The sequence below is a fragment of the Geotrypetes seraphini genome, chromosome 1 (assembly GCF_902459505.1).
Source record: "Geotrypetes seraphini chromosome 1, aGeoSer1.1, whole genome shotgun sequence".
Taxonomy (NCBI): domain Eukaryota; kingdom Metazoa; phylum Chordata; class Amphibia; order Gymnophiona; family Dermophiidae; genus Geotrypetes; species Geotrypetes seraphini.
The window spans coordinates 165,594,373-165,738,551 of record NC_047084.1 but is presented as its reverse complement, the minus strand read 5'-3'; the positions used below and the strand labels follow the sequence as shown (position 1 = coordinate 165,738,551).

General features: G+C 43.7%; 1 protein-coding gene across 1 annotated transcript; it reads right to left on the bottom strand.

Annotated features, from left to right (window-relative positions):
* Nucleotides 1–26,147: 26,147 nt before the first annotated feature.
* GUCY1A1 (guanylate cyclase 1 soluble subunit alpha 1) lies at nucleotides 26,148–115,264 on the bottom strand. The gene is made up of 10 exons (XM_033941267.1): nucleotides 114,613–115,264; nucleotides 114,298–114,438; nucleotides 97,420–98,084; nucleotides 94,366–94,427; nucleotides 80,765–80,862; nucleotides 76,107–76,816; nucleotides 68,516–69,001; nucleotides 65,173–65,316; nucleotides 44,373–44,527; nucleotides 26,148–29,484 (listed from the first exon to the last, which is right to left on the bottom strand). Exons 3-10 carry the CDS (start codon nucleotides 97,669–97,671, stop codon nucleotides 29,289–29,291), a joined length of 2,103 nt encoding a protein of 700 aa, XP_033797158.1. The 5' UTR covers nucleotides 97,672–98,084; nucleotides 114,298–114,438; nucleotides 114,613–115,264; the 3' UTR covers nucleotides 26,148–29,288.
* Between the last annotated feature and the right edge of the window lie 28,915 nt (nucleotides 115,265–144,179).

Genomic DNA, 144,179 nt, shown 5'->3' with positions numbered 1-144,179 from the left:
GGAGGAACGAGATCAGGGGGGTGGTCAGGAAGATAGCCAGGAAAAGGTGAGGCAGGGTGAAGGGCTGGTGCAGGAAGCAGAAGGGGGAGAGAGAGGGTGGGGGTGGGGATGAGGGTACATGGGAAAAGGTACGTAGTAAGAAGGTGGGGAAGCGCCAGAGGAAAAGAAGGGGAGATAGGGTTGAGGATACTAATAGGTTTAGTGTATTGGCACAGGAGGAAGAGGATGGAGGTTGGGGGTTGTCCCAGAAGAGAAAGGGAAGAAAGGTCGGGGAGGAGGGCAGCAGGAATACCCGGCGGTGATTCTGGAGAGGTTGCGGGTTGAGACAGTGGGAGAGGAAGGGGATGGGGGAGGGGCTTTTCTAAATACAGAGGTGGGTGGGAGGAGGGTATAGAAGTAGATGGAGGGGATGTTTTGCTGGTTGGGAGGGATGTGAATTAAGGAAGGGGAAGATAAGGAAAGGGAAGGAATTGGGGAAGAGTTGATTCTGGCGGAGGGCGAGGCGGTCCCGCCAGGGGTGGTGGTTGAAGAGGGGAATGGAAGAAGGGAGGCGGAGAGAAGGGGGGGAAGAAATCTAAAATTAGTGTCATGATGGGGGGTCCCGGTTTGAATATTGCAACTTTGAATGTTGCTAGTCTCCGAACGGAGAGAAAGCGGTTTCTGGTTATGAGTTCCTGGCTTCCAAACAATTGGATGTTATCATGTTGCAAGAAACAAGGGTTGACCACCCAAGGTTTATTGTGGAAAACTAAAAGGGACTGGAAATGGGGGCCGTCATACTGGGTATTAGCCCAGGAGGCTTATGGGGGGGTGGCATTCTGTTTAACTCCAGGGCAGGTGGAAGTGCATAGGGTGGTGGAATTGGGTGGGGGAGGGGGCAGATATTGGATGTAAGGGTGGAGGGAGAGGAGGTAAGGTTGGTGAACATCTACGGTCCTCAGGAGGAAGTGGGAGCGTAAAGCTCTAATCTCCCGGATCAGACCATATTTATACACGGCCAGGAGGGTGGTGTGGGGGAGGGGATTTTAATGCAGTGGTGAGGCAGGAGGATAGGGAAGGGAGGAAATTTTCTTTAGGATATGATGAATTATTTTTGAAACAGGTGGGGGAGGGGGCAGGGCTGGTTGATATTTATACAGTTTTTGGGAAGCAAGGGGGGGTTTACGTTTGGCAGGGGGAAATGCCGCAGTCGTATCGACAGGTTTTTTGTAAGGAGGGAAGACTGTCAGGACCCTCCCCAAGTGCAGCATGTTGAATTTACAGATCATGCTTTGGTGAGCATACAGGTAGGGGGGAAGAACCCAGTTATGGGTAGGGGTCTGTGGAGGCTCAACAATGCATGGCTCCAGGAGGAGAGTGTACAAGAGGCTTTTAGGGAGTTCTGGACAGACCATCTGTCTACTGTAAGTGTTTACGGGTCATTGGGGGGATGGTGGGAGGTTGTGAAGGGTAGGATCAAGGGTTTTTTCAAGAAAATAAGTAGGAGGGCATCACAAAATAGGGAGGGGAGGCCTGGTAGCCCTGAGGAAGGAATTAAATTGGAGAATGGAAGGGGTGAAAAGGGGGAGGGGATTCAGGGTACTCAAGGGAAAAATTGAAGCACTACAGTACGATAGATATAGGTCCTTAGTGTGGGAGAGGGACTATGGGCATTTCATCTCACCGGATCCCTTTCAGGGCATGCAAGAGAGGGTCAGGCGGCGGAAGGTGGGGAGTTTGAGGGACAATGAGGGGATAGAGCAGGAGTCATGAGAAGGGATATGAGGGTGGTGGGAGAGCATTTTGGGGGGCTCTTTGAAGTTGGGCAAGAGGAAAGGGAGGGGTGGGAGGAATATATAGAGGGGACCCCGGGGGTGGGGGGAGGGTTAACAGAGGAGCAGGCAGAAGCGCTGAATGGCCCATGGACGGTGGAGGAGGTAAAACGGGCGATAGCCGGCCCTGACCAGAGGGAAATCACCCAGTCCAGATGGGTTGACAGCCAAGTTTTTAAAGACATTTTGTGAGCAGATGATACCTTTCTTGGTGCGGCTGTTTACAGAGCTTAGCTGTCTGCCTGTTCTGCCGAGGTCCATGAGGGAGGCGGTATTGGTTTTGATTGCGAAGCCAGGGAAGGAAGGGTCAAGGGTGGGAAATTGGAGGCCGATTTCTTTGCTTAATACAGATAGGAAAATTTTAGCAAAGATGATGTGCGCAAGACTGGGAGAGTTGGCGGCATCAGTACTGGCACCAGCACAGATGTGTGGCGTGCAGGGGAGGGGGCGATAGAAGCAGCGGTAACATTAAGAGAGGCAGTTGAGAGGGGTCGGAGGGCCCAGGGGGGGGCGGGTGCTTGTTAGTTTGGACCAAGCCACAGCCTTTGATAGGGTGCCATGCAAATATTTGTGGGGGGGTTCTTACAAAGTATGGGATTCCTGTGCAGTTTGTGGAGGGGTTGAAGACTCTGTATAGGGAGGCAGCAACCTTTCCCTTGGTGAATGGGTGGTAGGGGGGAGCGTTTCTCCATTGGGAAAGGGGTGAGACAGGGCCTGTCCCTTAGTCCATTGCTATATGTATTTGCCATCGATCCATTGCTGCAGCGGCTGGAGAAGGGTGGGGGTTTAACAGGAATAGATATGGGGGAAGGCACAAAGATCAGGGTGGTGGCATATGCGATGACATCTCTGTGTTTGTGTCTTCAAATAGAGAGTTTTAGGTGGATGGAGGAAAAACTGGGAGAGTATTCAGGTGCCACAGGGGCGTGCATTAACCAGGAAAAGAGTCATTTGTTGAAACTTGGGGATCCGGCATGGGAGGTGGAGAGTACAAGTGGGTTTCTTGCCTCAGAGGGGAGGGTAAGGGTGCTGGGGGTTGTCCTTCAGTGGGGATGAGGCTTATCAAATGGAGAATTGGAAGGGAAAAATCCCGGAAGGCGGCAGAAGTTGGAAGCCTGGAAGCAGTGGAAGCTGATATTTCTGGAACGGGTGCGTCTAATGAAAGTATATTTGGTTCCTTTGTTCTTATTCCTTAGTTATGTGTGTTTGCTCCCGCAGGGGTTGCACGCTACGATGTATAGTCTTGTTTTTCAGTGCCTCTGGGGTAACCGCTTAAATCCAATAAAGAGGGGGTAACGTATTTGGCAAAAGAACAAGGGGGCTTGGGGATGGTGAACCCCATTCTTTTTTTTCTCCTCCCTCTTCCTCCAGTTCCATTTGGGGAGGTTGGTGAGGGGACAGCAGGAAAGGGTGGCATGGGTAGAAAGTGTTCAAACGTGGGTACAGTGTTTTGGAAAGACTGGTTGGGGGGAGTGGAAATAGGAAGAAGCAGGTGGTGGGGGTTTTGGCAGGGGTGCCGGGTCAGGCGGACATGGCCCCGTTTAGTTAGGAGTTGGAGGGTAACGGTGGATGAAGTGGTGGAGGGGAGGAAGACATGGACGGAGAGAGTGCTGCACTAGTGTTATGCGGTGGAACCTCTGCTGAAGGATTGCCCGGGGATTACGTCAACAGCAGGCACTCCGTAATGTGGTGATGCCACGCTGCCCCCTAAGTACTTCGATGTGGCATGGCTGGCACTGCATGGCAAGATGTCCTGTCACGGGCGAATCTAAAGTGTAGACCTGTGACTGACAGGGAGTGTCCAAGGGGGGAGTGCCAGGGACTGTTAGAGACAATGGAACATTTTTTGTGTTTTTGCCCCTTTTCAGTTGAGGTTGGGGAGGAGGGTGGCCAGGGATTTGGGGTTTCAGGTGGGTTTGTTTGAAAAGTCTGAGTTTATGCGGATTGGGTTTATGGGGGTGGTGGGGGGAAGAGGGTGTATGGTGAAACTTTTTTTATTATTTTATCCATACTGAAGTATTTCATTTGGATGGCACGTTGCCAGATGTCACTGAGGCAGCGACAGCTGGCACCGGACACAGTGGCGATGGATGTGGTGCGGGCAGTGTGCCAAGTTGCAGAAGCAGAGAGAAAAAGGAGGAGTGAACAGCAGTGGCGTTTATTGTGGAAGGGGGTGCTGCTTCAGCCTCCCTGACGAGTGTTACAGTTTTTGTTTTAACTGAGTTTTTGTATTTATTTATGTTTCTTTATTGCTGGGAGGGAGGGGGGTTTCTAGTCATTTTGTGTACAAGGTTTGGGGATGTTTAGTTTCATATGTACAGGTTTGGTGTGGGGATAGTGAAATGTCAGTTTATGTTTGTAGTATTTGTATGATATTTGCTGCTGTCACTTTGTAATGTATTGAATTGTAATGCTTTTTTGGTATAATACACAGAACTGATAATTTTAAACTCTAAACCTGCAGGTCTACGAAATATATGCACCCCTAAACTCCTTCTAGTGCAGGGGTGTCAAAGTCCCTCCTCGAGGGCCACAATCCAGTCGCGCTTTCAGGATTTCCCCAATGAATATGCCTGAGATCTATTAGCATACAATGAAAGCAGTGCATGCAAATAGATCTCATGCACATTCATTGGGGAAATCCTGAAAACCCGACTGGATGGCGGCCCTTGAGGAGAGACCTTTGACACCCCTGTTCTAGTGCATATGATTTGCCCAGGCTACGTTTGTAACAGTTTTCGCTTAAAAGCTGTGGTTTTCAACCAGTATGTAACCAAAAATTTGACATCAACAATAAGCTTGTGCTTTTCTTAGCAACCACACGTTTCTGCAGGTTGGGAAGAGCACAGAGCAGAGAGTCAGGTACTTGAAATCCACATTACTGCTCTATATTTATGCTTCCCCCCCCCCACCTCTGGTGATTAATGCTGCCACTAACCAAAGCTAGATATATAGGTCTGCTGTCCCCATCACACTATTGCATCCTGCACTGCCACTATCCTACATTGGAAGTGTTGTTCTTTCTGCTTAACCTGTGGCTACAAACCTGACCCATAAACATAGAGTCCTGTTCCTTCTCCTCTGGTTGCAATGATTGCCTTTGCTGCATGCAGTGGAAAAGAAGACTTGAAAAACATTATGGGCTAGATTCACTAAGCCCACCGATCGGGTTTGCGATAGTGTACCGACTCGATTTTCCTCCGACCCGATTCACTAATCTCTGTTCCGATCATCCTCCGATCCGTACCGCGCATGCAAATGAGGGGGAACAGCATGCAAAGTAGGAAGGGCGCGATTCACAAAACAATTTCAAGAACACCGACTGGGCTACCCCGATCAAAAAACAGGCGACTGCTGAGGACCAGTCGCTTGTGCGAAAACCCTGCTCTCTGCCCCAATTCTGCTTCTCCTGCTCTCTGCCCTGATTCTCCTGCTCTCTAGCCAATTCTGCTTTTCCTGATCTCTGCCCTGACTCTGTGGTTTTAACCTGCGGTGCAGCCCCGCTTTCAACCAGCGGGTTAAAACCACGAGCTCGCGAAAGTTTCCAGCTCAAAAAAAAAAAAAAAGTTTCCAGCTCTTCCTTCGCGGTGAGCATGCTCAGACCATTTACAGGCAAAGAAGATGGTCTGCAGATACTCAAGGATCACTCTCCAGCAATCCATGCAGTCAGTGGGGGGGGGGGGGGGGGCATACCTCCGATTGCCCTCATTTGCATTGCCCCTATTTGTGAATCAGTCGGCCTGCCTCAGATCGGCCATGGATCGGACAGGATCGGGCAGATTAGTGAATCTAAGCCTGGGTTTGGGAGGATCAAAGGAAAGAGGCGAAGAGGGCAACCTGCAATAAGATAGCTGGATATGTTGAAAACACCCATGGGGATGATGCTGGAGTAGTAGAATGACCGGTGACAAAATTCATCACCGTTCCCGTCCCCGCGAGTAACCGCGGGAAATAATCCTATGTCATTTTCTAGTGTCTATTTCAACCTCGGTCCTTCTACACCAGCATTCTTCAAAGCAAAGCTTGTGGGTCAGTGGTTGTGGCCATTCATACTCTGATTCTTATGGGAGCCAAGGATAATGAAGCCATTGTGACATCACTGATGTGATTGGCTCTTAGGCACTGGTGGAATGAGGCATTATGACATCACAATATCTGCTCTGGATACCAGAGACTGTCATTCTGTAGTGTCTGTTTCAACCTCAGTCCTTCTACACCAGCATTCTTCAAAGCAAAGCTTGCGGGTCAGTGGTTGTGGCCATTCATACTCTGATTCTTCCCTCTCTCCTTAAAGAATGACATGAGGATGGTTTCCCACGGTTATCCGCGGGGACGGGAACGGTGATGAATTTTGTCATCGTGTCAGCAGCTGGAGGACCTTACTGGACTAGCACAAAACTGAACACTTTTTGGATCCGTAATTCATCAGATCGCTAGGACCTGAATGCAAGTCAATGGCACCTAAGTAATTAAGTAAAGCACAAGTGGGAGTTTTTTAAACTGATGACTGAAGAGAATTAAGAGAGAGCATTACTATTGGCCTTATTAGACCTGAAGTCTTTTTCCTTCCTTTTAAGCTAATTATATAAATACAGTATATATTCCTGGAAATAAAGCAAATTTTTTTTTTTTATTTTTTTTATTAATTTACAACATTTGAATTGTGAAAGCATGTGTTCTCTACTGCCCCTCCACTGCCACACTGGTCCTCTGCTTTGTGCTCTAACCTTTTGGCTAGTCCTCCATGCTCTCTCTGAGAATTTTTTTAAGGTGGCAGAGCATACAAAATGCATGAATCATCACTATAATTCTTAGGTATACCCAATACTTTGTATGAACAATGGCTGTAGAATTTGCGGTGCGGTAGTTAACAGTTACACGCTCTTCCTGGAAGAAGTACTAGATCATGCAGCCAAGGAATGATGGTTTGGAGGGTAGCATATTAACACTGAAACCAGGCATTCCATATTTGTGAACAATGTTGATACTAACCATCATTAATCTTGCAAATGCCAGCCTACTAATCTGCCATTTGAATCTAGTCTAAACATAAGTCACCAAAATTAGCTGTGTTTCGCAACTATTGTAAACTCGACACCTCCTAAATACACCCTGAAATATCTCGCTGAGAAAAACCAAGCGTAAACATTCTCCGTTGTGTTAAGCTGTTTACCCAGCGGTTGATGGTATCGTATTGGTTTACGAAACAGCGACACCACTCTAAATCTTGTTTGAGAAAAGAGCAGTCGACTCTTTTGTGAAACGGTCATGGGACGGAAAAAAAACAGACAACACCGTGAACTAGGGGTTCAGTAGGAATATCTGAGAATTAGCCTCTACAGTAGAGGGCAAGAAGTTTATCATTTTTTCGCTCGCAATCCGTTTTACAACCCTGAGAAAAAAACCATAGAACTCGTGGCAGAGCCACATAAATCATAGATTCCCCTGTTCCCCCTCCTTTTCTATCCTCTGAAAATCAAATCATTCCAGCTCACACACCATTTTCAGAATTTTAGGCTGATAATATTGTCAAACTAAAATTCGTCTTTTGTATGAAACCACAGTGAGAAACTGTATCAGAGTGTTAACCACAAAAATTGAGCTTGAATGCATAGAAACATAGAAACATAACATAGAAATAGACGGCAGATAAGGGCCACGGCCCATCTAGTCTGCCCACCCCAATGACCCTCCCCTACCTTTCTCTGTGAATAGATCCCACGTGTCTATCCCATTTGGCCTTAAAATCAGGCACGCTGCTGGCCTCAATAACCTGAAGTGGAAGTCTATTCCAGCGATCAACCACCCTTTCAGTGAAAAAGAATTTCCTGGTGTCCCTGTGCAGTTTCCCGCTCCTGATTTTCCACGGATGCCCCCTTGTTGCTGCGGGACCCTTGAAAAAGAAGATATCTTCTTCCACCCCGTGAGATACTTGAATGTCTCGATCATGTCACCCCTCTCTCTGCGTTCCTCGAGTGAGTACAGCTGCAACTTATCCAGCCGTTCCTCGTACGGGAGATCCTTGAGTCCCGAGACCATCCGGGTGGCCATTCTCTGCACCGATTCCAGTCTCAGCACATCCTTACGGTAATGCAGATGGAATGTTTTCTATTAATTATTACTGCATAACAGAAAATGCGCATATGTAACACTAAAGGGTAGACTTTACTAGGCTAATTTTGTTAGGATGGATGGACCATCAGTCTTTCACTACTGCCTCATCTTCTCTTTCCTTAAGCATAACCATTTTAGGTCAGCTTCAGTCAGTAGCGCCCAGAATTAGTCACCGAGCAGATCCATGCTAAACTTGTATTCTGTAAAGGGCTCTCTGTACCATGCATCCTATATAGCAGTGTATCGCAAACGGTGTGCCGCCCGAGATTCCAGGTGTGCCGCGAGACGCTGGGGAGGAGAAGAGGCCCGGCGCTGGCTGACTGCCTACAGGACGTGCCTCTCACGTCGAGAAGCCAGCAATTCTCCTTCTCTCCATGTGTCTTCCCTTCCAGCACCCCATCCCCCCCCCCCCAACTGGCAGCTCAGGGCCCCGTCTGAAGGGTCTCCATGCATGCGTGGACATCGACGTGATTACGCATGCGTGTGATGTCATCACATCAACGTCCTTGCACTTCCAGATGCCTCGAGCTGCGGCCACCACGTTGAGTGTGCCGCAGCTTGGCAAAGTCTGCGAGACACTGCTATATAGAGTACTGCTTCATGTTAATTCTTATGCCCAAGTTGTACACGAGGACATATGCCTGCTAAAACCTGCAGGCTGACGGTACAGGTTGGGTGCGTAACCTGTGAGTTATATAATATGGTACCTAAAATTTGGGAACAACCCTGATTCATCCATGCCCATCCCATGGTCACAGCCTGTTCTGGGTGAAGGAAATTCTATAAAAGGTGCCTAATGATAAGGAATGTCTTGCGCACAATTGTCGGTGTGCTAAGTTGTCATGCGTGCAATTGTCGGTGTGCTAAGTTGTCATGTGCACAATTGTCGGTGTGCTAAGTTGTCATGCGTGCAATTGTCAGTGTACTAAGCTGTCATGTGCACAATTGTTGGTGTGCTAAGTTGTCATGCACACAATTGTCGGTGCGCTAAGTTGTCATACGCACAATTGTCGGTGCGCTAAGTTGTCATGCGTGCAATTGTCGGTGCGCTAAGTTGTCATGCGCTCAATTGTCGGTGTGCTAAGTTGTCATGCGCGCAAATGTCGGTGCGCTAAGTTGTCATGCGTGCAATTGTCGGTGCGCTAAGTTGCCATACGCACAATTGTCGGTGCGCTAAGTTGTCATACGCACAATTGTCGGTGTGCTAAGTTGTCATGCGCGCAAATGTCGGTGCGCTAAGTTGTCATGCGTGCAATTGTCGGTGCGCTAAGTTGCCATACGCACAATTGTCGGTGCGCTAAGTTGTCATGCGCACAATTGTCGGTGTGCTAAGCTGTCATGCGCACAATTGTCGGTGCGCTAAGTTGTCATGCGCGCAATTGTCGGTGCGCTAAGTTGTCATACGCACAATTGTCGGTGCGCTAAGTTGTCATACGCACAATTGTTGGTGCGCTAAGTTGTCATGTGTGCAATTGTCGGTGTGCTAAGTTGTCATGCGCTCAATTGTCGGTGCGCTAAGTTGTCATGTGTGCTATTGTCTGTGCGCTGAAATGTCTGCGCGCAATTGTCAGCCCGCATTTGCCTTGCACGCATTTGACTTGCCACCAAAGAATTAGTGCCTAACTTAATTATTAAATTGGCTTCAATTATGAGCTGTAACAAGCTCGTAACTGAAAAGCACCTATCTTCTTAGGCGCAATTCTACAAAAGATAGACACCTATCGCATGGTGCCTAGTGTTGCCTAAATGCAAAGCAGGCATGTTTAGGGGCAGAGATCTTAGGTGCCACGAGGTGGCATTCTCTAAAGCAGTGGTTCCCAACCCTGTCCTGGAGGACCACCAGGCCAGTTGGGTTTTCAGGCTAGCCCTAATGAATATGCATGAGAGAGATCTGCATATAATGGAAGTGCCAGGCATGCAAACCTGCTCCATGCATATTCATTAGGGCTATCCTGAAAACCCGACTGGCCTGGTAGTCCTCCAGGACAGGATTGGGAACCACTGCTCTAAAGGACTTAGGTGCCTATAATGTAGGCTTCTAAAGCCCTGGCCTAGATTACAGACACTTACATTTTACGTTTTAACATTTTTATTGAAGCAATAAAGGACATAAACATTTATGTAATACATACAGATATTCATTACAAATGATTTCATACATTTTGAAAATTCAATTCATTATATTCTATTAAATACAATCATTCCTCCAAATATTTTATATAAAACCTAATCTGCCCCCAACCCCCCTCACCTCCCTCCCTCCCATTCTCCCCTCCCTCCCAGGATGGAAGGTGACAAGGACAACTAGGTATAGGATACAGTGAATACAATAAAAGCTTCAATGCAATTCATTAAGAATCAATCTTCGTGTAATAGGCACCTAAGTATGATTGACAAGAGATAGGAACCATTTACAGAATTTCCCCCTTTGGGCACACAGCTTTATAAAACAGTGCTTAGGTAGATGCATGAGTAAGTCCAAATTAGTGCCAATTAATGCCAATAATTGATTGTTAACAACCTGTTAACTAATTACTGTATTTTTCACTCTATAAGACGCACCCATCCATAAGACGCACCCCCCTGTAGAGGAGGAAAAACCAAGGAAAAAAATTTCCTCCTCTACAGGGTGGTGCATCTGGTGATCTGGTGCTAAGCAGCCTACAGCTGCCCGCCCGCAGCCTGAAGCCACCCGCACCCAAAGCAGCCAGCCCACAGCCAGAATCTGCCCGCACGCAAAGTTGCCCGTACCTGAAGCCTCCCGCCTGCAGCCCAGTTAGAAGCCATTGCATCGAAGGAGCCCTCCCGAAGCTGCCCGCACTCGAAGCCACCCGCAGCGAAGGAGCCCGCCTGACACCGCCTGCACCTGAAGCCACCCGCACCTGAAGCCGCTAGCCCAAAGCCGCTCCGGTACCTTTTTAAAGTTGCGGTGCTCTCCTGGGCTGCCTTTGGAAGCAGAGCAGAGTGGCGCGACACAGGAACACGACCTTTGAGCTTCCTGCCTGGTTCCACGCCATTCAGTGATTGGCTAATGTCAGTTCTTAATGAGAAGCAAAAATTATGGTAATCTGCACGCACATCTGCTCTGCATGCCCAAATTTGGGCAACCTATTTATCCTTCTCCTCCGAATAACTGTTCTCTGCTCTACTAACTACTTCACCCTTTGCGTGCCATACCTTTACACTGTAGGCAGAAACCCCAGGAGGTATTACCTTCACAGCACGTGAAAGCAGAAGAAAAACAATGAAGGCGACTGATTGCTGTGAGCGGCGTACTATGCAGGCAGCGAATGTCCTAATTATTCAAGTGAACATATATTGGAACACAGGATTAAGAATGGAAGACTGAGAGTTTACATAGACATCTTCTCGGTCATACAATCAAACTCCTGGGGCAGGCCTGGTTGGGGCCGAAACACGATTGCGTCGAGTCTTTCTAATTAATAAGCGAGACTGAACACCAATCAGTTACCTTCATTGTTTTTTTTGTTTCTTATACCTTTACATTGTGCCATGCTGATCATGTAGCCTTTGTCCCCCAATCACTTCGTCCACATAAAATTCAAACTTTTTATACGCTCTCAACATGTGCTCACTCCACAGTTCCTCCCTATTCGGGACAGTAGCTCTACACTATTAAGATTAATACCTGATATCGCTGATTTATATACTGTAATTATTCAACTAGCTATTTATTAAATTTGTTGTAATGTTTCATACATGTTCGGGTAGATATTCAAAGCGATTTAACTGGCCGGTCATTTTCAGTGGCACTTAATTAGTTAGTATTGCTGAAAATATCTGGTTAGTGCCCAGCTCAAAACTGGATATTTTTGGGGCGTTCTGGAGGCAGAGTCAGCACTTGGCACTTAACCAGCTGGAGTAACTGCATAAATAGGATGGTATAAATGTCAATCCTATCTTAATGCAGTGCTCCATAGCCAGTTAAGCACTGAATATTGCACTTAATTGACTCTGTTTTAGCTGACTCCACAAACCCAGAAATTCAATGACGAGGCATGACATGGCCTGGCATTGAATTTCTGGGAATAACATTGGTGATTGTCAGCAAAACGCTGAGCACTGCTGGATGAATATTGACCCTTTAATTTAATTTGGTTGGCCCATGTGACTAAGGCCCCACCCATAGGAGGGGCATTAGGCAACTGGCCCAATTCTGGTTGGCCCAGGTGCCTAAGGCCCCTGCTATTGGTGGGGCCTTAGGTGCCTGGGCCAATCAGGCCCTAGGCTCCTCCCCGGTGCATCCCACAATGCACCAGGAAGGGGCAGGCCCGCCATTCGGAGGACGGTGGGCCTGCCATCCAGCCAGAGGGAAGACCTAGCCGGCCAGCCATCAATTAAGGTTAGTGTGGGGGGATCCAGGAATGGGGCATGGCCAGGGTTCAGGGGATCGGGGGGGGAGGTTGTCTAGCAGGAGGGCTTGGGCTCCCTCTTGCCGGTGAGCTGTTCGGTTATGGGTGCAGGGAGGGTTTTCTTTCTGGCAGGAGGGCTTGGGCTCCCTCCTGCCGGTAATCACGGGTTTGGGGTGCAGGAGGCTTTTCTGTCTGGCAGAAGGGCTTGGGATCCCTCCTGTCGGTAATCGTTGGGGTTCGGGGGGAGGTTGTGTCGGCAAGAGAGATTAGGCATCTCTCCTGCCACGATCATTACCGGTGTGGGGGAGGGGGACGGGTTGCCTGGGCTGTTGAGCTGATCACAGCAGCCGCGATCAGCTCAGCGGCCTGATTCAGAACTTATACCTGTTGTGACTTGGTCTAACTCAAAACGTATAAGTTCTATCTGGCAACCTGTCAGACCTTTTTGGTTATGGCTGCCAGACGACTAACTCTAGGTCGGCCCACCCCCCCACCTATCCATTTCTCCAAAAACGCCCTTTTTCGCTCTAGGTATACAGAGGCAGGTTAAAGGCCTAAACTGATTTTAGATACGTCTAAAAACAGTTTTGATTATCTGTACTTGGACGATCTGTCTTTTTGATCGTCCAAGTACCGACTTAGGCCACTTTTTGTATGTTGGGTTTTTTTTTTTTTTTTTTTTTAAATTATTATGAACCCCATACTGTATACTGTATATATAAAATTCCCAAAAATCTTTAAGGTTCAACACATCATAGGTCTAAAATAACTCCACTACTTGTATACATATGCAATTGAAATTCAATAGTCCAAGTGAAAATTCAATAATCCTCAAAATGCCACCCAAAACAATGTACTGATCTTCACACAGATACTGTTCCAGGAGTACAGCCAGGTCTTCATGACACCATCCTCATGGCGATTTCCAGCCGTTAGTCTGCATAAAGCTGATTCCTGACAAGGGCCCCTGTTTCACTTATGCTGCATCAGGGGGACCATTTAATGCCCATTGCTACTTAACTCTACTCCAAATAGGGATACCATATCACTGCTTCGCTAGAGGAGGCTTTAGTGTTATAAAGGCTTGGATGATTGAGAGTCATTTGATAATTTACATGGAAAAAAATAAAATTGTATGGGTGGGAGGCCCATGATCAAAAACAAAAAAAAAAGACTGCAGAAAATAACGTACAAGCTACAGGATCTTTATTAAAATCAGTAAAATGTTTCTCAAAAAAATGCCTCTCGGGTGCATGGGTACCGGACCCAACACGGTCCATATTTCGGAGAAACACTCCTTCTTCAGGAGTCGAAGTTGTTCTGTGCTTCGCTAGTTTAGAACCATATGGATGACCACAAAGTTGAATAAAATTTGTAAATGCTTCTGGGTTGCTAACGCTCAATGTGAAAGTGAAAAAGGTTCATGATTCCAGAAACCTTTTCAGGATTCAGTAACGCATGAGACCATTATTCCATTGGAATATAAGATTCATAGTGTAAGTATTCTATTCTATTCACCATTGATGATGGAGATTCAGGATATGTTAGTGGTGACAGTCATTTAAAAAAAAAAAAAAAGTATAGCAGAGGATAATTTAAAGAAAACTCTGTAGATGGCATTCATTTCTAATTTGTACTTGTCTAATCTGGTTTATTTAGGGTTAAGATTAAAAAAAAAAAAAAAGTATGAGAAAGGGAAAAATTTAAATTTCTTTGTACTACAATGGTGCCTCACACAACGAACTTAATTCGTTCCAGGAGCAAGTTTGTTATGCGAAAAGTTCGTTATGTGAAACGCGTTAAGCGCAGTGACTAACGACTGCCTGCAGTGCCTGCGCGGAAGGATGCAATACATCGGCAGCGATCGTGGAAGCTCGGGCGACTTCGTTGTGTGAAACGAAGTTCGTTGTATGAATCATTACATGAAGTTCGTTGTGTGCTGCGTTCGCTGTGCGAGGCGTTCTTTATGCGAGGCACCACTGTATTTGATTAAGATTTCAGCAATTTTAAAGCTTTCTCCCCCATGGATTGAGGTCTAACGATACAAACCAGTAAAAATTTATTTTGTGTTTAATGTTATGCCGTATGAGAAAGGGAAAAATTTTGCCTTGATTCCTTTATTTCAATTGTAAATGTTCATTATTACCTATTGTCTCATTTTAATCTTTGAACTGACTTGTATTATTTTCTTGTTTTGACTAATATTATGTCAATACTATAAAATGAAAATAAAAATTAAAAAAAAAAAAAAAAGTGTACCAGATTGCAACTAATCCAAATACAGTGGCCAAAAAAAATCTTGAATGCCAAAAAGTGTCACACAAAGCCACCCCCTCACAGAATGAATTACATTGGCCGCTTGCAAGTTTAAGAATAAAGTATAAATTGCTAATCATTGCACAAACAGTTGACTAGGATGGGATCCAGCTTACCTGGGTAATTGTTTGAAGGAGCAGAGAGAGGGGAGACATGATCGAGACATTCAAGTATCTCACGGGCCGCACCGAAGTGGAAGAAGATATCTTCCTTCTCAAGGGTCCCACGGCAACCAGGGGGCACCCGTGGAAAATCAGGGGAGGGAAACTGCATGGGGACACCAGGAAATTCTTTTTCACTGAAAGAGTGGTTGACCGCTGGAATAGTCTTCCACTTCAGGTCGCTGAGGCCAGCAGCGTGCCTGATTTCAAGGCCAAATGGGATAGACACGTGGGATCTATTCACTGAGTTAGGTGGGGGAGGGTCATTGCGGTGGGCAGACTAGATGGGCCGTGGCCCTTATCTGCCGTCTATTTCTATGTTTCTATGAGCATACTCCCCTTGGGGCTTTGAGATCAGACAGTAATATTTTATTGGAGATCTCCTCAGGCTGGCCTCTACACAAGGTTGATCGTTAAATAGATTGCAGATAATAATTGAATTATAGTGAAAGAATGGAGATGTACGCATGTCGATATGGATGGATGTTGGTTTTTCACCCTCTGCAAATGGGATGGGGGGGGATGGGGGAGGGAGTTTCATTTCAGGGATTTCATCTTTTAATATGCTAAGCTTTATGTTAATAGTGTTATGAGCAATTTGTTTAATGTTTCTCCTGCTTTATTGTATGTTACTATATAAAATTTCAATAAAATATGGAACAAAAAAAAATAGATTGGCTCCACTGAAATGGCGCAAGTTGCTGTGACTTATGAAATGAAAAGAATCACTTATTGTTTAGAAAGAAGTTGAGCATTAGGGTTTTTCATTCTGTGAGTCACCCCTCTGCAAAGAACATAGAACATAAACTTATTTTTGCTTCCGTCTTTTCCTATCAGGCAGTACAAATTTGGGAATATCCTTCCAACTACTAGAATATCTGAACCCAATTATATGACTTCCCATCGGAAACAAAAAACCGCCAAGAGACGTGTTGTAGCTAGGAGAAGGGGGTATTCGCTCTGAAGCAGGGGTCTCAAAGTCCCTCCTTGAGGGCCGCAATCCGGTCGGGTTTTCAGGATTTCCCCAATGAATATGCATGAGATCTATGTGCATGCACTGCTTTCAATGCATATTCATTGGGGAAATCCTGAAAAACCCGACTGGATTGCGGCCCTCAAGGAGGGACTTTGAGATCATTGCTCTGAAGGGAGAGCGAACAAATGTTATTGTGAGGGGGTAGAGGGGTAAAGAAGGCTGCCAGTCATTATTCCAAGGAGAGAGGAGAATGGTATGGGGGGGGGGGGGAATTGCTGGAACATGGGGGCTACATTCTGCAAATGGTGCCCAAATTTAGATGCAGGAAACCCAAAATAGCATAACAATATGCTTGTATACCGCAGCTGCCTCTCAGTTCTGTGCGGTTTACAGAGTAAGGATACTGGACTTTAACAGTGAATTACAATCCATTAGTTAAAAAATTTACCAAAACAAGTATGTTTCTTTTAAACAATTTTCGAAATGCCAGATAGGTGTTGGAACGTAATATAAAATTGCCAAGATGTTTATCCCATATATTGGCCTGATAAGATAGAATTCTGCCAAAGAATCGTTTGTATATATAAGGGATTACAAACCTTATATACTTAAACCTTTTTTAATTGCAAAATCTCTGACATGATCCTCAGCGAGGCCACCTCCCCACTCAATACATCTTCCTAGTAGGTGGCTTTACACCTCCTCTCGTCATCGGATCCTTATATTTTCTTAATTTTCTTAAACTTTTTTTGTGCTTGTATCCTTTATATTTTTTTATATAATTTAATGTTTAAATACTTAAATAGTTCATAAATAGTGGCTAAAATAAATTTACTTAGCTTTAGATCAGCTCAATTTCTGGTCTCAATTCATAGAACGGGGGGATAACTGACATGTTTCACCCATGTGTTCTAATACGGTTTTTTCAAGGTTATCTCTCCCAATAAATATCACTCCATTCTGAACAGACCATTCTCCTCTCCTGTTCGGAATGGAGTGATATTTATTGGGAGAGATAACCTTGAAAAAAACGTATTAGAACACATGGGTGAAACATGTCGGTTATCCCCCCATTCTATGAATTGAGACCAGAAATTGAGCTGATCTAAAGCTAAGTAAATTATGCTAAACTAATATTCTGTAAATGATGAGACATATTCTATATATGAAGCCTAAAAAACTGGTACTTCAAAGCGCGATTCTATGAAACTTCAAAGTTATTTGCAGTTTATAGAATCACACTTCACATCTGACATGTAACTAACATATAGACAAACCCATTTAGGCCAGTGGAAACCAGGCCTACATGCCTAGACCTAAGTCATGCATGAATCAGGTGTATTCTGCAATGGCGTGCGTAACTTCTAGGAATATCAATGACACGCCCATGCTCCTCTCCTGGCCACGCCCTCTTTTGAGAATTACATACTAGACTTTATTTGCACCACTTTTTAGGATACGCATGCAAATTCTAATCCGTGCCAATTATTAGGAAATCAATAATGCGCACAGATTTGCACTATACAGAATCAAGCCTTATGTGCATAATTGGGTCCCCTGCTCATACTCTGTCTAGACTTCACTTGTGCATACATCCATCTTCAAACCATGCACTATCATATTTACATTACACTTTAAAGAATAGTGTATGTATAGCTAGCCATATTGCTAACTGGTTAAATAAGTGGCTAAAGGTAGCATATATGCTCTCCTAGCTTTAGTTGCTTTTTAACTTCCAGCGGAGGGCTTCCTGGTATCCCTTTTTTCCTACCCTCAATGACTTGAAGGCCCCAACCATGCCCACCACTTGCCCATCCAGCCTTACTTTGTATATGCTTGTTGTTCTGGAAGGTTCTATGTGTATGGGCAATGCCTACTCATTCCCGCCTATCACAACTCCAGTAAGAAGATGGCTGCTATGACCCCTATAGCAGGCTTGCAATGATTATTTTGTAATCAGAGCCACAATGAGAAGGAGCGAGTGGGCATCACTCCTGCAAGTAGACCTTTCCCCCCCCCCCCAAACCAGTGTTTCTCAACCTGGTCCTGGAGTACCCCCTTGCCAGTCAGGTGTTCAGGATTTCCACAATGAATTATGCATAATCTTGATTTGCATACACTGCCTCCATTATATGCAAATTTATTTCATGCATATTCATTGCGGATATCCTGAAAACCTGACTGGCAAGGGGGAACTCCAGGACCGGGTTGAGAATCACTGTCCTAGACCACCGGCTGGTAGGGGGGAGGGCAGGGGGACTCAGTCAAAGTCTTTGAGTCATAGGGGGGTGGCGAGGAGGGGCAGGTCCTGCATGAATATTGGCCAGGACCTGCCTAAGCTCCAGTGGTCAGCATGTTTCAGATTAATCCAAGATGTTCATTGCTGGTGCCCAGACATTGTTTGGCATTGAATATCCAGGATTAATTGAGCCAAAAGAGATCAGCATTTTTAAAAAAAACTGCTGAATGCCATACTCTGGGTATAGAAACATAGAGTATGACGGCAGAAGAGGGCCGGCGGCCCAACAAGTCTGCCCACTCAAGACCCCTCCCTTCCTGGATTACCCATCTTTTATGCATAACCCTGTAGCACCCCCACCTGTTTGTCCCATCGATTTTTGAAGTCGAACACGCTACTAGCCTCGACCACCTGGCGTGGAAGTTTATTCCATCGATCAATCACCCGCTCGGTGAAAAAGTACTTCCTGGTGTCACCATGAAATCTTCCCCCCTTAATTTCTTCCTCCACTTCAATGTGACCCGTGATGTATTTGAATGTCTCTATCATGTCCCCCCTTTCTCTGCGCTCCTTGAGAGAATATAAGCGTAATCTGGTCAGACGTTCTTCATATGGGAGGTCCTTAAGTCCTGAGACCATCCTAGTGACCATTATCTGGATTGACTCCATTCTCTTCACATCCTTTTGATAATGCGGCCTCCAAAACTGGACACAGTACCCCAGGTGAGGTAGTATGACTTCAGGCTTTCGGCTGATAAAGCTCCTTCTGATGCAACCCAGCATTTGTCTTGCCTTTGCCGAAGCTTTCTCCACCTGGTTGGCAGCTTTCACATCTTCCCGGATGAGAACTCCCAAGTCCCTTTCTGCAATGGTTCCTGCTAAGATTTCACTGTTCAAGGTGTATGTTCTGCATGGGTTTCTGCTCCCAAGGTGCATTACTTTACATTTTTTGGCATTAAAGTTTAGCTGCCAAGTACTTGACCATTGTTCCAACATAAGCAGGTCCTATTCCATAGTGCTGGGCCTGGTCGCGTTATCAGGTTCTGTTGCTCTGCCCACAATGTTGCATAGTTTAGCATCATCAGCAAGTAATGTAATTTTGCCTCGAAGTCCCTGAGTTAGCTGGCTTCTAATTAATTTCTCCTGTGTTTAATGTTTTTCTTAAATCCATTCTAGTTTGATATTTCTTATTGTAATCCACTTTGAACTGTATTGATAAGGAAGGGCTATGCATCTAATTTTTAAATAAATTATATTAGAACGTCTTTCTAGCTTTATCCAAAGAACTACTGTGGGGTACTTTGTTTTGAGATTTGGCTTTGATCTTGTCCTTTCCTGCTTATAGGAGTATGACTTAATTGGTAGCTGCTTCTTTTTAGTTATTTCTGATTTGAATTATTTCTTTTATTTGCTTTTGCCACCCCCCTTACCTCCCTCTCCTATCCCCAAATTTAAAATCACTAATAACCAGCCCTTTGGGAATAGGGGTGTAGCAACAGAGGAAAGCATGCATAATATGCCTCGTGGAATTACTACAACCTCTTTTTGTGTCTGTATCTGGGAAAGGAGAGGGGAAATTTCTTAACTTCTATTTCAATGTACTAGTATTTCTACGCTGCAGCTGCTGGAGCTACATCTTCCATAGAAATGTACTGGATCGAAGAGCGCTGGTTTTGTAAACCATCAAATAGTTACTTCTCATCATGACAGGAGTTGCTATGCAGATAATCATGAAAAATTGGGATAACATAAATTATAATTTGTGGTTGGAAACCTTATGCCAAATTTATAAGTTTGAATGTATGAATTCGTTACAGTTGCGACACTATAATAAATTCAAAGAGATTTGGGGGTCCATTGACAAACTTTTGTAAGAATTGATCATTAGTAGTTCCTTTTGATTTCTGAATGAGTACTATATACATCCAGGAAGGATGGGTGGGAGGGTACGGGTGGGGGACTGTTATGTACTTATTATATCATTTGATTGTAATGAGTGCTGTTTATTGTATTAATTGTTGGTTAGCCTGTTGCACTTTATGTTGGCTTTTAAAAATGAATAAAGATTTAAAAAAAAAAGAAAAGAAATGTACTGGATCATTTTTGAGGACTGTATTTTTCTAGAATTTTCAGCATGATCCAGCTCAGATTTGAACTTGATATATCTTTTATCCAGATCTCCTCCCCCCACCCCACCCCACCCAAATTTTGGAGTTATTTTTGCCCCCAGTGGTAAAATTCCATGGGATTGGACAGAATGAAAATTCCTCCTTGAAATGGAACATTTCAAAGAGTCTATGAGGATAGTTCCTTGCCTGTTGATTGCCGCAATGTCTCCCCTCGCCTGTTTCAACTCTTGTTTTGTAGGCTTTCCTCCTCAATGTCATCCACTGTCGTGGCTCCGCTGTAAGCTCCCCATGTTTGTTTGGGCACTATGTGTACTTGTAAATCACCTTGAACCTTTATCGGTAGGGTTACCAGACATCTGGATTTACCCGGACATGTCCTCTTTTTAGAAGGTATGTACGGGCGTCCGGATGGCTTTTCAAAACCCGGCATTTTGCCCGGGTTTTGAAAAGCAAATTAGAAAATGACACGGTGACAAAATTCATCACCGTTCCCGTCCCCGTGGATAACCGCAGGAAATAATCCCATGTCATTTTCTAGTGTCTATTTCAACCTCAGTCCTTCTACACCTGCATTCTTCAAGTTTCAAGTTTCAAGTTTGACCTTTATTTGATGAATCGCTTATAATAATATCTAAGCGATGTACAGTGTTAAAAACCATCAGAATGTGGTAATACAATTAGTTTACAGTAGTCACTCATAAGACAGACAAAATTAGACGAACAGGAGGGGGGGAGGAAAGGTGAAAAGTTACAATCTTGTTCTTCAAAGCAAAGCTTGCGGGTCAGTGGCTGTGCTTATGTGAGCCAAGGATAATGAAGCCATTGTGACATCACTGATGTGATTGGTTCATAGGCACTGGTGGAATGAGACATTATGACATCACAATATCTGCTCTGGATACCAGAGACTGTCATTCTGTAGTGTCTGTTTCAACCTCAGTCCTTCTACACCAGCATTATTCAAAGCAAAGCCTGCGGGTCAGTGGTTGTGCCCAATTATACTCTGATTCTTCCCTCTTTCCTTAAAGAATGACATGAAGATGGTTTCCCACAGTTATCCGCGGGGACGGGAACGGTGATGAATTTTGTCACCGTGTCATTCTCTAAAGCAAATCACATTAGGAGAAGCATTCACGCACGTGCGGATGCCCACCCGACCAAGACGAGCAGGCCAAGGGGACAGAGCTAGGGGTGGGGCTGGGGCGTGGCATGGGCGTTTAGAACTTGGCGGGCCTGGGGAGGGTCTAGGGGTCTGGATTTTACACGTGTAAAATCTAGTAACCCTATTTATAGGCATAGGACGATCCACAAATCTTAGATTAGATATTAGAAAGAATTTGAAAGGAGCAGTTGGAAAGGCTAAAGACAGGTGTCAGTGTTCAAATGTAGGTTCATCCTGGTTGGGAGCGGTAGCAGGTTTCAGAGCAACTGCCCAGTGCCTTGCAACCCCAGAAATGAAGTGGGGGGGGGGAGGGAGGTGATCACAGCATATTACAGTATTTAGCTCTACAGTTTGGTGCAGGGGGTGAGCCTAGCTTGAGTGAATAGGGCCCTATATGCTCATTTAAGGAGCCAACAGTGCTCACCTCTATGCTTCCTCTTCCCTCCAAGAACAACACTGCATCTAAGTATCTGTAATTTTCTTTCTAAAAAAAAAAATCCCTATTTTTTGATCAAGGAGCGCTTCAAAATATAGCTGCAAAAATATTACCGATTTATGGTTTAATCTTACGGAAATAGTACTCTGTTGCTGATCAGATATTTGTTATTGTTAGGGCACTGGTCTTTGACCTAAGGGTTGCTGCGTGAGCCTCTGTCCATTCAAATCTTGCCTTCTTTCTCACCCTTCTTTTTAAATGTTCAGCTACCTCTCAATTCTCCATCTTCTCTCAGTCCTTAGCTCTCCCATTTCCCATCTCATTCCTTTCCCAGCCTCCTATTCCCTTCTATCTACTCCCCATTACCACTGTACTCACTGCTTTCTCACTCGTCATCTCCCTTTTGACCTCATCTACATCGCTCACCACTTTCAGAATCCCCCTCCCTCTCTCCACTGGTCAGGCTATAACTCCCTGTCCCTCTCTCCACTGGTCAGGCTATAATTCCCTGTCCCTTTCTTTCCATCCCTAGCATCATCTTATCCCAGCTCTCTTCCTTCCTGCCCTTCCATGGTTCCATCTCTCCTCCTCTATCTCCATGGTCCAACATTTTGCTCCCTCTCTTCTGTTTTTCTTCTTCTCTCCCCCCTTGATGCTGAACAATGAAATGGAGAAAAAAAAGAGATGCTGCTTCTTTCTGCCTTCTATCCTCTGCCTTCCATCCACAGGCCTAACATTTCTCCCTCCCTCCCATCCCTAGATCCAACTTCTCCCCCTTTCTCTTCCCAATCGCCCCCATGGACCACTGGTCTGACCCAGCAGCGGCAATTCTTATGTTCTCTACGGAAACCAGTCTTTTCTAACTCAGTTTATTTAAATACCAAACGCATTATGACATTTTCCGTTGCCAAGGTTCTGACAGCTGAGGCAGTAGCAGAAATTAATGTTTATTATAAATCAAGTGCTAGGCTACCATTCTGGTATTCTTCTGGGTATTTGTACAAGGTTTACAAAGCTATAAAGAAGCATTTTATAGAACTCCCTGTTCATCTGAGATAGGTGGTAGCCCGTTTAGAGATGCAAACAGGAAAATGAAGGCAGATAAAGACGTTATGATCGATCCAGTCTGCGTATCTATGGCATCTACTATCCCTTCCTCTCCTTACGTGTTTGTTGCAAGCTTTCCTGAAATCACACACAGTCTTTTTCTCCAATGCCTCCATTCGGAGGCTCTTCCATGCATCCACTGCCCTACTTATCTATCCTTAAGCTTTGAACGATATAAACCCAATAGGATCACATGAGGACACTATTTATTTGTCCAACCAACTTTTAAATCCTGCCAATATAAGAGATTCTTTGATAAATTATTTGGGTTTCAGGCAGGTAAAATGAATTCAGGGCTATGCACCATCATTTCTCAGGCTCATTCATATATGTCTTTTAGGAAGCTGTTGAAAACTGACTTATTTAATAAATTTGTTAATTGATGATTTCTTTAATTTTGACTAGTAAAATGTACATTGTTCTTTTAGACTGTTCTTAGCCTGATTTTAATATATATTTTTAAATCAATTGTATTTTATTTACTGTTTGTATAAATTTGCTTTGTATGTGAACCGCCTAAAACTATATGGTGTGGCAGTATATAAAAATATAATAATTATTATTATTATCTATAAAGAAATGTATCCTAAGATTACTCCTGAGTCTTTCCCCTTTAACTTTTATTCTGTGCCCCTCATTCCAGAGCCACTTTTCAATTGAAATAGACACTCTTCCTGTGCATTTATGCCACAGAGGTATTTAAATGTCTCCATCCTGTCTCCTGTCTGCCTCCTTTCTTCCAAAGCATACATATTCAGATTTTGTATAGTGTAGAAGGCTATAACAATTACTGTGTCTCAAAAATAAATCATTATCAGAGCTTTCTATTATATTTTACCAAACCATCTCCACTAGGGTATCTGATCACTGTGACATTCTTGATCAGTCATTTGATATAAATCATCATGTCATCTTTAATCAAATGAATGCGTCCTAGATTCACCTATTATGAAAATGCATGTAACCTTTTTTTTTTTTTTCTAATATGCAATGCCCCTAACAAGAGGAATAATGTTGTGTATTATTTACCAATTATTGTTTATTGAAAGCTTCTATACCGCTGCTAATGACTGGGGGAGTCAATTCAGAGCGGTTTATATGAGCTTCTGTAAAGATGTTACAATACAGAGTTTGTGTTTCCTGGGGTGGTTTCAATACAGACATTATTAAACCATAATCAATACATGTATTAAACCATAATCAATACTTGTGCTTTTGTAAAGGTGTAATAATACAGAGTTAGCGTTTTTTGATTTAGTTCTCAAACTAGTCCTCTTAAACCATAATCAGTCCTCTTTCTTATTTCTGCCTAAAATATATAATCAATCTACCTGCTTATACATACCTACTTGTACATACCTATATAAAATATATCATATATTTATTCATATTATACCTTCTTATACACTGTCACAGCCACCCCCTAGGCAAGCAGCTCCCAGAATGTACTGGGAAGGAGGCCTAAGACTCCGGTTGACCCAGGTGCCAAAAACCCCTCTTATGGGAGAAGCATTAGGCGCCTATGCCAATATGTACCTTACGCCCCTCCCCGGTGCATCCCAGGATGCTCCGGGAAGGGGAAAGCCCACCATTATGAAGAGGCAGGCATGCTGGCAAGAGGGAATGCACTTGAATAATGACTATGTTAGTTGTATTATTCCAACCTTAATATCCGTCCATATACTGCTATGATTTAATGGTAAGAAATGGGACTAGATACCAAAATTTTTTCCATAGAGTAATAGTTAATTAAATACAAAAGCCTCAGTCCCACCACTCCACCGCTGTTAGGATTCTGAACCGCGGGAAGAAATTACGTGGTGACTTTCATCATTGGCTCTTGTGCATTTACCAATAGTCCAATACTAATATCTCTAGTTTTTTATATATATTTAAATATTCATTTTCTATTTTTCTTCAGCTATTTTATCATATATAATGTGCACTTATCTCTGCATTGGCCAACATCTGGGAGCCTGACCCGACATGTTTCGCACCGTTGCACTTTATCAAGGGTCTCCCGAGGTGGCTGCTGTCATCCGACTCCAAATGTAAGCTTTTGTAGATTAATTTTGAACACACTGCATTCTATAGTGGGGTTTAAAATATAAAGCATATACTCTCTGTGACATGTGAACTGACTCCATAAGTATTGTGACAGGGAGAGTCCTGTCATGCTGGAAGAAACCCTGCAGTGCTCTAAAACTATCCCTAAACCTACCCCTAGAAGCAGGCAAGTTAGGGAAACTGCCCTGCAGAATTTATCCCCAGTGAAAGGTAACCCAAAAGTGACCTGATTATACTTGCCTAGTTCTAGGGTAGGGAATGCTAAAGGCAAAGAACTACAGGTACCAGCATGCACCAGGAAGGGGATAGCAAAACCCACAAAGGGATTAGCTCCTGCAATCAGCTCTGCTGGGGGGCAAGGTTAGTGAGCAGGGAAGCTATCTAGGCTCATTAGCAAAGCACCAGAGTACCCCAGGTGTTTTGAGAAGCAATCAGCCCCAGGCTAGAGAAAAGGGTGTGGTCTCTAGACCCATAGAGGCAGCCACAAACTTGAGAAGCAGACCTGTTCAAGCCTGGATTTAGAAGGCAGAGACCAGCACTTTTCAAAGCAAGTAGGTAGAAAACCTCAGAGCTGAAGCCTCTAATCTTTCTTCTGAAGGCACTGGATATGAGATGGAAATGCCAGAAGAAATGTCAGTAGAGGATATTGAAATGGAGCTTGAGGAATCAAGCATGTTTGAGGAAAGTAAAAGCTGTTTCTGATAATGTGGTGTTGCCTCGCAAAACAAAGTAACAAAGAAATTAATAATTACTGCTTCTGATTAACTAAGGGTAATAGAAGAGTTAAGAAGCCCATGCTTAGGGTGAAAGGATAATTACACCCTGAGAAGTGCTCCAGAGGCAAGCTGTTTGAAATTGCCAGATTTTTCTTGGGGCTTTACTAGTGAATAGGCATGGTGGGCTAACAGGCTGTTTAGCCACCAATTGAGAGTTTTTTTGTTTGTATGTTTAAATGGCACTACAGTAAAAAAAAAAAAAAGCCAGAAAATAAAGTCATCTTACAATTCACACTAAACACCTGTGCTGGACCTCTTTATTTGATGCAAACACCCCTCTACCCTCCATGCCTCATTCAACCGCTTGGCTGAGGTTTGGATGACCCAGGTCAGGGCTCTGGCTGACCCAAGTTCTGGTCTTACCCAGTCACAGTTTACAACTCTTACATCAAAATCTGCTTGCTCTAGGGTGCTAGCAGAGAACCTATTAATTACACTGTGTATAATTGTAGCAATAAACATTGAAACAGGCAATGGAGAACACATGTACACATTTATTGCTTAGACATACAGAATCAGAATGACTTTTATAATGCAGTGTAAAAATAACCTCCAAGAATATTGCTTGACTCTGATGTTCTTTGTTTCAGTTGGAATAAAGTTCAGGGAGCATCTGTAAGCACATTGCCAAATGCCAAACTACTGCACTTACAAGTCAGTGATGCAAAATGGTATATACTGTACATCTTATGATAAGAACAACTTCATTTTATAGGGGAACTTGACTGAGGAAACCTGAACCTTACTGATCTTTGCATAATTAACACCACACTGCATGAATTCTACACTATGGGGGTAACTCTATGAGAGAAGCCGTAAGTTTCATTTCAGTGCCCAACTGCAGGCACGCAAATCGGACACAGCGGTAGTTGAGCGCTAAAATGTTAGTAAAATAGCAGGCATGCTTGTAAGTTGCACATAAGCGCTCAGCGGTGAACACTTTCAGGGGATTCAGTGAATCCCCAGTTCTACAGCACTGCTTTTTAAACTTTGTTTACTTTTTGCTTGATATAATTTGATTTGTTGAATAGGCAGCATGCTCAACCAGTCAAACTGCATCAAACAAAGTAAACAGGACTCTTGGGCTGGGGATTCTCTCAACTCACTAATACATATACTCTCAGGAAAAGGGTCAGTTAAACTCCAATAATATTACCTCTAAATCAGAACCCCATATGGACAACAAACCTCCCCTCTGCAACACTAACACTGCAACCAACTTGCTGCCTGCGTCCGCTTCGGCGCTCTCTCTGGTGTTACTTCTGGGGCCTGACGCAGGCAGTAAGTTGGTGACTCCTCGCATTGGTATTGATCTGTGAAGTGGTGTGAGAGCCTGAAGAGCTTGGTGGGTCTGGATAGAGCGTATGAGAAGCGGTGAAGTTGAAACCCCTGACGCAGCAACCAGAGCGAAACGGAGGGAGTTCTAGGAAGTTCTTTTTCACTGAAAGGGTGGTTGATCGCTGGAATAGTCTTCCACTTCAGGTTATTGAGGCCAGCAGCGTGCCAGATTTTAAGGCCAGATGGGACAGACATGTGGGATCTATCCACAAAGATAGATAGGGAGGGTCATTGGAGTGGGCAGACTTGATGGGCCTTGGCCCTTATCTGCCGTCTGTTTCTATGGGTTCAGTGGCCTCGGGGCCCAGGAGATGAAGGACTGAGAGATCCTGGATGCCGAAGCAGCTAAGTTGTTCTCCTTTTTTGCTGTGTTCCACGCTGAATCCTGAACTACTTTGCTACAGCGCTGATTTACCCATTTTTTCACAACTGAGGGCTGTGTGTCCCGGTGTGTTTTGTAACATCTCCCTGCAGGCTACCATAGAGCTTTTTCTACTGGTTCTATATTTTGGAGTACAGGGTTAGCCTTGAAAGGTGGAGTTTTTTGCCAGATGAAGCTGAACTGAGGCTTTTTCTCCACCTTTCTTTTTCCCTACCTTTCTTTTTCCCTGTTACTACCTGTTGTGCGATTGGCTTGTGTGTGAAATTAAAGCCTGTTAGTGTTGCAGAGGGGAGGTTTGTTGTCCATATGGGGTTACGATTTAGAGGTAAGATTCTCTGAACCCCCCTGAAGACCCTGACAGTACTGATCTGAATTTGATTGGCTGAGCAGTAGGGGGTGTAACAAATCCCCTGAAGGCCCTGACCGCACACCACTGTAAACGCTATTCTATAACTGGATACCTAAGTGTTATTATGCATAACCGCAAAAGGGGGTGTTCTCAAGAGAGGGGCACTGTTGGGTCATTGGTGTTCCTATGTTGACGCATGCTAAATTTATGGAATATTCCCATTTGCGTGCAACTGCAGCATTTAGGCGCATACATGGCATAATGGTCATGCTAGTATTCTATAACAAATTATGGGCTCCTTTTACTAAGCTGTGGTAAGCGCTTATCATAACAAAAAAGACCTTACTGTAGGGTGGACTAAGTCGTCCCATGGTAATTTTGTAATTAGTGCATGCTTCCCATGTGCTAAAACGTAGATATTAGTTTTTTAGCACTGGAGCAGGTCGGGGCAGATGGTAGGCATGTTCTGTGCTAATTGGTTAGTTTAGCTACTGTGCCACTCACTAACCGCTAATGTGATTAGTGCCGATAGTGGCTCACATGCTGAGGGATTACACGCTAAAGTGAAAATTAGCGCATAGCCATTAATTCAAGAGAAAAAGTGACCATTTTACCCCATGCAGTAAAAATGGCCATAGCACAGACAAGTGACCCGCTAAGGCCACTTTTTACCACAAGAGGCCCCTATGCGAACAAATATGCCATTATAGAATATGAGCCGAGTCCCCTAACATTAAGGTACTTAAGTTGGGACACACTTTACCAAATTCAGGGGCGTAGTAAGGAGGAAACGGTCCACCCCGGGTGTCTTCTTGCTCCGCCCCTTCCCGCTCCCCCTCCTGCCACGCCCCTTCCCTGTACCTTTTCAACTTCGGCAAGAGGAGCCACCAACTTGCTGCCTGCGTCCGCTTCGGCGCTCTCTCTGGTGTCACTTCTGGGGCCTGACGCAGGCAGTAAGTTGGTGACTCCTCGCATTGGAAGTTAAAAAGGTACGGGGAAGATGGCAGGAGAGGGGCGCCACCACCCCGGGCACCACTGACTCTGGCTATGCCACTGACCAAAATGATTCCTAAATTCATGATACGCTTTTACTAAGGTGCGCTAGCCATTTTAGCACGCGTTAAACGCCAACGCGTCCATTATATTCTATGGATGCACTAGTGTTTATCGTGCATTAAAAAGGCTAGCGCGCCTTAGTAAAAGAGGGGGATAATGATGCGTGTACAATGTGTCTAAACTACAGTAATGCAGCACATGCAGATTTTTAAGATGTGCAGTTTGCTATAATGTATAAAAATGTTGTTTCTGTGGTGCATTTTAAAAATGCAATGCAGATGTTTATTTTCTTCAGTTTATATTCTCTTAGTAGTTTGTGATATAGCGCCTGAAATTTTTTAATACTGGCTTTCAGGTGTTATTAATCTATCACATACATTAAAGTGCTTTTATACGTTTCATATATTGTTTAATTAATTTTCATTTACACAGATACAAAAAGCAACAGATTTACAAAATAATTTTCTAAATACAATAGGAGTTTGTAACATGAACACTATCCTTTTGCTTTCCCCAAGAAATTGGCATTGCCGTCTTCCAAATCTCTCTTCTGAAACCACATCTTTGGATTTTTCCCTTGGCGATAGGCATCGAGGAAATAGCAAATCCCGGGAATTTCCTTTGGGAAGTTTGGTGGAAGTTCCCCCCTGGATCGAGGTGTAAACCTGAAGCCTGGATAATCCTTCAGCAGTCTACGTTAAAAAAAAATGTGGGGTGGGGTGGGGGTGGGGTGGAGAAGAGCATTATGATGGGAATCAAGAAGTGTTCACGTTTATTTAAAGATTGATATACCGCCTCTCCTTGGTCAGACCACAGTGGTTCCCGTTAACATAAGCCCTCTTTTACTAAGGTGCGCTAACCAATTAATGCGCGCTAAACGCTAACTGGTTAGCACACCTTAGTAAAAGAGGGGGATAGTGATAAATCATGTTGAGAAAGGGACTCCATAAATAAAAAGGCATACACCACACACAATTAGAATCCCATTCAACACCCCTTTCCCACTCCAGGGGGGTAACGGATACTCATTCATTTTTACAAATGTATACCGTATTTCCCCACATATAGCCCCCCCCCCTTGTATAGGCCTCAAGAAATGCAGATTTAGGTTTTCAAACTCTTAGATAAGCCGCCCCATGTTACTAGCCATGGCTTATCTAAGAGTTTAAAAACCTAACTCGGCCTATATATCCCCTGTACCTCCCTCCTGGATAGTTGCCTCCTACAATGTTGCAGCAGGCGGGAGCGATCTTTTCTGCATCCAGTCTTTAATATTTGTTTATTCGGTCTATAGGGTTGTCAGTCAACTGCTAGTATTCCTTTATAGAATCGCACTTAGCGGCGCCTAAGTGGACTTAGGCAGCATCCTTGAGGTAAGCGCTGGTATAATAGGGCAGGTTTTACCTGACCTAATTTACCGGTGCCTATCTCACATGCCTAGTGATGACTAAATTTACCATGCCTTTTCTACACCCCTAACCACATCTACTTTTCAAGTATGTGTCATTACCATTGGAGAGTGCCTTGATTTAGGCATCGTTAGGTACCACGTGGATATCTGTGCATAAGTTCAATTATCAATTAAAATAATTTTTTAAATCGGTTTTTAACAGCATGGTCAATTACTACAGTAATCAATTTTCAAAAATTAACTTTCACGCGGAATTAAGTTAGGCGTTGCTAGCTGTCCGTAACTGGGATGCCTAGCTGTGCCTAACGTAGGCACCATTTATAGAATCTTCCCCTAAGTGGATAGTGCAGATCTAACAGCACTTAGCACTTCAAATAGGAGGCAGTAAGTTCTTCTGGATTTTTTTTTTGTAGGTCCTGCATAGGGCCTGCAAAAAAAAAATATTTTAAAAGTCTTAAATACTGAGGGAGGAAGTGATATCACTGGAAATGATGGCAGCCTAAATTCAGGACTCCATTTCTAGCCATGATTTTTCCCAGCAGTGTCATTTTACCTGACCGATTTAAACAATTCTTGTTGGCACTGGGGGACAGCACAAGGGTACAGACAGGCTTTCACTTGGCCTTTTATGTTTAAAGTGTTGGAGCACATTAGCCTGGGACCTTCTATGCTGGACTGGAATAAAGTACTTCCCAGACGAGCCCCTCACTTTCTTAGTCTGTTATTGAGAAAGACATGGGGGAAGCCACTGCTTGCCCTGGAATGGTAGCATGGAATGTTGCTACTTTTTGGGTTTTGGCCAGGTACTAGTGACTTGGATTGACTACTGTGAGAATGGGCTACTGGGCTTGATGGGCCATTGGTCTGACCTAGTAAGGCTATTCTTATGTACTTTATAGTGGGCCCTTGGGATGCATCAAAGTTAATGGTACTCAACTCCATTTCAGCTCTTCCGAGGGACTCTCAATACTATTGAGCCCTTAACCCAAAAAGTGCAAGAGAATATTAGTACTAGTGAGGCTGAAGATAATGGGAAGGACTATAAGTTGTCTTTTTGTCGATGATCTTTTATTCACATTGACTGATCCAGAGAGTTCCTTAGAGGTGGTAGTTGCAGAACTCCTCAAATATGGTAGGCTATCAGGCTTCCAAGTGAACATGAACAAATCCAAGATTTTGAATGTGAGCTTGCTAGCTGAGATGGCTGAGGCCTTGATACATGTTTTTCCTTTCCGATGGGTATGTACCTCCATGTGGCACCTGGGAATTTACTTGGGAGTTCACAGGATGTCTTTATATAAGAACATAAGAATTGCCATCTCCAGTTCTAAGCTATGTGTCTATTCTGCGTAGGATTCAGGTAGACTTGAATAGATGGCAGGGACTATTTTTCTCTTGAGTAGGTTTTATTGAAATAGTTAAGATGATGATCTTGCCACAACTTTATTTCTATTTCAGACTGTTCTCATATGGGTAGATATACAGGTACTGGAATCTCTATAAAGAAAAAATTTGAGGTTTATTTGGGCCTGTAGACACCTTTGTTTAAGTAAAGGGGAGGTGGGTTAGCTTTGACACATCTGTTACAATATTATCAGTCAGTCCAGCTGAGAGCTTTGTTAGAATGGCAGGCCCAGGAGTGTAAGCAATGGGTGGACATTGAGCATGCTGAGGTCGACAGGGTGCCACTGTTACATCTGCCCTTGGGACCAAAGGGAGGCACATTGGGGGATGATCCGGAGTTATTGCACACCACCCTAAGGGTGTGTGAGGGGTTAGGGGAGGAAGTATTCTTGGTTTACCTCACTAAGATTCAATAAGGAGTTTGACTCAGGTAAAGGGAGAATGTTTTTGTCTCTTGGGAAGACAGGGGATTGGTGTGTAGGGGGCAGTTTTTGGACTTGGCTAAGGAGGAAATTGAGACTTCTGGAGAATTACAGGACCAGTTTGGGGTAAAGTCTAGAGATCTTTTTTTCCTATCTGCAGGTAAAGCATTATATTTCTAGCTCTAAATGTTAAGGGAATTACTTCAAGGGCAAAGTGGGTTTGAAATATTATTGGGACCAGTATTAAGAAAGGGGGTAATTTCAGAGATTTATAAGTACCACAGTGCAAGAAGGGGGGTATCTTTGAAGTACATGGTGGCATGGGAGTTAGATTTGGAGAGACCCTTGACTTTGATGGAGTGGGAAACCACATGGAGACATATAAGGTCCTTGGGTATGGCAACACATTTGGTGGAGAATGGCTATAAGGCCCTCCTGAAATGGTATTATACTCCAGTGTGCATGGCTGAGGTGGGGGAACAGGAGAATGCTAGAAGGGTTGTGGTGGGGAGGGTACCTATATCCATATGTGATGGGACTGTTTGGTGGTTCAGGGTTTTTAGACTGAGGTTTTTAGAAAGCTTTCACAAATTAAGCTATGGAACACATTCTTGGGACACTTACAGCTGTGTTCTGACCGGTTAAGATTTAAAAAATTATTGAAAACGTAATGTTTTTTACAGCATTTTTGTGAAATATCCAAGGTTTTCAGTGGCACAGTGGGTTATTGTAAGATTCAGGATCTCTGTGATAGACCCAAGACTCATCTCCAATCACCAAACAATGAAAACAAGTCACTTGGTCTTCACAGCGCATCTCAAAGTTCTCCTGACAGCACTGGAACCTCGTGGCCTTTAGACATGGCGTCAACATTCTTGGAATCCATCTTGCACTAACCTTGGACATGCTCAACTTTTCATGAATTATTTTCCAAACTGAACCTGCTGAGATGCCCATTTTTTCAGCTATCTGGGAAACCTTAATTCGTCTGTCTGACAAAATTAAATCCTCGACTTTCTTGCACATTTTCTGTGGAAGTTGTTTCCACAGGCCATCCAGTGTGAGGATCATCTTCAATGTATTCTCTACCCCACTTAAACTGCTTTCTCCAAAATTTTACTTTCTAGGATGATGGGGCAGACTCCTCATAAACTGCAGTCATGCATTCACGAATCTTCTTTGGCTTTTTTCCTTTCTTTTGTGAGAAAGTTTATCACTGAACAATGCTCCAAATAAGAACATAAGAATTGTTGCTGCTGGGTCAGACCAGTGGTCCATCGTGCCCAACAGTTCGCTCATGCGGCAGCCCCGGGTCAAAGACCAGTGCTCTAAATTAGTCCAGCTTCACCTGTGTACGTCCCAGTTTAGCAGGAACTTGTCCAGCTTAGTCTTGAAACCCTGGAGTGTGTTTTCCCCTATAACAGACTCCGGAAGAGCGTTCCAGCTCTCCACCACTCTCTGGGTGAAGAAGAACTTCCTTTCATTTATATGGAATCTATCCCCTTTCAATTTTAGAGAGTGCCCTCTCATTCTCCCTACCTTGAAGAGTGTAAACAGTCTCTTTATCTACTAAGTCTATTCCATTCAGTATTTTGAATGTTTCGATCATGTCTCCTCTTTTCAAGGGAAAAGAGGCCCAGTTTCTCTAATCTCTCATTTGATTTATACAAGGACTCTCCTGACATCCTGTCTCTTGGAATGTTAGACTCGCACTGAACTACAAATGTGCATGAGTAACCTTGAGACATCTCACAACATGCACAGACTTGTTTCATCAGGCTTAGAGGTGTCGTATATCTTTAGGTAGAGTATTTTCTGTTCCGAGAGAGCTCCAGGAAAAAAAACAAAGTTACTAGAGTTGTAGCAGGATTTGAACTTGGGTCCTTTGAGTTACAGACCACTACATTAGAAAGAAACATGATGGCAGATAAAGGCCAAATGGCCCATCTAGTCAGCTCATTTGCAGTAACTGTTGTTCCTCTGAGCTACTTGCTTTTTTATTTAGAATAACCATAATACCTGCAGTTGACATAGAGCTTGGTTTCCTTTTCAGGGGAGAGGAAGGAGATAACAACCACTGAGGGATTAGGGAGGGGTCTAAATTTTTATTTATTTATATACTACTTATAGCCTAAGTGGTTTACATTCAGGTACTCGAGCATTTTACCTATCTGTCCTGGGGGGCTCACATTATCTAATGTACCTGGGGCAATGGGGGATTAAGTGACTTTCCCAGGGACACAAGGAGCAGCATGGGATTTGAGCTCACAACCTCAGGGTACTGAGGCTGTAGCTCTAACCACTGTGCCAAACAAGCCCTCTTTTTTAGACATGGACGTCCTACTTTAAGGCCCTCCTTAATCACACCCTATTGCTATTTGAATGAGTTACAATGTGAAACGTACAAATTCTGACTTTCCAAAATTGGGATTTGGACTTTTTAGCAGATGGTTAGATTTCTTGTAGGCACTTTGAGACATCTATCTACTTTTGAAAGTGAGCACCATATTCTTTTTCTGGCTCTATTTATTAACTGATTTTTAATTATTCAATTTTAGATTGCTTCTTGTTTGATTCGGTTTTAGATGGGTTGTTTGTTTTTGTAAAACTACATTGGTTATTCCAGAAAGGCAGTATACCATACCTCCCCAAATATAGGCTGCAGCCTATATATGGGTTTTGCAATCCCCTGTAGTGGGGTATGGCTTCCCTATAGGGGGCGTCCTATCTAAAGACATCGTCGATAAGCTACCCCATTAGTAGATCAGCCACGAGTTCCCCGTACCTGTAGCTCCTTCCTGAACGGCTGCCAGTTGCCTCCTCCAATGTTGCGGCCGGCGGGAGCAATCTTTTCAACATCCAGCTGGCCCTGCGCTACTTCCTCAATGCGTGCCTTCAGTTCTCGTGGGACTCACATTGAGGAAGCAGCAGGGGGGATCTCGGAGAGGGTGAGATCCAGAAGGCCGTGAGCATGCGCAGATGCTCAAGGCTCAGCAGAAGACCGGCGGCAGGCACTTTTATCACCGGCGGTGCAGGGGTAAGGACAGGGCCAGTCGGGGAGGGGGGGAAAGAGATGATAGAAGCGCCGGTGGCCTCGGGGGGAGCAATACTGTTGATTCCCAAGGTCGGGTCGGGTCGGGTGGGGGCTCGCAAATCGAGTCAATGCTCGGTTTATGAGTCAAAAGTTTGCTGAGTGTTTTGCTAGTCTTGCAAAACACTCGCAAACCGGGTTACTCGTTAACCGAGGTTTGACTGTACTTTCAATTGTTGATGAAATTGAAGGAGATGTAGAATATATGAATTAAGAAAGGAAATGATATGTCAAAAAATATAAATGAAATGAAATGGAAGAAGGATTTTGGATGAGATAATCCTGAATAAGAATCATTAGATGAATTGAGAAGATCAAGTACATTACATTACTGATTTCTATTCCGCCTCAACCTTGCAGTTCTGGGCGGATTACAAAAGAGACAACTGGACATTTCCAGGATAATTACAGAGAGAATTCTGGTCATTTCCAGGAGAAGTTACAAGAATAATGGGGTTGGTCTCGAGTTTCAAAGATGGCATATTGATTCGTTATAGTATATATGCACCCCATACCAAAAGAATAAATGCAGCCTTTTTAAATTTAATAAGTTTTTAAAGATTAAACTATTTAACTAGTGGGAATAAAATTTGTAGATATTCATATGAGAAAATTAATGTAGGTTAAATAAATTGTTTTAAATAAGTTAATTAATTAAATAATTAAATAAATAAATAAACTGGTCGGGAGGTGGGGAATTAGCCAGTGATGTTATAAGGAGGCAAGAGGAATAATTCAATTTTCTCTTGAAGATGTCCCAATATGGGAAAGATGTACTCCTAAGTCTGAGGCTTGTCCCCGTAGAATTCAAACTACAGGTTAATATTTAAATTGGTTCAATTAAAGGTTATGATCTATTTAGTAAATTTAGAATCAGTGTTCATTTTTTATTTTTTTGCAAATGGTCTTTAATATTTGTTTATTTTGTCAATAGATTACCATTTGATTTTTAGGTTGTTTTGTTGTACTAAACCCTATAGACCGCACATAAAAGTTAGGCACAGTTAGGCCCATTTATAGAATCTGACCCTTAAAGCCTGTTTCTATATATAGCACCAAAAAAATTGGCACTAACCAGAACAGTGCTTAACATAATTCTTCAAGGTGTGCCTACCTTTTATAAAATTGCGCTTAGCGCCCGTGTGTAATGCATAGCTTAGGCACACTCATTTAGGCCAGCTAAAACTAGGCCTACATACCTGCGCCTTAAAGTGTGTGGATCAGGTGTATTCTTTAATACGCATAACTTTTAGGAATGCCCATGATCTGTCACAGGCCATGGGCCCAGTCCTGCTCCTTGTAACTCTGGGCAAGTCACTTAATCCTCCACTGCCCATTACTTTGAATGTCAGCTTTGAATGCCAAAGCCACAAAAAGGCAGTATGTTTAATATCAAGTTTAATATGTTTTTGATTGTAAGTCCCCATTCCCTTTCCCGTGGACCCTTTTCAAATCTGCGCAATGTAAATTGGTGTGTACTCTTTATAGAATCATGCTTTCCAAGCTGTGCCCATAACTTTTAATTAGTGCCAATTAGCATTCATTATGAGGTTTTATTTGCCAATTATTAGGGCCTGTTAGGCCAATTAATTAAGTTGTGTGCACACTGTGTTCAGTTTTGGAGACCACACTACTGAAAGGACGTGCTGAGGATCGAGTCGGTTCAGCGAACGGCCACCAGGATGGTCTTGGGGCTCAAGGATCTCACGTATGAAGAAAGATTTAAAAAATTGCGGCTGTACTCACTTGAGGAAAGAAGAGAACGGGGGGATATGATTGAAACGTACAAGTACATCACGGGACGCATCGAGTCAGAAGATGACATCTTCTGGCTCATGGGACCCTCGACCACCAGAGGGCATCCGCTGAAAATCAGGGGAGGGAAGTTTCATGGCGACTCCAGGAAGTACTTCTTCAACGAAAGAGTAGTGGATCATTGGAACAGACTCCCACTCCAGGTGATAAAGGCCAGCAGCGTGACGGATTTTAAGAGAAAATGGGATACTCACGTGGGATCTTTAAGGGAGTAAATTCAGGGGAGGGGATACTTGGAATGGGCAGACTTGGTGGGCTATAGCCCTTTTCTGCTGCTTTTTTCTATGTTTCTATGTTTCTATGATGGCAGATAAAGGCCAAATGGCCACAGCATCCACTATCTCCTCCTCTCCCTATTGGCTAAGGCTCTTAACATTTGCATCTCCTCTTCCTATTGGCTAAAGCTCTTTACATCTGCATTGTGAGGTCATAGGGCTTTATGGTTATAGAAACAGACTCCCACTCCAGGTGATAAAGGCCAGCAGCGTGACGGATTTTAAGAGAAAATGGGATACTCACGTGGGATCTTTAAGGGAGTAAATTCAGGGGAGGGGATACTTGGAATGGGCAGACTTGGTGGGATATAACCCTTTTCTGCTGCTTTTTTCTATGTTTCTATGTTTCTAACTTGGCTATGGGCACCGATTGGTTTGCACAACTGAAGGTGCCATATGCAGAATTGGGGGGGAAAGGGCATGCTAATGCAACTGCACCAGCTGGCTGCTTCCACGCCCATTCCCCACCCATGACATGCCTCCTCCCAAAAAATATTTGAAAAAAAAAAAAATCAATGTGTGGTTAGCACACAGAAAAGGGAAAAGTATTGCCAAACGCTTTAATGCGCTTTATGGTGAGTGTTTTCTCATGCGTTAAATGGCATTAAGGCTTAACACCCTTTATTAAAGGAGCCACAGTAAGTTCATATTCTCTATTCAGCTTGAAAGAATGTTTGGGAAATCCATCTATGTATTTCTGAAAAAAATGAGTTTTCTCATATTTTCCCAGAATCAGTCTTATTTTAGAGCAAGATGACTGCATATCTCTGCCTGCCAAGTGTCCTGACAGCATTAATAATAAAATGTCCAGTGCTTCCTGTTACAGCATTCCTATATCAGGACTCACTGGAGAGTCTTTTTTTTTTTTTTTTTTTCAAAATTTGATCATATGCAAGAAGCATATATTAAGGAGCATTTTCAGTTGAACGTTCATCTTTGGAAGTTAGAAAATATATAAAAATTAATCTGTATTTTTTAAGGAAAGTTAAGCTGTCAGCATTATTGATGCAAGGTGGTATACTGAAAAACATTGCAATGAGGGGCAGGATTATTTATTCTAGGTGAGATCATGTGACAGAAGACCTGTGGTGAAAAGCATTTAGGTCAGGATGATCTGGGATAATTGTGCATACCCATGAAGGTAGTCAAAGGGCAGATCTGCTGAGACTCCCCTTTGGTGGGCTTATCAGAGAATTCAAGTGTAACCTCAAAACCTTCTTCTTTAAAGATGTAATCCTACCCTGTTCCCTTTTATGTCTCATGCAGTTGTCCCATTTAAATATTTTTTTTAATTGAAATTTTATTGAAATTTTACAAATACAAAAGTATAAGAATAAAACAAAATAATAAACTGCAGATACCAAAATATACATAATAATATGCAAAATATAGTATAGTTAATATACAAAGTAAAGTTAATTAGGATTTACATGAGTCCTTACATATTCCTCAAGAGGGGTCCAAATATTTGTGAATCTGGCTATGTTATTTTGTTTGAATGTTATTATTTCCTCATACTTTCTGATGACACAAAGGTGATTCCACCATTCGTAAAAATTAAGCCTAGAATTGTCTTTCCAATTGGAAACAATATGGTGGATAGCTAAGGCAACCATGAAATCAAATATTTTAATCATGCACGTCTAATCCCTTTTTAATTTTTGCTTAATTTTTAAATTTGTTTTATGTAAACCGCTTAGAAAGGTCAAGCGGAATATCAAGACTTAATAAAACTTGAACTTGAATTGGTTGTGTATGCTTAAGCTGACTAGGCCTTTGCAACATAAAACCAATTCCCATGACTTAAGCCTCATTAAACTGGACCAATCATGAATTGTCAAGCTCTACTACTTCCATGTTAGCCTGTCAACAACCAATGGCAGGACTTACCATTAATGACTATGGAGCCAAATTCTATATAACAATGGGTTTCCTGGATATTAGGGGAATGAAAATGAGAATGTGCGAGAATTGAATATGACTGAGAGCCGGAATGAGAAAGTGATATAATTTAAGAAAGTGACAGAATATAAGAGAGAATTAGTGGCTTCCAGCCCTGCCGAGGGGACTGGAAAACTGTACCATGGAGAAGGAATGTCTCATCAGAGGGGGGAGCAACAATCTCTCCCTGGGCAGAGGTGAGAAATTTCTATTCAAACTGAACTAACATAAGAAATGCTGGTACAGGGAAAATCTGTTTTTAAATCAGACTCTTTTTTGGAGCAGTACTAGCCTGACAGCAACTAGCAAAGTTCAAGTCTATTCAGTAAACAAGGGATAGGCTAGAGTAAATATGTGGTTTTGACTGTGTGGAAACATTAAACATAATATCTTACTGACACACAGAGATTTTAAATTTTTATATATTTCTTTAATCTGACCTTACTAAATATTGTTAGTTGATCTGAGTTACTGCTGATTTGAACTAAATAAAAGCAACCTTTAAATCCCAAGCACATAAGAATTGCCATACTGGGACGGATCAAAAGTCCATCAGGCTCAGTATCCTGTTTCCAACAATGGCCAACCCAGGTCCCAAGTATCTAGCTAGATCCCAAGTAGTAAAACAAATTTTATGCTGCTTATCCTAGGAATAAGCAGTGATTTTCCCCAAGCCATCTTAATAATGGCTTATGGACTTCTCTTTTAGAAAATTAGCCAAACCTTTTTTAAACCCTGCTAAGCTGATTTCACCACATTCTCCAGCAACAAATTCCAGAGTTTCATTACAGGTTGTGTGAAAAAATATTTTCTCTGGTTTTGTTTTAAAACTAGTATTTTTGGAAAGAGTGAACAACTCACTTCCACCCATTCCACTCCACTCAGTATTTTGTAGACCTCTATCATATCACATCACCCCTGAGCCATCTCTTCTCCAAGATGAAGAGTCCTAGCCGCTTTAGCCTTTCCTCCTGGGAAGTCGTCTCATCCCTTTTATAATTTTCGTTGCCCTTCTCTGTACCTTTTCTAATTCCACTATATCTTTTTGACATACGGCAACCAGAATTGCACATAGTATTCGAGGTGTGGCCGTATTATATTCATTTTCATCTTTGTTTTCCATTACTTTCCTGATAATTTCTAATATTCTATTTGCTTTCTTAGCCACTGCTGCACATTGAGATCAGGGTTTCAATTTATCCTCAATGATAACACCTAGATCCTTTTCCTGAGCAGTGACTCTAACATGGAACCCTGCATTACATAGCTATAGTTCAAGTTCCTATTTCCCACATCCACCACTTTGTACTTGATCACATTAAACATCATCTGCCATTTTGATGCCCAGACTCCCAGTCTTGCAATTTTTCACAATCCTCACACAATTTAACAACTTTGCGTCATCAGCAAATTTAATTATCCCACTAGCTATTCCTCTGTGATGAACGTCTGAAGCGGTTAGGGTTCTTCAGCTTCGATTTGAATGCCGCCAAAGATGGAGTCTGATGTACCAAGTTGGGCAGGTTGATCCAGGCATAGAGCGCAGCAAAGTAGAAGGGACAGAGTCGGGAGTTGGCAAGAGAGGAAAGGGGTATAGACAAGACAGACTTGCATCAAGCAGTGAACTTTTTGCTAAACTAAGGGCTCCTTTTACTAAGGTGCGCTAGTGTTTTTAGCACGTGTTGAAGATTAGCATGCGCAAACCCCGTGCTAAACGAAAAATACAAATGCAAGCTCTATGGAGGCGTTAGCATCTAGCGTGTGCGACATTGTAGCGTGCGCTAAAACCGCTAACGCACCTTAGTAAAAGGAGCCCTAAGTATCATATTAAAACAAAGAGAAACTTTACCACCATTTTAACTACAGAGGCTGTCTGGTCCAGATCGCCAAAGACAAGTCACCCTGGCTCAGACACTGCGAGACCAAGCATGAAAACATACTATTAATTATACAAATATTACAATAAACAATCATTTTCTCCCCTTATCTTGATTATTAAAATAACTAGTATTTTAGCCCGTTACATTAACGGGTGCTAGAATATATGTCTGTCTGTCTTTATTTCTGTCTTTCTCTTTCCCTCCCGCTGTCTTTCTTTCTGTCTGTCTCTCTCCCTGGCCCCCTTTGTCTGTCTGTCTTTCTGTGTCTCTGCCCCTGTGTCTTTCTTCTTTTCTTTCTGTCTCCCTTCCTCCCGCTGTCTGTCTTTCTTTCTATCTATCTTTCTCTCTCCCTGCCTTCTATGCAGCAGCATTTCTCTCCCCCCCCTTCCCTGTGCAGCAGCCACAGCAGTATTCCCTCCCCCTCCATTTCCCTGTGCAGCAGCCACAGCAGCAACATTCCCTCCCCCTCCATTTCCCTTCCCCCCACACCACTTCCCTGTTCAGCAGCAGCGTTTCCCCTACCTCCCATTTCTCTTCCCGTGGTTTGGCCGGCTCCCTTACTGCCCCCCCTTTCCTTCCCACGGTCCTGACAAACCAGCCAATTCCAGCAGCGTGTGCAGCACTCTACACACGCTGCTTTGGGGCCTTCTACTACCCTGATTTACTCTGGCACGTCCCTGATGACATCAGGATGTGCCAGAGTAAATGTGCAAGGAATCTAATGAAAAAAGAAAGAAAGAAAGAAACATTACCCTAATTATAATGCAATAAAATTAGTTAACGGACTACATACATCATTAAAGGACTTATTAGTCCCCCAATGTTCCGCCAATTTCCTTTCATACTTATACGTAGTACACACAGTTACCCACCAAAAAGTAAAATTAATCCTATCATGGTTTTTCCAATTATGAGTAATCATAATGAGTAATCCCGGCGGTGGCAGCGCAGGAGTCAAACTGCCACCGCCGTCGCAAGCCGCCCCACACGCCGCAAGCCACCCCATGCACCAGAAATCGAATTCGGCACGGAGGCAGACAGCACGGCGGCAGGGATCACAAAACCCTAAGTGTGCATGCGCGTTTAGGTTAAATTATAAAGAATTTTGTTCATTTATATACTATCTATATCTAGACGGTTTCCATAAAAAACATACAAAGCATAAAAATTAACATTACAAAAAGCTGAGTCTTCATGACATTTCTTGCCCACTTCCATCTATTGCCTTTACCATCAGAAATGTTGCCTTACATGAAAGCAGATACAAATTCTACGTTTTCTATAGTTTACGCATGTTTCACTTGGAATCTAACTAGATATAAGAGGAGTAGAAATGAATAAATAAATAGTAAATAAACCACTGTGCTGACATTTGTGCAGTATATTATTTATTTAAAAAATTTATAGACCGCTTAAGTCTAAGCAGTTCACATTAGAAACATACATAATATTAAAACACATGACATATATAACTCAGATATTACAGGACAGTAATTTATTTTTTCATGTACTGCACCTCAGACTTGGAATGCCCTCCCTATTTTTTTAAGGGAGGAGAAAGAATTCGGAAAATTTAAAACTTAAAAACTTTTCTTTTTAAAGATGCCTTTGCAAACTGATTTTTTTATGTACTTTATTACATTTTTTTTAACTACTACCCTTGTGTTTTTTCCCTGAATGTCTCTTCTTTACTTTAATGAATTGTATTTCACCCCTCCTTACCTAATGTCAAGAGTATGTTTAACAGTGTAATTTAGTTTTTTTTTTTTTTTTAAATATTCGTATGTATTGCACTGTTACCTAACAAATGTAAATTTTAATGTGTACATCGCTTTGAAGTTTGATTAAGCGATTCATCAAGATACCTAATAAACTTGAAACTTTGAATTTCTCAATGAGGCGATGTAATAAAATAACAATGTCAAATTTAAATTTCTCCCTGCCTTTAAATCTCAGAATATCACTAATATCATATCAATCTCAATGAGATGTGAGGCGTGGCCTAGTAGTTACAGCTGCTGCCTCCATACCCTGAGGTTGTAGGTCTGAGTCCCATGCCACTCCTTGTGACCCTGGCCAAGTCACTTAACTCTCCAGTGCCCCGGGTACCATAGCTAGATTGTGAGCCTGCCAGGACAGATAAGAAAATACTCAAGAGTACCTGATTAGACTGTAAACTAGAAACATTGAAACATGATGGCAGATAAAGGCCAAATGGCCTATCTAGTCTGCCCATCCACAGTAAACATTATCTCTTTCTCTCTCCGAGAGATCCCATGTGCCTATCCCAGGCCCTTTTGAATTCAGACACAGTCTCTGTCTCTACCAGGAGACTGTTCCATGCATCTACCACCCTTTCTGTAAAAAAGTATTTCCTTAGATTACTCCGGAACCTATCACCTGTTAACTTCATCCTATGCCCTTTCATTGCAGAGTTTACTTTCAAATAAGACTTGACTCATGCACATTTACAATACGTAGGTATTTAAACGTCTCTATCATGAGCATCTTCTCTCACATCAGGCTGCTCTATGGGGTAAAGACCTAGAACAACTTCTATTGCCCACCACTTATGAGGTATTCAGGAAACGCCTCAAAACTCACCTATTCCTGAAATACCTAGACAGCTGACCCACTTCCCGCCTTCCCCTCTCTTTCCTTTTCTCCCCATTGTTCCCACATCCCTTAAGTTAACTCAACTTGTACGTCAACTCAACTTGTACTCCACTAATCTTCTGTAAGCCGCATAGAACTTAACGGTATTGCGGTATATAAACTGTTGTTATTATTATTATTATTATTATCATATCTCCCCTCTCCCGCCTTCTCTCCAAAGTATACAGATTGAGATCTTTAAGTCTGTCCCCATATGCCTTATCACAAAGACCACACACCATTTTAGTAGCCTTCCTCTGGACAGACTCCATCCTTTTTATATCTTTAAGTCTGTCCTCATACGCCTTATGACGAAGACCACACACCATTTTAATAGCCTTCCTCTGGACTGACTCCATCCTTTTTATATCTTTATGAAGGTGCGGCCTCCAGAATTGTACACAATATTCTAAATGTGAAATGCTCAGATGGCTGCACTGATGGGTGGTATATCAAACACAAAGTACAAACTTGAAACTTGATAAATGGAAGACCAAGCAAGAAAAATAGTTGAGCATTAACCAATGAGAATGATAGGCAAAGCAGACAGCAGGATGTCTGTAACTTCTTTTTTTGTCATGCGATACATATTCATGAGTATCTCTGTGTTACAGCATTTAGAAATATAAAGAAAAAGGAAAGCAACAGAGGTCTTAATGATATATAATATACAAACATGTGCATACCTGTAAGTAGTTGGACTGACATTTATCCTCCGTGGTACACTGCAGGACTCAAATTTGTTGGCAAGGGTTACATTATTTCCAAATAGACAGTAACGTGGCATTTGAACACCAACCACTCCAGCGAAGACAGAACCAGAATGCAGACCAATGCGCATCTAAAGTAAAAACCAGTTATAAGACACATACAGAAACGTTACATTTGGTTGGCTAATGGAACATATATTAACCTAAACCAGGGGTAGGCAATTCCGGTCCTCGAGAGCCGGAGCCTTAGAAACATAGAAGATGACGGCAGAAAAGGGCCAAAGCCCAACAAGTCTGCCCACCCCCCTTGATTTTACCTCCCTAGAGAACCCACATGTGCATCCCATTTCCTTTTAAAATCTGGCACGCTGCTGGCCTCAATCACCTGAAGCGGAAGTTTATTCCAATGATCAACCACCCTTTCGGTGAAGAAATACTTCCTGGTGTCGCCATGAAATTTCCCACCCCTGATTTTCAGCGGATGCCCTCTTGTGGCTGAGGGCCCTTTAAGAAAGAAGATATCATCTTCCACCTCGATACGGCCCGTGATATATTTAAACGTCTCTATCATGTCTCCTCTCTCTCTATGTTCCTCGAGCGTCAGGTCAGGTTTTCAGGATATCCACAATAAATATGCATGAGATAGATTAGCATCTCAAGGAGGCAGTGCATGCAAATCCATCTCATACATATTCATTATGGAGATCCTGAAAACCTGACCTGGCTCCGGCTCTCGAGGACCGGAATTGCCTACCCTTGACCTAAACTAAATAACATTTATTCTTTGGAATTAAGTAAACAATCCCATATTTTCCTAAATTTTTTCATACTAGCACAACTTTATTGCATACATTTTTTCCTACTTACTAAACAAGCATAATATGTTCCGCCACATATTATATTCCAATTTAGAACATAACATCGTGCTTCTTAACTGCGCAGCCGTAAGTTCAATGCGGTTTACAAAAGATTATAAACAATATCATGAAGAACAAGAGAAGTTATTTAACCAAGTATTTTGAAAAAAAGATAGGTTTTCAATTGAGTTCTAATGTGTTTATAGGAACAAGCTGTAAGCAGTAACAATCGAAATTCTTTATCATGGGAAGCTGCTTGAAATGCTAAAGTATGATCGAGAAATTTCTTGCTTTTACAACCCTGTACAGGTGGGAAAGTAAACAGGCCGTGAGATCTTCTACTATGTTTATATGATGCTATAGAAAATCTATTGGTGCAAATTATATAGTTGAAAAAATCTATAAAGATGGGAAAGTAGAAATCAACACATAATACAAGGGCTGGTCACTGCTAAGACCCCCTGGTAATTTTCCCAGCGTGGTATTGATGATAGTATCCCTTAGAATGGACCAGTATAGCTAAGCTAAGTATTAGCTCTTATCTACAATAAGTTTTACTTTGACACTGTTGCACTTTATGAAAAACTAAGATACTCACAAATTTAAAAACAAAACAAATCAAAACAAAAATGGCCCGGTGAGGATATAATGTATAAATCCAACCACTATGAAACATATTTGAGTGGCTGGTGGCATTTCTGAGGGTCAATTGCATTCAATACCACGCTGGGAAAATTACCAGGGGGTCTTAGCAGTGACCAGCCCTTGTATTATGTATAGAATATCTATTGAGCATATAGAACGGAGCAGTGCCATACATAACTTTATAACAAAGACAGCCCAACTTAAACACGACCCGAGCCTCCTTTGGAAGCCAATGCTAATCACAATAGAGCGGCGTCAGACCATAGATCAATCTGACCGCTGTATTCTGAATCAATATGAGTCTGGCCATGTCTCTCTTAGTAATTATCATGTGGACAATAATCAAGAAGACTCAGCAACAGAGACTGAACCAGAAGTTTGAAAGCAGAAAACTCAAAATACGATTTAATGGTGCGTAGTTTCCACAGAGTATAGTAACCTTTATGTCCCACGGCATCTATCTGTTTTTTCATAGTCAGATGCTGATCCAAAACGACTCCCAATATTCTAATTGTTGGATGAATTGTATACAATTTTGAATTTATACTAATTGAGGGTTCATGCGAAACATGTTATCATTATTAAGTTCTTTAATAATTGTGATTTATTAGAATTTAATGCAGATTTTAATCCACCCTCCCCCCGCCCCCCACATATAATTATCTGGTAAGTTAATGGTTCTGATATAGAAAGCATAGAAACATAGAAATAGACGGCAGATAAGGGCCAAGGCCCATCTAGTCTGCCCACCCCAATGACCCTCCCCTACCTTTCTCTGTGAATAGATCCCACGTGTCTATCCCATTTGGCCTTAAAATCAGGCATGCTGCTGGCCTCAATAACCTGAAGTGGAAGACTATTCCAGCGATCAACCACCCTTTCAGTGAAAAAGAATTTCCTGGTGTCCCTGTGCAGTTTCCCGCCCCTGATTTTCCACGGATGCCCCCTTGTTACCGCGGGACCCTTGAAAAAGAAGATATCTTCTTCTACCTCGATGCGGCCCGTGAGATACTTGAATGTCTCGATCATGTCACCCCTCTCTCTGCGTTCCTCGAGTGAGTACAACTGCAACTTATCCAGCCGTTCCTCGTACGGGAGATCCTTGAGTCCCGAGACCATCCGGGTGGCCATTCTCTGGACCGACTCCAGTCTCAGCACATCCTTACGGTAATGCGGCCTCCAGAATTGCACACAGTATTCCAGGCTTACGGTTGACGAAACTCCTGCGTATGCAACCTATGATTTGCCTTGCCTTGGATGAAGCTTGCTCCACTTGATGGCAGTCTTCATGTTCTCACTGACGATCACCCCTAAGTCTCGTTCTGCTTCAGTTCTTGTTAGGATCTCGCCATTAAGGGTGTAAGTCTTGCATGGATTTTGGCTGCCCAGGTGCATGACTTTGCATTTTTTGGCATTGAAGCTGAGTTGCCAGGACCTAGACCAGCCCTCTAATAGGAGTAGGTCGTGCATCATGTTGTCGGACATTGAATTTATGTCTGTTGTGCTTTTGCCCACTACATTGCTTAGTTTGGCGTCATCGGCGAATAATGCTATTTTACCTCGCAGCCCTTCTGCCAAGTCTCTTATAAAGATGTTGAATAGGATCGAGCCCAGGACCGAGCCCTGCGGCACTCCACTGATTACCTCCGTCATTTCGGAGGGGGTGCCGTTCACCACTACCCTCTGAAGTCTACCTCCAAGCCAGTTCCCAACCCATTTCGTCAATGTGTCGCCCAATCCTATAGAACTCATCTTGCTCAGCAACCTGCGGTGTGGTACGCTATCGAATGCTTTACTGAAGTCCAGGTATACGATGTCCAGGGACTCCCCAACATCCAGCTTCCTGAAATTGTTGACCAAACTTTATGCCAATAAGAAGCTATGTAAGGACATTTCAAAAAGCATATGTTCCATTGTACACCCCTTATGACTTATTTTTTCTAATATTGTGTTACTATTTTCTTATGTTTGTGATGTTTTTTCTTTAAAATTTCAATAAAATATTTTTGGGAAAAAAAGAAGAAGAACATACATTAACCTAAAACGAATCCAGTTCCCTCTTGGACTCATTTCTAAATGCCACAGTTTAATCAGTAGAGACAACACAAGGTCTCATCTCTGTTTAGTTCTGGTGACAAAACATGTTACGAGTACTAAGAGAAAATGTTAAAACAGTCCAGGAATATAAGATACCTTGCGGCTAACAAGAAAGGACTTAAGACCTGGGTTTTCTATTACCCTATAAGCCAGGGATCTCAAAGTCCCTCCTTGAGGGCCGCAATCCAGTCGGGTTTTCAGGATTTCCCCAATGAATATGCATTGAAAGCAGTGCATGCACATAGATCTCATGCATATTCATTGGGGAAATCCTGAAAACCCGACTGGATTGCGACCCTCAAGGAGGGACTTTAAGACCTCTACTATAAGCCATAACATTTTAAGGGTGACATTTAAGGCTTTGTCACCCATTCCTCCCTTCCCCCTTGATACTGTCACTGGAATGCTATTATGCTTCTCTTATATAGTCTGATATTTTTATCTATTGGTCATACTGTCCTGACCTGAGGAAAGAGACTGTAGTCTCCAAAGGTTTATCAAAAAAATGTATTTGTTTTGTCCCATAAAAAGTTGTTATCATAATATTTCCCACTGTTTGGTTTATTTTTATTTATTAACCTTTAAAGTGAACCAACATGGGCTACCTTATAACTTTATCTGAAGTTAGAAATACAAGATTTTTGGTTTGCAAATCTGGAACACCCTGATGGGGTGAGGCAGGGCACAGGCTCTCCTGGTGCAGCTCTCCATTAAAAAAAAAAAAAAATTATAACTTCCTAGCAATGCATATTAAGTAACTTTAAATCTTAGAAGTACATTCTTTCTTAAAGGTCAAGTACAGAAGAACTACTACTATTTATCACTTATATCAAGGCTGCCCAAGTCCAGTCCTCGAGATCTACTGGCAGGCCAGGTTTTCAGGATATCCACAATGAATATGCATGAGAGAGATTTGCATACCAAGAAGGCAGTGCAGGCAAATCTCTCTCATGCATATTCATTGTGAATATCTTGAAAACCTGGCCTGCCAGTAGATCTCGAGGACCGGGCTTAGGCAGCCCTGACTTATATAGTGCAGCACTGTACATTTTACCGATGAAAACAAAAAACTGTGGATACAGATGTTCTGGAGATAATTTATTAAACACTGACATATAAAAACATGAAAATTCAATTTAAAAAAGTAGTGATAAAAAATACAGTGATAAAAATCCAACCGGACCCTACACGGTCCGTGTTTCGGCGAATTTTCATGTTTTTATATGTCAGTGTTTAATAAATTATCTCCAGAACATCTGTGTCCAGTTTTTTGTTTTCATCGGTGGATTGTTTTCACTGTGGATTATTGGGTCTCCCCATTTTTCTTTGTTGCACTGTACATTTTGACATTTAATAGACGGTCCATGCTCAGTAGAAGCTGATTATCCAAGCTCTGATTATCCGGATGTCCAATCATCCGGATTGCTTTGGGGGGGTCTCAAATTTATATTTGACTTCTCCTCGAAGTACCATTCCTATCATCCTCCCTCCCATTAGTGTTCCTCCTCTGCTTCTGCCGCCGCTGCCATCAGCCCAGCACCCCCCCCCCCTTTGAACCGGGAGTCTTTCCCCCACTGTCAGCACACCCCCTACAAGAAAAGAGAGTATTTCCTCTCCCTCCCCAAGCAGATACCATCAACACAGGTGCCATAAAGTGGTAAAAGGGGCCAAAAGAGACTACGAAGAAAAAATAGCCAAAGAGGCGAAGAACTTCAAGCCATTCTTTCGATATATTAAGGGGAAACGACCCGTGAAGGAAGCGGTGGGACCGTTGGATAACCATGGAATAAAGGGAGCGCTAAAAGAGGACAAAGCAATCGCTGACAAACTGAACACATTTTTTGCATCTGTATTTACCGAAGAAGATGTACACAGTATATCGGAACCCATCAGGCTATATGCTGGAAATGAAGACGGAGAGCTGACTGGATTGACGGTCAGTCTAGAGGAGGTGTGTAGGCAGATTGATAGGCTTAAGAGCGATAAATCCCCAGGACCGAATGGCATCCATCCAAGGGTCATCAAGGAATTGAAAGGGACCATAGCTGAACTGCTTCAACTAACAGCCAATCTGTCGATCAAATCAGGAAAGATTCCAGAAGACTGGAAGGTAGCGAATGTTACACCGATCTTCAAGAAAGGTTCGAGGGGAGATCCGGGCAACTACACACCGGTGAGTCTGACCTCAGTACTGGGAAAGATGGTAGAGTCACTGATAAAGGCAGCATCATTGATCACCTAGATGGACACAGGCTGATGAGGACCAGTCAGCACGGTTTTACCAAAGGCAGATCATGTTTGACAAACTTGCTGCACTTCTTTGAGGGAGTAAACAGACAGATAGACAAGGGCAATCTGGTCGACATTCTATATCTGGATTTTCAGAAGGCATTCGACAAGGTTCCGCATGAACGAATACTTCAGAAAACTGCAAGCCATGGAATCGAGGGTGAAATACTCACGTGGATTAAAAATCGGCTGGAGCAAAGGAAACAGAGAGTGGGGGTAAATGGACAATACTTGGACTGGAATAGCATCACCAGTGGGGTGCGCAGGGCTCGGTGCTTGGACCCGTGCTCTTTAACATCTTTATAAACGATCTGGACATAGGTATGACGAGCGAGGTGATTAAATTTGCAGACGATACGAAGTTATTCAGAGTACTAAAGACGCAGGGGGATTGCGAAGATCTGCAACGTGACATAATCAGGCTCGAGGAATGGGCATCGACATGGCAGATGAGGTTCAACGTGGATAAGTGTAAAGTGATGCATGTCGGTAACAAAAATCTCATGCACGAATACAGGATGTCCAGGGCGGTACTTGGAGAGACCTCCCAGGAAAGGGGCTTGGGAGTTCTGATCGACAAGTCGATGAAGCCGTCCACACAATGTGCAACGGCGGCAAAAAGGGCAAACAGAATGCTAGAAATGATAAAGAATGGGATCACGAACAGATCAGAGAAGGTTATCATGCCGCTGTACCGGGCCATGGTACGCCCTCACCTGGAGTACTGCGTCCAGCACTGGTCGCCGTACATGAAGAAGGACACGGGTCCAGAGAAGAGCGACTAAGATGGTTAAGGGGCTGGAGGAGCTGCCGTACAGCGAAAGATTAGAGAAACTGGGCCTCTTCTCCCTCGAACAGAGGAGATTGAGAAGGGACATGATCGAAACATTCAAGGTACTGAAGGGGATAGACTTTGTAGATAAGGACAGGTTGTTCACCCTCTTCAAGGTAGGGCGAACAAGAGGGCATTCTCTAAAGTTGAAAGGGGATAGATTCCGTACAAACGTAAGGAAGTTCTTCTTCACCCAGAGAGTGGTAGAAAGCTGGAACGCTCTTCCAGAAGCTGTTATAGGGAAAAACACCCTCCAAGGATTCAAGACAAAGTTAGAGAAGTTCCTGCTGAAAAAGAACGTGCGCTGGTAGGGCTAGTCTCAGTTAGGGTGCTGGTCTTTGACCAGAGGGCCACCGCGTGAGCGGGCTGCTGGGCATGATGGACCACTGGTCTGACCCAGCAGTGGCAATTCTTATGTTCTTAACACCCCCTCCCGAACCCAGAGGAAAGACCCCAGGCCTACCTTGTTTTCCTGGTGGTCTAGTGGCATGCTGGGGCAGGAGCGATTCCCACTCACTGTTGCCAATGCTCTTTCAGTGACGAAAATAGCTGCCAAGACTTCCAGTGGGAAGCTGGAAGTCTCTGCAGCTATTTTCATTGCTGAAAGAGCATGGGCAGGAGCAAGTGGGAATCTCTCCTACCCCAGTGTGCCGCTAGACCACCAGGGAACAAGGTAGACCTGCGGTCTTTCCTCAAGTTCCGAAAGGGGGGTTGGTGGTGTCTATTTGGGGAGGGAGGGGGAATGATGCCTTTTTTGTTGGAGGGGGGGGGTGTTGGTGTACTGATGATATTTTTTAACAATTATTATTAAAAACGAAACCTTAAATGTCCAATCATCCATATTTCCGATTATCCGGACTGCTCTCTGCTGAGGTTATTCCAGATAATCGGCATTCTACAATAGTATAAAATTTTTGTGTGTTATGTTCATAGCTTAGGCACCTACATTTATACAAGCTCTATTTGCACCTAAGTTACTGGCAAGTATTTTGCCTAATGCATTACTATTCTATACAGAAAATTAAGCACCACCAGGATATCAATTTCTAGGCACTTGATTAGAAAATTGCCCCGCCCCAGGTAGGACATACCATATAAACTCATATATATGTCAATCTTGTGTATAAGTTGAAGGCAGTTTTAGGACTAAAAATGGCCAAAATTATTGTAACCTGTGTTTAAGTCAAGGCTGGATCCCACATGGTTCCCTCTTTTTCCCTCCCATTCAACATTGCTCCTCCCTTCCAGCATCTTTCCTCCCCCCCTCCCCCTCCCCCCCACCACCATAGCTTCACAGATTTCCACTGCAGCCACAACACTATTTTCTTTTAACTTTAAGCTAAATCACTAGATTTTAGTATTGTGAGGATTGCATGTTTAGCCCTCACTGATAAGTCTTCAATTCCGTTTTATTTGCCACTCTCTAATTGGGGAATTCTATAAACGATGCCTACAATAAATTGTAGCTTCCTGCTGACACCTAAGTTCGGGATCCGTGCCCAATTTTTATTTTTTAATTGGCTTAATCGGCGTGGTAATTGACCACGCCTGTTTTCAGCCAATCAAAAAAAATATATATTAGTTAATCAATTTAAGAGTTTGGTGCCAAACCCTTAGGGATGCCTAGCAATACCTAAGTGGAAGCGCTCTCCCGTGCCTAAAGACGCCTAAAAGTAGACATGATTGACTTTGGTGTTGTTAGGCAAAGACACCGCCAAATTAGGCGAATGAAAAGTTGGCCTAATGGAGTGGTGCCTACATTTAGGATGCCTAGTGATGTTTAAATCCGCTTAGGCACCGCTAGGCATGATTCTATAAATGGTGCCGTTTTTACTGACAATGGCGCCATTTATTGAATCTAGCCCTAACTCTAAACTTTCCTAAGTTCACTAAAGCAAATGTTCTACAAAATTATTTTCACTAATCGCTCACTCTTCCAATCCAAGGAAATTATTTTATTCAGGAAAAAAAGGGGGCAATCAGAATTTCACTCACTTACCCCCCTGTTTTATGAAACTGCGATAGCAGTTTCTAGCGCGGGGAGCCGCGCTGAATGTCCCATGCTGCTTCCGACGCTCTTAAGAACTCAATGAGCGTCGGAAGCAGTGCGGGCCATTCAGCGCGGCTCCCCATGCTAAAAACTGCTATCGTAGTTTCGTAAAAGGAGGCCTAACTCTTTCCACACCTCTTCCTCCCTCCCCCTGTACCCCAAGTTCGTGCCCCCTCTCGCGGTGTGCACCTGTCTCCTGGCAGCCTCCTCCTCCTTATAAAGACGGGGTTGTGAGCTAAAGTGCAAAATGTTTTGCATCACTTGTTAAACAGTACAAAAATTCCAGCAGACAAGCAAACATACTAACCTGCTGGCATTTATGCTACATTTAACATAGGAAGCCCGCTTTGTGAGAAGATTCCACACAAGGTATCAGCCTCATTAAGAAATGCTGTAATGTACAATTATGCAGAGCAGCTCATTAGTGAGGTGTTTTTGTGAAAAAGCGCATTCCAAAAAGGGCTTTGCAGGCCTGTTTTCACAAGAAAATAAAGACGAACAACCTAAAGCTTAAGAGCTGTTGTTAATTTATTTGTAAAGCAACAAAAAACCCTTGTGCACAGCAATGGCTTAAAAAAGGACCCGATGAACCAAATTCATGGCGTCTTTGATTTCCCCCCCCCCCTCCCCTTTTCAGGGTGTCTCCAATCCCCATTACACTGAAGACCCAACACCACAAGCCCCAATTTGAGGAATAAATATTGACAGTGATATCCCTCACTGAAGCAGCCTTATTTAAAAGTAGAAAAGCTGAAATAGTGAGGGCAAGTCTTACCACCGATCCCTACCATCCTTCAGACCCCTGACTCACCCGAGAAGCAAAGGAAGTGGAAGCGATCCCTACTCACTCTTACTTCTGTAACTACCATTGTTAAAATACCAGCCCTTGACCCCTAGAAGCAGATTTATAGTAATATCACTAGAGGTCAGGTAGCTTTCTTTTAACAGTGGCAACCAATGAGGCAGGAGTGAGCCCCCGTTGTATCCCTGCCCCCCTCTAAAGGAGAAGGAATTCAGGGGTTGGGTTGGCCCTCACAATTTCTGCTTATCATGGCTGGGGCTTCAAAAGAAATGCATGCTGGAAGGGCAGGGGGAGGGGAGGCCGTAGTCTTGCAGAGATTGGAGAGCGTGATCTGGCTCAGACTCAGAGCAGCAGGCCCTTTAATTTATCAGCCCTCATTGCCGTAGTGACAACTATTAATGATCTATGCTGAGAATTTGATAAAAGGATGGATTCCACATTAATTTTGCTGGCTCTCTCGGCAGTATTTGACACAGTTGACCACACCATCCTCACCAGTCACTTATTCAAACTGGGTTTAAGTGACTTACTCCTTCAATTTCATTATATCTTACAGAAACATTTCAGAACATATGTATGCATGAATTCATTTCTTTTTCAGAATGGATGGCATATTACATTACATTACAGATTTCTATTCCGCCATTACCTTTCGGTTCAAAGCGGATTACAAAAACAGTTATAGAAGAAGGGTTACAACGTTAGATCAGAGAAGGTTTCCAAGAGAGGGAAAAGTAGGATCTGGGGTTAGGGAGGGGATGGTAAAAGGGGGGTTAAGCTTTATCATGGTATTAAGCTTTATTAAGGGATTTCTTGAAGAGTATAGTTTTTATTTCCTTTCTGAACATCTTGTAGTCTGGGGTTGTTGTCAATAGGTTGGAGACTTGGTTGTCTTGGCATATGGAGTCTCACAGCCTCTGAGCTCTGTTATTCAATATTATCCACTGGTATAAAACATTAGTTTTATGCAGCCGACATCCAGCTGTGCGTAGCCCTAGTGCTAACAAGTCAGAATTCACTGAAAAAAAGGGGAATGCTAGCATTGCTGTTTCTATGGTTCAACATATTAAACCCAAAAGTCTCAGAAAACTATTTGGCGCTCCATTTTTAAAAATTGTGCTCAATGCATCAGTTTAATTTTCATCTCTATGCGATTTTTCGCTATACCCGCCGCCAGCCACTACTTTGGTGTTTAAGAGATGTTACTGTAAAATTTGGACATACAGATTCATACGCCTATGGTTTTGCCAATTAACATCAAGATTCCTGAAGAAGGCCTTTTGAGGGCCGAAACACGATCGTGTCGAGTCTGGTTTATTAATAAATTGATTGAGCACTATGTGGTCTCCTTCGTTGTTTTTGTGTCCCTCACTCTTGTGAAGGCAGTTTCTCCTGGTTGTCTCTTGAGCTGCTTCTATGCTTTGACATATTAAACCCAAACGCAGCCATATCTGAATTGTTATGGACACATAAGAAATCTACTGCGATTCTGGACTTTACAAGTGCTGTGCAAGAATAAAATAACAATAGGAGGAAAAGTCTCAGAAATCTTTTTGGCGCTGCATTTTTTAAATATTGTGCTTAATATTACATTACAAAAAAAAACCCCTATCAATATTAATTATTAAATATTGTGCTTAATATTACATTACCAAAAAAAAAACTATCAAATATAAACATAGAAATAGACGGCAGATAAGGGCCACGGCCCATCTAGTCTGCCCACCCCAATGACCCTCCCCTACCTTTCTCTATGAATAGATCCCATGTGTCTATTCCATTTGGCCTTAAAATCAGGCACACTGCTGGCCTCAATAACCTGAAGTGGAAGACTATTCCAGCGATCAACCACCCTTTCAGTGAAAAAGAATTTCCTGGTGTCCCCGTGCAGTTTCCCGCCCCTGATTTTCCACAGATGCCCCCTTGTTGCCGCGGGACCCTTGAAAAAGAAGATATCTTCTTCCACCTCGATGCGGCCCGTGAGATACTTGAATGTCTCAATCATGTCACCCCTCTCTCTGTGTTCCTCGAGTGAGTACAGCTGCAACTTATCCAGCCGTTCCTCGTACGGGAGATCCTTGAGTCCCGAGACCATCCGGGTGGCCATTCTCTGGACCGACTCCAGTCTCAGCACATCTTTATGGTAATGCGGCCTCCAGAATTGCACACAGTATTCCAGGTGGGGCCTCACCATGGATCTATACAATGGCATAATGACTTCAGGCTTACGGCTGACGAAACTCCTGCGTATGCAACCTATGATTTGCCTTGGCTATGAAGCTTGCTCTACTTGATTGGCAGTCTTCATGTTCTCACTGACTGATCACCCCTAAGTCTCGTTCTGCTTCAGTTCTTGTTAGGATTATTTTGGCCTCCAAATAAAGCCTGAAGAGTTGGATATTGGTTTATGTTCAAGTCTCCCATCTCACAGGTGATCAGCGTTTCACTTAGAGAGTTGCGCGGGGACAGAAATCCCACCCATCCCCGTCAAAGTCCCACCCGTCCCCGTGAGGAATCCCACCCGTCCCCGTGAGGAATCCCTCCATCCCCACCCGTCCCCGCGAGGAATCCCCTCTGTCCCCACCCGTCCCTATAAACTTCAGAAATAGTTATTTCATTTAATTATGCTACTGAATTAAAGGCTCTAGTAGAGACCCATTTACAAATAAGAAAAGAGACTTTATTAATTTGGAAATATTAATTGGGAAGAATACATACTTTGTAAACAGGTTTCTACCACAGCCTCTAATGTTTATAAATTTTTATCCTAAAACTAATCACCCAGCAGTATATAAATATATAATGAAAAACAGACCTAAATACTGCAAATACCTAGCAGTGCACGTTAGTGTTAGTAGCCCAGAAGATTGAAAGGACTATGGCCTCAGTATCGGAGCCTACGCACTGCCATAACAGTCACAAACTGGGAATAGTCTGTGTAGTATAATCGCTCCTGCTCCAATCATCGGCCCACACACCTGCAATTTTTTTAGAGAATTTTTCAAAAGCATTTAAATGAAACTACCACCCCTATGGGATTATATGGAGATAAGTGCAAGCCAGGGTATAAAAAAGACCAAAAAAGCAACTTAGCTTTATAACTGATTGTACAGAGAAGAGCAGTCACTAGTGTTCATATGCCGACGCGGCCAGCGTTTCGCGGAACTTTACTGATTTAAGTCGTCCGCTGCGTCAGGGCCACCAGGACATTCAAAGAATCAAGGCTTCACTTTGTTGTCTTCCTCCATGCTGTGCCTTAACTTCTAGCCTGCTCTCCTGGGCCGTTTTATGCCGCCCCCGGCGTTATTTTCGGCCCGGCTCCCTCTTCCTCACTGCCTCAGCGCCCAAAGCCGCGCGCGCAGGCAACGGCTCCTCATGCGCCTGATCCGGAAGCCGCTTTGCCACATCAGAGAGAAGGTTCTTTCTCCGCGCAATCAGCTGCTGCTTCTCCTCCTCCCCAGATTCTCGTGGCATACCTGGAATCTCAGGTGGCACGCAATTTGTGATACACTGCTATAAGGGTGGCACACAATCTTGAGAACATAATATTTACATGACTTAATAGTATCAGTTTATTGAATCTTTTTATTCAATGTGTTCTATTTATATTTCCTAGTCTATTTTTTTGTTGGTGCAGCCTTGACTCTGTTCTTATGATTTTTTTTTCCAATATTTTTTAAATAATCTGATAAGAATACAAAACTTGCTGCAGAAAAAGAGAATGTCAAAGAATAAAAGAATCAGAAGAAAAACAAAAAGGAATCCTAAATCATAAAGGGGTCCTTTTACTAAGCTGCATTAGGCACTATTGTGGAATGTGCTCAGATGTCCTACTGTAACTTCAAAATGTGCATGCACTAAATCAAATATTTTTCGGGTAGCATATCAGGGACGGAAAATGTAGCCACTTTGAATAGGATCAATTTGCAATCTGCTCGGCAAGAACTATTGTCTACAGCCTACACTCTTGGCTCTCAAATGCCAATTCCACTTAAGTTTCATCTGAGACACCTGAAGGATGAGACCCCCTTGCCGGACTATATTCATCTTCAGACTGTGTGGTCTCAGGATTTGAATATTGTACTTCCGGAAGACACTATATCACGGGCCGGAGCTCGGCTGCCAGCCCTGAAAAAATATGTTTACTTTTGGGAAATGCAATTTAAGTTATTATTTAGAATCTATGTACCTTCTTATAGAGCTTACTGTGCTAAATTTCGACCATTGCCAGAGTGTGATAAATGTGGTCATCGGATCACTGAGCTGGGCCATATGTCACCTCAGCACAGCATGGGGGCTCCAAAACTCCAAAGCCAGCAGCAGCCAACAAACCAATGGCCATCTAAATCCTGGATGAGGTATTTTTTTTTTAACCTTTTATAACCTGTATACAATTTCACATACAGGATTAAAACCATTTTAATGGCTTATATCATCCCCTATTGTGTTAGACATAATGATAACCAGCAGCAGCTGCTTCTAAGTGAACGTGGGGGTCCGTATAACCACATGCTTTGAACAGAGTGGCCTAATGTAGCTGTTTCCAGACTTTGAGCTGCAGCACCCTGAGCATCCCCACCAGCAAAGGCCGAAATCAACACTGCAGCGGAGGCAGAGAAGAGGGGGATAGTAGCTGAGGGAAAAGGTGGCCTAATGGCACCATTAAAAAAAATACTATATTCTAAGGTCGCTGTCAACTGAGAAAGCTTAGGAACCTCAGTACTAAATGAAAGAAAAAATTACAAGCAAGAGTTTATGCAATAATGTCAATTAACTTGCCACTTAAATAGGAGGACTGGATAAATTAAAAGTACCCATAGGTGAGGTGGAGGCTGCGGCCCACCTGATTTCGTATGAAGGAGAAAAAAAAAAGCTACTATGGTGATATATCTGACACCTTGATATTTAAGCAAACATATTCAGGAATAACGCAGTAAGAATAGATCTAGGTCTAATACTCCTGGTCAAAGCAACAGAAACTGCTTTCTTCTTTTCGGGGTGATTTTGACTACATCTGAACGGATCCCAACACAACAATTCATAAATAGGGATAAACCTTCATTAACCACTAGGCAGGACTTGCAGAATATGCACCTTCTGCAAAACAGTGCTCCCACCCAGTGGCATAGTAAGGGTAGGAGGCGCCCAGGGCGGTGGCACTCCCCCACGCCCTCCGCTCCTTCCACACTAAATCCCCCCCATGCCATCCCTTCCCACCCCCCACAACCTCTTTAAATCTTCATTAGTGCGAACAGCTTCTTCGGCCTGCTGGCTTTCCCTCTGACATCACTTTCTGGCCCCGCGACAAGTGATTGAAGAGGAAGCCAGACTAGAGTAGTTGCTTGCGCTGGTGAAGATTTCAAAGAGGTACAGGGAGGTGGGGGTAGGAAAGGGAGGGCATGAGCATGGCATGGGGGGGGGGGACAGACAGGTGCCAGCAGCCTCAGTAAGATGGCGCCCGGCATGGCAAGCCACTCTGATCTGTACCCTTCTCTTCCATTGCTAACTCCAGACTCCGCCCCTTCTTTCTTGCGGCGCTGTATGCCTGGAACAGGTTGCCTGAATCAATACGTCGTGCTCCGTCCCTGGCAGTGTTCAAATCCAAGCTAAAGCCCCACATTTTTGAAACTACCTTCAACTCTTAATTCCCCCTCAATGCTGTCAGACACCTAGACCCACTATAACCTCCCCAACCCTGAAATGTCCTGTCTAAATTAAATTGTAAGCTCTTCTGAGCAGGGACTACCTATTGTATGTTAAAATGTACAACGCTAGTAGTAGTCTTCCCCCCCGTCCCGCCCTCCCTTTACTATGCCACAGTTCCTACCCCACCCACTGTGTCACAGCCAAGCAGGGGAAGCAATGGATAGAGCACAATGTTTGTGCCCTGCCTCCTTTGGGCCCAGTGCAGTCATACTGTGAACACATAGCTACACCTCCCCCTCCGTATTCACGGTTTCCGTATCTACGGATTCACTTATTCGCGATTTTAAACCTAAAATTCCTTTTTTGGGGGGCTATTTTAAGATCTGTAAGCCCCCCCTTAAGCCTTACCTGGTGGTCTAGCGAGTTTTCGGGGCAGGAGCGATGTTCCCACGCTCCTGCCCCATGCAGATTGCTCATAGGCAATGGCTCGAGAGACTACGGGAGCTCAAGGCACCCATTTCCTGTGAGTGATCTGTAAGGGGCAGGAGCGTGGGAAGATCGTTCCTGCCTGAAAACCCGCTAGACCACCAGGGGGGGGGGGGACTTTCAGGGTTTAAAATAGCCGGGGGAAGCGGGGGTTAGGGGCAGAACCAGCCCTAATATTATTTGCGGTTTTTTAAATATTTGCGGGCCAGCTCTGCCCCTATCCACCACGAATACGGAGGGGGCAGTTGTGACAGGGATCTGGCTAGTCCTACTGAATCCAAGGAGAAAGTCCCTGTAAGCCCCAGTAAAAACCTAGTGATCAGGTCTAGGAAACATCCTGAGCGAGGTGAAAATCCTGTGAACAGCTTTAGGAAGGTGCCTGCCCCTTTAAGAGTATCCAAAGCTCAGGCTGTTACTGAAAGGACAGGGCCCTTTAAGAATTTGGCTAACCCTGCTAGGAGGGGGCGTGGCTTGTTGCCGAGGCTCCCATTTACAGAGCTTTCCTCGTCAGATAGAGAGGAGAGGCAGCTGGGACAGGAAGCTGAGCAAAAGCTGGGAAGGAAGCCAGTCCTTCCAATTGAACCATGGCCAGCACAAGAAAGTTTCCCTGAAGATTGGGAAATGGAGGAACCAGAAGTCCAGCCTGAGGAACAAGACATGGAATGCCAGGTGGACTATGACCTGCCTAACTGGGAGGAACACTTAATGGAGTGTGAGTAGGCTATTAAGCCCAGAAATTTTCCTTGTTTTTTTAAACTTTTGAATTTATGGTTTGGAGCAGTTTGTGCACTGCTCTGACTTGTGCTGGGAGCTGCAAAAGTTACACCAGAGCTTGTCTATTGGGGAGGGCGGCAACACCTGTGGTGAACAGGCTCCTCTTCTCCCAACCTGTTGGGGATTTGGCTCTACCCAACAGGGACACAGTCAGAGCCAGAGTCAGAGAGAACATTTTCCAAGAAAGTGGTGCTAGGTGCTTGGACTGTTTTGTTAAGCCATGAGTATGGCCTGAAGACTAAATTAAGGATATTTGTATTGATAGCCTGGACTAACTCTGAAAGCACGATTTGTGCTGGAGCGGGACTTATTTGCTTCCCTAAGAAGAGTGAAGGAAATTCTTGAAAGTTTGTTTTCCACTCTTGCCAAAATTCTGACATATTTTTGTTGTTTGAAACTTTTGGATATTTCATTAAAGTGGTTTTGTTTGAACAACCTGGACCTTTTGTGTACAATTTCTGGGATACAATAAGAAACCTGTGTTCCACTATCCTTATTTTAAACTCAGGACTAGGATTCAGCGAAGCCATTTGGCCTAGCCAGGATCCTTGTCCCACATAGTGCAGTTACAGCCCTACTATGAGGATCTAGAGAACATGTCATTATCAAGGTAGAGGTAGAAATTTGTTCAGAAGTAGATTTCCCCCAAAATTCTGTTAATTCTAAACTGTCCAACATGGGTCGAGCAGCTTGACGCCTTTGTCTGAGCTTACGGCAGATAAACATTCCAATGGAGATACCGATTCAGGGGTAACCTTCAGAACATTAATCACATGCTTTTTTTTTTGCATTAGAATTAGTTGATGCTTTTTGTGGTCTTGAGACTATATTATTTATATTTTACTGATAAGGGCTTCGGGTCTCTTGTAGCTGTGTCTTTTTCTGGGCAGTGCTTCAAATGTTGTTAAATAAATCTTCCAGAGTTTATTTGTCTTTCTTTTAAGTTGTCTTGGTTTCTGAAACTTTCATTTTGTCTTTGGTCTGGTTAATAAATATTTATAACCATCTGCAGTTCGGGGCCAAGTTAGGCGCCTACCATCCAATTGAGCTCAATTTACGTCAATTATGAGGTGCTAATTTTTAATCATCCTAGCCAATTAAATAATTAACCCCCTCCCCTTTTACTAAACCATGGTAGAGGTTTCTAATGCGGCCCGGAGCGCTAAACGCTCCAATGCTCATATTATTCCTATGAGCAACAGTTTAGTAAGAGGGCCTAAGTTAGACCAGGCATTCCGATCTAGGCGCTTATCATTAGGCATTATTTATAGAATCAGGGCCTTAGCACCCATATTTCTGGTGTCTAATTTTTGGTACTTTGTCGACAGCAAAGAATGATGGAAAGAAAATATAATTTCAATAAATGAAAAACGAAGAGCAGAGTTGCAGCGCACAAAAAAAATTAAATCATAGCAGCAACAAGGAATAAAAAATGCTTGAATTCCTCGGTGGAGCAAAAACACCCCTGAAGAAGCCTGAAATTATGAAACGGTGATCTCCATTGCGAAAGTTAAGTGCCCTTTTGCATGGGAAATGCCATAAGAACATAAGAATAGGCTTACTGGGTCAGACCAATGGTCTATCATAAGCCCAGTAGCCCGCTCTCACGGTGGCCAATCCAGGTCACCAGCACCTGGCCAAAACCCAAAGAGCAGCAACATTCTATGCTACCGATCCAGGGCAAGCAGTGGCTTCCCCCAATGTCTTTCTCAATAACAAGATTATGGACTTTTCCTCCAGTAAATTGTCTAAAAACCAGCTACGCTATCCATTCTTACCACAACCTCAGGCAACGCGTTCCAGAGCTTAACTATTCTCTAAGTGAAAAAATATTTCCTCCTATTGGTTTTAAAAGTATTTCCCTGTAACTTCGAGTGTCCCCTAGTCTTTGTATTTTTTTTTTGACAGAGTGAAAAATCGATCCACTTGTACCCGTTCTACTCCATTCAGGATTTGTAGACTTCAATCATGTCTCCCCTCAGCCATCTCTTTTCCAAGCTGAAGAGCCCTAACTTTTTTAGTCTGTCCTCATACAGAGGAGTTCCATCCCCTTTATATCTTGTGCATTTGAACTTAAGTACCGTATTTTCATGCATATAACGCGCGCATTATACACGATTTTACAAACTGTGCATAACCGTGCGCGTTATACGTGTGAGCGCGTTTTACAACTTTTTTTTCCCAATCCGATCGGCATCCCCCCTGCCCCCCTGCTCGCATCACCCCCCCTCCCCCGCGATCCTATATCCCCCCCAGCACCGCAAAACATCTCTTACCCGATTGGGCACCGGCACCAGCACCAATGCACAGGACGTGCCAGTGCCAGTGCCCGAAGATCCTCCCTCGTTGGTTTGGGCTGGGCTGGGTGGTGCGGGAGAGATCCTTCTTCTTCCTGTGCCGGGCTGGACTAGGCTTTGAGCATTTGCGCATGCTCAAAGCCTTCTGGTCGAGAGAGCGCGTTTTACACGGGTGCGCGGTACATGGGTGAAAATACGGTAGTTGAGATTACAACAAAGTTTTGGTGCCTAAAGCTGCTTGATTTGCAAAACTATATTAAGTATACTTGTTGCTGAATTCCAAAACTGCTTGATATATAGAACTGTGTTAAGAGCAGGAGCAGTTGACTGAAAATAATTTAGACAAGATAAGAAATCTAGCAGCTGAAACAGAGTGTTCCGTATAAAGTTTGTCGTATTCTTGCAGATCAAGCTACCTTAAATGACTGAAATATAATAAAGAATTCCAAAACTGCATGATATATTGAAATAGTCGAAAGAAAGTTCATAACACTAAGGGCTCCACAGTCCCGGTCATTCGCAGTATTTTCCAACCACAAATGACCGGGCAGGAGAGGGCAGCCAGAGCGCCAGCGAGTGAAGGAAATCACTCGCAGTATGCTCCGACCGCCTCTTCCTGTACTAAAGTCGGGCCTCACCAATCAGGATCTGCGTGTCAAAGCAGCTCCTGATTGGTGAGGCCCGACTTTAGTACAGGAAGAGACGGTTGGAGCATACCGCGAGTGATTTCCTTCACACGCCGGCGCTCCAGCTGCCCTCTCCTGAATCCTCTGCTAAAAAAAACGTATTTGCGGTTTTTCAACATTCGCGGGGGTTCCTGGAACGGAACCCCCGTGAATATCGGGGGGAGTACTGTAGTTGGTTAAAGAGGTGGAGTGCACAGTAGCACTGAAGGCTATATTCTATAAATAGCGCCCTAATCACAGCTGCCTAGCAATGACTAAGTTTGGGATCCACGCCAAACTTACTTTTTTTTAATTGGCTTAATTGGCATGGTAATTGACCATCCCAAGTTTCAAGTCTTATTAAAATTTTGTTATACAGTACTCCCCCGATACTCGTGGGGGTTCTGTTCCAGGAACCCCCGCGAATATCGAAAAACCACAAATACGGTTTTTCGCCTGGGGAGGCAGGAGAGGGCAGCTGGAGTGCCGGCGAGTGAAGGAAATCACTCATGGTATGCTCCGACCGCCTCTTCCTGTACTAAAGTCGGGCTACACCAAGGAGCTGCTTTGACATGCAGCTCCTGATTGGTGTAGTCCGACTTTTGCACAGGAAGAGGCGGTCGGAGAATACCGCGAATGAGTGAAACCACGAACCATCAATTCACAGGGGCACACTGTACCGCCAAACCAAATTTCAAGGCGGTGTACATCCAAAGGTTAAAAAGTACATATATTTATAAATACAAAGTACTAAGCTTAAGGTTGTCCTACAAAGACTTGACAAAACAAACAGACAAAATGGAACAAGAGGGACCATGCTAGCTTGCAGCCAATCAAAATAAAATAAAAATTAAGCATTATAAGAGCTCGACGCCACACTCTTAGGATGCCTAGCGATGCTTAAGTGGAGGCGCCATCCAACACCTAGGGATGCCTATGTTATCTAAAAATAGGCGTAATTATGGCCGTGGTTGACTTAGGCATCAAGACATAGGCGCTGCCAAATTAGGCAAGTGAAAAGCTACACTAATGGAGCGGCGCCATGTCTAGGAAGCCTAGTGACGGCTAAGTCTGCTTAGGCGCCACTAGGCATGATTCTATAAACGGCACCGTTTTTTTTTGATTGACAACTGCGCCAAGCACCGCCCACAATGTGAGTGCCGCGCGGCACTGTATATAGAATCTAGCCCCGAGCGCATTATTTTCTGAGGGACTTTCTTGAATCTACCCCACAATGTCGACACGTACTGGAACAATGAGCAATTTGTTACAAAAACAAAAACAAAAAACAAAGGACTAATGCTAGTTGAATTTATTCCAGGCAGTTATGCCTTACCTTGATGGGTTCTCCATGGGGAGACATCACTTCATCGGAGAGCTCCATCATCTTGAGAGCCATCAGTGCTACCTGCGCAGCGTGCGTTTCACTTTCTCTATGCAATCCTCCAGCTACACAATACGCATCACCAATTGTCTCAACCTAAAAGTATACATGAAATCTAGCTTACTAATTCACCAGCATTACAGCTTCATAAAAATGTCTTCTGAATGGTGAAAGAACAGTTAAGGGGGGTGTCTACCATGAAGATATCAGTATGTAATAGCCATTCACAGGACCTACACTCACCGCTTGCCCTGGGATTGGCAGCATGGAATATCGCTATTTGGATTTCTGCCCGGTACTTCTGACCTTGAGTGGTCACTATTGGAGACAGGATGCTGGACTAGAAGGACTGTTGGTCTGACCCAGTGTGGCTAACCCAGTACAGTAAAAATCCCATACCAGGTGTTTAGTGCAGACACAGGTGGAATCTGGATGGATAATGGGTGTAGATGGGGAGTGGCTGGCAGCAAAAGCTGGTACAGAGAACAATACTAGAAGTTAGCTGTCATGGCTGCCAATAGCATTCCTGTGCAACAATGGCATTTACGCTGGGATTTTGCGTCAGAGGGAAGGCTTCCAGGTCAGCCACTCGCAGCGTGTAGGATCCACTGCCCATGGCTTTTTGAAGACTATGAGTTCAGCCGCACTGAGTAATGAAGGAAGGAGGTGCTATTTGGACATCTGAAGCTGGGCCCAGAGGTACATTCTCGCAAAAGGGAGGGCATGGAAAGGCAGGGCCAGGGGGGCTCAGTGTACTTGGGTGCTTAGGGCCCACTGAAGAATTAATCCTACCATCTCCAGCCTCATAATCTGCCCATTTCCTATATCGTTAGCATGTGAATTAATATGTACTGTAATGCCAGTATGCCACAATGCACTAGAAGGAAATTCTGTATAGGACGCCAGTCTCAGCAGCTGCCTACGAAGCGGCTGAGAATTGCAGACTGGCGTCCTATACAGAATTGCATTTACCCTAATGGACAGATGCCTAACCCCGCCGATTCTCTAACCAACGCCCATGTCACAGGCGCCAGTTAGAGAATTGTGTCTGATCCCTTGCCACCAGCTGATCGCAGCAAGGAAATCTCCCTGCCGTGATCAGCTGGGCGGCCATAGCAGGGACCCCCTCAGCAAAGTTGGCCGGAAGGAGGGATGCCCACTCCCTCCCGCCGGAACCCCAGAATGCCCCCCCACGGTGCCAGGGTGTTCTATAGGTGGGGAGGGTGGCATGAGAGAGTGGGAATCCCACCTGCCAGGGAATTTCTCATGGGGGGCATTAGGAGGTTCCATGAGGAGGGAATGGGCATCCCTCCTGCCGACCGACTTCGTGGGATGGGGGTTCCCTGCCATGGCCGCTCACCTGATTGCGGCAGGGGGATTCCCTTGCCACGATCAGCTCTGCGGCTGCGTCTATTTGAAATGTAGGCCAGCATTTTGCAGGCCTACATTTCGGACATCTTTCACAACCGCCCAAGTCCACTTCCGGCCGAAACCATGCCCAAGCCCAGCCTTGTGCGAGCTTAAGTGTCCCGACGCATCTCCCTGCACCCACGACAGACATCTACAGTGTAAGCGGTCTGCCTCAGATTTTGTTGGTTTTTTTTTAACGTGCATCCCGATTGGCTGGTTAGACAGCGGTAGGACACCTACCGCTGCCTTTAATAGTGACACAGTTTAAAGAATCTGCCCCTAAGAAGGTAAATCTCAAAAGGACACTTAAAATTAGGTGCCAGGAAAAAAACACGCTAAAGGGCTCCTTTTACAAAAGTGCGTTAGGGCCTTAACGCGTGCTAAATTGCCACGCGCGCTAGCCGCTACCGCCTCCTCTTGAGCAGGCTGTAGTTTTGTGGGTAGCGTGCGCTAATCCGGTGTGTGCACTAAAAACGCTAGTGCACCTTTGTAAAAGGAGCCCTAAGTGTGAATTCTATATTGCAAGCATGTATGCTAGCTCAATGGCTGGAATAAATGCTCGCACCTAACCGTAGGCAGCTAGATGCATAAATGCTAGTATTTTATAAATTGCGTGCAGAACTTCTAGGCACGCCCCTGACCTGCAGTTCTCAGATCCATGCCCCCTTGCAGTAGTATGTGATAGATTCTGTGTGCACAATTTATAGAATACCAATTAATGGCAGTTATACATGCAACTGTTAATTAGTATTAATTAGTGCCAAACACCAATTACACTTCCCCTTCCGTTTTCGCAAATTCCGTATTTACGGATTCGGTTATTCGCGTTTTTTGACCAAAAGATAAATTTTAATTTTTCGGGCTTTTTTAAACCTGTAAGCCCTCCCCCCTTTCCTCTCCCCTCCCCCCCCCCACCCACGTGACTGTGACCGTTATCTGGGTTTCATCGCATTTGGATAAGTAGAACCGATGTTTCAGCCATCATGACGTCATTTTCTTCAGGATATGTTGTGAGGTCTGCAGTTTGTCTTTATATAAAGTGGGTCCACCGGCCTGATTGAGAACAGGGAGGTCTTTGGTCATGAATTTGAATTTTGGCAGGAAAGTTAGTTGGTCACAGATTTGAATTTTGGTGGGAACGTCCTTTGGACACAATTTTAAATTCTGGCAGGGAAGTCTGTGGTTGCATGTTTTGAATTCTGACAGAAAAAGGGGGTGGAAACATGAAGCATGTTGCTAATATTTGGGTTTTTGCCAGGTACTAGTGACCTGGATTGGCCACCGTGAAGATGTACTATTGGGCTAGATCAGAGGTCTCAAACTCGTGGCCCGGGGCCACATGCGGCCCACCAGGTACTATTTTGAGGCCCTTGGTATGATTATCATATTCACAAAAATAAAATAAAACAGTTTCTTGATCATATATCTCTTTAGCTATAAATTACAATATTATTATTAAGACTTAGCCAAAAGGAAAGATTTATAAACTATAAAGAGTTTTACCTCATGCAAAGTAGTCATTTCTTTAATAAGACATTACTATTTTTTCTGAGGCCCTCCAAGTACCTGCAAATCCAAAATGTGGCCCTGTAAAGGGTTTGAGTTTGAGACCACTGGGCTAGATGAAACATTGGTCTGACCCAGTAAGGCTATTCTTATGTTCTTATAAATACTGGAGAGCCACAGCATACCAATATATCTCATGCATATTCATTGTGTTGATCCTAATAACCCGATTGGTCAGGTGTGTCTCCAGGACATGGCAGAGAACATCACAGGTATCAAGGGTGTATTTCCTTCCAAAGGTATTATTCTAGACTTCAGAACCATCTGTAACATCTCGTCCCTTCTACAAGAAAACCATAAATATACAAATTTGCTCTACCTTGTAAACATCTAGTTCTCCGCACTGGTAATCAAAACGAGTATAGAGTTCACTGAGCATGGTGATAACCTGCATAGGTGAGCACTGGGAGCAGATTGCGGTGAATCCTACAATGTCAGAGAAAAGCATTGTGATATTATTAAATTTCTTGGCTTGCACCACTTGCCCCTGCCACAGCTGCTGAGCAACTTCTCCAGGAAAAATTGAGAACAAAAGATCCACCGTCTTCTTCTTCTCCTCTTCAAGTGCTTGATGGGCCTGCTCCAGAGTAGTTTTAAGCTTTCCCAACCTTTTCTTCAGTCCATCTTGAGCTCTCACTTGTTCTCCTATCAAAACAACATCTCGTAAAGCGTTGTGAATCGGGATATCTGAAAGGTACAACCCACGTCCTGTGAAGTCCTCCAGTCTACCCACACAGGGGGATCCCAAGAACAAGATGGCGCTGGATTCGAAAACGTAGATCATTTGGCCTTTGAGATCCATTACCTGCAAAGTAATGAAGGTGGTTAGCTTTGCCCAATAAGCAAATGGCAAGAAAGTCTTCCTCTGGTTTATTTTCAGTTGCTTGACGTGAGCTGCTCTTAGTAGTCTACAATTTATAGAACTATGTCTTAAGAACAGTTTACTCAATAGTCTGGTATGATTTCCAGTATGGTACGCTATTTAAAGTAAGCCTCAGTATGTAAATATTACTTTTTAGAAATGAGACCTGTGCGTTTCTTATGTAACAGACTTGCTTGGCAAAAGAAAAAAAAAAATCACATCACATTCATTTATAATACGGTAAAATGCATTAACACAGGCTGGCTCTCTTTTCCAGACAGTTTTCCAGTTTTATTGTCTGCTAGCAAAGTGCTTCTTAACCTTTCCTGAAGGCACAACTTGACACCTAGCATTTGTGTTTTCAGGAATACCGAAATGAATAGATCTGCATGTTTGGCTTCCATTATAAGTGAATCTCTCTCATACATATTCACCATTGTAATACCAGAATGAATATGCATGGATTTGCTTACAACTATTACTTCCATTTTATGTAAATCTCTCATGCTATTTCACCATGGTAATAGCATAATGAATATGCATGGAATTGGTTTGCATGCATTACTTCCATTTTACATAAACCTAGCTCATGCATATGCACCATGAATATGTATGAAATAGGTTTTGCATGCATAGCTCCCATTGTATGTAAATCTCTCTCATGCAAATTCACTATTGTAATCCTAAAAAGCGGGGTGGCTTGAGAAGTGCCATGCTACTGTCCTGAAAAAAATACTTTTAAAGGTCTGCATTCCATATCATTTGCCGTTATTCATGTACGCCATGTCATGACTTTTACCATCCTAGTCAAACCACATATTTTTCATTTATAAGAAGTGAACAGCACTAGCAAAGCTTTCATCATGATGGTGATACACTGTGAGAATTCAATTTATAAAAATTATTTTATTTCAGGAACTGGGACAGATTAACTGGTGGCGAAAGAGTGTGGAGGGGAGGGGGGGGGAGATGAGGAAATTCTCTTGGCATGCTTTATTCAAGATAAAATAAACTATACAGGTTTGGGCCTGCTGTAACAGGATTATAACAGTTTACAAGGAAAAGGAGTTTTTATAACATATTTCAGGGAGTTAGTAAAGGTCAAATAAATGTTACAGCAATTTTAGTCCTTTGCCCTTAGTGACAGGGCTGGGGACCAATCTGTCCATATCTTTGCATAAAAATTCTTCCAGATAGTAAACAAGTTCCAACTTCAAGGAAGCAGTCACACGCTCTGTTTCCTGTTTAAATACAGAGAGCAACACAACAAAAGATCTTTTCAACAGGACCGAAATGATTGGCATTCAAAGGCAGCACACCTTTTCTCTTCTGTCGGTCTCCCTGAAGCTTTTCAAGCAGAAATGTTGGGCTAAAAGTAGGTCAGTCTGACTGTACACACTCAAGAGCTTCCTGTGATCATCATCAGAGCCGGATCCAGGGCAGTGTCTTGCAAACTTTTTCCAAGCCCCGGCACACTAAACGTGGAGCCGCATCTGCAGGACCTCCGTGCATGCACAGGCATCGCTGCAATGACATCACGTGCACGGAGGCCATCTAGACCAGGGGTATCCAAGTCCCTCCTTGACGGCCGCAATCTAGTCGGGTTTTCAGGATTTCCCCAATGAATATTTATTATTTATTTATTATGCATGAGATCTATGTGCATGCACTGCTTTTAATGCAAATTCATTGGGGAAATCCTGAAAACCCGATTGGATTGCAGCCCTCAAGGAGGGACTTTGAGATCCCTGATCTAGATGGAGCCCTGAGTTTGCTAACACTGAAATTACCATGCTAGTGGGGGGTGTGGCGAGGAGGAGAGACACTGCTGCTGGCTGACTGCCTACAGGACGCGCCTCTCGCAGTGCACACAGTTTGTGTTACACTGATCTAGGGGATGATGAACAAGGAGACTGCTGCAGGTGTTGTAAGGGGAAGAGTGTCAGAGCAATTTGATACTCGATGGTGCTGTATACCATTTTGGATATCCACAGGCAGGGGGAGCAATTCAACCATTATGGGTATGTCCTGTAAGATAAAGGGCGGGAGGGGGGCAGACCTGCCAAGCCTTCCACATTGTGCAAGAGACTCCTGCTTTTGCGGGTTATCTCTTCTACTCCTGCAGGGGAGCGAGGAATTCCCCGCTCAGCAGCCTTCCCTTTCATCAGCAACAAGAGATTCATTAATAAGTCCATAGGCCATTATTGAGATGGCTTGGGGAAATCCACTGCTTATTCCTAGGGAAAACAGCATAAAATCTGTTTTACTACTTGGGATCTAGCTAGGTATTTGGGACCTGATTTGGCCAATGTTGAAAACAGGATACTGGGCTTGCAGGCCCTTCAGTCTGTCCCAGTATGGCAATTCTTATGTTATCATCTCTTGCTGCTGGAGGGACCACTTTCCTGATAAGGGCTGCAAAATCTCACAGCTCTTATCACGATACAACTACTATTTCTGAGAGGAGAAAAAGAGGGAAGATAACATTCTCTTTCTGAGAGAAGACATATCTTTGCGTAAATATATATTATTTTGCTCTGAGTTTTGATAGGTTTGGGGAGAAAAGCTAAATTGTAGGTTCCCTTCTATAGACAGTTTAGATCTTAAAGAGCAAACTTTACTTAGCTAGCCTTCATAGAATAATAGCCTTTTATAGTTCTACAGTTTTGTAAGCTTGAACCTTCTGCTAGCGATAGTCTCTGGCAGGCAGAGCAGGGTCTGGCTTATTCTCCTATGGGAGGGGCCTTAGGCACCTGGGCCAATCAGAAACTTAGGACCCTTCCTCCCTGTGCATCCCAGGGTGCACCAGGAAGGGTAGGCCTGCCATTTTAAAGAGGCAGGTCCTGCTGGTCTTCTAAAAAAGGTATGGAGGCATCGGAGGTTGGGATTGCCCACTAGACCACTAGGCTAGGTGTGATGGGGGCTGTGGAGGGGAAGCTTGCTGCAAGTGGGTATCGGGGGGGAGTTGGAGGGGTGGATGGCCCAACAGACCACCAGGCTTGTGTGGTGGGGACACCTATTAAAAATAAGCCTGCGGCAGGAAGGAGTGTGCATCTCTCCTGCCAATTTTCCACATGGAGTGGAGGCACTAGACCACCAGGCTTTTCTTTGGGTTACATTTATGAGGAATCAAAACTGATGGTGGATCCGAAAGCTGTTTTTTTTCCTCTCAGTGCCTGAGTCAATCGGCACTCAGGCACTAACAGGAAATAAGGCAATGACAATTCAGACCCTGCCAGCAAATATTGCTCCAATTCCTTGTAAATGGAGGGGCATTCCTTTTTGAGAATCACCCGGTGAGGTCATTTTAATATTAATGACCCTGATATATTACAGTTTTAATATTAATGATCTCATTGTATGACATTTGCATAGTACAATTAATGATCTCATTGTATGATATTTGCATAGTATAATTAGAGGCTGCTAGAAAGCACATAAAAGACCACAGTGAGCTGTTTTAATAACTGGGTGGTAAAATACATTAATTTAGCATCATCGTTAAATGCACAGTGACTTAAAAGAATCCTGCTCTGTGTGGAGTGGAACAAGTAGATGTGAGTCGCTTCTTTACTCTTTCTAAAAATACTAGGACTAGGGGACATGTAATGTGTAATTAAACTCTGAAATTTGTTGCCGGAAATGTGGTGAAAGCAGTGAGCTTAGCAGGGTTTAAAAAGTGTTTGGATAACTTCCTAACAGAGAAGTCAAGAATGGATGTGGGGAAATTCACTGCTTATTCCTAGGATAAGCAACAAAAAAATCTGTTTTATTCTTTGGAATCTTGCCCGGTACTTGTGACTTGGGTTGGCCACTGTTGAAAAGAGGATACTGAGCTTGATGGACTTGCGGTCTGTCCCAGTATGGCAGCTCTTATGTTATGTTTTTATTATGTTCCCTCTCTTTCTCTTTCTCCTTTTCCAAATCTGCCTGGATCAGAGTCCACTTAAGTTGGTTTCATCCTGACTGGATAAGTTGTGTTAATTAGCTGGGATTGGAGCTCTTTTTCCATCTTTTGTATTTGGTTGAAGGGCTCAGGGGTTTGTTCCTCTGGCCTTGTTTGCATGGCATTGTATTATGCCTGTCTTTTTTTAAAATATGCTAATAATTGGCCCGTTCTCCATCTGTAACCTAGGCACCAAGTCATAAAATTACTCTTATTATGTCTGAAGTTCAGCATGTTACTTGGCAAAAAATACAGAGGTACCTTTAAACCACTTAAAATGATGGAATAAAATATGCAGGTTAGCCTACTCTCCTACATCCCTCCTATGTGGCTAAAATTATGAACACTGCAAAGATTTTTATATACTTTACCTGGCTAAATTTAGCCAGATAGGGATGATTAAAGAAGATTAACTCTTGTTTTACGCACATACTCCAGATTTTGATCCAAGATGTGCGCCCAACTAAATTGGCTATTGAGCTAATTAGTGCCAACAATTGGGCGCTAATTGATACTAATTAGCACCAATTTGAATTTGCATGCACATCTTGCTACGTGTTACTCTATAACAATTCTATGGTTTATAGTTTAACAAAAAAAATATATATATACCGTATTTTCACGCAGATAACGCGCACCCGTGTAAAACGCGCACACGGGTATAGCGTGCAGAAACCACGATTTTATGTACAAAAACTTTTGTATACCGCGCTCACGCATATAACGCGCATGCAGCCCGACTGTCCTTTTGCCCGCCCCGACTCTCCTCTGGCCACCCCGACTCTCCTTTCGCCCTCCCCGACTCTCCGTGCGCTGTCCCGACTCTCCGTTCACCCTCCCTGACTCTCCGTGCGCTGTCCCGACTCTCCGTGCGCTGTCCCGACTCTCCGTTCACCCTCCCTGACTTTCCGTGCACTGCCCCGCCTCTCCGTGCGCTGTCCCGACTCTCCGTTCACCCTCCCTGACTTTCCGTGCACTGCCCCGCCTCTCCGTGCGCTGTCCCGACTCTCCGTTCACCCGCCCTGACTTTCCGTGCACTGCCCCGACTCTCCGTGCGCTGTCCCGACTCTCCGTTCACCCGCCCTGGAGCCTTAGGTCCCACCTGGGGGCGCGGCCTGAGGCACATGGTCGGGTTGGGCCCATGTGCCTCAGGCCGCGCCCCCAGGTGGGACCTAAGGCTCCAGGGCCTATTCTGATTGGCCCACGCGCCTTAGGCCCCACCAGTAGGCGGAGCTTTGGGACGGATGGGCCAATCCGGCCTCATTCCATCGTTGGCTGCCTGCCGGACAGGCGGGTTTGGCTCCCGTCTGTCCGGCCAACTACCAAAGGTACGGGGAAGGGGGGTGGGGGTGTCGTGGGGGGTTGGCCAGGGGGGTCGCGGGTCGGCTGGGGGGCGGTCGGAGGTTCTTGGGGGGGGGGGGGGTCGTTGGAGGGAGGGGGGTTTGCGTCGAGGGCAGGAGGGCCTGGGATCCCTCCTGCCCGTAATGTAGTGCGGGGTGGGGGGTCACCGTGGCCAGGAGGGTTTGGGCTCCCTCCTGGCCCGATATTGTCGGGGAGTTGGGGAGTCGGCCGGGCAAGAGGGCTTGGGCTCCCTCTTGCTCCGATCGTGGATGCGGGTGCGGGTGGGAGCGCGTGCGAGCGGTCGTTCGGGGTGGGGGTGCGAGCGGTCCTGCTGGGGGGGTGAATCGGGCGTCGGGCAAGGTGGGAACTATGTAAAAAAAATTTTGTATACCGCGCTCACGCGTATAACGCGCGAGGGGTATGCGCGGTAGGTAAAAACGCGTATAACGCGCGTGTTATATGCGTGAAAATACGGTATATACTGCCTTTCCTGAGCGCATCACAAGGCAGCTTACAATATAATATGACATAAAAGAAAGGAAAGCCATTGAGAAGGGAGCACAGAACCAATTTGCTGTATTTTTCATTCTATAGGATGCCCCTGACCATAGGACGCACCCCCCCTGTAGAGGAAGATTAAGCAAGAAAAAAAAATTGGGTTCTGAATTTTTTTTCTTAGTTCTTCCTCCTCTACACATAGGTGCGTCTGGTGCTGGGAAGCCTGAAGCAGCCCACAGCCCGCACGCAGAAGTCTGGTGGTCTGGTGCTGGGAAGCAGCAGCCCGCAGCAGCAACAAATACACCTCCCCCGCCCTCAAGGTACCTTTTTTTAACGGGTAGTGGTCCAGCACGGTCTCCTGGACGGCTGCCTTTCTCCTTGCACACAACACAGGAACATGACCTTTACGCTTCCTGCCTGGGCCCGCGCTGCTCTGTGATTGGCTGACGTCAGTTCACTGACGTCAGGGGTAGGACTGCGGCAGAGGCACATACTTTGGAGGCCAACAGCAGCCTGCTAGGTTCGAGCTGCAAGCTGCCGTAATTAGCTCAGCGGTGGTCACAGCAAGGAAGATGACCTCTCTCGCTGGGTGCAGGAAGCAGCTTGGAGGTAAGACCCCGTTCATCGCGAGGGCCCCGGCGGGACGCTGGATCTGGACAGCCGTAATTACAGGCAGATTTAAAGAGGGGAATCCGGAGGAAGCTGAGGGAGAAGCCAAGGAAGACAGCTGGGCACTCACCGACATTAGGGAGAGCTGTATCGGGCGCGGGCATTTAAAAAGGTACGACGGGATGGGGGTGGGGTGTTTAAAAAAAAAAGGTATCTTCGCTGCATAAGATGCACTGACATTTCCACAAAGTCTCTCTTCTTCTGGACAAGCTCCAGCCACATTTAGAGGTCCTGGAGCATGAATGGATGTGTATCATCCGCGCATGCTCAGAGGCCCTCCAGATGAAGCTAGAGCTTGTAGGGGCTTTCCAAAACCCGGACAAATGCCCAGTTTTGCAAAGTCTGTCCGAAAGCCCGGACAGTCCTCTAAAAAGAGGACATGTCCTGGTTTTCCCAGACATCTGGTAACCTTAGATGTAGGACACCCTGATCACTGCTGGTGACAAGTAGAAGAGGTACGGGGGTACGCATTTAAGACACCCCACTGCCACTGTGGAGGGAGATGTCGGGCACCACCGTCCCAAGCTATACCACAGTCCACAGTCAGGAAAAGAAAAAGCAATGCATAAATGAGAATTCTAATTCTTTCCTTACCCTTGAAGATTTTTCAACAGTGTTCTCCCATCTCTTTACTCTGATGATGAACTGCATGTTTAGCATGGTCATGATTCCACTAAATGTGCAACTTATTTTTGGAGAAAGAATTTCAAAGTACTCTTCAAAGTGAGGCCTTCCTGGAAAGTCTCTCCGATTCAGCAGCCTCTTGACGCCATTTCCAATCTGTAGCACACCCATGTCTTTGTCAAACATGAAATGAAATGGAAATGTTTTACAGAACAGAGAGGCAGGGATTGCCACGGAGGACTGTGGTTTACATGGAGATAATGAGGGCTTGGTGTTTTTCACTTGCACCGAATAGAGAAGATAGGGTTGGTTGATAAATTCGCTGCCGTCGCAATGAAATCCAGCTGGGGTCAATCTCACCTTTACTTCAGTTTCATATAAAACATATGCTGCAGCTTTAATAATGCCAGGAAGAATTAAGGAGGTTACTTTCTTAGGAAAGAAATAGTAAACATTTAGAAAATCTTGATCCTTCTCCAAGCAAAGTATTGAAGCCTCTTTAGGTTTGCTGTCATCCTCAACCACTTGGTCTGAGCTGCCCTGTTTCAGGTGAGTCGTAAAACTATTCAAGAAGTCTTTCAATGTCCCTCCGACTACCTCTAATACATGTTCATCTTCTTCATAGCATATTTTAAAGAGCTCTTCACCAAGTGATTCTTTTACAAGGTCCACAGGAGCACCTGAAATGTGAATTACAAATCTGCAATTAGATGTAAAAGAACTCATAGCATATTTAATAAACAAATAACAAAATAGGTGATGGCAGATAAAAGACCTTCTATGCCCAAAAGTGGCCAGCACTGTACTTGTCCATCCGTGCCCTGTTTAAAGCGTGAAGGTCATTTAAGTCACATTTTGCTTCCATCTTCTTTGTATACAGGGATCTTCTATGTTTATCCCACTGGTTTCTGAATTCTGTCTCTTTACAAAACCTGAACCAGATGCATTTCAGCATGGTCGGTGGATTAAGTTAAATGCCAGATAATCCACTGATAATACCACTAATTAAGTTAAGCACTGGATAATCAGTGGTACTGAAAATGAGTGCTGAGCAGTAACTATACTGGAACTCTCTGGATGGATTTAGGTTTGCTACTGAGCTGGCCTAAATCTATCTCGATAACTTATTTGGATAGTGGCCGACAATGGCCAGCATCCAGATAAGTCCTGCCGCTGCCTCAAGTACTCCCCTAACAGCCCATTTTTATCCACATATTATCCAGCTGTTTAGGGAATTACAGGCCTGATATTCAGCCGGTGAAGAGCAGCATATTGCTGACTGCTGCTGGCATTATCCCCGGAAATTCAACACTGGACCTTGTCTGCCTCCAGAATTACATTTCTGGGTTTATAGTTGGCAATAACACAGCCACTTAAGTGCAATACTTAGCACTTAACCAGCTATAGTAAACTAAATAAAGATAGGGCTGACTTTTCTGTGTACCTATTTTGCAGTTACTGTGGCCAGTTAAGTAATACCGTATATACTCAAATATAAGGCAGAGTATAAGATGAGGTACCCTTTCTCCCCCCCCAAAAGGAAAAAAGGTTGACTCACTTATAAGACAGCGGGGGGGGGGGGGGAGGTGAATATTCATGTGCCCTGCCAGGGTCTATGCCCTAGTCCCCCTCCCTCACTCCTTCTCCTGCCAGGCTTTGCACCCAGCCCCATCCCTGCCGATGTCACGCAGGACCCCACTGGGCCTGCCGTATGACCTGGTAGGCTGGAACAGGAGGGATCCCTCCTGTCTCCTGTCCCAGCCGACTCTGCCAAATTTTTTTTTACCTCCCTCCCACCTCCCCCGCATACCTTTTTGAATCCCTGGTGATCCATATTCAAAGTTCTCGTGAGAATTCAGGGCAGCAATTCAGTGAGTGGCTCAGCGCCAAGAGTAGTGAGGAAAGCTCGTTCATGCTCGGTACACCGCTGCGCCAAGAGAACTTTGAATATTGACCCAAATGTGCCTAGATATTATTCAGATAACATCAAAATAATAATAATAACTTTATTTTTGTATACCGCAATACCACAAGCAGTTCAGAGCGGTTTATAGAGGAAGAGACTGTACATATACAGCGATGTTACAGAAAGTGTTGTCAGATACATTGGTAACAAATTTCAAATTAAATTGGTGACCCAAGGGAGGTTAGAAAAAGTCCGGAAATATATCAGAGGTATAGCAGGTAATATCAGTGATAAGCAAGGTGGGGGGGAGGAATTTATCAAAGAGATAGATTTTAATAGATTTCCTGAAGACTTGGTAGGAGGGTGCACTAGAAATGAGGGTGGTTAAACATTTATTCCATTTGCCAGCTTGGAATGACAGTGTTCTATCAAGGAATCTCTTATAGACACAGCCTTTCAGGGACGGGAAGGCAAATAGGTAGGCGCTACGTGTGCAGGTGGTGCCTGGAACTCAAACTGGTGCGACAGGTAGATCGGGGATCAACCCGTTAGGGTTTTGAAGCAAAGGCAGGTGAACTTGAAGATGATCCTTGCCTCCATTGGCAATCAGTGAAGTTTTCTGTAGAACGGACTTGCATGTTCCGACTTTTTGAAGCCGTAAATGAGGCAGACGGCAGTATTCTGGATGATTCTCAGGTGTTTGATGGTTTTCTTGAAGGATCCTAGGTATATGATATTGCAGTAGTCTAAGGTACTTAAGATTAGAGACTGGACCAGCAATCTGAAGGAGAGGAAGTCGAAGTAGTGTTTAATGGTGTGGAGTTTCCAGAGGGTGCAGAAGCATTTTTTAACCTAAGCATTGGTATGGTCTTCAAAAGCATCGATCCAGGATGACTCCAAGGATTTTAGTGGAGGCATTGATTGAGTAGGTTAGCCCGTTTAATTTCAGAGAGGTATTCGTTAGTTTGTGGTTGGGACTTGCAAGGAAAAGTTTGGTTTTTTTCTGGGTTTAGTTTTAGTTTGAATTGTGTAGTCCATTGTTCTACCATAGTGAGAACGGATGAGGTGAATTGTTCAGTCTGTTGTGTCAAGGAGGTTATGGGGATGATAATTGTAATGTCGTCTGCATATATGAATGATTTCAATTTTAAGGCAGATAACATATGCCCAAGTGATGCCATGTAGATGTTGAACAGAGATGGAGAGAGAGGGGAGCCCTGTGGAACTCCGCAGGGGTTATTCCAAGATTGGGAAAAGGTTCCGTCGCTGTGGACCTGGTAGGTGCAATTTTTTAGGAAGCCTGTGAACCAGGTTAGTACCTGTCCCGAAATGCCAACAGAATCGAGGCAACTGATCAGAATGTCATGGTCTACAAGGTCGAAGGCACTGCTTAAGTCAAACTGCAGTACCAGTGCGCTTTTTCCCAGAGAAAACAGGTGGTCAGTTAACACAGCTAAGACAGTTTCTGTGCTGTAGTTGGTGTGAAATCCTGACTGGGAGTCGTGCAGAATGTTAAACTTTTCTAGGTATGACATGAGATCGTGATTAACTAGGCCTTCCATTACTTTAAGGAAGAGAGGTATGTTGGCAATGGGTCTGTAGTTGGCGGCCAAAGAGATTGGTTCTTTGGGGTTTTTGATGATTGGAGTCACAAGAATGTGGCCGAGTTCTGTTGGGAAGTAGCCAGTGGACAAGCAAAGGGAGATCCAGTGGAAAAGGGCAGCTTTGAATGGGAAGGGGGTTGTTTTCATGAAAATCGGTGGGCAGTTATCTAGCAGGCAGTTGGATTTAGCGTATTTAGAGTAGAACTTGAGGAATTAGTTCCAGTCTGGGTTTTCAAAATGGTTCCAGGTCATGTCTGCTGTTGAGCCTTCGTTATCTAGAACAGGTGGATTGGTTGATGGGTCCGCGTTTGTAGCAGTGAGAGACGTTTTCAGATTACTAATTTTTGTGGCAAAGTGGTTGGCTAGGTTTGTAGCAGAGGGTGGAAGATCTGAATGGGAAGGTTTGTGGAGACCGATATCAAATAAGGAATCGACTATTCTAAAGAATTCTTTGCTGTTCAGTGAAGGAGAATTGATTATTTGGGAGTAGTGTTTGCAGCACTTATCTTTAATCATTCTTTTGTACTCTTTGACTTTTAGTCGCCAGGTGTATCTGTCGTTATCTTTTCCTGATTTGCACCATATTCTTTCTAATTTGCAAACTTCTTGTTTAATTGCTAATAGGTCGGCATCATACCAGCTGTTTAATGGACGGTGTCTTTTCTTACATACTTTCAATGATGCAATGTCATTTAGGATCTGATTGTTGAAATTATTCCATCTTAGGATGAAGTTTGTGTCTAAGTCGGGGATGGATGTTAAGTTATAGTGTGACCAAAATTCCAATGGGTTAAGTTGACCTCTAGTCCAAGTCTCTTCTTTGTGGTTGGATCCTTGGATGCCTTTTGGTTTGATTTTTGAGCCAGAGTAATTTAAAATTACATAGGTGATCAGACCAGGGGGTGTTGGCCCAGGCTTCACCATAGAGACTTATGCCGGGGGAAGTTGGGGCATTGGAAAGAAATGTGATCAAGTCTAAGTGGTGGCCTTTCCTGTGGGTTTTGTCGGGGGGGAGGGGGGGTTTGAGAAAAACTATCTGGTTATAAAAAAAACAGTGGTGGCTGGCGTTTAAACAAACACTGATCGCTGCAGGTTAAACTCAACCTGATTATTCTTACCCGATACACTGGCTTGTTCTGTAAGAATTTTTTCAAAATCTTCTTTTTCCAAAGAACTTCCATAAAGTCCATGCAAGCTCAAATTAAGAAATTGTGATCTGCAAAAAAAACAGCAGAAAAAAAATCACATGAAAATAACAAGTGATAAATAACTTCAGAAAAAAAGTAATTAAGGACATTTAAAAATATTTATTTACACATGAATGCTGAATGAAATGACTTAGAAATAGATAACCATATTCTCTTCCATTGCATTTCTGTCAATTTTATATTCATGTCAAATTTAGAAATTTTTATTGGAATGGTTTCTCTTGTTAAATAGAACTTTTTGGACCCCTGTTCATTTACAAAAGTTAGATAGTTCTAAATCTAATAGATGCTGGCAGTGTCATCTTGATATAGGGACACTGGACCATCTGCTGTTCTATTGTACTTTAATACTCAATTTCTGGAAGTCAATATGGGGACAGATTAATGCTATACTTGAGGCATCGATTCCTTTGACATATGATCAGTCATTTGTGGGACGATATTACCGTATTTTCACGCATATAACGCGCGCGTTATACACGGTTTTTACAAACCTTGCATGTTATATGCATGAGCGTGTTTTACAAATTTTATTTTTACATAGTTCCCCCCCCCGACGTCCGATTCACCCACCCGCAGGACCGCTCGCACCCCCACCCCGAAGGACCGCTCGCACGCATCCGCACCCCCACCCCGAAGGACCGCTCACACGCACTCCCACCCGCACCCGCACCCCCACCCTGAAGGACCGCTCGCACCCCCACAGCCTCCCGACCCCCCCCCCATATCATGTAGAAGCTCCTACCGGTGTCCTGCTGCTTCCTCTTGGTGGTCCCGGCCCTTCTGTGAGCCCTGCGTCTGCGCTGCTTTGTCTTCCGGCGGTCCCGCCCTTTCTCTGACGTCTACATGATGGGGGGGGGGGGTCGGTCCTTCAGGGTGCGGGTGGGAGTGCGTGCGAGCGGTCCTTCGGGGTGCAGGTGCGTGCGAGCGGTCCTTCGGGGTGGGGGTGCGAGCGGTCCTGTGGGGGGGGGTGAATCGGACGTCTGGGGGGGGCATCAGGCTTTCAGGGTGGGGACAGGACTTCAAGGGGGAGAGGAGAGTCGGGACGGGGGAAAGGAGAGTCGGGGTGGCCAGAGGAGAGTCGGGGCGGGCGAAAGGAGAGACGGGGCAGCATGCGCGGTATACGGGTGTGTGCGGTATATAAAATTTTTTTTACATATATGTCGGTTTCCCGCGCGCTATACCCGTGTGCGCGTTTTACACAGGTGCGCGTTATCTACATGAAAATACGGTACATCTGAAGTCCTCATTGGACAGATATAAAGGGCGGCTTTTCCTTATCATGACCGGGGTAGCCATACAAATGGTTATGTGCAATTGGAAGAACTGGGATCGCCTTAACTTTAATTTTTGGTGGGAAAATTTATGTTTAATTTATAGATTTGAAAAAATGAACGCGGATGTGCTGGGACATACTAAGAGATTTAAGTTAATATGGGGCCCTTTGATATCTTTTATGGACTCATTGTAATTGCTTTTCCTTTGTTCCTGTTGGTATATTGCACACACACCCAGGGGGAGGGCGGGCGGGAAGGGGGTATTTCTTTGTATAATTCTATTCCCTTATGAAATGTTGGTTGGATGGGGGTGTTTTTTTTATTATTGTATGGATTTTGATTGATTATAAATGCATATATGATTAATATTATTTGTATAGATACTGTATTGCATTTTTGTTAGTTTTAGAAACTCAATAAAGATTAAAAAAAGAAAAAAAGAAATTTTTATTGTATATAGGCATGTACACTTTAGGCACCACTTATAGAATTTCCCCCCTAAATGGTTCCATATTTTTTGTCCCGTATATTAATTGAACATGTGGGACCTGAAAAAATTTTAAAAATCCCCAAACACTGCCATATTATTAAAATGTGTTAAGCCTAGATTGTACAGAAAACTGAGGATGGTCCAGAATACAGCCGTTCGTCTTATTTTTGGCCTAAAGAAATGGGAACACGTTACTTCCTTTTATCAAAAGCTCCACTGGCTGCCACTGGAATCTAGAGTTTTGTTTAAGTTTTCATGTACCTGCTACAAAACAGTATTTGGTATGTTACCGAGTTACCTTAACCCTCACTTTACTCTGAGTTATACTAATAAGAGTTCTCGAAGAATACATTTGTTTGGGTATCCCTCAATAAAATTATGCCAGTAGAAAAGATTTTTTGAAAAAAAACCTTTTCTTTCCAGGTGGGTAAATTGAACACATGGCTCGCCAAATTTGTGTTGGAAGCCCCTTCTTATCTCGAGTTTAGAAAACAGATAAAAACTCAATTATTTAATAGGCTAGGGTCTTAAACATTTTTTTGTTTTAATCTTTTATTCTTTTTAAAATTGTTCGCATTCTTTTACATTGTCTGTATTTCTTCCTACTATATGCTTTTTAACTTGCTGAATCTTAAATGACTTGCACTGTCTGTATCATGCTTAATTGTTGTGAACCGCCTAGAACTCTTGGGCATGGCGGTATATAAAAATAAATTTATTATTATTATTACTGTGGTTTAGTAAAAAGGGCCCTGAGTGAAGCACAGATAAAAGTTTGCGACTGTAAAATGGAATATTTTCAACAACTTTCACTCCACCCTGATATTCAGAGCTTTTTAACCAGCGAAGAACAGCTCCTGGCTGGTTAAATAGCACTTAGCCAGTGAAATGCTAAAATTCAGCATGAGATGGCCGCTGAATGCTGACACTTACCCTTTCTTTATAGAATCTAGCCATATGGTGGGCACCACTAAGGGCTCCTTTTACTAAGCTGCAGTAGCGTTTTCAGCGTGCGCTATCCCCCGCGCTACGCGGAGAAACTAACGCCAGCTCAATGGAGGCGTTAGTGTCTAGTGCGTGCGCTAAAACCACTAGCGCAGCTTAGTAAAAGTAATCTGAGCTTACGTTAATTACCCAAGCAAGCTCATAATTGGAAAATATTAATTGGCCTATAGGTGCCTACCCAATTCTACAAAGGGTAGACATCTATTGCATGATACCTAGTGGTGCCTAATTCCTAAATGGGTGTGTTTGGGGGGCGGGTGGAGACAAAGATAAGAGCCATTAGGCAGAAGTCTGAAAAGAACTTAGTTTTGTGATAGGCGCCATAAGGCACAAATCTGTAAATGGGGCCTAAACATGACTGACACACAGCTGGCGCCTTTTTACAAGGCACCTACCAATTTAGACAAAATTTACAGAATCGGGCTATTAGCAGCTAGCCTGGTCACTGGCTATATGACCTAGCCAGTTAGCGCCAATATTCACTGTATGATCAACTAAGCTGAGCGGCCAGGTAGACCCGCATAAATAGCAGATCCACCTTTGGACACTGTAACTGATAAATATCGGCTTAGCTGGCTATATTTTTAGCGGCTAAAAGAAATTCAATTCTGGTCTCCTTATCTCAAGAAAGATATAGTGGTGCTAGAAAAGGTTCCAAAAAGAACTCCTCTCATATGGGAAAAGGCTCTTCAGCTTGGAAAAGGTAGAGAGAACGAGAGGGCACTCTCTAAAGTTAAAAGGGGATAGATTCCGTACAAACCTAAGGAAGTTCTTCTTCACCCAGAGTGGTGGAAAACTGGAACATTCTTCCAGAGGCTGTTATAGGGGAAAACACCCTCCAGGGATCCAAGACAAAGTTAGATAAGTTCCTGCTGAACCAGAATGTACGCAGGTAAGGCTAGTCTCAGTTAGGGCACTGGTCTTTGACCTAAGGGCCGCTGCTTGAGCGATTTGCTAGGCACGATGGACCACTGGTCTGAACCAGCAACGGCAATTCTTATGTTCTTAAGAAGTCTACAAAATCCCGAGTGGATCGATTTTTTTCACTCCGGAACACTCAAAGTTGCAGGGAAATACTTTTAAAACCAATAGGAGGAAATATTTTTTCACTCAGAAAATAGTTAAGCTCTGGAACGCTTTGCCAGAGATTGTGGTAAGAGCAGATAGTGTAACTTAAAAACATTTCTTTTCAAGGATGCCTTTGAAAACTAATTTTAATATCCTACAACCCCATTAAATTATATCTTGTTATATCTTGTTATTTTGTTAACCTTCTGTATTTTCCCTTAATGTTTTCTCTTTACTTTAAAGATTTGTATTTCATTCCTCCTTACCCAATGTTATGAGTATGTTAAATTGATTGTAATTTTGTACTTTTTTAAGTATTTTTTTATTTACTGTATTGTTACCCAACAAATGTAATTTTAAACTGTACATCGCTTAGAAGTATGATTAAGCGATTAATCAAAAAACCTATTAAACTTGAACTTGAAACTAGCTGGTTTTATGAAAAGTTTGGACAATTTCTTGGAGGAAAACCCCATAGTCTGTTATTGAGAAAGATATGGGGGAAGCCACTGCTGCCCTGGATTGGTACATGGAATATTGCTACTCCTTGGTTTTTAGCCAGGTACTAGTGATCTGGATTGGCCACTGTGAGAACGGGCTACTGGACTTGATGGACCACTGGTTTGACCCAGTAAGGCTATTCCTATGTTCTTATGTCGTTGAATATGGCCTGGCATTAAATTTCCAGGTTTGCTAATGACTGCGAGAGTCAGCCCAGCTAACTCTTGCAGTCTGAATACCGGCCCCACTAAGTCTACTAAAACATGCAAAAGCCCTAGAATTTGGGGCTTTCTGTGCATTTTTTCTGGTGTTAGTTTTCACTTACGGCCTCTTTTACAAAGCCGCGCGGCAACAGCCCCGAAGCCCTTTAAATCTCTATGGGCTTCAGGGCCGCTAGCGCGGCTTTGTAAAAGAGGCATTTAGTCCTCTATGTTTTGGCACTTCCTAATGCAGCTGTTATGAGAAAGGAAGTATGACAAAAGAAGGCATTTAGGATAAGGACTGTGTTGGAGTGGAATAAATTGCCTGATACACTTAGGGGAGAACAGTCTAGCTTGTGGTTAGGAAAGCAGTGAAAAGTGTTGCTATTTTATTGATGTTATGTTAACTAAAGGTTTTAATGTTTTATGATTGCACACCATCTTGATCAACATTTTGTGATGCCAAGGAGAGGGTACGTACATTTTTCAAAATAAATAGATAATAGTAGCTGGCTTATGATGAGTTCCACTCATGTAAGTACACTTCTCCCTCCGTATTCGCTGTGATAGGGGATTAACAGACCCGCGAATACAGAAAAACCGTGACTAACTTTTTCATATGTTATTCGCTGTTTTCTATTAAAAGCCATCGTAAATATGGTGAAACCATGAATAACATGGTGGGAGACCTGGCCTGTTTCTGAAGGAGAGGCAAAACACGGTGAAGAAAGTACTGGGAATCAGCGATTTTCTCTGTAAACATTTAATGTGGCATTAGCATGGGAAACAAGCTACTGCAAAATGAGTTAAGAACATAAGGATAGCCATAGTATCCAGTTTCCACAGTGATCAATCCAGGTCACAAGTACCTGGCAAACATTCCATTGTGCCGATCCCAGGGCAGACTATGAACTTTTCCTCCAGGAACTTGTCCAACCCTTTTTCAAACCCAGCTATGCTAACCGCTATTACCACATCCTTAGGCAACAAATTCCAGAGTTCTATTCATTGACACCCCCTCCCCCTCCCTTTTACCAAGATGCAGTAGAGGTGTCTACCGCAGCCCGGCGCACTAAGTATGACACTCAGGAATTCTATGAGCGTCGGAGCAGTGTTGAAGCATTTAGAGCTCTGGGCGGCAGAAACCTCTCCCATGGCTTAGTAAAAGGGAGGGCGCGTGAAAAAATATTTCCTCCTATTTATTTCAAAGATATTTCCATTTAACTTTACTGAGGCTCGCTAGCCATTTTAGCGTGCGCTAAACGCTAACACGTGCTAACTCGTCCATTATATCCTATGGATGTGTTCACACGCGTTAGCATTTAGCACGTGCTAAATCAGCTACCGCACCTTAGTAAAAGGACTACTAGTAAGTGTCCCCTAGTCTTTGTAATTTTTGGAAGAGTAAGAAAAACTGATTCACTTTTACCCATTCTACATCATGCAGGGTTTTGTAGACTGCAATCATATCTCCCCTTGGCCACCTCTTTTCCAAGCTGAAGAGCCATAAACTCTTTAGCCTCATGCGGTATTTTGCCTTTTTAGTGGTCTAAGCGCATTTTAACTATTTTTAAAAAATATTTCATAGGTGAAGAGTGAGCATTCCACTCATTATAATTAGAGTGTGCTAACCGGATAATGCAGAGCTGTGTTTATTTTTTTGCAGGACGTGTGTGCTAATGACCTTAGTGTATGACTTGCAAATAAAAAGCCCTGATAAGTTCTGTGTTAAATCTAGGCTTAATGCATGGGAAAGTTCTGCATTAAAATATGCTAGGCCTAAATTTTACCACATAGATTAAGAAGTCATTTTCATTCCTTGGTATATCAGTCTTTAGGAAGGCTTCAAGGAGGGGGCCTGATGGCTCAGTGGCAGTGCTATATGATGATAATAATAATAATAATAATTTATTTCTTATATACTGCTATACCGTGAAGTTCGAAGCGGTTTATAGGGATGGGTTCAGTTCCTTGGGAGAGTGGGTGTCTGCTGTCTGGGGAATCACCTAAAAATTGAGGCATCATGAGCTACTTTCCTTGGTGGTGGTCCCCATTGAAGTACTTCTCTTATTGATAGCTTGGTAATCATCAGCAATTTCCCTGGGCCACCACTGCGTGCCCCCCCCCCAAAGCATGCTCAGTTTTTGTGAGAATGAACATACGCAGGAGTGGCCTGCCCTCGCATATTACGAGGCCTCACACATACATGGAGGGCGGGCCTTTCTTGCACATGCTCAGTTTTGCAAAAATCAAGCATGTCCATGGGAAGGGGGGTGGGAGAGGCACTATCGACTACCAGGCCCCTGACAGAGGAGTGCTTACATTGATGAGACTTGGGGGGGGATCAAGGGTTGCAGGGAGGGGACAACATTTTGTGTCCTCCCCTCTAACTTTGGACTCATGGCCGCCTAAAACCCCAAATATGGCTACGCAGCTGCTATGGAAGGAAAAACACAAGTGACAGGTATTGAAGGATCTGGTTCTCTTATTCTGCTAGCAGCTGAGAGCCCAAAAGAACAGCAAGAAACTGCAGGGCCACTGCAAATGCCAGACTAGACCTGTTCCCTCTTGGCCCCTCAGAGACCAAGTGACCATCGAGGTGCTGCTTCTAAAGCTCTCAGCTAATGAATATAAACTGTCAGGCGTGACAAGCTGTTACCATAGCAATTTTTATTGTTAATAAATGTGTTTTTCAGACTATCTAGGTCGAGTTGGATACTATGGAGATAAAAATCTAGAGAATAGATTTATCCATGATTTTAAAAAAGCACTCCTAAAAGTGTACCATTTTATGAACTATCATTTTTTTTATGATTAGCTCATAAAGTAAATTTGTTATCATGTATGCGCTGCCATTAGTCAAAGGTCAGCATGTCTGAGGCAATCCTGTCTTTCTAAAAGGCTTTACTACTACTTCTTTGCGAGCTCAATGTGAAACAGATGAGGGTCTGAACTACTGTGGGAATAAAACTCAGGAAATCCAACCCTAAATATCATGTGCTGTGATTATAATACACACCATGAGACTCCCTTAAAATATGTGCATATTTTCTCCCATAATGGGATAGGTTTTGCACTTGCACATTGGCAGCAAAACTTGAATGTGTGGTACAGGCAAAGTCTATGCAGTAAATGCAGAGGGCATGCCCAGCATCAGCCCTGCATTCACCAGATAGGACTGAGAAGTAGTGCATAGGCATCATGGTGGTGGTATAGTGATTAAAGCTACAGCCTCAGCACTCTGAGGCTGTGGGTTCAAACCCACGCTGCTCCTTGTGACCCTGGGCAAGTCAGCTAATCCCTCCGTTGCCCCCAGGTACATTAGATAGATTGTGAGCCCACCAGGACAGACAGGGGAAAATGCTTGAGTACCTGAATAAATTCATGTAAACCGTTCTGAACTCCTTTGGGAGAAAACTATAGAAAATTGAATAAATAGTGTGAAAAGTTTCAGCCTCTGATAACCAGAGTTGGTACTGTGACATCATAATGCCTCATTCCACCAATGCCCAAGAGCCAGCCTCATCAGTGATGTCACAATGGCTTCATTGTCCTATACAGTGGTGCCTCGCATAAAGAACGCCTCGCACAGCGAACGCTGCACACAACGAACTTCATGTCATGATTCATACAACGAACTTCGTTTCACACAACGAAGTCGCCCGAGCTTCCACGATCGCTGCCAATGTATTGCATCCTTCCGCGCAGGCACTGCAGGCAGTCGTTAGTCACTGCGCTTAACGCGTTTCACATAACGAACTTTTCGCATAACAAACTTGCTCCTGGAACGAATTAAGTTCGTTGTGTGAGGCACCACTGTACTTGGCTCGCTTCTAATACATTTTGATTTCTAGAGTGGCACAGTGGTTAAAGCTACAGCCTCAGCACCCTGAGGTTGTGGGTTTAAACCCACGCTGCTCCTTGTGACCCTGGGCAATTCACTTAATCCCCCCCATTGCCCCAGGTACATTAGATAGTTTGTGAGCCCACCAGGACAGACAGGGGAAAATGCTTGAGTACCTGAATAAATTCATGTAAACTGTTCTGAGCTCCCCTGGGAGAACGGTATAGAAAATGGGGAGGGGGGGAATTCATAAAGGACCCATGCTATCAGCCATGACATGTTACATGATTCAGCTCCACTGAACAGTAAATAACAAAGAAGGAATCGCCATGGCAATGCCCCCCACATCTGTTCCCTCCATATGTGAACTAGGACTCCAATCCTCCCTCTTCTTATCAAGTCCCACCAGATAATATAAAACCCTGATCCTTCTCCCCCTAAAATCAGATCCCTCAAGAAGACAGAAGATTCTGATCCTTCTCCCCTCATTCCCTCCAGATGACCAAGAATCCAATCCTCCTCCCTTCTGAATTTTCAGACATCGGTGCATTTTTGTGCACAGAACTAGGCACACCACATGGCAGAAGTAATTAGGTGCACATGTAGTTACCTGGGGTAATTTTCAAAGCATAAGTGTACAGTTACATCTACTTTAAAAATCTGGCAAAGCATGTGGAGTGAAAATTATGGGCCAGATTCGGTAAATGGTGTCTGAATTGGCAGGTGCTTTGAATAAAGGCGCTAGCAGCGTGTCAATCGCGCCTAGGCGCCGTTTACAAAAAATCACACCTTAGGGCGCCTATTACAAAACCTAGATGCCAGGATTTCACTGTCCTGCATTACAGGAGCTTAAGTTCTTTTCAGAATCACGGCGAGCGGCACCCATCTCTCTCCAACCCCCCAAACAGGCCCATTTAGGTATTAGGTGCCGCTAGGCGCCATGTAATAGGGACCACCTTTTATAGAATTGGGTAGGCGCCTATCGGTCAATTACATATTTTTTCCCAATTATGAGCTTGTCAAAGATAGTTTAGGTAATTCAAGTAGGTGCCAATTTAGGCACCTCTTACAGAAACTGGCGCTAAGTCTGTACTTTTTGCTAATGTGGGTTGGTTATAGAATTACCCCCTTGCTGCCCTACTTCCCCCTTTTTATTCCTAGTGTATGGGGGGGGGGGTTCCAGTTTCGTGTTGAATCATTCAAAGGGATCCACAATTTTATGCTGTAGAGCACATCATCTGAGCCTGCCAATTACAGAATTGTTTAAAGAAAAAACTGCCAAACTAGCTGGATGCACATATGGAAACTTATGGGCCTTAGTGGTCCTCCCAAGAACCAGGTTCTTTATTTTAATAGTATCTCTCCAATTTAGTGGTTGCTTTTCTTTTAGCTAATTTTATCTTCCAGATTGCCAACACATTCCTGGAGAAAAACAAATTTGCTGTAATACCCAGGAGCCAGAGTTCTCACAGGGTTCACATTTCAGTTCAATAAATTCCTTAGAAAAACATATTATTTTCCTCTACCAATTATCCTAGCAAAAAGATTTGGGCCTCATTCCTGCCCTGATTTTTTTTTTCTTAGCCCAACCACGCTTGCTGCATTCCGAGTCAATTAACTGCTGAAACCTGATGTCGTGCAAAAGACATATCTCCTCTGATTGAGTTCAGTTTTGGGGGGATTATTTAATAAAAAGGCACCCATGGGTATGTGCACGTTGCAACCCTATCAGAACTCTTTCTCTCTCTCTCTCTGCTTCTGGTAATGCCTGCATGTGTACCTCACTCGGTTCCTACATGTGGCCCGTGGGCTGACCCGGAAGCCTTCCCTCTGACATCAAAGGGAAGACTTCCGGGTCAGCTGTGGATTGCCTGCAAGAGCTGCTGCTTGCGGCTTTGCAAAGTGCAGCTGGGAGGAGGCAGCTGGCCCATGGAGGTAAACAACTGCGGGTGGGAAGCATGAATTTGGGACGCAGAATGGAGGGAAGGACGACGAGGGGTGAGTTGGGACATGGAAGGGAGGAGGAGGGTCGCATTTGGACAGAAAGAGAGGAAGAGGGGGACGGGTTGTCACAAGAAGGAAGAGGCCGGACTCTAGTTCATAGGTATGAGTCCAACGTAAGTCAGATGTTCTTAACCCGGGGACTGCCTGTACTAGCATTTGTGTGTGTGTATGTTACATTCATGCTTGTAAGAATTCTAGACTACAAATGAGGGGATAAAGAAAAAGAGAGACGGTATATACCAATACAGTGTATATTACTTATAATAATTTATTTAATTTATTTCATCATTATTTTGAGTATATTTTCTCAAAGATATCTATTGCACATATCCATAATAAGCTAAAAATATTAGCACTTAACTTATTGAAATCCAAAAGGCTTGCACCTTAATAAAGTCCTTTTGAAGTCCTCAAGTGTATATGTCTAAATTTGTAGACTATTTTTTAAAATCTGAAGTAAAGAAAGCCCCATCTTATCTTAAAGACTCTGCTAAGAATTTTAGAGACAATAGAGAATACATCCGAGATTCCTTTTTTTGTAACTCTTGATATTACGACTCTGTATACTCAAATTCTCCAAACTGCTGCATTGAAGATAGTAGAAAAAACCTTAGGTAATATAGACCTGGGTCGTTTTAAAAAAGTTTGGTATCAAGGTAACTTTTACTTTCAGATTCAAGGAGTCGCGATGGGGGCGACCCTTGCCCCTTCAGTGGCTAATTTGTATGTCTCAAAATTTGAAGCGGATTATATATATGCAGCACCAATTTTTCAAAATGTGAAACTATGGAAACGTTATCTGGATGTCGTGTTGATCTTCTGGGAAGGATCATTTGTAGAACTAGAAGGGTTTCTATTATGGATTAATACTTTGGACCCACATCTCACCTTTACTATGACATGTCATCCAAATAAGATCGCTTACCTGTATTTAATGATAATGAAAGATCGGGTAATTAGAACTACTCTGTATAGGAAAGAGGTAGAACAGAACAACTTTCTACATTTTTTCGAGCTATCACCTGAATTTTTTGAACTATAATATACCAGTGAGCCAATTTCTGAGAATACGTGTATTTGCTCAGATCAAGAAGAATTTGGTAAACAGGCGTTAATAATGACTCAAAGGTTTCAAGAAAAAGAATATCCAAGGAAATCTATCAGGAAAGCCTATCTTCGGGCTAAATTTGCACAGAGATCTTTACTCATTCAAGAGAAAATTCTAAACGATACAGATGAAAACTTGATTTGTGTACTTCCCTATACAGATATAAGTAGTAAATTATTTCAAAGTATAAAAAATCATTGGTTAGTACTACAGCTTCACCCATGTTTCTACAAACATCCGATTGTATCCTATAAGAAAGGACGGACTATAGGGGAAATACTTTCCCTATAAAAATTTGAGAAAAGGGGTGAAGTGGAAGAAGCTGGTCAAATTATTGCTCATAAAATCTGTGGACAATGCCAATTGTGTAAACAAGCTATAGTTGGCCCAGAATGGACCTATCCAGGTACGAAGAAGGTCTTTAAATCAAGGATGAATACCTCATGTGTGAGCACTCATGTAGTATATATTATCCAATGCCCGTGCGATTTGGAATATGTGGGTAGAACAAGTAGGAAAATCAATGTTAAGCTTACTGAACACAAATCTAAAATTAATACCGGGAGTCTGGATGCATCCCTTGTTCAACACTGGCAACTGCTAAGGCATAAAATTACAGACCTGAAATGGAGAATTATAGACTACATCAAAGTAGGGTGGGAGGGTGGTAATTATATAGAACGTTTAAATTTTCAAGAATAAAAATGGATCTTTCTATTAAATACTGTTAAACCATGGGGTCTCAATACAGAAGTAGAATGGATGACATTAGTTTAAAGTTCTAATCAAAACAGTTCCGTGTCTGCCCTGGTATTGGATTGGTCACGTATTAATGAGATCATTACGTATAAATTCCTCTAAAAAAAGTCACGGCCATGTTTGCTGAGGAAACTGACGATATAGCAATTATGGAACCAGCATAACTAAGGTATTTGAAAGAATATTATGGGTTTAAATATGTTGAATTAAGTCTTATGAGATTACTCATATGGGTTTTAAGGTATAGTCCTATGGGGTAGTCAAAAACGTTGAGTTATAGTTACTGATATATCTCTTTTATATTGTCAGGGGAAATACCTTGATAAAGCCCTTTGGGAGAAACATAGCCTATGTTGGAATGAAGAACCCCTGCTATGCTTCATGAAAGAGATGAGTATTTAGAAATAATACAAATATAAAATCATAAAAGAATATATATTAAAAATCATAATAAGATCGACGAAGACTCTGGTGCTAATGAAACTGTGAATGAAATTTATACAGTCTGCACCGCTGAGGTCTTAAATCGTAATTATCTAAGGATATTTGTGGTTTTTGATATATCAAGATCAGACAGACATTGAATGGCTAATAATCCAAATGCTTGTAACTTGTTAGTCCTTTAGAAATCCAAGGTTCCATTGAAATTCAATCAGAGGTTCATTGGATTTTAACAAACTACTTAGGTCATTCCTAGTTCCAAAATGGCAGCTGTAACTCCCACAGCAGTCACAGCTGCCACTTTTTCAGCATAAAATAAAGAGGAAGGTACTAGTGACCTGGATTAGCTACCGTGAAGACGGGCTACTGAGCTAGATGGACTATTGGTCTGACCTAGTAAGGCTATTCTTATGTTAAGACACCACGACACCACCAGGGCCTACCAAGAGGGGAGGAGGGTGGAGTGGTGGGCAGCCCAAGAAGGGAAATGCTTTCTATCAGGGGGGTGGAGAGTGGCAGGCTTGCAGTGGTAGCAAGGGGCAGAGCTACAGTTTGGGGGTTTTCGGTGGAAACCCAAATCCAAATTTTGCATTGGTTTCAGAGCCAAATATGAAATTTTGTCAGCCTCTATTCCACTTAACACGGCTTGGTCTATAATCACCTCCTAATTGTGTGTGGTATCCAAAGCCATTGTAATAGTCAGTGCTTCTGAAATAAACATGAGGCATGTTTAAATACAGAAATATTTTTTCAAAGTTGCCGTGCACATGTAGTATAAAATCAATTATTTCCACAGCACTGTTACTTAGCTTACCTGCTTCCTTTTGCTCTGTGCTTTGCTAACGCTCTCTGAAGTGCAAGACACAGCCTTTCAAACTGGAAATTGGACAAAAACAGTTACTTAAATTAAAATGACAGGCATTAAATGAAACAAGGAGAAAGCTCACAAGGATGCAGTGAACGGTGACATTTGAACTTTGAGAGATTGCATGCCTTCTGAAAAAAGAACTGCTCACAATTTGTCTTCCTGAAACCAAAATGTGCCTCAAAAACAGAGATTTCTAGCCTGAAGCGAAGTTATGCACAGGAAAAAAAAAAGAAATTTAGGAACATGCATTCATTTTGACAAGCATGACAAAACACAATGGATGAATCCATGTTCGCTTTGTTTCATTTCAAGCGAAACAAATGGCCTTGAGTCCAAAATGAACAGAAAGCAGCTCATTACCAATACCACTGTAACTTTCTACTAAGTTTAGAAGAAACCAAGGGGCCGATGCAAATATCCACCACAAGTTCATTCACATCATGCATGCTGTGAGGTTACATTGATGAGCAATGTGAAAAGGGGGTTGAGTGACCCGGAGCTACATAAGAGTGGTGAGCGAGGCTCTAGTTACCTTGCTGGGCAGACTGGATGGATTGTGAGGGTCTTTTTTTCTGCCATCATTTACTGTGTTACTGTGTGTGAGCAGGAGTTTCCCTCGGTGCGGTATACATGGCCACAGATTGCATTCAAATGCATGCAAGCATACGAGGCCATTAAGTTAAAGCATGGCTTCTAATGCACAGTTACCACATTAGTTTTCTTTCACTAGGTCCAGGGCTGGTGTAGCCTGACCTGACTTTCCCCAGTTAGTTGTCTGCACCAGCACCATTTTAGGGGACCCTACTGGACCTGATCAACTTTCTCTTCCTGCATCCTAACTTTAAACTGCCCCCCCCCCTCAAATTCCTTGATGTCTAGAGCAATGTTTCCCAAGTTGATCCTGGAGCACCCCCTTGCCAGTCAGGTTTTCAAGATATTCACAATGAATATGCATGAAAGAGATTTGCATACAATGGAGGAAGTGTATGCAAATCAATGCATCCGCCTCACCCCATTCCAATTCTTAAAAAAAAAATCTCTCTAGGGTATCACCCACCATTATCCCTTCCTCTCTCTGACTAAAATAAAACAAATTTCTTGGTATGTAGCGACACCCTTCCCCCCGTTGGCGACACCCCCTTGCTTTCTGAAACTATGAGGGACTTTACTGCCAGCATTATACTCATCTTTATTTCCCCAATTGCCCTGTATCTTTCCCCTCTTATTCTGTGCCACACAAATGGGAAAAAGAAGTAATATCTGAAAAGCAGTATATACTAAAGCCTGTAATATGGGAAATAACGTTTTGGATCTAGAGGTTCATTTGAATTTGGTTGTAGTCATGAAGACATGGTTCACAGAGAACCATGACTTGGATATAGATATACTAGGCTATAATCTGTTCAGAAATAACAGGACTGAAAGAAAGGAAGGCAGAGTAGCATTATATGTTAAAGATAACATTAAAGCTACAGAATTTCAGGACTTAAGGGATAAGGAAGAGGCACTGTGGATCAAACTGGAAAGAGGGATGGAAAATGTATGTACATTAGTGGGATATAGAGGCCTCCATTACAGACAGAAGTGGGCAGAGATTACATTGAAGATATTCAAAATATAGCTGTGAAATGGAAAGTATTAGTAATAGGTGATTTTAATACGCCAGATGTTGATTAAGGTATCCTTTTTGTGGGATCTTCTAGAAGTAGGGAGATTATGGATTCTCTACATGGAGAACTGTTCCAGCAGTTGGTAATGGAACCCATGAAGAATGGGGCCACACTGAATCCAGTATTTAGAAATGGTGAGAATGTTTCTTGTGTTATATTGTGTCATTCAGTGATCACAGGATGGTGTAAGGCAATATTAAGATAGGTGTGGAGACGGTTCATTCAAAAGTGAAGGATTCTAGACAAAAAAAACCCTAACTTTGCCCTGAAGGGGAATTACCTTAAGGAGTTGTTAGCTCACTCTGAGAAAAGGGTGTACTGAAAGGCTGTCTTGAAACGTTTGCCTCTTTGCAGATGATAGCAAAATCTGTATTAAGGTAGACCCCCCTGTTGGTGTGGATAACATGCGAAGGGTCTTAGTGACGCCTGAAGAATGGTCCAGAATTTGGCAGCTAAGATTTAATGCTAAAAAAATGTAGGATCGTGCATTTGGACTACAAAAACCTGAGGGAGCAGTACAGTTTATGAGATGAAGAACTTTTGTGCATGAAAGAGGAGTGAGACTTGGGTGTGATCATATGGTGATCTTAAGGTGGCCAAACAGGTAGAAAAAGTGACGGAAAAAGCTAGAAGGATGCTTAGATGCACAGGAATAGCCAGCAGGAAAAAGGAGGTGATATCTCTCTATAAGTCTCCAGTGAGACAATTCTGGATACACCTTCAAAAAGATATAAATAAGATGGAGTTGGTCCAGTGGGTTTCAACATAAAGCATATATGATAGACTTAAAGATTTCAAAATGTATACTTTGCAAGAAGGGAGGGAAAGGAGAGAGATGATAGAGACATTTAAATACCTCCATGGCATAAATGTGCAGGAGGAGAGTCTCTTTCAAATGAAAAGAAGCTCTGGAATGAGGGGGCATAAGAAGAAAGTGAAAGGGAACAGACACAGAAGTAACCCGAGGAAATACTTCTTCACAGAAAGGATGGTGAATTTGTGGAAGAGCCTCCCAGAGGATGTAGTGAAGATAAAATTTGTATCTGAAGTAAAGAAAGAGATCCTGTGTACCTGTCCCAGGCTTAGGGACAGGAAGGGATAGCAGATGGTATGGATGGGCAGGCTCGATAGAACATATGGCCTTTATTTTTCTAGGTTTATTTCTATTGCTGGCCCTGCTCTCTCCACTGCTCCCCAGGCAGATCAAGAGATATCCTTTCCTTCCCTCCTTCACCATTTTCCCTTTAGGCAGCATTTGCATGCACCAGGAACAAAATTTTAATCAAACGGGATTTTTCCATCCTTGTGTTTAATGACCATCACTATTTACCTCAGGAAAAATCAGCTTGTGAATGCTCTCAGCTAACATATGTAGATACACTCGACTTCGGCTGGTTTTCCTCTGTGGAAGAGACCCAACAATATCTTGCTCACCAACTTCTTTGCAGATGGGCAGTCTTGCCTCTGAAGCATCCTGTACTTCTGAGCACTCTTCCTCATGTTCTTCAGAAGGACTTTGAGTTAATAATGAGAATGGACATTCCCCAGTGATTTTCAGATCTTTGAGTTTACTACAGAACATGCTCTTTTAAGATTTAATGACTTTGGTGCCAATGTTCTTGTTTGTGTTTTACACAATCTCTACTACTGTTTGGTTTCACATCTCTTTCGATGAAAACATCCTCACCATGGCTGCAAGGATAATGATATACTCAAATCTTGCAGACGGTTGTATGTTTTCCAAATCACAAAGACTGTAAGACTATTTTTCAAACACTTGAGATTTTCTGTGCTGTTTTCATTTAAAGTGAGGAGGAGCAATGCTCAAGTTCTTTAAATGAAGGGCTGAAAGAAGTTACTCCAGCTTTGTTCTGTCTGCAGTGAAGTACCAACACAGACCTGGGCACATTTGCTGGATTCTACTGCAAGCCAACCAAGAAGAAGGTTGTTGTGTGCCACCCAGTTACTCCAAAGGTGCAAAGTCAATTTATACCTCTGTAAATAAAAAAATAAAGAGAAAACATCAGAATCACAGTATTTCCTATTAGAGAATGACACGGTGACAAAATTCATCACCGTTCCCGTCCCCGCAGATAACCACGGGAAATAATCCCATGCCATTTTCTAGTATCTATTTCAACCTCAGTCCTTCTACACCAGCATTCTTCAAAGCAAAGCTTGTGGGTCAGTGGCTGTGGCCATTCATACTCTGATTCTTCCCTCTCTCCTTAAATAATGACATGAAGATGGTTTCCCGCGGTTATCCATGGGGACGGGAACGGTGATGAAATTTGTCACCGTGTCATTCTCTAGTTCCTATTCAGATCTACACAGTGCAGTTGTTAAGTTGTTCTTAGAAAAAAAGAAGAATCAGAAAACTGACTCCTTATAGCAGCGATTCCCATACCTTTTACAATGGTGGAACCCCTAAGATATTTTTTCATACACCAAAGAACCCTCCCCCCAACCAAGTCTTATCCAGCTTTTGCACCCCTTTCCTTCTCCCTACCAAGTCCCATCTCTCTTCCCTCCTGCCCTTCCATGTAGTCCAGCATCTCAAGTCTCTCTCTCTCTCTCTATCCCCCTCCTCCAATGACAGACAACCAAGACAAATATCCAGCAAGAACTAGGGTTAATCTAATCTAATCCAGTATTTCTGAGTCAAACTATGCCTAAATAGGTTCAAGGTGGCTTACAATGTAAGGAATTATAGATGTATGTGCTACATTATAGCAATTTGAAGAGGGCAGAGTTATGAACGAAGTAATGGAGAAAGGAGGATTGAGGTTCCATAACTGTACTAGTATAGCACTTGAGTATGGGATTTAGTGATATTAGGTATTTTGAGTTAGCTGCCTATAGTGGGTATGCTTTCAGACACATAACCCCGCCCCTGGCCCTGCCCTGTGACCTATGGAGCTCTGCTCCCCTTTTTCCCCCGATGGCTACTTTTCATTTGTGTGGGCAGATTTAAATTCTTTGCTCCCTCCCTTACCACATTGTTCATCCCTTTCTCCAACCTTTTTATTTTTATTGTAATCCCCGATTCCCTCTTTCCCCATGTTCTCAATTGTTTTCCTTTATGTTTTGTTTTCTTTCTGTTGTTACCCTATTTAATTTGTTTTTGTTTTTTTTTATTTTTTATTGTAAACTGCTTAGATTTGCCTTCTGGTTTTATATTTGCGGTATATTAAATAAATTGAACTAGTAGCACTAGAGGCATTCTTCTATGACCCCCTCTCCCACAGTTATGCAGGGCTGATAAACCAGTATGAAGCAGTTTAGGTGATTCTTAAGGTTTTCATTCCTTCGATTAACTTTTAGACCTTTATCCCTCTCTATACTCAATAGACATGACCTCTCCCAGAACAATCATATGTACAGATATACGGTAATTAAGCATCGCTATCTTAAACTTTTTTTGTGTACTATAAATAGTGAGAACAAGAAGTTCTATTTTACTTTGGTTGCAACTGCTTTTTGACTCCCCCCACCCCTTCTCCAGAAGCTGCCACCATAGGAAACCACCTAGTCTGCCAAATGGTGAAGCCTGCCCTGCTTATCAAAAAGTGAAAGCTCTTTCTTTTTAGAGATCAGGGTCTCTGTCCCCCTCCCCCCCCCATGGGATGGTGCTTCTCTCTCTCTCCCACCTACCTCCTCGCCAAAATTTTATTTTCGGGCCAGCCGACAGTGGCAGCGAGGTGAGCCTGCAGATGTTGGCCTGCCCCAGAAGCCTTCTCTCTGGAGCATCCGGCCTATGTGGAACAGGAAGTCATTATAGAGAGAAGGCTTCAAGGGTAGGCCGACAGCAGCATGCTCACATCACTGCTGCTGCTGGCCAGTCTGAAGATTCAATTTTGGTGGAGCCAGAGGAGGTAGGTGAGGGACAGGGGAGAATATCCCAGATAGACCAGAAAGCCATCCAGACACCTGGACAGTCCTTTTAAAAAAAGGAAATGACCAGGTAAATCTGGATGTCTGGTAACCCTAGCAACAGCCATCCTTAGAAATATAAGCTATTTCATTGAAGTTACTGTTCAAACCGAGAAAATATAATAGTAAACTAAGGAGAAAAGATGGAGGCTACATTTTTCTGGAAAATGAAACTTACCTAAGACAAATCTGTCTACACTGGAAATATATAACTGTTTATTTAACTTGGCCAGCAACACACTTTCTCAATACTAAAATTGAATCAAAAACGCAGCAATATATATTTTACAGGCACAGCTTCCAATCCCCCTGGTCCAATGCCTCTCCTGCTCTCTTCCACCACCCCATTTTCAATCTGGCATTTCTCCTTCTCTCTCAGACCTTTTCTCTAACATCTAACATCTCTTTCCCCTGTCCACATCCTCCTCTATTCACATGCTCTTGTAAATCTTTCTCCTCTCTCGTCCTATATTTTTAAACTTTGTAAACCGTGTCGAGCTCCACTTCCGTGGAGATGATGCGGTATATAAACTTAAGGCTTAGTTTAGTTTAGTTTAGACCTACCTGTGCTTTAGTTTTAGCTGAAGAGCTGCTTGCCCATTCTGCCTGAGCAATGAGGAAGTCAGCGGAGTTCTTCAGCTAACGAGGAAGTCAGTGGAGTTCTTCAGCTGCTGACGTTGGTGCTCCCATGCATGCTCAATTCATGCTGCTGAGCTGAACATGGGCAGGATTGCCAGCGACAGTGGCTGAAGCATACTGATGATGTCCTCACTTGTGGAACTCCTGAAAAGGGCTCATGGAACCCTAGGGTTCCACAGAACCTAGTTTGGGAATCGCTGCCTTATAGGCTTCTTCCTTTAAGATCTGTCCGGGTAACACAGCAGACCAATTGGGGTCCAACTAACTGACAATAAGAGCATAAAGAAAGGCATGCTGAACCAGAAAAAGGCAACAAAAGAAACAAAATGAAAATGCCTTTAAACCTCAAAGGTGCTCAGAACCAATATATGGTAGGAAAGCAACCAAACCAGGGCAACAACCTCTGTAAGGACTTTCAAAGAGTCTATCATTGCACCATCCTCAAAGGGTAGAAAGGTATTTAAATTTTGGTGAATGTCTTTTTATACTATTTTTCTTCTTTTTTCTATTAAATGTCCATTTGAAATGTCCAATGCTTAAGTGAAAACTGTGATCCTCCAAATAGACAAAAAAACTTAACTGCGAGAGTTTAGGAAGTCAACTTGCTACCGCAGGTACAGGGGTTGTTGCCCTGGTTTGGTTACTTTCCTACCATATATTGGTTCTGAGCACCTTCGAAGTTTAAAGGCATTTTCATTTTGTTTCTTTTGTTCCCTTTTTCGTTTTTGTTAGTTCACAGTTCTTTGGGAACTTTTTCGGTTTGAAATTCACCCAGTTGTTATATTGGGGAACCAGAAAAAGGGACACTGAACCCAGCATTTCCAAAGTTGAGCAATGTCTCTCCCAGTTCTACCTGGCTAATAAATTAAGGCTTTTTCCTCCAGGACTTGTCAAAATCTCTTTTGAATTGCCCTGATCGTATCTTCCAACAACAAATATGCACTGTGTGAAATGAAAGTGTTCTACAATTGGTTTTCAATTTGCTGGCCATTAGCTACATGGAGTGGTCCTCTTATTTTTCTGTTTGTTGTTTGAAAGGTTCAAACAATAGTTTATTTCATGAAACTTCTATGATATTCCTGTCATTTGCAACGGCATGGGAAAGAGGAGTGGAGGAGTAGCCTCGTAGTTCGTGCAGTACCAAGAGAACCTGGGGAATTGGGTTCAAGTCCCAAGGCAGTTCCTTATGACTCTGAGCAAGTCACTTAACCTTCCATTGTTCCAGGTAAAATTTAAGGGGTCCTTTTACTAAGGCGAACTAGTCGTTTTAGCCCGTGCTAACCGCTAGCGCGTCCATACACTATAATGGACGCATTAGCGTTTTGCATGCGCTAAAATGGCTAGCATGCCTTAGTAAAAGGACCCCTAAGTTTGGTTGTTTTTGCTAAAATGATCTAGTAGATTCATTTTCCATCGTGCAGTCCATGCGTTCACGGAGTTCTCATAGCCTTTTAAATTTTCCTTCAGTGAAAGGTTGTCATTTAAAAAAATATCACCAAGGTCTTCTTTCTTTTCAGGCAGCCCTTTGGGATAGGGACTTAAAACCTTTGCATCAGAAAGCAATTGAAGACACACCCGTTTTCTATTCAGTAATTATTGTTGCATCACAATTGTTTATTATTAATTTTGTTAGCCGCATAGAACTTCCCGGTTATGCGGTATAGAAATTGTTATGTCATGTTTATGCTAAAAAAAAAAAAAAAAAAGCAACTGCAAATAATATGTAAAATGCTTTGATTGTAACCACAGAAAGGCAGTATATAAGAACATAAGAATAGCCTTACTGGGTCAGACCAATGGTCCATCAAGCCCAGTAACCCGTTCTCTCAGTGGCCAATTCAGGTCACTAGTACCTGGCCAAAACCCATTCTCTTCCAATAATGTAGCCCATGTAGTTGCATGTTAGTTACTAACAAATGAAAACAAGCAGAAAAACATAACTTTTTGGGAGGGGGTGGGATTATGTGTCAACAGCAGTGCACCCTCTTTAGAAACACTACTGCACTTTTAATGACATTGCTCCTGTATTAGCAAAAAAAAGCCAAAAATGAAAATTCTCACAAAGACGATGGAAACAATACCAAATGAAATTTTCCAGCTATCCAACACTAGTCCTCTCTCGGTTGTCTCTAAGTTGCTAAGAAAGCAAATAAGAGAGTGGAACGCTCTTCCGGAGTCTGTTGTAGGGGAAAACACCCTCCAGGGTTTCAAGACTAAGCTGGACAAGTTCCTGCTAAACTGGAACGTACGCAGGTGAGGCTGGACTCATTTAGAGCACTGGTCTTTGACCTGGGGGCCGCCGCGTGAGCGGACTGCCGGGCAGGATGGATGACTGCTCTGACCCAGCAGCGGCAATTCTTACGTTCTTATGAGGAAAGGAATGGAAAACAAAGAAGAAAATGTTATAATGTCTTTGTATGGTTCGATGGTTTGGCCACACCTTGAATACGGTGTGCAATTCTGGTCACCACATCTGAAAAAAGATTTAGCGTAATTAGAAAAGGTATAAAGAAGGGCAACTGAAATGATAAAAGTTGGGTTGGCCATTGTTGAAAACAAGATACTGGGCTTGATGGACCTTCGGTCTGTCCCAATATGGCAATTCTTATGCTCTCCAGGCTTAACAACCCTACTGTCTTTAGCCTCTTCTCGGAACCTTTTATAATTCCACGATATCCTTTATGAGATGGGGCAACCAGAACTAAGCAGAGGTCTGAATTCAGTAAAATGGCACTTTGGAGATAACAGTTTTTTGATGGCAGCTCATGAGCGTCGGGAGCAGCATGGGCCATTCAGCGCGGCTCTCCGCGCTAAAACTGCTAGCGCAGTTTAATAGAAGAGGCCCTACGTGATTAGCCCCCAAACATTCCCCCAGCACTACAAAATATCTGCCGTTTTTTTAACGCGTGGGAAGTGCGTGCTGATCCCAAAACCACCGTGGGATGCCCAAACAAACACTACAGTGGCGATTTTTAAGCTGCAGTAAGCATGGGTCCATACATAGCTTAGTAAAAAGGCTCCTTAAGCCCCTTTTACGAAGCCATGGTAGCAATTCCCACGTAACAAATGCGACATGGTCCATTCAAATCCCATGGGCTGTGTTGCATTTGCCGTGCTGGGTCTTGCTACTGCACCTTTGTAAAAGGGGCCCTTAGTTTGCTAAAATAATAAAAATTAAGATCAAAACGTGCTTTGAATTACTGGCTACTACCACTTACTGTTTCTCATCATTCCCATGTACTGTCAGACATGCATAGTATTGTAAAAAAAAATAAAATAAAAAAATACATACAAGTCCATGCTCCAAAGAACTCAGGGAGAGACATTTTCAAAAGTCACTTAGCAATGCAAATAGCTTTTACACAGATTAAAAGGTATGTATTTTAGATTGCTGCACTGTGCTTTTTTTTATATTCTCAAATCTAACTACATTGGGGGGGTTTTTTCACTAAGAAGGTGGTGGATACCTGGAATGCCACCCCCACCCCCCCCCAACGGAGGTTGTAGAGAAGAAAGCGGTGATGGAATTTAAAAAAGTGTGGACTGAACACAGAGGATCGTTAATTAGAAAATGAATGGACTAACTTTCACGGTCTGAATCCCGCAAAGGAGATGGTTTGGATAGGCTGGAGTGAGCGTCAACGGCAACTCCAGTAGTTGGAAACTAAGGACAGCACCGGAGAGACTTCTAAGATCTATGGCCTGGAAATAACAAAGAAAAAAAAAAGACATTTTAATGTAATCGTGAAATTGTTAATGCATGGGATTACAGGGCAGACTGGATGGACCATTCAGGTTATCAGCCGCCATTCACCATGTTACTATTGGTTTGACTGGAAAAGTTTCCTTAGAGAAAGCAGGTACAAGTCACTAATGCAGTATATCGCAAACTGTGTGCCTCCTGAGATTTCAGGTGTGTCAATGCACAATGGGGAGGATGTGCCTCTTGTGGTGAGAAGCAAGTCCTGTAGGCAATCAGCCGGTGCCTCTCCTCTCCGGTCCTCTTTCCTGCTGGCATCCCCCCCCCCCCCCCCCACACTGACATCTCCAGGCCTCTTTGGAGGGCCTTCGCACATGTCATCGCAGCAATGTCCATGCACTTCTGGATGCCTTGAGCCGCGGGGATCACAAACAGATCGGAGAAGGTTATCATGCCGCTGTACCGGACCATGGTATGTCCTCACCTGGAATACTGCGTCCAGCTCTGCTCGTCGTACATGAAAAGGACACGGTACTACTCGAAAGGGTCCAGAGAAGAGCGACTAAAATGGTTAAGGGGCTGGAGGAGTTGCCATACAGTGAGAGATTAGAGAAACTGGGCCTCTTCTCCCTTGAAAAGAGGAGACAGAGGGGACATGATCGAAACATTCAAGATAATGAAAGGAATAGACTTAGTAGATAAAGACAGGTTGTTCACCCTCTCCAAGGTAGGGAGAATGAGAGGACACTCTCTAAAGTTAAAAGGGATAGATTCTGTATAAACGTAAGGAAGTTCTTCTTCACCCAGAGAGTGGACGAAATCTGGAACGCTCTTCTGGAGGCTGTTTTAAGGTAAAACACCCTCCAGGGATTCAACACAAAGTTAGACAAGTTCCTGCTGAACCAGAACATACGCAGGTAAGGCTAGACTCAGTTAGGTTATTGGTCTTTGACCTAAGGGCCGCAGCGGGAGCGGATTGCTGGGCACAATGGACCACTGGTCTGACCCAGCAGCGGCAATTCTTATGTTCTTATGACACTGCAATAGGCGATCCTTTTACTAAGCTGTGGGGTAGTAACTAGTCACAGTAAAGCTAGTTACTGTAATTAGTTACATTTTAGGTAACTAATTGCTTTTTGATAAGATTGACTAAATTAAATAACTTTATTTTAGTAACTACTAACAAAATTTACAAGTTACTTATTGCGTTACTCTTTACAACTGCTTTTACATCTAAGCAGCAGCGGGACCAGCCGCCACTACCGGGAGCCCATCGCCCCGATCCAGCCAGGCGTGTGAGCTCCTCCCCCTGCAGTCCGTTGGAGAGATCAATCTGCCTGCTTTTAAATATCAGCAGCAGCGGGACCAGCCGCCACTACCGGGAGCCCATAGACTAGGAGACAGAACTGCCTGCCTGCATAAGTAACTGTTAGGCATATGTTTCCATCAGTGACATACAATTACTAGATGGAGGTGTAACTGTTAGTTGCATGTGTAATTGTTGGAGACTTGAATTAGGACAGCCTAGGAACTATAGAGGCTTGTGTTATCATCAAAGACACATATAGTTGCTAAATGCATGAGTAATTGTTAGATGCATGCGTAATTACTAGAGACTTGCAATAGAATTGCTTAACGAACTATATCCACTTGGGCCACCTTCAAAAACTACACCAATCCAATTAACAACCATACAAACGACAACTCAAGAATTCACAGGCATTCCATTACACTTTTTGTGCTAGGAATAATACTTTACCCTGCTAACATGAATCTCCTCCTGATTTTTACTGATCTGTCTGTTAATTGGCAACATCAAAGATGTTAACTCACTCCACCCATAATTACAATCAATCAACTACCCGGATCTATCAATTTTACACATCACTAATTCACAAGAGAACACAATAAATCATATTACTGCTATCTCAAATAAAAGAAGACATCAACGAACACTTATGTTTAAATGATTTTTATTATTTCAGCAGTAAGAAGCAAATACAAACAGTAACAGGAAATAACATTTTCAACAATATAATCAGTTCCCCTCCCATCCCCCCTCCCTTCCCCTCCCCAAGAATCCATGGCCAGTCCAACAGCTGAGAGTGGGAATAAAATCTTAATATCAACTAACACTTAAAAAAGAATAAGGCAAGTAAAACCCATCAAAACCACTACCGCTACCAAACCTATCACACCCACATCTGTCTCCTGTGCATACCTTAATACTAGATCTGTCAGGAATAAAGCTTTCCTAATTAATGATTGGATCATCAACAAGCAAATAGCCTGCCTTTTACTAACTGAAACATGGCTACTATCAGAAGATGATCCAATAATAATTGATCTCCTACCAAGCAATTTCAAAATCCTTACGCTAAACCGTGTGGGGAAAAAAGGAGGAGGATTAGCAATTATTCTTAAAGAAGGATTTGACTTCGAACTTCTGGATTCCAAAATGACCGACCATTTAGAAATTTTAGCCTGTAAAATTAGCAACTGTCAACTAAAAGAATCCCTATCCTGCATATTATTCTATGTCCCACCAAAAAGCTGGCCAAAAGCCAAAGAAGACTTCTATGCATTTCTCCTAAACAATTCAATCGGTCCTTCTTATAATATCATCGCAGGTGACATAAACCTACACCTAGATGAAGTGGACAACACAAATGCGATAGAGTTCAAAAACTTTCTATCCCTACTCAATTACAATCTTCCTCTACCCACACAAACACATGAAAAAGGCCATCAATTGGATGTGGTAGCCATGTCCACAAAGGATATCCTAGACCCTGCCATTTCGCTACTTAAAGGCACCTGGAGTCATGATATCTGGTCTGACCGTTTTACTTATTATTTCAAGCTATTCTGGTCTTATCATAAATCTAAAACACGCCCAATGATAAAAAGAGAACATCACACAAGAGGCTATATTAATCCAAAAGAATTCTGGTCACAATACGAATTGCAAACAGAGATACATGAAGGAATCGATTTCTGGGATCACTGGACGACAACCAGCACATCCATTTTAGATAAAATCGCCCCTATACGCAATAACAAAAGCAATTCAAATAAATATAACAAATGGTTTGACACTGAACTTCTAAAAATGAAACAACTAGCTAGACGACTGGAAAGGACTTGGAAAAAAAACAGGAGAACTAGCCGACCGTAACAACTGGAGAGCTAACATAAAAATCTACAAACAAATGTTAAAAGACAAAAGTAAAGCATTCTACTCCACTAATATCAACTCATCTTGTAATGGTTCACAAGGAATCAATACAAAAGAGCTATTCAACCTGATCACAAATTTATTTGACACCACTCGCTACACCTCACCCACACACAACATTAAACTACCCTCTGCAAATGACTTAGCTCTATACTTCGATTCTAAAATTAAAAACCTTAGAATCCATTATTCAACAAACGACTCTTGTGATCATCAAATAGCTAACACCTAAGGAAATGATATACCGGCAGACATGATCTGGAGCTCCTTTCAGGATTTAGAGTGGAATGATTATATCAGATTATATAACAAATACTCTAGATCCTATTGCGTTCTGGACTCATGCCCCCCAGAAATTATGAAAGCGGCACCTTTAGAATTTAAATTATCACTGATGCAATACTTGGTTTACAACCTAAACAATAGGAAGTTCCTCTCTAATAATGGTCACATTATTATAACCCCAATTCTAAAAAATTGTAAAGTATCCTCAGCCCTAATATCCAACTATAGACCGGTAGCTTCCATTCCGTTTATTATAAAAATTATGGAGGGATTGGTTCACACCCAACTGATGGGTTATCTTGATCAATTCTCTCTCCTCCATGAAACTCAATCCGGTTTTAGGCCACTATTCAGTACGGAGACAGTAATTGCAATTGCGGCTATCTTAGACAATTTGCACCTACTGTTTAGTAAAGGCCTTAATGCCCTGATAATGCAATTCGATATGAGTTCTGCCTTTGATCTAGTGGACCACATGAAACTGCTGCAATGCCTAGATGCCATTGGTATCCGGGATAAGGTGCTGAACTGGTTCCGTGGCTTCCTTATATCCCGCACCTATCAGGTTCGTTTTAATTATGAGCTTTCCGACACCTGGAGCAATCCATCCGGTGTGCCACAAGGCTCTCCACTATCCCTGTTGCTCTTCAACGTCTACATGTCCCATTCACTAATTCTGTCTCCGAAACTATTCCCAAAGCTTCAGAAGCCATAAACATGATGGAACAATGGATGACAAACTTTAGGCTCAAACTTAATTCAGAAAAAACGACTTTTTTCATTGCTTAACCACATCCACTTGACATTAAATCACCCCTCTGTATCAATAACCTTAGTTACCCTATCCAGCCCTCCATAAAGATACTAGGTGTAACTCTGGATCAATGCCTAACCATGAAAGACCAAGTAGACTCCTTAATCAGAAAGGGATTTTTTACTCTCTGGAAACTCAGATCCCTTAAAGCTTATTTTGTTACATCGGTTTTTAGAATCCTAGTCCAATCCCTCGTACTAAGCCTGCTTGACTACTGTAACATCGCCTATTTGGCAATTTCCCCAAAAAATATGCGACGCCTACAACTGTTGCAAAATGCAGCAGTTAGACTAATCTTTGGACTAAAGAAATTTGACCACGTGACACCCTACTACCGGCAGCTACATTGACTGCTGATGGAGGCACGCGTAAAGTTCAAATTTGCCTGTTTCTGCTTTAAAGCATTACACGGACTTGCCCCTAAATACATTACTGACCTTTTCTCCTTCTCAGCCAACAGACACAAGAGAAGTTCACATTCCAACTTCGTTTCCCCCCCCAGTGAGAGGTTGCAAACTGAAAAAACACCATGAATACCTTCTCTCACACCAAGCAGCATCATGGGGTAAAGACCTAGAACAATTATTTTCGCCCTCTACTTATGAGGAATTTAGGAAACGTCTAAAAACACACCTGTTCCTAAAACATCTTGACAACTGATCCACTTATCTCTTTCCCCTCAATAGCGATTAACTGTCCTTTTGATCACTTTTCTCCTCAACAATGAATTTCCTGTCTTATTACTTCTCTTTCTTCTTCCCCTCTTGAAGTCAGTCAATTTGTACCTTTGCTTAATCTTTTGTAAACCGCATAGAACTTCACGGTATTGCGGCATATAAGCTGTTATTATTATTATTATTTACATAGCTATACATTGCATGGCAGAGTATATTAAAGATGATGAAACCAATTTCTATGGCCCTGGACACACCTGCAGGCTGAAAACCAGTGTTTCATGGGAGTTCTTCCCTGCATGCACATCTTACCTCCATCAGGCCTTCGCTCAAATTTTCCAGCCCACTTGTTGATGCTCTAATGAATGGAAACATTAAGTGCTTTGGTCCACCTGAAGCTAAGGATGAATTGATAGTAGCAAGCGTTTCACATCCAGCAAACCGCAAATATTCAAGCACTAGCCAGCTAAGTTTAGTGGCTAAAATGGCCTATCTTTGGCCACTATTAACCGGCCAACACTGAATATTGACTTAGTTAACAGCAACCCCAAAACTCAAGATATTCAAGGCCAGTCACTGGAATCAGCCCAGCATTAAATATCCAGTCTCATCGCCGACAATGGAACTTAGCCAGGCTTCTTCCACAGTCTGAATATCAGCCCCAATATTTTTTAAATTGTGAAGAATAGATGACAGAAAAAGCTACGGCATTGTTTTCTTAACAGGCAATAGAGTTATTATTTTGATATTTAAACATAATAACAGCTCCTCAAACCGATCTCTAATTAGAATATGAATGGTATGACTTGAAGAACTAAGGCCTGTTTCGGAAAGAACTTGCATAATCTGTGTCCCATATATGGCAATTTGGTTTAGGATGGGCTTCAATGGGAGCCCCAGCAATTTGGAATCTAAGGACAGTACCGGCCAGACTTCTAAGGTCTATGGCCCAGAATTAACAAAGAAAAAAGGCACTTTAATTTAATCATAAAATTGTAATACATGTACAGTGATACCACGGAATCCGAACTTAATCCGTTCCAGAACCCCATTCGAGTGTCAAGACAATTTTTCCCATTGAAAATAACAGAAACTGGATTAATCCGTTCCTTGGTCCCACAAACTCAGATTTTCAAATAAATTTAACAGTAAACACAATGGCAGAGACAGCAAGAGCGGACCCCCACTGGCATAGGCAACAAGATCAGCAACTGTAAGCGGTGCTCAGCCCAAAGCTCAGCCCAAAGCTTCCGCCCAGACGGAAACAGGAAGCTGCGTCAGATGGGAAGCTTTGGGCTGAGCAACGCTTGCAGTTCCCGTACGTTCGGATTCCAAAGCAGCGTTCGGATTCCGGGGCAAAAGTAATAAAAAAAATATAATTCGGATTCCAAGTTGTTTGAGTTCTGGGGCGTTTGGATTCTGAGGTACCACTATAATTATAGGGCAGACTGGATGGACCATTCATGTCTTTATCCACTGTCATTTACTTGGCTACTAGGTAGGTTACTATCCTTATCATGCTTTCTCTTTCAGTGATTATTCTGGTCAGAGGAGCAATATGTGTTTGCTTTCATTTCCATTCAGGACACAGATCTGATTAAATCTCTCTCACACAAACCACAACTATTGATTCCACATTAAAAACCTAAGTTGGTCCCAAGGTACAGTTTAGTCAACATTTCTAAAAGTGCTCCTCTAGGCACATAAAACTGGAACGAGACTCAAAACATCCAATCAAATTCACTCTCTTCTAAAACGAATGGCCCATTTAGGGCCTGATTCTATTTACAGTGCCCCAAAAAACCGATGCAGACTAGAATGATTCTACAAGGTGTGCGTACCTTTTACAGAATCACGCTTAGCGCCTGTGTGCATCACACAACTTAGGCACACCCATTCAGACCAGTAATGCCTGCACTTAAGCAGTGCACAGATCGAGTGCATTCTATAACAATGCGCATAACTTTTAGGAGTGCCCGCGATCTGCCCCTGGCCACACCCCCTTTTCAGATGCGTGCAGACTGGTGCGTACTTTTTATAGAATTGCATTTTCCGAGTTATGCCTCTAACTTATAATTTATCAGCATAAATTATGAGGTGTCAATTACCAATTAACAGTGCAGATTAGACCAATTAATCAATTAAGTTACGTGTGCAAATTGGCTGTGCACACACACACAACTTAAGGCACCATATACAGAATTTGGGGGTGAGTGTTCTCCAATCACTTAAAAAGACACCGATCACTACTTAGTATGTCAATATCAGAAAGATAAAAATGCATTTTGAATTTTATCTTTGAAGAGTTTATAAAATCCATTCTCTGAAAATAGTCTAGTGGGTTTTCAGGCAGGAGTGATCTTCCCACGCTCCTGCCCCGTGCAGATCACTCAGAGGAAATGGCTCGAGAGACTACGGGAGCTCAAGGCAGCCATTTCCTGTGAGCGATCTGCACGGGGCAGAAGCATGGGAAGATCACTCCTACCTGAAAACCCGCTAGACCACCAAGTAAGGCTTAAGGGGGAGAGGGCTTTCAGGACTTAAAATAGCCGGGGGAAGCGGGGCTTAGGCTTAGGGACAGAACCGGCACGAATATTATTCGTGTTTTTTTTAAATATTTGCGGACCGGCTCTGCCCCTAACCCCGCGAATACGGAGGGGGAAATGTAGCTGTACATTATTAGCAATATTAGAACATGGTCATGAATTTGAAAAATGGAAAATTGGCCATTTTCCAGCAGTGATAAAAATGGCCTTAGAAACACGGGAAAGACCCACGTAAGGGAATGCTAAGGCCGCATAATAACAAAGATTTATAAAAGGACCCCCTTAGATTCTAAGTAAGCCCTCTTGGGGACAGGGAAATACCTACTGTACTTAAATGTAATCCACTTTGCACAACCACTGGAAATGAGGGCATTAAACAAATACAGTTCACAATTCAATATATAGTCCCTTTCAGAACAATGGACCTACAGAACTACCAATTACTTACCATTCCATCAAGCAGACTCTGAAGACCTACCAAGACACGCACTTTGCTGAACGGAGTGCAATAGGCCTAACCCTATTTTAATGGCTGTCACCTACTATTTACCAGGACTGACATTTACAATACTGTTTAATCCCATCTCCCCACCACCGCAATTAAGTAACATACAAGTGAACAGCAATTAACAAGTTATCAGTGCAGGATAAAGCCAATTATCTTTTTGAAAGACATCTGTTAAAATAATGATAATTAACTAATGGGGGGACTTCATCAAGCAGTGTTACGGCTTAACATACCTTTAACGTGTGTTAAGGGAATTAGTGCGCGGTACATTCTAAAGCCCATTTTATACCTATAAGCTTTTAGGCCCTCTATTACTAAGCCGCAGTAAAGGTTTCTACTGCAGTCCAGAGAGCTAAATGCTCCGGCTCTCATAGGAATTCTATGAGTGTCGGAGCATATAGTGCAGGTCACGGTAGAAACATCTACCACGGCTTAGTAAAAGTGGGGGGGGTTAATGTTTAATTAATTCCCCCCTTGAGGGGGGGGGGTCCATTTTAATAATCAATTAAAAAAAAGTAAAATCATGCTGATAAATACTGTATTTACTTATGAACATTCCGATACGGGAATAAATAGATGACCAATATTAAAATTCTAAATTCCACATGTTTGGTTTGGAGACTCTGGTTTAAATAATAATAATAATAACAGCTTATATACCGCAATACCGTGAAGTTCTATGCGGTTTACAAAGATTAAGCAAAGGTACAAATTGATTGACTTTAAGAGGGGAGGAAGAAGAGGGTTAATAGGACAGGAAATCCATTTTTGAAGAGAGAGTGATCAATAGAACAAGTTAATCACTTTAGAGGGGAGAGAGAAGAGAGGATCAGTTGTCTAGATATTTTAGGAACAGGTGTGTTTTCAGACGTTTCCTAAATTCCTCATAAGTAGTGGGCGAAAGCAATTGTTCTAGGTCTTTACCCCATGATGCTGCTTAGTGCGAGAGAAGATGTTCATGGTGTTTTTTCAGTTTACAACCTCTCACTGGGGGGGGATTGAAATAATTGTTATGTCTCAGATGATAGTACAGTAGTAGTGTTTTTTTTTCTAATTTAAAGGAAATCATTGTAATAAAATTCACAACAACAACCGATCAAACTGTATTCTAAAAAACGAGTTTAAGAAGAGTTTAAAACAGCAAGTTTGGCTTTTCAATAACATGAGTGTTCGAACCACAATCATTCTTCCAAGTTTGGAAAAGGCTGCTTTAGTCCCAAACCATTTGAGATCGGAGAGACAACAAAGCAATATAAACTTTGGCTTTAAGCATGGGGGCACCCCATTTTATCAGACGCGGCCATAACACTACACTTAAAAAAATAATAATTATACAAACAGCCATTAACCAGACCTACTTGACACTTCTCAGCAGTGTTAAGTGGGCACACCCCTACTCTTGCATATATTTCAGCCTGCCCTAAAAACAAAAATAAATCGAAAGCAAGCTTTTGACATGGATTCCTTAAATGAATTAAATCCCAACATTTAATTCTGGAAAAACAATAGCACTCGACTGTCTGAAAAGACCATAAGGTCTATGTCTATTCATCCACAGACCCCCCTAAAGCCCCGCAGTGGAATACATTTAACTTCCTCTCTCTCCTTTGAAAAACCAGGGCCAGAACTTGCCCCTGCACTGCAGTCTAAGCCCTACACCTAGGCATGTCTGGGAATGACTGATGTCTACAGCTATAAGGGTGTGAAAAACGCATAGGGTTACACAGATCATTCGTTTTGGTTTAGTCTTTTTTTTTTTTTGCTTTGGATGTTATGTAGTTCAAGGGGATGCGATAACATGCTGTTTCAGCAGCCGCAAAAAAAATCTGTACAAGAAAACATCTACTACTGAACACAAGGAATAAACTCACAGCATTGATGTCACCGTGCCTACAATTTTTCCAGTGCAACTTAACAGACGACTTCCCCGGAACCGTAATTTATTGCTCACAGCTCCCAGGCGTGATTCGCAAATCCACACACTTGAAGTACATGGGCAAAACTGTCATCCACTGCAAAAGACGAAAAGAAGCCAGTGAGGTAAGCTCAAGCAACAATCGATCGCTGTATTATTTGCACATACACACACACACAAAAAAAAAGTTGCAGCACAATATTCTGCGATCATACCGTTCCATCAAAGTGTGTTTAGGTGCTGCAAAATACAGACTACACAGAAAGCTCACCTCGCGCACAGCCAGCGAGCTTCCGACCTTCTGTGCAGTTTCTTTCCTGCTTTACGGTCCTACTATACAGGTTATCAGCTCTCTCAGACCTCGATCCAGGCTTCCAGTCGCTCCTGGCACCAGCTCCCGCTCGAGCGCCTCCAGAGCCAGCGCACAATCGCCGCCACCTCCTCTCTCCCCCGCCCCCGCGAAGAATGCGGCCAATCAATAGCCTCGGGAGCCGTCCGCTCTCCTCGCCTCCCCGCCCCCTGCTCAGAACAGTCCAATCAGGTCCTCGGAGAGCAGTGCTTCTTAAAAGGCGGGCAGTTCCAGCGTCAGAGGAGGAAGCGTTGATTTTTTTTTTTTGGGGGGGGGTGTCGTGGCCAATCTTTGATGACTCGGAGGGGTTCATTGATCCTACCCCTTCTCCCGTAGGCGTTATTACGAGGTGGCAGGTGACACCCCAGTTTTGCCGACAAGCCGCTCCCCATTCACTATCTCTCTCGTCTTTTCCTCCTCCCCTCTGCACTCCTTTAGCGTTCCTGCGGGCTGCGGATTGCATCAATAATCATTGCCTCAGAACCGTCTCTCTATTTTGCCCCGCCTCCTCTGACAACTTCCTGCGTCCGCAGAGGCGGGGCAGAACAGGAAGCACTTCCGAGCCAGTCGTCAGAAGAGGGCGGGCTTGTTCCGGAAAGAAAGGTCCCGTGCGTGCAGGGGGCGACCTTTTATTAGGGGTGCTACTGGCCGAAGAAGGCTGGGATTGAGTGTAAATCGGGTGCGGGACTCCAGGGTGTGGGAGGGATGCTGAATCATGCGGAGGAGAGGCAGGTGGGTAGGTACATGATTAATTATTAATCATAGCGTTAATTGCGATTAATAAGAACTTAAGAATTGCCGCTGCTGGGTCAGACCAGTGGTCCTTTGTGCCCAGCAGTCGTGCTCCCGCAGCGGCTTCTAGGTCGGAGACCAGTGCCCTGAGACTAGCCCTACCTGCCTATGTTCTGGTTCAGCAGGAACTTGTTTAACTTTGCTGAATCCCTGGAGGGTGTTTTCCCCTATGACAGCCTCCAGAAGAGCATTTCAGACTTCTACCACTCTCTGGGTTTTAACTTAGAGAAATGCAAAGTCATGCATGTAGGGAAAAAGAACCCGATGTTCAGCTACAAAATGGGGGGAACACGGCTAGGGGTGAGTAACCTTGAAAGGGATCTGGGGGTGATGGTCGACACATCACTGAAACCATCGGCGCAGTGTGCGACAGCCTCAAAGAGAGCAAACAGAATGCTGGGCATCATCAAAAAGGGTATCACAACTAGGACGAAGGAAGTCATCATGCCGCTGTATCGCGCAATGGTGCGCCCGCACCTGGAGTACTGTGTTCAATACTGGTCGCCGTACCTCAAAAAGGACATGGCGGTACTCGAGGGAGTGCAGAGGAGGGCGACTAAACTGATAAAAAGGTATGGAAAATTTCTCATACGCTGACAGGTTAAAAACGCTGGGGCTGTTCTCTCTGGAGAAGAGGAGACTTAGAGGGGACATGATAGAAACCTTCAAAATCCTAAAGGGCATAGAGAAAGTGAATAAGAACAGATTCTTCAAACTGTGGGGAGCCACAAGCACTAGGGGTCACTCGGAGAAATTGAAAGGGGACAGGTTTAGAACAAATGCTAGGAAGTTCTTTTTTACCCAGAGGTTGGTGGACACATGGAACAAGCTTCCGGAGGAGGTGATAAGCCAGAACTCTGTACAGGGGTTCAAGGAAGGTTTGGATAGGTTCCTGGAGGATAAGGGGATAGAGGGGTACAGATAGAACTTGAGGTAGGTTATAGAAGTGGTCAGAAACCATTTTACAGGTCGCGGACCTGATGGGCCGCCGCGGGAGCGGACCGCTGGGCAGTACGGACCTCTGGTCTGACCCAGTGGAGGCAACTTCTTATGTTCTTATGTTCTGGGTGAAGAAGAACTTCCTTACATTTATACGGAATCTATCCCCTTTTAACTTAGGAGTGTGCCCTCTCGTTCTCTTTACCTTGTCTTTATCTACTAAGTCTTGAATGTTTCAATCATGTCCCCTCTCAGTCTCCTTTTTTCAAGGGAAAAGAGGCCCAGTTTCTCTAATCTCTCATTGTAAGGCAACTCCTCCAGCCCCTTAACCATTTTAGTCGCTCTTCTCTGGACCCTCCTTCTTCATGTACGGCGACCAGTGCTGGACACAGTATTCCAGGTGAGGGTGTACCATGGCCTGGTACAGCCGCATGATAACCTTCTCTGATCTATTTGTGATCCCCTTCTTAATCATTCCCAGCATTCTGCTTGCCTTTGTTTTTTAAAGTGTACCGGGGGGGGGGGGGAGTGTGTGATGTGCAGAAATGCTGCTTTGGCTTACCCCCCCCTTGTTACCAACCCAAATATTTTTCATTACAGATGCTACACGTTGTCCCCTCGCTCAGGGCCAGATTAATGAATAGGCACGAGAGGCACATGCCTAGGGCCCGAACTTGTCAGGGGGGCCCACTGAAGAAATATGTAACAGACAACTCAGCATTTTTTTAAAACGGCAATGAGCCCCTGAGAAACTAAAATCGGCATTGGAAAACCCCCCCCCCCTGAGAAATTAAGATCGGCGTCATCGCCCTCCCCCCCCCCAATGGCAACCGTTCTTCTGCAAGCAATGCTAAACCCAAAGCTTCCCCTCTGACGCAGCGTCTGCCCGCCTCCCTCCCTCCAGTGCTGAAGTCTGCCCCCCCCCAGGCCGCCACCGCCCTCTACAACTAAGGGAAGATCCAGGAGCCAGCCCACAAACCTTCCGACGTTGGAGAGGCAGTTCCGGGCCAGCCAATCGCTGCCTGGCTGGCCCGGAACTTCCTCTCTGACGTCAGTGACGACAGGAAGAAGGTTTGGGTCAGCTTCCCTCCCTACTACTCTCTCGCTGCTTTCTCTCCCATAACTGCGACTTCAGAGCAGCATTACCCAGGCACGTGTAGCGCAACTTGCTGCCAGGTGCAGGAAGCAGTGCGGCCAGGTAAAAAAAAACAACAACCAATAAACCAGCCAACCAAGCCAGGCCGGTGATAAACTGTGGGAAGGCTGCTGGATGTTGGGCATCGGACGGGAACGGAGTCGGGGCAGCTGGCTGGGGTGGTGAGCCTTCCCTGCGGCTGCTTGAGGGCCCCAGCTCTACACAGGCCCACTGGGCTCAGAGCAAAGTAAGAGGTAGCTGAAGAGAATGCTCTGCTTTTAGGCCCAGGCTGCGCTGGTGCGGGGAGGATCCTGCTGGGAGAAAGGCTGCAGGTGAGGAGCAGGTCATTGTCACTGCCGGCAACTGGCCTTGGGGAGGGAGGCGGCTCAAGGAGGACGATAGTAGAAGTCCACATGAACTGAAGTGGCTGTTTGGTGCTGAATGAGGATGAGACCTTGCTAGTATGTACTTTTCAAACTACTTTAAGGCATGCATTTGTTCTATACCTTGGTGTAATTAATAGAGGATTTTTTTTTTTCTTACAACATCTTAATCCCCATCCCCACAAATTGACTTGGATTTTGTCTGGGGGCATGCCGGTATTCAACCTGGGAGAGATCCTTCTTCAGGAAGTCTAGCCATCTTCTAATGGTACAGGATTGGAAGAACAGGAGGTCAGACTCCATGTTTTTATGGTCCCTGGGCACAGCTGCTTGCCTTGAGGATTCCAGCTCCCTGTCAGGAATCGGGAGGTGATAGTTGTACTCTACTACAGAGAAGATCCATCAATGAGGTGACTTTTTTCAAGTTGGCTGCCATCCACATTATTATGGATGCACTCGGGAAGCTGAAGTTGAAGCCCTAGTAACCATCTGCCTTGCTGTGCACAGTCACGAATGGCACAAATGCTCAGACCTCCCTTTTGCCACGCATCCAGCCATCACCGTACTGGTTATTGAGCAATGGGAGACTCCAGAAGGCTCTCTAAAGGTGGCAGAAAGCTATGTCCAAACTTCATTCCCAGTTCCCTCAGCCAGGGTTCAGTTCCTACGGAGAATCCAAAGCGCTTTGGTCTTGGCTCTTGAGTGCATGGCCCTAACTCGTAAGGGTTACTCGGAGATTGTCGTTACGACTCTTAGAGCAAAGACGCACAAACTATAGCTTCTTAAAGTTAAGCACCTAAAGTGGAAGAAAGGGAATTTGATTTGATATACTACCTTTCTGTATTTACAATCACAGCATATTATATATAGGTACTTAACCCTTTCAGGACCATAAGGATCGTAGGCAAATTTTTGTGGTTTTGACGACATTTTTATGGTAAAAAGGGCTTGCAGATGCCAAAAAATTGATTTTTTTTGTGAAATATCATTATTTTATTTTTTTTAAATCACACTTCTGGCTTATGGACAGTGTGGCAAGTGAATCTTCTCGTCAATCTGGCAACGACGCTAATGAATGAATGTCGGAACCAGTTTGTTTACATAAAGGCAGTATCATATGGAATCCGTACATATCAAATTTAGAACTGTAGACTAATCCCAATCAAAATTTATAGGATTTTAAAGTTATGGGACAAATATGTCCCTTGGTCCTGAAAGGGTTAACCTGGGGCATTGAATGGTTAAGTGGCGTGCCCAGAATCACAGGAGGTGCACTGGAAATCAAACCCAGTTACCTAGGTTCTCATACCACTGCACTAACCACCAGGTTACTCCACGCCAAAAGAAATAAGGACTTGAACTGCTGTCATGGAAAGATTTACAAAACACATTTTCTTATTGTAAATCATACTTATAGGAATTAAAGTTTCCTTCATTTACAGTTGCTTGCAATTTGCTATTAAGAGCTGGTTATATAAAAACAATTCTTTAATTCCTAAGAGATCAAGGTTTACATTTTCTAGTATCTTTTCCATTCTGAGACCAAGGTGCTAATTTTATTCTGACATATAAGGCTCCAGCTGTTTGGGTCCAGGGTCCAGATGCATTCAGGTAGCGTTTACAGGAAATACTCTTATTTTTAAACTCTATAAATTCACTTACTAAATCATCTTTGAAAGGAAATATATTTTAATATTAGAGGAACACTTCAGCACACAGCTGTGAAACTAACAAGCAATTTTTTTCACAGATAAGCTTTTAACATCAAGTTTTAAAATTTGATATTAACACAACCATCAATTTTACACTTGTAACAATTTTCTTTATATTATGGATAATTTCTGGCACAGATAGGGAAAATACTTTACAGTATCTGATTACTATCCATTGTATTATAAACCGCCTTGGGTAAATCTCTTCATGAAAAAGCGGTTAATAAATCCAAACAATAATAATTTTATTGCTGTTATATTTGCAATTGAACAAATCTCATTTAAGCTTTTTAACAGCTTAATTATTTATTTATTTATTCTTTTTAGAAGTATTTCAAGGAGATCACAGGTAAATTGAGCTACCATATATACTCGAATATAAACCCATCCAAATGTAAACCCAAGATACCATTTTTACCCCCTTTTAGGGGAAAAATGTTAACTTGAATATAAATTGGGTTTATATTCTACCATTCCTTCCCTACATCCCTTCTGATGACAGGCATTCCTACCCACCCTCTTTCCAGATGGTGTCCCTCTTCCGCCCACACCGACTGTTCCCCCCACAGTCAGTCCCTAGTCATCTTGGATACATTGTCTGATTAAACTACATATTAAGACATTTGAATTTTTGTTCACATTTAATTGTAGCTTTTGCTGCCGCTGTATGTGCATTTCCTGAGTTATCAATTGTTTCTGGGGAAGACTACGACGGGAACTCTCTACAAGCCATTTCCTCATGGCGATCTGCATGGGGCAGGAGCGTAGGAAGATCGCTTCTGCCCCGAAAGCCCGCTAGACTACCAGGTAAGGCCGGGAAGGCGGCAGGGAGGTAAAAAATATGTTTTTTTTATTTTCCCCCTCCCCAGAAAAAAATCGCGATTATGTGAAATTGCGAGTGCAGAAACCGCGAATGGGTAGGGGGAAGTGTACAGCCAAAAAGGATCAAAGCGGTTTATAATATAACTCAATCAAATTTATGAAAAGAATTCCATTTTTTTTTATTTATCATTTTATTACATCCCATTTTACAAAGATGTTAAAGGAAATACAAAAATTATAATTTTACTTAGTTAAAAAACTAAGAAACAAAAAATGAACAATGAAAACAATCACCAAATACAGTCCACAATTAGAGGAGAAGAGACAAAATTAAGTAAAGCCCCTCGGGAAAGGAGAACATATACCCAAGAAAATCACAAATTAGGAAATAGAGTAGGTAAGATGTTATTCTATCCATTAATTAATACCGCATTAATAACCTGTTTCATTCGGACTGTTTAGAGATTCCTTTACCCTCCAGGAAAAAACCTAATTGGGCAGGTTCAAAGAAAATATATTTACTCCCTCGATAGGAGACGAAACATTTACAGGGTGTAAATATAAGAGATACCATCAACAACTGCTATCGTACCAGGCAGCCACATGGGGTAAAGACTTAGAAAAACTAATTGCTCACACAAACAACTATGGCGAATTCAGGAAACACCTAAAAACCTACCTGTTCTTGAAATACCTAGGTAACGAACCAGAACATCAGCCCCCCTCATAATACCACCACATACCCGACCCTGTAAATTGTAAACCCCAACCCTAATCACTAACCATGAACACACCATTCAATTCATGGAATATTTCTAAATTTTGTGTTAGCAGCATGGCACTTTCTGGTCTTGCAGCACACAAACTGTTGTTAATATTATTAATGTTGGAATTACCAGATGTACAATGCTATACCCTTTAATTCGCTGTATGTACAGTTTCTCTTTATTGTATTTACAGTTTCTCTTTATTGTAAACCACTTCTCTTTATTGTAAACGGCCTAGAAGTCGCAAGATTGTTGGCGGTATATAAGAATAAAGTTATTATTATTATTATTATTAACTGGAACATTGCCCCCAAAGCAATCACATTTGATCGATAAGTCAAAAATTCTTTCCTCCTAGATTGTGTCCATTTAGAGACATCCGGAAATATATATATCCTTTCACCTAAATAGGTGACCTGTTTCAAATTAAGATACAATTTCAACAACATTTCTTTATCTTGTAGGAATACCAAAGAGACTAATAATGTTGCCCGCCCCTGAGTTTCAATATCAGATGATTGCAAAATGGCTGAAACATCCAATTGTGTTTTTTCAATTTCCACTATTTTTTCCTTTTGCATTTGTTTTAAATAATAAATTTTTTGTGTCGGAGGAAGACTTGCTTCTGGGATATTTAATACAGTCAACATGAAATTCTTAAACAGTTCTTGAGGCGGCATAAACTTAGTAACCGGAAAATTAAGGATTCTCAAATTCAAATTTTTTTGTTGGTTTTCTAAGTTTTCAATCTTCCTCAAGATCATCATTTTGTCTGTCATTTGTTTAGTAAGCAAATTCTTAGTCTCGGTTGTTACTTTCTCTAAATTTTTAAGATCCACTTGATGTTGTTGAATAGAAGTCTCTAAAGAACTTATCCTAGTAGTAGAATTCAAGGTAATAGAAACAAAGTTAGTGCATACAAAGTGTAGATTCTCTATTGCAGTCCAGATGGAATCCAGTGTTACTGCCTGTGGTCTCACCAACGGCTTGAGGGAGGAGATAGCAACCAGATTTTCTGTAGTTTTTGCCCCAAGAGAAAGACTCTGGGCTCCTACAACCTCACTACCGTTTGCTGCCAGAGGCTCCTCACTCCCTGAACGCTGCACCTCCGACACCGGGGTCAGTGTAGTTGTAACCACTTCCGGGTTAATCGCGGCAAACGAACATGCCTCTCTCCTTAAACCGGGGGAGCCCTCCTGCATGCTCTGCTCCGCCGACGTTTCCCCGGGTTTGGGAGGGGTGTGCGGTCCTCGCGGGCTCAGCGAGAGAGACATCTCGCTGTCCAGGCTGTGAGCTTCCCGGCTCGCAGCAACAGCAGAATCGCCCGACATGGAAGGTTGGACTGTAAAGTCGGTGATTACAGTCTGTCTCGGCGTCGAGGATCCAGAGGTAGGTGGAGGGACACCCCTCTGTTTCCCCCTTCTCTTCGGCATAGAGACAAGTTTCCAAAAAAGATTTTTAACGAAAAAAATAAACCTTAGAGATGGGAGTGCTCCTCTCAGCGTCCTGCTCCAGACACCATCTTGTCTCCCCCAAAAGAATTCCATTTTAATAGGAAAGAAAAAAGGATCTGGGCTGAAAGGAGGATGTGGAAGACATTCGAACCCAAGCTGTTGCACTCTCTTCCATCTTTGCTGCTGTATGAGGGTGGGCATTGTCATGATGCAGCTAGACTGTTTTGGACAACATTCCTCTTTTGCTGCTGCACATTGCTGCAAAATGAACTTAAATTTTCACTATTCCCTGTTTTCCTGTGTGCTTGGAAATGTGCCAGAATAGGCCCCTTCATATCCTAAAAGAAGGTTAACATGATTTTCTTGGAGGGTTGACGTTTGAATTTCTTCTTCACTGGAGAAGACACATGTCTCCGCTCCATGCTTTGTCTTTTGCTCTCCAGGTCATAGTGATGCACCCATGTCACCGTTGAAAGTTCTGTCCAGAATACTCGGATCTTCATACCATCTCAAGAACTTTGTCGCAGTCTTCACACGCTCTTGCTTGTGCAGATCAGTAAGCTGTTTGGGAATCTGTCATATGCAGACTTTCCTGTATCCCAAGTCGTCATGCATTATGACAAATGCATATCCATAGCTGACACCATTATTTGTCGGCCTTCTCTAATCAAGGCATCTGCCCTGTTGATGCAGTCTTGTGTGCGCGATGTTGACGGGCGTCCAGAATGACCTTCATCGGTTACACCTGTTCGTTCTGCTTTAAATCTTTTTACCCACTCATAAACCTTTCATTGATTCATGGTGCTATGTTCATACTGAGCTGATATCAAGCATTGAATTTCCACATGTTTCAATTCTCTGCCCAAAGAAAATGCACTACTGCACGTTGTTCTTCAGTGGTGCAATCTTGCAATGGAGTGTCCATGTTTCTGACCTCACGGCTGCCATACAACTAAAGGCTGAGTATTGCGCTCTGCGTGGATAAACTATCTAACAGGCAACGTACGAGCACATATGTTGCATTTCGCTAGCTCTGCTCCGGTTATTGTGTAATTTTTGATTCGTCCTCTTAACTTAAATAGAAGTATCTTTACATACATTTTTTCCCCTCAAAAAAAGCATTTTATTTAAAAAATCTGCTTTAAATTAAAAAAAATAAATCTTTTTTTTTTTTAATTAAAAAAGAATTGATTTTTATCTACCCCGCTTACAGATAACCCTGGAACTCTTCAATTACACACCAGGTCTACTCCTAGGCAAACAGGTAAGTCTTTTATTACTGGTACTCAATCTGTGTGTGCATACAGTATAGAGAAAGTGATACTTATCTTCTCTAGCTTACCACTGTCTTGTGTTGGGTATCTTTGATGATAAGTTTCTGTCCAAACTCTCCTTTGGTACAAGAACCCTACTACACTGACTCAATAAACTTAAAAAGGGAAAACCCTATTTCCCTCTACCTCTTGTGTGTACTTTAGTTTTAATCAGTATCTTATTTGATGGGGAAAGCTGTGTATAATTATCTAAATTAAATAAAAATAATCAAATGCCCAATTTTCTTGTTCTCTTACTTCTTAAACTCAGGCTTCTTGTTTTCTTACTTCTTAAGATCAGGCTTCTTGGAGGCAGGCATTTAATTGGAGGCACACATAAGGGCAGGTTCCTCTGAGGCAGACGCCTAGTTGTAGCCACTCAGGACGAGCTGTTTCTCCAGGCAGAAGCTTAGATTGGGCTTTTCGCAGGGCAGGCACTCGCTGATGTGGGTTCTTGGATCAGGTTTCTCCCGTGGTCCTAGGGCTTCCGGTTGTGCAGCTTCCCATCTTCTTCGCTCCAGTCTGGTTCTCTTCAGTGCTGTCCAGGACTCGCCCACTCTGCCCAGCCCGCACCAGCACTCTCTGTGCCTGGCCTCCCCTCTGTTCACAGGGCCCAGATGCTCAGCACACACTGCTCTGCTTGGCTTTTCTCCATGGAACTGGCCACACTGTTCTTCCCACCCTCTTCATCTGCCCTGGAGAATGTTGTTGAAGGTTACATTTTCTGTATCAATGTTGCTGTAATACAAGTTTTGAGTTAGGTTACAAAGAGAGAATTTAACAAGAGTAGCTATGTGTTTACTTTTAACTGTGAACTTTGAAAATGTGTTACTACTGTAACATTCTTGAGTATACTTAGCAATTAAGCATCATTTAAAAAATCAACAATATGTAAAATATATATCGGGATAAAATAAATCAACTTGTAGATTTTCTTGTATAAATCAACTCTATTTTCTTGATAGAGCCTTTTATTGAGTGGAGTTTACTTGGGGAGTTTCTTGAGCTGCGACAGTTTTATCAATTTCTTGTTTAAGCATAATGCACTACTGCACCACTAGGGGGTTAACATTCCATTAGACCAGCAGTTCCCCAACTGTGCACAATGTTCTCACAGGGGAGTCATGGCATATTTTAAATCCCCCTTCAAATCTGTGGAACCCATGAAATAACTGGCAGGAAACTCTCAAGCTCCACCAGCTGAAATGGGCCATTGCTGGAGCCCTGAGCTCCATGCTGCCTGAAGAACTTGATAGCATGCTTCATCTGCTGACACCGCCACTCCCACACATGCTTAGTTCATGTTAGAGGGACAAAATAAAATGTGTACAACGTTAGATAATTTAGAACAGGGGTGCCCACATTTTTTTGGCTTGTGAACTACTTTTAAAATGACCAAGTCAAAATGATCTACCAACAATACAATTTAAAAAACGCAAAGCACACTGTTCGCACAGAAAATGTTATGTTAATTATAACTTATATTTGGGTTTGTTTTTTTTTCAAAGAGGTCAAGACAGATGAATTTAAAATATGCAATGTCACCTCAGTAACAACTATACAAAAATAGATAAATATACCCCCCTCCCCTTTTACTGAACTGCGATAGCAGTTTGTTGTGCGGGGAGCTTCGCTGAATGCCCTGTGCTGCTCCCGATGCTCTTAGGCTCCCTGCGCTACAAACGATATCACGGTTTAGTAAAAGGGGGCCATAGTGCAAAATATAGACAGCAGATATAAATTCTCATAACGGACAAATTTTGGGTTTTGCCTCCACGGCGCTCACGTTCGGCAGCACGAACTGCAATAGTGCTGGAGGTCGGAGGAGGGGTGGGTGGTTCAGGGGGTGTACGGGTCCCTTTAGAAGGGGTGGTGGCCGGTCTTCAGGGAGACTGTAGGTGCTCGGCAGGGGCCTGAGGTGGATGCGGCAGCCATGCAGGGGGCCTGCCAGTCCCATGCCTGGGGGTTCAGGCCAGGAAGCTGAGCCCACGGAGGTCTCACAGCTTATGGGCTTAACCCCCCCCCCCCCAGTCCCTTTGCTATGTCTTACGTCCTTTGAGTATTGAGTTTGGCGAGAGGGTGGAGCGGGTCGGGGTGCCCTCCCCTCAGTGCCAGATGGGGGTTTGGGACAGCCCTCGCGATCTGCTGGTTGGTGGTCACCGAGGGCAGCGGGACTGTGGGAGGCTCCTTGGGGGCCTCACCAGTGGCCCTCAGCTCCTCCCCCTCCTCCTCTTGCCCCTTGGGGTCTTGGTGCTGCCAGTGGGGGAGCCTCGGGGGACAGAGGGAGAGATTGGGCTTTGGGCCCGGGTTCTAGTCCTGCGGGCCTAATGTCCCCTTATGATGTATAGTTGGCTGGCCCATGTCCGCTTTTTTCCCCACAGGATTGTGGACTGGAGAGACACGCCGGGTCAGTGGATGCTGGTGCCTCATGCAGCGGAGCGGTGAGAACATCGTGGAGCGGCATGAGAGACTCCATGGCGAGCGTGGCCGGGAGGGGATATGGAGCATCAGTGCTGGAGAGCGGCGGTCAGCTAGATACGGTGGTTGCTGTGGATGGTGCCATTCCCGGAGCTGTTGGTATAGCACACGGCTTTGGAAGTCCCCAGGAAATGGGTAACATGGCCTAGGGGCTGGGGAGTCAGGTAAAAGGGGTAGGAAGAAAGGAAAAGGGAAGGGTAAGCGGGGTTGCCGGGGCCGGGCTTCCTCCTCTTCTTCTTCGTCTTCTTCCTCTTCACTAACCTCTTCCACTTCTACGTCGCCCTCTTCTTCGAGGTCGCCTCGTCAAGTAGCAGGGACGTCGCAACCGGGTGGGGGCGAGGATTGGGGTGCTGTGGCACTTACCGAGATGTAGAAGGTGCCCCGGGTGTTGCGCCGCAAGATTAAAAAGCGTGCGTGTGTAGACATTTTTAGGCTTTTGGAAGGTAGGTCTAAGAAGAAGAGTAAGAAGGATGGCGGGAAGACGAAGGTGGGGCCTGTTTCTCGCAACATGGTTAATTGGATGCGCACGTTTCTGCACTTGGCGAGCATGTGGGAGCGAGAACGCCCCCAAGATTATGGCCTGTTGCTGTCGTATGCGGACTCCATTCTGGACGCATATCATCGTTTTGGCGGTTGAGCGTGACTCAACTATGATGAGGCGTTCCATGACAAAATGGAGAAGAACCGGCATATGTCTTGGAGTACCCAGGACATCAATTTGTGGCTCACTCATATGGCTAAGCCAGGGGTTCGGGGGCGAACGGTGTGGGCAGAGACACGGTACCGAGCATGGGAGGCGTGCATTCCTTTTGTCCCACGGGAAGGCCGGGAGCGGGTGGCGGGCCGGGACTATGTTGGCAGTTCAACTAATTGGCTTGCACATTCACTGACTGTCGATACCGACACGCTTGTTTGCTCTGCGGACAGGGTCACTCGGCTCTCAAGTGCCCCAAGAAGGGAACATGAGTGCCTCCCGCCCCCCCCCCCTAAGTGAGGGCGGAGTGGGTGGGCTGCTCACCCCGATCCGGATGGCGGCAATGCAGCCGTGGCTGGACAAGTACGGGGATACCGGAACGGCGGCGGTTTTGGCTCTAGATTTTGGGAAGGGTTTTGTGATTCCTTGCGCGCTTCCGGGGGCAATGTGCAGGCTTCTAATGCTTCCTCAGTTTCGCGGTTGCGAATTCAGGTCCGCCGAAAATTGCGGGATGAGATCCAGAAGAGGCCGGTTGCCAGACCATTTTTGGAGTGTCCGTTCCCGGTGATGATGCTCTCCCCTCTGGCTATTATCCCTAAGAAGGAGCCAGGTAAATTTCGGCTGATCCACAACCTGTCCAGGCCTGCGGGGAGGTCGGTGAATGATGGTGCTCCATGCGTCCTCTGCTCAGTCCGTTATGCCTCATTCGATTGTGCACTGCGTCTCGTATTGTGGGCGGGACACAGTGCTTTGTTGGCAAAGATGGACATTAAGTCGGCCTTCAGGCTGCTGCCGGTTCATCCTTCTTCTTATCCTCTGCTGGGTTTTCAGTTTGAGGGCGCTTACTACTATGACCGATGCTTGCCGATGGGTTGTTCAGTTTCATGTGCTTTCTTCGAGCTCCTTCTTACACTGGGTTACGGTGCAGCGCACTGGGCTTGATGCAGTGGTACGCTACCTGGATGACTTTCTTTTTGTGGGAGCCGCGGATTCGGAGGCCTGTGGTCAGCTGAAAGCGACCTTTGAGAGCATGGCGGTTGACTTTGGAGTTCCGCTCTCGGCTGCGAAGTCCGAGGGGCCCACTACCCAGCTCATCTTTCTGAGTATTGAGTTTGGACACCGTGGCGATGGTGACCCGCCTGCCCATGGGTAAGGTACAGCAGTTGTTAGCGTTGATATCACAGGTGGCGGGCACTTGTAAGTCCACTCTGGGGAAGGTGCAGTTGCTGTTGGGTTCCCTCAACTTTGCATCTCGGGTGTTGCCATGGGGTCATGTGTTTTTGAGGCAGCTTGCGGCAGCGACCTCCAGCGTGCGGGATTGTTGGCACTTTGTTCAGCTCACGGCAGGCATCTGAGCGGGTTTGCGTATGTGGGCCATCTTCTTGGAGCGTTTCAATGGGACGCTGCCGATTCAGCAGCAGGAAGTGTCTAATTGGGATCTGGAGCTTCAATCCGATGCAGCCGGTGGTTTGGGCTTTGGCCTATATTGTCAAGGGGATTGGTGTGTGGCAGCGTGGCCGGAGGCATGGCGTCAGTCTGGGGTGACCAGTAATGTTACCCTGTTGGAACTGTTTCCGTTGTTGGTGGCCGGTGAGCTGTGGCCTGCTCGTTTGCGGGATAGGTGTATTGTATTCTGGTGTGATAACATGGGGGTGGTGGAGGTGGTTAATCGTCTGGCTGCACATTGTCTCCGCGTCTCTGCCTTGCTGCGGGAGCTTGTTTTGCGCTGTTTGCATCTTAATTTGTACATTCGTTCACGTCATATTCTTGGGGGTATGGAATCGCCTTGCTGATTCTCTCTCCCGTTTTCAGTTTTCACATTTTCGGCAGCTGATGCCTGGAGTGAAGCCCATTTGGATTCCGGATGCTGTATCATTTGTGGAATTTGGTGCAGAGTTGGTCTGGCGCCTGCTGAGGCAGTCTGTGGCACCTGCCACTTGGACCCGGTATAACAACGGTTTTCAAACTCTACCTTTTTGTGTTCCCGGGATTGGGTTCCGGGGCCTGTGCTGGAGATCTTGTTGGCTGATTTCATGGCCGATTCCCTCCACGCCGGTTATTCCCGTAGTCCAGCGGCGGGCCATTTAGTGGGCTTTGCCTTCTTTTGCAGGGCCTTGGGCTGGCATTGCCCTTCAAAGTTTTTGACCCATCGAATGCTGAGGGCCTGGGGTCGGGTGGCCCCTTGGGTGCCGGATTACCGTTTGCCATGACCTGTTACTATGGCTTATCCAGATCTTGCCGGTTGTGGTGCATTCCGGCTTTGAGGAATGCCTGTTCCGAGTGGCCTTTTCTCTGGTGTTTTTTGGGGTCCTGCGCATTGGGGAGCTCCTCGTCCACCCCTCAGATGTTCGGGGTCTCCTTCGGCACCATGTTCAGGTGGAAGAGGGCCTCGTGAGTTTGTTTATCGCGAGATCCTAGACGGACCAGCTGGGCAGAGGGCGCACCAAGTAGTGGGCAGAGTATTGTGCCCTGTCATGTTGGTGGCTGTCTATATGGCGGTTCATCCTTCTCTGGGTCAGGCATTGTTGATTCACATTGATGGTGCGGTCCTCACGCGTTATCATCTTTTAGCAGTTTTGTGTCTAGCCTTAGCAATGTGCGGGGAGGACCCAGCGTGTTACTGCATGCACTCCTTTCAGATTGGAGCAGCCACGTGTGCCTTCAGGGCAGGGATGCCGACGTCGGGCATTCAAGGATTGGGGCGCTGGTCCTCGGAGGCGTATCGGAGCTACATTCGCCCCACGGGCCTGGGGCACAGTGAATGTCCCAATGCGTCTGGGTTTTAGTGGGGTCTTGTAAGTTACAGTCTGGGGGCTGAGTTGTGGCTGGGGTATGCATGGGGGTTGGGGCGGTGTTCTGCATGATCTGCCCTTGGCTAACACCACGGTGGTTTGGCTGTTGACTTAACTGTGGGTTTTCTGCTTCCACATGCGGGGCGGCGACTTTCGTCGGTCTGGATTATTGGGCACTCCGTTGTCCATTGTGCCAGGGAGTGTGCTGTCATCCGACTAGGAGTTCTGCACTTGGGTCTTCAGGAGCGTGGTGTTCGTGTGTCCTAGTGGGGACAGCGGAGCATGCGATGGCACCAGTTGCTGTCTTTGCTGGAGGACTTTCGCCATCGCTCCCGTCATCCGGAGCTGATGATTCTGCACCTTGGGGGCAATGATGTTGATGTGTGTACCGGGAAGCGACTGATCGATACCATCACAGGTGATTTGGGAGTGGTGCAGGGGTGGTTTCCCGGCACGCTTCTGGTGTGGTCGGACATTATTCCATGACCACGTCAGTTGGCGTCCCGGTGGTGGAATCGGGGGCTTTGTAAGGTGAATAGGCAGGTGGGGAGGTGAGTTGAGGCCAGAGGCGGGTGTACAAATCCGGCACGATTGGGTAGATGTACCGTGTGCAGGTTTATTTTCTAGGGATCGGGTGCACCTCTCTAATATCAGGTTGGACCTTATGTTGAATGACTTGCCTCGTGTTGTGAGCGTTGGTTGGGACCTTAGCCGCAGCTCTGTTCATTGGGGGGTGGCCTGTAACTTGTTACAGGTCTGTGGCGGTATCCCGAGCTACAGGTTGCTGGGCTCTTCAAGGGATAAGAGGTGGGCCGGCGCGGAGCCGTGCCTGGTGGGTCGGATGATCCTGGACAATAGGGCATATGGAGGCCACCCCTCGGACCCTTGCTAGCACGGTGGGGTCGGGGACCATTTAATGGTTATAGTAGCTCGAGTTCAAGATATTTGTTTGCAATGCCTGTTTGTTAAACATGGTTATAATTTATTTAAGTTATATGTTTATTTCTATAAACAGGGCTGTGGCCAGGTTTCACCAATGACAGTTTGGAGTATGTTATTGGGACCCGGGAATGGGTGGGGGTGAGAGGAGGTTTGTTGGGAGAGCGGGCTGCTCCAGGTTCCGCTGTTATCTTATATTTAGCAGAAACTGTTGTGATTAACATGGAATAAGTTATGCCTGCTTGATTGCATAAATCTATAAGAACATAAGAATAGCCTTACTGGGTCAGACCAATGGTCCATCAAGCCCAGTAGCCCGTTTTCACGCTGGCCAATCCAGGTCACTAGTACCAGGCCAAAATTCAAGGAGTAATAATAGTCCATGCTACCGATCCAGGGCAAGCAGTGGCTTCCCCCATGTCTTTCTCAATAACAGACTTTCCTTCAGGAACTTGTCCAAACCTTTCTTAAAACCAGCTATGTTAACCACTCTTACCACAACCTCTGGCAATGCATTCCAGAGTTTAACTATTCTCTGAGTGAAAATAAATGTCCTCCTATTGGTTTTAAAAGTATTTCCCTGTAACTTCATCAAGTGTTCCCTAGTCTTTGTAATTTTTGACAGAGTGAAAAATCAATAAACTTGTACCCATTCTACTCCACTTAGGGTTTTGTAGACTTCAATCATATCTCCCCTCAGCCCACCGGGACAGATAGGAAAAAATGCTTGAGTACCTGAATAAATCCATGTAAAACCATTCTAAGCTCCCTGGGGAGAGCGGTATAGAAATTGAATGAATCTAATATAATAAAGCCCTACGCGCGCATGCGCACTCCCACCTGCGTGCTCCCGTTTTCCGTGTGCTGTAGGGCACCGCAGGTAGGAGTGCGCATGCACGCGAATCCCCGAGGCAGATGTCAGTGGCTGCAGGCTCAGCGGCGGGTTAGAGACAGCGCCAATCCTCAGGTCCCCCTCCCCCCCAGCCGACATTCGTACCCGGAGCCAGAAATGAAACGCCGAGATCATATCGCTGTGGGAGGGGCGGATAGGAGGGTCAATGGGGTCAGCTGCATGGTGGCGGGAGGGGGGGGGGAAGATGGAAACAGGCTGATCACTGGTTCTACTGCACAGGGGGGGATGGGAGGGAGGGAGGGAAATATAAATGCCGGGTTCTACTGTACAGGGGGAATGGAAGGGGGCTAGAAATTTAAAGATGCTGCTCATTGGGTCTACTACACAGGGGGATGGGAGGGAGGCAGGCAGGCAGCCTGGCTTCGGGGTGGGATTGGGTCAAAGTCTGGAAGGCCGTGAGGGGGGACATAGGAAGGAGGCACTGGGGAGCACTAAGGACATATGAAGGGGCACTGGGGGCACTAAGGACACGGGAAGGAGGCACTGGGGGCACTAAGGACACAGGACGGATGCACTGGGGGCACTAAGGACAAGGGAAGGAGGCACTGGGGGTACTATGGCCACAGGACGGAGGCACTGGGGGCACTTAGGACATGGGAAGGAAGCACTGGGGGCACTAAGGACATAGGAAGGGGTACTAAGGACATGGGAAGGAAGAACCGGGATACTAAGGACATAGGAGGCACTGAGGGCACTAAGGACATAGGATGGGACAGTATGGACATAGGAAGGGGGCCACTGAGAGACAAAATATAGGGGGCCAGGGAAACAGAGACAGAAAGAAAGATAGACAGGGGCCCAGGGAGAAAGATAGACAGAAAGAATGACAGACAGACAGCGTCCAAGGAGAAAGAGACAAAGAAAAAGAAAACCCCAAAATAGACATCTACTCTAGCACCCGTTAATGTAACGGGCTAAAATACTAGTAAATAAGAGCCCTAACCATTTTAGTATTTCCTCATATAAGAGTAATTTCATCCCCTTTATCATTTTGGTTGCTCTTTTTTGAATCTTTTCTAGCGCCTCTATAGGCTCTTTTTACTAAGCTGCACTAGCGGTTTTAGCAAGCGCTTAGCGTGTGCTAAATTGTCGTGTGTGCTAGACGCTAACACCTCCATTGAGCTGGCATTAGTTTCACCGCGTAACGCAGGGGTTAGCGCGCGCTAAAAATGCTACCACAGCTTAGTAAAAGGAGCCCTATATCTTTCTTGAGATAAGGAGGCCAGAATTGAACACAGTACTCCAGATGAGGTCGTACCCTGGAGCAATACAGGGGCATTATAACATTCTTAGTTTTGTTAACCATCCCTTTTTAAAAAAATTCCCAGCATCCTGTTTGCTTTTTTGGCCGCCGCTGCACATTGGGAGGAAAGTTTTCATCGTATTGTCTACGATGATACCCAGATCCTTTTCTTGGGTGCTAATCCCCAAGGTGGATCCCAGTATCCGGTAACTGTGATCCAGGCTATTCTTCCCAATGTGCATCACTTTGCACTTGTCCACATTAAATTTCATCTTCCGTTTGGACGCCCAGTCTTCCAGTTTCCTAAGGTCCGCCTGCAATTTTTTACAATCGGCATGTGTTTCAACAACTTTGAACAGTTTAGTGTCATCTGCAACTTTAATCGGCTCGCTCTTCGTTCCAATTTCCAGATCATTTATAAATCAGTTAAATAGCACCAGTCCCAGTACAGATGCCACTGTTTCTCCTCCATTGAGAAAAATGACCATTTAACCCTATCCTCTTGTTTTCTATCCGATAACCAATTCCTAATCCACAACTGAACTTTGCTACCTATCCCATGATTTCTCATCTTTTAATAAGCAATTAAATATTCATTATTTACTCAGGCATTTTGCTCTTGATGTTCTTATACGAGATGTACTGTGTATAGCATTTTTTGTGTTTATTGATTTTATATATGTTAATTGTAACTCACCTAGAATTGGGTAGGCTAGAAATGTTATAAATAAATACAAACAACTAGTCTAGGCCAGGGGTAGGCAATTCTGGTCCTCAAGAGCCAGGGCCAGGTCAGGTTTTCAGGATATCCACAATGAATATGTATGAGATGGATCTGCATGCACTGCCTCCTTGAGATGCAAATCTATCTCATGCATATTTATTTTGAAAATCCTGAAAACCTGACCTGGCTTCGGCTCTCAAGGACTGGAATTGCCTACCCCTGGCTAGGCAAATAAAATATATAAATGAAATTTCCCCAGCTAATTTCCCACCCAGGAATTTTCAGTTTTTCCTTTGGACTCAAATTCCTTCACTCTCACTCATTCTCTCAAGTTTTCTTAAACAACTTTTATTTCGATCCGCTGTCCAGAGTCGTCTTATGTGACACCGACTTCAAAATCTCTTTAACCCGTAGAGGTTTGAATAAACATATAACCAGCATCTGACAGTTCTAGATTTGGTCACAAGAAGGAGAAGCAGCTAGTATGTTTCACTCTAACACAGGGATCTCAAAGTCCCTCCTTGAGGGCCGCAATCCAGTCGGGTTTTCAGGATTTCCGCAATGAATATGCATGAGATCTATGTGCATGCACTGCTTTCAATGCATATTCATTGGGGAAATCCTGAAAACCTGACTGGATTGCGGCCCTCAAGGAGGGACTTTGAGATCCCTGCGTAACAGCTAACTAAGACAGTTCAACTGTCACCTCTGCTGATCTGGAGAGAACTCTCTCTCTTTTCAAGCTGCTAAATTGAATGGTTGGTTCAGTAAAATTATGTTAGGATCTTCTTCTTATCTCGATTTTAGAAAATTATTGAAGACCCAACTATTTGAAAAAATTGTATCCTAACTGATTTTCTCTCTTAAAAATTCTATGCTTCTTTTATGTAAGGTATCGCCTTTTAAATCGCATTTTGATCGGTTCTTATTTGTTGTAAACTATTTAGAACCATTCGTTTACATTGTACTTTTTTTAAAAAATCATATTCTCCACTGTAGGATCAGTTCTTATTCATTGTACATAGCTTAGAATTGTGTTTTCCTTTTAAATTGTACTCTTCACTGTATGACTAGTTATTATTTGTTGTAAACCGCCTAGAACCATTTTTTGGTTAGGCAGTATAAAAAAAATATTATTATTACTATTATCAATCGCTTCAGTTCAATTTTCAGACCAGTTCATACCAAAATGTCCTTTAAGAATTTCAATCTGAGCAGGCTTTCTCTTTAAGTTTGCTTCTTTAGTTAGATAGTTATATCCAATCCTCCCAGAAGAGTATATATAAGATGTCTGTCAGTTAATAAGCCTGTCAGACTCCTTTTAGATTTGTGGGAGTTAAAATGTATTTCTACTATGTATTCTTGCCTGCAACAAAACGTATTAACCCAAGAGCAGTCCTACCTCCATATTTGCCTTTTCAGTCAGTCATTCAATCATTATTTCTGTCCCGATCATAAGAGCATAAGGTGTTCATTGCTCGAGAGCTGCAAGCAGACCAGGTTGTCAGAATATCTCTAATGAATATGCATGAGAGAGATCTGCAATCAGTAGATGCAGTGGGCATGCAAATCTTTCTCATCCATATTCATTAGAGATATTCTGAAAACCTGGCCTGTTGGCAGCCCTTGAGGACCAAACTTGGACAAGCCTGGTTTTTAGAATGTTGTAAGGCTTTCCTGCTTAAAGCACAAGGCTGCTTAAAGCTATTGGTTCTGAATGTTTCAAGTCCTGGTGCTGCACTGAGTAGCACTTAAATAAAATCAAAACATCCTTCTCCCCTTATGCAGACCCTCAGCAGTCTCACACGCTAATCTAATCTAATCTAATCTAAACCTTAGGTTTGTATACCGCATCATCTCTACATTCGTTTAGCTCTTCACGGTTAACAAGAGTTAGGGTAGAAAGGAACTCCAGTGGGGGCAAAAAGAGGAGAAAAGAATTAGAGGGCTAAAATGATCAGAGAGGGAGGAGGAGTTATGTTTTTGAGAATAACCAGGTTTTCAGATGTTATACGCTAATACATGCATAGTCATTTGTTGCCAGCATTAACAATACACTTCTCCCTCCGTATTCGCTGTGATAGGGGACGGACAGACCCGTGAATACAGAAAAACCGCGAATAACTTTTTCATGTTGTTCGCTGTTTTCTATTGAAAACCATCTTGAATATGGTGAAACCGTGAATAACATGGTGGGAGACCTGGCCTTAACCTGAAGGAGAGGCAAAACACGGTGAAGAAAGTGCCAGGAATTGGCCATTTTCTCTGTAAACCCTTGGAATCAGCGATTTCTCTATGCAAGCTGATGTAATTGGGGGAGGGGGGGAGGAGTCAGCAAGCTAAAAACCATGAATAATCGAAACCGTGAATGCTGAAACTGCGAATACTGAGGGAGAAGTGTAGTCTCCCATATCAGGCCAATTGCTACCATTTAATTTTCACTGTCTGTCATTGCATACTAAAGCTCCCTGCCAATACCTGGTCAGTTCATATTTGTATATCATAACTTCCTTCACACAACAGCTAAACCAATCACCAGACCCAGTCCTCTGCTTTGCCAAACCTTCAAAACAATAGTCTCTTTCTACTAGTAATCAACCACAAAACTGAACAGTAACTATCCTAAAGTTTTGCAACACCTTCTTTCATACTTCTGTCTCTTAATCTAGTACCCTGATAGGCCAGAATAATCTTGTCTATTAAATTTAAGGACTCCTTTTACGAAACCGCGTTAGCGGCTTTATCACACGCACCTTTTTAGCGTGCGCTAACCCCTGCGCTATCCGAAAAACTACCGACTGCTCAAGAGGAGGCAGTAGCAGCTAGCGCAGCCGGCAAATTAGCGCACGCAATTACACACGTTAAACCGCTAACACGGCTTCATAAAAGGAGTCCTAAGTCGTGATTGGTTAAGAGTTTTATATTACCTCAGCAGGATAATTTGTTTCTGACTTTAGTAAGTTGACTTCATTCTCAGCAATCAGTTGTTTAATTCTCTGCTGTGCACATTTCTCCAGCCAAATAACATTTTTTCCTCCCATTCCAAGTTAATTATAAACCCTCATACTAACCACAAATCTTATCAGAAATAAATGGAATTTAAAATTACCATATCATTTAAATTCTTTTCAATTAAATTATTTTCTGCCTCTTAAAAAAAATTTTTTTTTATTAATTTGTACATTATCAAATACCTCTCCCGCTTCTGAGACCAAAGATGTTAATTTTCTTCTGATAGCAGTACATTGTTTTCTGAATTACAAATTTGTTTAAAATCTGTCACATTAAAAGCAATATGAAAATCCTACATAGAATATAATCAACACTCACAAACTCATTAAAATAATTAATATACGGGGATTAAAATTCAACAATGAAAATTGTTTCAAATGCTGACCATAGTATTATTGAAAAAATGCACTACTGTCCTAACTTAACTATTTTAATTATAGTTTATCACTATCTGTATGGCTGAGTGAAACCAAGTAGGGTGGACTGTCATTGAAGTGAATGTTGTTCACTGAGAAATGCATGCTCTATTCTAGTGCAAGAGGCACATCAGTCTGGAACTAGTGGGTAGTTACCCTCAAACCGTGAGTTTCTTTGAAGAAGGTATCAATCATTTTCTTCAGCTTTGTTCCCCCCCCCCCCCCCCCCCCTCAGTGGGATGAGCTTTCAGTTTTTCTATTTTGCAAGTGAGTTGAGAAGGTGTTTTTCTTATCTGCTCTGACTTTTTTGTTTCCGGATCTCAAGGCTTTTCAATGCTTCAGAGGTTCCCAGTGCTCCTGGGACAGCTCTGGCCGCAGGAGAGACACATACCCTCGGTGTAGGAATCTGTAGCTAGCAGACTTCTCCAGTTCAAAGTACCTGCCTAGTCAGCATGCATTAACAGTTGTGGATGTTCGGGGACCTTTCCTTGGGAGCAAAGCTCGCTCCAGATTTTAACTGGAGTTTGAGCACAGATTGTAGGGCCCCCCAAGTCAGTCCTAAGGGCTGTAGGGGGGTACCAGCTGCATTTTTCCTCCCCTCGTTGATGCATGTGGAGCTTTGAGGGTTTGAGGTCTTAGCCCATCCCTTTGGGTCAGCTGGCAGCCTGAAGATACAAGCATGTGGAATTTCCATGCTTCATGATTGTCTGAAGAAGAAATCTTATTTCCTTAGCTGCAGGGACAGCTGCAGCAGTTCCCAGCAAAAGTAGACACTTGTGAGTACAGGCTATTGCAGCCTATGGGAAAAGCAGGTAGGGAGCGTCTGTAAATTGTGATTTTGAGAGTTTCTGGGGCCAGATCGGGGGTCCCCCATCTCCTTAAAAAAAAAAATTCCAGTTGCTTTTTTACTTCTATTTTTCTGTTGTAAGCCATTTCTGGCGCCAAAATCACTGCTACAGTGGCCATTTTAGATTTCCTGATTTGAATTAAAAAGCCTCTCTCTGCCTCTTATTTGTTTCAATTTTGCAAAAAAAATCAATAAATATAGTCTCTTCCAGCCCTGACCCCTTATTTGTGCCAGCTTTGCACTGTATAGCCATCCTTGTTCCACATGCTGAGGGGCATATTAGGGGGTCAGGAGCCGTGGGCTCGGCCCCCTCTGCCAAGCTTGGTAAAAGGGACCCCCGACCACCTTCAGAGGAAGTCCTCAGCTGATAGGGCTTGAGGTCCTTATCTGGAGTATTTATATTCTATATTTACATTAAAGGATCTGGCAGAGACCCATTTACAAAGTATGTCTTCTTCCAAATTAATAAAGTTTCTTTGCTTATTTGTAAATGGGTCTTTACCAGAGCCTCTAATTCAGTAGCATAATTAAATGAAATAACTACTTCTGAAGTTTATGGGGATGGGATTGATTTCTGTCCCTGTGCAACTCTCTAGTTTCAATCCTGCTTACAAGCAGACCTTTAGTCTTTTTTTCTCATAGAGCTTATTTCGAACTGGGAAATAAGATTGTTCTTGATTTGATGGGCTATGGCCCTTTTCTGCCGTCATCTTCTATGTTTCTATGTTTCCTTTCCTGCACTGAAATTATTCAGTGTTTGAATTGTGACACTAGGTCTATGTCTGACCTGTACAATTAGAAAAATACACGGTTAAAGAAATACAGTAAGAATTATAGGGAAGGTTTTGGAGCAAAATTGTACATTCAAAGTCTTACTGTACGAGGAGGTGCTGAAAAGTTCACAGTTCAACCAAGAAGGGAATAGCATGGAACCATGAAATAAGATATTCCTTATCTTCACCCCTACATTCAATATACTTGGCACATTGTGTCTGAAGTTTCTATAACCCTTCCAAAAAATACTCTGATGTAAGGTCACTGAAATACTGCTCTGCTGCTGCAATCCCCTCTGAATCGCACAGAAATTGTCACCCTTTTTTAAACTCTTTAAGGTTTGGATACAGAAGAGAGTCAGATGGCGCAAGATCTGGTGAATAGAGTGGATGGTCTGTGCACTGAAACCCCAACAGACAAACATTATAGACCTAAATAACATACCAATAGCCAAACAAACGAGGGAAACAGAAGACAGTGGAAAAGTTTGAACCCATCACAGAGATCCAGGTGAAGAAACTACTGAGAAGAGTGAAACGGGGCCCACCAACCCTTGGCACATGTCTGATACACCTGATGGGAGAGCTCCAGGGCAGTGGAGTTGGAGTCGAGGAATCGGAGAGCTCAAAGGCCCAGGACTCGTCTACCTCAAGGATCTTTATCAATAAATTCCTACAGTCCAGACAAGTCCCGGAAACTCTCAGTCACCAAGACAAAGACCTAGAGGATCTCTTTACAGATCGGTAGCCAGCCAACTAAGGATATCTAAACTAATAGATAAACTAGCCTGCCAACAAATAGTCTTCTTAGAAAACTCGTCAAAGCTAGACCAGGCCCAATCAGGGTTCAGAAGACACCTAAGCACAGAAACTGAACTAGTAGCAGTACAGGACTTGGTCCTCAAATACCATGCTGCTGGGGTTTCTGGACCTAGTCCAACACAAACTGCTAATATCAAGATGCATGGACTTGGGCCTCAAAGGAAAAGTCATGGATGGATAGAGTCCCATTCAACCAAAAGACTAATGAGGGTAGAATGGCAGGGGGATACAAGCAACTGGAAAGAAACAGACATTTGGGTACCATAGGGATCTGCTATGTCATACATGCTGTTCAACATCTTCCTCCAACCACTGGGGAAATTCATCAGACAACAGGGATGGGAATGCTACATCTACACAGTGTCCAACTGATCAAACCACTAAAGAAACAGGATGTGGAAACTAAACAGATGATCATCTACCTGAATATGAAAAAAGTAGCAAGCATGTTGAAAGAAGTCTGTGCATGTTGTAACATGTCTCAAGGTTACTCATGCACAGTTGCGTCTCAGTGCGAGTCTAACATTCCAAGAGATGGATGTCAGGAGAGTCCTCATGCGAATCAAGTAAGAAACTGATAGATATGGGGCTCTGTTCAGCGATTAAAATTTCTTACAAAAGAAGGGAAAAAAAGCCTCTGGAGATCCATAAATGCAAGATTGCAGTTTATGGAGAGTCCATTGAAATGACCTTCATTGGATGGCCTGTGAAATCTATTTCCACAGAAATGTGCAAGAAAGTTGAGGATTTAATGACAGATGAATTAAGGTTTCCTGAATAACTGAAGAAATGGGCATCTGGGCAGGAACAATTTTGGAAAATAATTCATGAAAAGTAGGGCTCCAAGAATGCTGATGCCATGTCAGAAAACTACGAGACTCCAGTGCTGTCGGGAAAACTTGGAGATGCTCAATGAAGACTAAGTGAATTTTTTTCATCATTTGGTGACTGGAGATGAGACTTGGGTCTATCACAGAGATCCTGAGTTTAAACTGGAATCAGTGCAGTGGAAGCACAAGTCAACCGGCAAGCATGAGCAAAAAAATCCAACAAAATTTTACTGATATATCGTGTAGAAGAGCAAAAGAAAAAACTGCAGAAATGGTGTACAAGATGCCAAGGGGCTCATAATAATAATAAAAAAAACATATTCAAAAAGGGGCCTAAATCAGTACTTGGATAATCAAAAAGTCAGATTGTCCAAGTACCAATAATCAAAGCTGGTTTTAGACGTATCTAAAACCAGCTTAGGCCTTTCCCCTGTCTCTAAATGCCTAGAGCGAAAAGAGGCATTTTTAGAGGAGGGGAAAGGGCAGGAGGTGGGCCAACCTAGACTTAGTCGTACAGCAAGTATAATCAAAACCTTGAACAGGTTACCTAGTCGGAACTTATACGTTTTGATTTAGACCAAATTCCGAAAAGGGGCCCCTGAGCTGATTGTGGCTGCCACGATCAGCTCAGTGGCCCCGGCAACCTGCCTAGAAACATAGAAAGATGGCGGCAGATAAGGGCTATAGCCCATCAAGTCTGCCCACTCTCTTGACCCACCCCTTGGAGTCAACTGACCCCTTTAATTATACAGCCACTTTACTTTACCCTAGTGATCCTATTCCTGGACTTGACCCCCGTAGGGATCCCACATAGGTATCCCATTTATTCTTAAAGTCCGGGATGCTGCTGGCCTTGATCACTGCACTGGAAGCTTGTTCCACTGCTCAATCACTCTTTCTGTGAAGAAGTATTTCCTTGCGTCTCCACGAAACTTCCCCCCCCCCCTCCCGAGTTTGAGCGGATGCCCTCTTGTGGATGTGGGTCCTTTGAGAAGAAAGATGTCGTCTTCCACCTCGATGCGTCCCGTGATGTACTTAAATGTCTCAATCATGTCTCCCCTCTCCCTACGTTCTTCGAGAGTGTAGAGCCGCAATTTGTTCAGTCTTTCCTCGTACGAGAAACCCCCGAGCCCTGAGACCATCCTGGTGGCCATCCACTGAACTGATTCCATTCTGAGCACATCTTTACGGTAATGTGGTCTCCAGAATTGCACACAGTATTCTAGATGAGGTCTGACCATGGCTCTGTACAATGGCATTATGACTTCAGGCTTCCTGTTAACGAAGCCTCTCTTGATACAACCTATCATCTGCCGTGCCTTAGATGAAGCCTTCTCCACTTGAGTGGCAGATTTCATGTCTGCACTGATGATCACTCCTAAGTCTCGTTCTGCTGTAGTCCTGGTTAAAGTTTCTCCATTCAAGGTGTAAGTTTTGCATGGATTACCTCTTCCGAGGTGCATGACCTTAAATTTTTTGGCGTTGAAGCCCAGTTGCCAGGTTGAGGACCATCTTTCTAATGTACGCAGGTCCTGCGCCATCGTATCCTGAAGATTGCTGTCGCTTACTATGTTGCATAGTTTGGCATCATCAGCGAATAGGGTTACCTTACCTTGAAGCCCTTGAGTCAGATCCCCAATGAATATGTTGAAGAGGAGCGGGCCCAGGACTGAGCCCTGCGGCACTCCGCTGGTCACCTCCGATGTTTCAGAGAGGGTACCGTTAACCACCACCCTCTGAAGTTTGCCACTTAGCCAATCAATAACCCATGCAGTTAATGTCTTTCCTAACCCCATCGATTCCATCTTGTTCAGCAGTCTGCGGTGTGGGACGCTGTCAAAAGCCTTGCTGAAGTCCAGGTACATGACGTCCAAGGACTCTCCTAAGTCCAGCCTTCTTGTAACCCAGTCAAAGAAGCTGATGAGATTGGATTGGCATGACCTACCCTTGGTGAATCCATGTTGACTGGGATCCCGGAGACTCCCTTCATTCAAGATCGTATCTAATTTATACTTAATTAGTGTTTCCATGAGTTTACACACTATTGAAGTAAGACTCACCGGTCTATAGTTTGCAGCCTCTGCCTTGCAACCCTTTTTATGCAGAGGGACGACGTTAGCTGCTTTCCATTCCAAGGGAACTTCCCCGGTACTTAGTGAGAGATTGAAGAGCATGGCCAACGGTTCCGCCAGAACATCTCTCAATTCTCTGAGCATTCTCGGGTGTAAATTGTCTGGTCCCATAGCTTTGTTCACCTTGAGCCTTGTTAGTTCGTTGTAGACGTTACTTGGTGTGAACTCAAAATTCTGAAACGGGTCTTCTGCGTTTTGTTCTGCCTTTAACTGAGGTCTGTGTCCTGGTGCCTCGCAGGTGAATGCTGAGCAGAAGTATTCATTTAGTAGTTCGGCTTTTTCGGAATCTGCTACTGCGTAGTTTCCATCCGGACGTCTAAGGCGTACTATCCCGTCCGTGTTTCTTTTCCTATCACTGATATACCTGAAAAAGGATTTGTCCCCTTTCTTAATGTTTTTTGCCAGATTTTCTTCCACTCGAAGTTTGGCCTCTCTAACTGCCGTTTTGACCGCTGCAGACTTGGTCTTATGTTCTACTTTAGCTTCTCCTTTCTGCGTACGTTTGTAGGTAAGAAATGCTTTTTTTTTCTCCTTAACAAAGTGCGAGATCTCCTTAGTGAACCATTGGGGTTTATTGTTTCTTTGCCGTTTTTCTACTGATTTTATGTAGCGACTAGTTGCTTCGTGTATGGATGATTTAAGGGACGACCACATAGCTTCCACATTGCTGGACTCTGCTTTGTCCTGCAGCGTCTGATGGATGAAATCTCCCATGCGTGCGAAGTCAGTGCCCCGGAATTTGAGTACCTTAGTTTTTGTGATTGATTTAGGGAAGCCTCTCCTAAGGTTGAACCATACCATGTTATGGTCACTGGAGGCTAGCGTGTCCCCTACCGAGACCTCTGAAACGCTCTCTCCGTTGGTGAGTACCAGGTCGAGGATCGCCCGGCCCCTAGGGGGCTCTGTTACCATCTGTTTGAGACATGCTCCCTTTATGGAGGTTAACAGCCTCCTGCTGCTGTTGGTAGTCGCTGAAAATGTGTTCCAGTCTGCATCAGGCATGTTGAAGTCCCCTAGCAGTACAGTGTCTTCCCCGTAGAGTGATGCTCTCTGTCTTCAATGAATTCAGCGTCCATGTCCTCCAGTTGTCTTGGGGGTCTGTATATCACACCAAGATACAGGCATTTTTTTGCCTCCTCTTGCTAGGTTTACCCAGAGGGACTCCCCGGTGTACCTGACATCTGTGATCCTGGTGGTTTTGATGTTCTCTTTAATGTATAGTGCTACCCCTCCACCTACCCTGCTCTCTCTATCCTGACGAAGTAAATTGTATCCTGGTATAGCCATATCCCACCCATGTGAGCCTGTGAACCAAGTTTCGGATATCGTCACCACGTCTAGGTTGGCATCCCTTATTTCAGTTTCCAGTTCAAGAATTTGATTGCCTAAACTGTGTGCATTAACATACATAGCCCTCCACAACTTGTGTTCGCTAAGTCCCTGTGAGGTGTTTCCTACCTGAGTCTGTGTGGTTCCTAGAGAACTGTTTGCAATGTGGGTCCTTACCTCGGAATCAGAGTGTCAATTCATCTCATCAGGATAGTTCCTTTCTGTACC

Bases quoted from the DNA above. Each gene is read 5' to 3' on its own strand.
- GUCY1A1 (XM_033941267.1), bottom strand. From the start codon at position 97,671: ATGTTCTGTAGTAAACTCAAAGATCTGAAAATCACTGGGGAATGTCCA. The intron at 44,528-65,172 runs GTAAGGCATAAC...TTTTTACTTTAG, and splicing joins CCCATGGAGAACCCATCAAG to ATGCGCATTGGTCTGCATTC. The intron at 29,485-44,372 runs GTATGCACATGT...TTTTTAACGTAG, and splicing joins GTCAGTCCAACTACTTACAG to ACTGCTGAAGGATTATCCAG.